This window comes from Psittacula echo, assembly GCF_963264785.1.
Source record: "Psittacula echo genome assembly, chromosome: 9".
Taxonomy (NCBI): Eukaryota; Metazoa; Chordata; class Aves; order Psittaciformes; family Psittacidae; genus Psittacula; species Psittacula echo.
In genome coordinates, this window is record NC_137745.1 from 2,141,342 (window position 1) to 2,284,968 (window position 143,627).

At 42.0% G+C, this 143,627-nt stretch overlaps 2 protein-coding genes, 1 long non-coding RNA gene and 1 pseudogene across 14 annotated transcripts in view; 1 reads left to right on the top strand and 3 right to left on the bottom strand.

Annotated features, from left to right (window-relative positions):
- Positions 1-23,421: 23,421 nt before the first annotated feature.
- Positions 23,422-32,624, bottom strand: THOC7 (THO complex subunit 7). 4 transcript variants are annotated; one of them, XM_080625470.1, is made up of 9 exons: positions 32,490-32,504; positions 31,896-32,013; positions 31,710-31,753; positions 30,871-30,998; positions 30,001-30,087; positions 28,822-28,879; positions 24,964-25,030; positions 24,779-24,848; positions 23,422-23,588 (listed from the first exon to the last, which is right to left on the bottom strand). In XM_080625470.1, the coding sequence occupies exons 3-9, from the start codon at positions 31,724-31,726 to the stop codon at positions 23,521-23,523; spliced, it is 495 nt and encodes a 164-aa protein (XP_080481596.1). In that variant the 5' UTR covers positions 31,727-31,753; positions 31,896-32,013; positions 32,490-32,504; the 3' UTR covers positions 23,422-23,520. The 4 variants fall into 4 exon arrangements, with proteins under 4 accessions (XP_080481596.1, XP_080481595.1, XP_080481598.1 ...); XM_080625469.1 differs by lacking the exon at positions 31,710-31,753 and having other exon boundaries at positions 32,490-32,624; XM_080625472.1 differs by lacking the exons at positions 31,710-31,753; positions 32,490-32,504 and adding an exon at positions 32,290-32,421.
- A 14-nt stretch (positions 32,625-32,638) lies between these two features.
- ATXN7 (ataxin 7) lies at positions 32,639-120,611 on the top strand. Of its 3 annotated transcripts, XM_080625467.1 has the most exons (13): positions 32,639-32,739; positions 48,236-48,328; positions 56,410-56,673; positions 57,258-57,326; positions 78,744-78,848; positions 108,408-108,660; positions 109,382-109,644; positions 110,403-110,485; positions 112,133-112,398; positions 112,815-113,013; positions 113,861-113,982; positions 114,263-115,214; positions 116,520-120,611. In XM_080625467.1, the coding sequence occupies exons 3-13, from the start codon at positions 56,421-56,423 to the stop codon at positions 116,535-116,537; spliced, it is 2,583 nt and encodes an 860-aa protein (XP_080481593.1). In that variant the 5' UTR covers positions 32,639-32,739; positions 48,236-48,328; positions 56,410-56,420; the 3' UTR covers positions 116,538-120,611. The 3 variants fall into 3 exon arrangements, with proteins under 3 accessions (XP_080481593.1, XP_080481592.1, XP_080481594.1); XM_080625466.1 differs by lacking the exons at positions 32,639-32,739; positions 48,236-48,328 and adding an exon at positions 56,055-56,236; XM_080625468.1 differs by lacking the exons at positions 32,639-32,739; positions 48,236-48,328; positions 78,744-78,848 and adding an exon at positions 56,055-56,236.
- A 3,947-nt stretch (positions 120,612-124,558) lies between these two features.
- On the bottom strand, positions 124,559-130,745 carry LOC308225001 (26S proteasome non-ATPase regulatory subunit 6-like; annotated as a pseudogene). Its single transcript, XR_013958968.1, has 8 exons — positions 130,533-130,745; positions 129,578-129,784; positions 128,933-129,075; positions 127,683-127,902; positions 127,490-127,597; positions 126,239-126,407; positions 125,009-125,080; positions 124,559-124,889 (listed from the first exon to the last, which is right to left on the bottom strand). The product of XR_013958968.1 is annotated as a 26S proteasome non-ATPase regulatory subunit 6-like (transcript).
- A 6,557-nt stretch (positions 130,746-137,302) lies between these two features.
- The window catches only part of LOC308224957, a 15,793-nt gene continuing 9,468 nt past the window's right edge, over positions 137,303-143,627 (bottom strand). The window contains exons 3-4 of one of the 6 annotated variants that reach the window (XR_013957631.1): positions 142,341-143,627; positions 137,303-142,166 (exon numbers count right to left, since the gene is read on the bottom strand). The exon at positions 142,341-143,627 is cut by the window's right edge and continues 370 nt beyond it. This is a non-coding gene — a long non-coding RNA (uncharacterized lncRNA). The other 5 variants (XR_013957632.1, XR_013957633.1, XR_013957634.1 and 2 more) reach the window with 5 other exon arrangements.

Consider the following 143,627-nt stretch of genomic DNA (forward strand, 5'->3'; position numbering starts at 1 on the left):
AACAGATGGGGCAGATGCCGAGAATGCTCCTCTCGGAGGTACCTGTGATACATAATCCCCCATCCTCATCCTATCTTCCTGATTACTCTGGGTTTTTTTTAACTTTAAACATCATTCCCTCAATATCACAGGCTGAACAACATCTCTCCAGCTTAGCTTTCTGGTTTTCCCTGTCCTTTCCCAAAGCCAAAATTAGGAATCTGGCAGAGCTATATTAATTTCACATTCCGTCTGCCATTCGGGGTGGCTTCTTAAAGTGAAAACCACATCTGCATAAATCACTTCATTCCATTTTCCTTGTTGTCTTAAAAATAACATTAATTGCAACAATGTATCCTAGTTCAAAGTTCCATTTTTAGGCCATTTTTCCTGATCTTCCAACGTATACAAAGGCCACCATGGGTTACAATATTTTATCAATGTTTTCTCATTTACCGAGCCCCCAGGAAACCCTCCCAGTTCTTTCCAATGTGCCAAAATGCACCCTAAGGGACACCTTTTCAAGATCTCTCCACTCTGCTGATTTCCCATTATCAGTCTCGCAGTCACACACACACACGTGATCCCACAAGACACACTCCACACAGTTACAACACTAGAGACAGAGACTAAAATTGTAAACTAACAGCAACTAACAGTTATAACGTCACCAATACCAAAATCACAAGACCAAAATCATCACTATAACAAGCCACAAAGTAGACACACTCCACACAGTTACAACACTTGAAACAGAGACAACAATTAATAACGCAGTTATAACAGTCTGTCACCAATACCAAAATCACAAGACCAAAATCATAACTATAACAAGCCACAACATAAGTCAAATACCAGTAAAATCCTAACCCTTTTCTACAGGATGCCCACTGCGTCTTGCAGGACCCAAACCACAAGATGTCCTCTACTTCTTGTGATTGTACACTGGTAAAAACCAAAACCTTTCGTACAGGACATCCACTGCGTCTTGCAGAACCCAAACCACAAGATGCCCTCTGCTTCTTGTGGGTGTATACCAAATGGATGCTAGCAGCTGGGTATCCGCCTTTACCCACGAGATTTCCTATCTTGATTTACGGAAAGCTTCCAAACCTTGCATACGCTTACTAAACCAATTTACCAAACCAAGATGCCCCCTGCATCTTACAGACTATATAAAAGAAAAGAATACCTTTCATGAAGATGGTCCTTGCCTGCTCCCGCAGCGATCCGAATGAGTCGAGGGGTCCCTCCGGGAAAAACTCCCGAGGGCCCTAGGGAGCCCTGTCCTCAGCGGGTCCTGCAGCCGAGAAGAGAGGGTCCCATCTGGGTCGCCAGATTGATTTGGAGGATACTCCACGAACTCACCAACAGAGTTTTAAGTTGAGAAGCAGGTATTCTTTATTGCGGCGCCGGGAGACACGGGCGATAGCTCCTCCAAGCGTGTCTCTCCCAGGCATCAACCAGGCTGTGCTTATATTGTCCTTGAACGTACATATTCTTTAGATTACATACATTACATCATACTTTTTAGAGAATGCCTCCTGTATGCATACAAAAATGTGGTAGTGGGCTTTTGGACCCCCGGTGGTTATTTCTTCATCACTTTGTTTTAGGATCATTGTTGTGTCAGTAACCACCAGGTGGTTCTGGCAAAGCTTATCTTAGTAATTTTCTTTTCTCTATAGTGGCTAACAAAGCCTAAGGTTCTTGAGGTTACTTATTTACAACCCTATTCTTCAATCAACCCCATTCTTCAGTGCAAAATTGCCCTGGGAGAGACTCAGTTTTGCCCCATCACCCTCATTCTTGTTGCCTGGGGTCACAACGTGAAACCCCTCAAGGTGTGCTGCGTAGGAACAGATCAGCCTCTGCCTGTGAGCCTAGTCTTGGTTAACCTTCAAAACATCTTCCCTGGGGAGGTCCAGCACCACCACTGCTGCTGTAAACCTCTCAAGCAGAGGTGTAACCTGCTTTGTTTGCAGGCACAGCGGGAGCAAGGAGCTGCTGTTCTAGCCTGGCAGCATTTTATTTTCGCTTTGCAGTGGTATAAATGACATAAAAAGCTCCCATAACAGTTGATCACACCTTCAAAGCAGCATCAAAAGGAAATACCCAGCATAAAAATGGCTAGTTAATAGTTTTTCACTGCTGCTTTTCAAGCTCGTGGTGGTCATTCTGCATCCCAATTTTCTCCACTCCACGTGCAAACTCTACAGCTCATGGGCCAAGATTGCAATGTGCAGACACAGAACAGCATTTAATGTAACGGGCTGGTTGGGATGCCTTGTTGCTGGGCTGCTACACACTTGAAATCCAACCAGGCAGTTTGTGGTCTGAGTTTGCAGCTCTTTGTGGTACATCACAGAAGGATGCTTCTGAAAGCATGTTATGAAGGATGTGGAGAGCACCTGCATCACCTGTCTGGTCTGCCCTGATTAGCCCAGCCACTGCTCTTTGTTGTGATCTGATTCACTCTAGCTGTTTCTCATTAAATTGCACCCCTGGGCTTGGCAATAGCTGTATGCTTTTAACCCTGATAATATAAGTTAAATTAGCATGGCTAATAGGCTTATTATCTAGTCATTTGAATACATTTTGCTTTCTAAATGGCAAGCAGGACTCTACCGTGTTACACAGACATGGTACGAGTTAATCCGAAAGAAATGACCGATAACTTATCTCTAATTGCAGCCAGCTCAGGAGAGTACAAAGCACATTACCAGATACAACCTGGAACTGCATTGCAGAGCTCCTCAAGTCCCTATCATAACAGTTTAGCTGAAGACTGTGGAGGTTTGTCCCACCAGTACCACTGTCACATACATTTGCCTTTTACAGAGAGGGCTTGCAAAGTGGCTGCTCATCACTGTTCTCTTCAATGTCAGCTGTAACCTGTCAGGCATTGAAATAAAACAAGCTGTTAGCACTGTAATACATATTTATGCCACCTTTTGCGCATATCACATATTCTGTAGACCACATGAATCTATATAATCAATTTGCCCACTGCAGAAAGCTGTAACTCACAGGTCTGACATGGCTGAAGTATTAAAACCCAGTAGAGAGGCGCTCCCTACCATCTAGATAGCCAGAAACCTGCAGATTTTACCCGTTATTTATGAAGATGATGGGTTTTCTTTGCTGTTGCAGGTACAGCTGAGGGCTGTGGCGTTCGAATGGTTTACATCTCTTTTTACCAAGTGAAAACCAGTGTGTTAGATGATTTTCCCAGGAATTAAACCAGGGAGAAAAATAGTATAAACATGTTGGCCAAAGATGCTGTAGGGTAACTTGAACACCCCCCATTTGACAGTCAGGAATCTGTTCTCCCTCATTTTAAATAACAAAAAGCCCTTCCGGAGGCAATCAGATGCCTGCAGGGCTCTAGCTGGCAGCACCGCATTATGGAGGGCAGGCAAAGCGGTGGGAAGCCAGGAAGTCCTGAATGTCCCAATTAGGACTGGGGCAGGGGGAGGGTGAAGTTACAGCTCCAAGCTGGGTGTGTTACTGGTGGAAGAAGAGATGGAGGAATTGGAGATGGAGGATACTTATTGGTAACGCCAGTAGCTCAAGGCATCTCCCATCAGGGAGTATTGACCATCACCTCTCTTGTGATGTCCCAACAAAGCAGGTGTGAGAGTCTTTGGTAACTGCTGGGGCTTCTCAAATGTAGATGTGCTTGTTTTCTCACCCAGTCAAACGAGCTGCAGAGCTTTGCTGTGTCATGTTGCTGAAATGTGATTGCATTCCCCCAACCTTGGGAGCCCCTGTGTCTCAACTTCTGCAGCTCTGGGAAGCTCTTCCTTCTGACCCCAACAAGAAGGGCTCCCCAGGCTCTGACTGTGCTTTCTCTGGTGTACGTGTGCTGCACTGAGCAGCTTCATGAAATGGGAGAAAGAAACTGAAGCTGAAACAGCTTCAGTTGCAGCTGAAACATCAAGGTGACAAAACTTGATGGTTTTGTGTGTATTTGAGGAAGCTTTTCAATTGTGCTGATTGTAGTAGGGGTTTCTTTAAAGGGCTGGTGTAGTTCAGAGTCTCCTAAAACATAAAATACTGCTTGTAATGCATCGTAATACCCAATCCTTCCAAACAGGATAATGGGATTGTAAAATGACAGTGACTGTGTGCTTGAGAGTGGTTACAATAGTGCAACTGAGCTGCTTATTATTAGAAATGCTGAACAAGGGGCCTGGAGACTGATGGCAAAGGAACCACTGGTTGTTCATAGGAACTTCTTTATCTAAGATTCATGACAGGAGGTTAATGGCATCTTGCTCCAGACCCTTTTTTGGCTCCGGGACCCCTGCCAAAGTTTAGACTCCCGTTCTGAGTGTTGACAGGCGGAGAGAGCACTTCAAAATGTGTTATGGACATAATTAGTTACTGTTATCACAGTTTTCTTAATTAGAATATCATAAAAAGGGGAAGTGTGATGATTTACATGGAGCAGATCGGAAGAGCAACGATTCTAAAGGCCAGAGACTGAATGCCAGAGAGAAGTATAAAGGTTATCTGCCTTTGGGATGAGGGATGCTGCTCACCTGGGGCATTCAGAGGGATGCCTGGAGATGCTCTCACTGATGGCTGAACTTTTCTTTCTCTCAACTTCCCACTAACTCAGCCAAATTGCACAAGCAATTGCCCATCCATCTCCTGCAGGATGGCTCACCCGCTGCCAGGATCCTTGCAAGGCTGATAACTTGCAAATGTTAAAAGGAAGCTTATTCTTAAAAAGACAGGTTCTTTTATAAGCTGCATTTTTCCTGCTGTTTCTAGACAAGAGAATCTGAGACATCCAAGTTATTTATTTTCATAATTGTGGGAAGAAACTAGAAACCCATTATAAAACGGAAGCAAGCAACTAAAGAAAACTCACTTCTTTTATTGCTATCTTTCATTCCTTATCAGAGTTCTGCCTAACTTCTCACACATGCCGGTCTTAAAAGGGCAAAATGCCACCTCTGCTTCAGCCCTGGCTGCTCCAAGCCTCCGCACCTGATTGAAAACTGCTTCTCTAAGCTCTTTTCCCAATCAGTCCGTTCGACGAGGAGTCCACACCAACCTATTTGCAGGCTTGGCTGTCTCTGCCATGCACAAGGTCTGCTTTGCCAGAGCTCTGGAGCATGAGATGTCCCCAGTTATTTCTTGGGGACTGTGGATATGAACCTTGCAATAAAAATTCCCACTGATTACCAAAACTCCTGGAGCTCTTCCTGAGTGAGATGGATACTGTGTGCTATGGAGGAGAAGGTGCTCTGTGGCCCGTATCTGTGCTGTGCTGCACGGCCTGCCCCTGTGTGCCATTGCACTGACGTAGAGCAGCTCATGGCAGGCAATGTAACTCTCAATCAAGAAACCTGCTCCTTTTGTTGTATTAATCCTTTGTCTGCCAGTAGTGCTTAAATTGTTCTTGGGGAACCCGGCATGCAGCAGCCCATGTATGTGCTGTAATCTCAGCTGTGCTGTGGCTCAGCACCCTGGTGTGCTGGTGGCTGTGAACTGAATCCTGCTTGGTTGGATGGGAAGATAGGGCAGCTCTCATGAGATGCCAGAGATAATCTCTCTGCTCTGAGCATCAACTTCCTCAAGCAGAAGTCCTTGGCAATGACAAGGTCATGCTTTGCACTTAAGGGAAAACAGTGCAATGGTAAATAACCTTGCACAGAGCCATGGTACCAGGATTCTTCGGGATTAATTAACCCACTCTCTTTCCCTTTTCACCTGATAAATAGTTTCTGGTGAGACTGAATTTAAGACACTTAAATGAAATTCAGTGTGACTTTTTTCCCATTAAAGGAGAGACTGAGTCATAGTTTTCCTGGAGGCAAAGGCTAGGTTTTTTCTAATGGCATTCCTTCTGCATACGGCTGCACGAACTAGCTCCTCTCTATGTGCCTGTCCTCCACTCCCTCCAGCAATGTGCACGCTCATGCTCATACACAGACTTGGAGAAAGGATGGTTTTGGGAGCCAGGAAGTGTCCATATCCATGAGGGTAACTGAAACTACTGCCACAAGTGCTATATGTGTTTAATTGCTAGGAAGCACCGAGTCGAGAAGCTGGCAGAAAGCATTAGATTTGGGGAAGTGAAGGTCGCAAAACACCAACCATTAAAGCATCGTGTTTGCAGGGACCATCCAAAACCCGGTCTAAGGCATGCGAGGCTGAGGTTCAGGCTGTGTCACAAAATACCGATGGCAAGATACTTAGCTCTAGGTTCCTAGAAGTGCCCTTCTGGGGCTCCCCGGCTATGTAGGAGTGTCTCCAGGGGGACATTCCCCCAGCCCAAATGACTGATGGACCCAGTGCACCTTTGTGGGACAGGATGTTGTACCAAGTGCATAGGTCACCAGAAATATTCTATGGGGGTTCTTCCTAATTCTGCACCCTAATTCGACCCCTCCAGTGGGAGAGGAGCTGTTCTTGCCTAGTCATGGGAGGGGGCCCACAGAAGCAGGCTGGCCCCCAATGGTAGCTTATGGATGGGAAGGGAGAGAGGCAAATCTCTTGTTTGTCTACCCCTTGTTTGTACTGTGCTATAAATAAGTTGAGTCCAGAGATGCGAAAATGGTGATTTTTGAGACATAAATCTGTGAAGAGTTAGTAGTATTGCTCAGTGTCCCGCCTAGCTAGCACCCAAACTGCTGCAGCCAGTGTTGTCTTGCAGCTCTCACCCAGCAGTAATACCAAGTCCATGCAATGAGTGATGGAAATCAGTGCCCAGGAAAGAATGGGAAAAGCAAGCTGGGTTAAAAATGCAACAAACTCTGCACATTTATATGAAGGGACTGTAATTTTCACATTTAACACTCCGTTAGAGCTAATGGAAAGCTGATATTTTTCTGTAGGTGTGAAATTAACCTTTCAATAAAACTAAAAGCTATCTTGAGCATTTTCAAGCTGAAGTTTAAAATAGAGCAATTATGAAACTTGCTGAAAGGCTGCCAAGTTTTCTTGTTGAAAACTGCTGCAAATGAATTATGTTTCCCTTGTGATTTACAGCACAGTGTGAGGGAACTTTAGTTTGTATTTAAATGTGCTTCTATTAAAGACTATTGGCAGCCTGAAGAAATTGAATTTTATTTCTTGGGCAAAGTTGTCAAACTCCATCAGAGAAAATTCCTTTCAATGTTTAATGCTACAAATTGCTAAACATGGCATTGTTTTGAGGAATGCCATGTGTAGCAATTGTGTGTCTCATTGAAAGCAAATTCTCTTTCTAAGCAAGGATGGCTGATGCTGAACAAAGCAGCTCTCCTTGTGGAGACTATCGGAGGCAGGCAGAGGAGTGAGGGGAGTTTAGTCTTTCCTTAAATCCCAGCAAAGCCGGGATCATCCACACCATGCTCCATTATCTACACTTGGGTTAAAAAAGGGAAGCTGAAATGCATATAGGTTTTGCACCCATAGATGTATGTGCATGTGTGGTGTGTCCGTGTAAAGGGTGATGTATGCCAACAGGGTTGCTGTAGGACACTGGGAAAAGTTACTAAGCCAGCATCCATTCTGGAAATGCAGCTAACTTTGCATTCTCCTCCTAGAAACAAGGGATTAAATACCAATTCTTAGCTCACTGCTCTCTTTTTGCCCTGTGGCATTCACTGCAGACCACAAGGAAGAAATTCCTGGGGAAATGGAGTATGGGGAAGATGGTCCCTCGTGATATCACAGCTGTGGTGTCTGGAGAGAGAAGTGGAAGCTGCTTTGCCCACCAGTTTTCTAGGAAGTGGATTGAAATAGGGTTTGTTGATATGAAGGATAAGAAAATAAAAGGGATCTATGGAAAGGACTTTTAAATAAGCAGTTAACATTAAAAATGTTCCTGTATGGAAAGGCCTTGTGTTACTATATACAGATACCAGTGTTTCACGTACATTAACACCTGCAATTTCAGTTGGATCCTCACAAACTAACTCCTCAGTGACCTTGAAAGCTTGACAAAGCAAGTCATACTGCTAATGCTAGGTGGTTATTAAAATTAAGCATGGTTGGAATAATACATTCCACGTAATGACAAGGTAATTCTTTGAGATATTAATATCTGAGGTCAAAAGCGAAAGAGTGTTTAGTTTTCAAATTGCATTCTGAAAATAGCATGGAAGAGGCTGCTTAAAGCCACCTCCATCCCCAGGAGCACTGAAGGCAGGATGCTTGCCTGCCCTATGAGCACCATGGCACAGCAAGTGCTCACTGTGACATGCTGGGGGCTCATCCTCCCCAGAATATCTCTCCTCCTTTCCCTGCTGTATCCCATGTAAACCCGAACAGCACTAGCTGCTTGGTACCACATCCACTTTGCCTCCAGCTAGGGTCTGGCTAGACATCACCAGGAACAGGGCAGTTTGTGGCAAACACGACACTTGGGCTCAGTTTTACTTCAGAGATGGTGTTTCCAGCCTTGGGCTTGCTTGAAGAGCTTCCCATACTTGATGGACTGCTCTTTGGTGCAGAACGAAGTACGTCTGGGAACCTGTCCTGGTGAAGACGCATTAGCTCAGCAACAACTGAATTATTTGCAATCACTTCTGTGCCTGTATATCTAATTAAAGAGAAATCATTAACATGCTAAAGTAACTGATATTCTTGCAGTCTTCATAACTATTCTCCATAAATGTCTGACAGCTGAACAAGTATCATATATTGCCATTCATCCTAATAAGAGGTAGGCTACTTGCCCAGCTCGTGCTTGGCGCTACCAGCTTCAGCAAGGTGACGATGATTTAGATCGCTGGAAACCTGTTTTGATAAATGCAATTGCTAGTAGATAATTGATTTCTTGGTAAAATTCAGCTGAGAGAGCACCATGACTCTTGAAAAACACAGCAAAGTGGCTTCTAAAAGTGATGAATCGCATTTCTGATCTCATTTATGTTGGTCTTGCATCAAAGTAGAGTGAAATGTGTTTGGAGCAGGTTCAGCTGTACCGTTGCTAAAGTCAGCAGTGATTTGAAGGATGCTGAATCTAACTGTACTTCCCCACAAGGGGCCAGCTCCTGAAAACACGGAGGACCACGCTAGATGGCATTTGAACTGGAGTGAATCAAGCATACAGCACGGATACTGAGGATGGGAAGCAAGTCAGTCGCTAAAAGAGCAGGAAAAGGACTTTTGTCATGGTTATATTGTGTGTCCAGTCAGTATGAAAATAGTGGAGGTCACTCAGTGCAGAATTAAATGCTGAAGTGTGATGCTCACAACCAGAGCTCCAACACACAGCAGCAGGCACATGGGGATGGAGGGTTTCAGTGCTGTGCAGGAACACTTGAGAGCTGAGTTTTTCAGTGTATTTTTAGCATAAAGAAAATAACTAGAAACTGTAAAGGGTAGAAAAATTGAAGGCTTTTTTTTCCTTAAGGGATAAAAAAAGCACATTTTCCCCTCCTGCACATACTCTTGTATGTACTCAAGTTCCTGCAGGAACTTGGATGATGGGAGCATTCTCTTCTCCATGAGTGACCTGATAGGGAGGGTGCTGCTCCAGTGGATAACTCTGGGAAATTACCTGCTCTCCTGTCTGAAATCACTTGACAGCAGCTCCAACCGTAATTACAAGTCGTCAAAAAGCTGCAGCAGATAGTGGGTTTTATTTCTTTCACCAAAGTTATTCTCAGAAAATGATCCGTACCCAGGCTTGTGCTATAAACAGCTCATCAGAAACTCCCCATTACAATGAATATTGCCATACCAACAGCCAGAAGCTGAGCAGCAGCCATGGCTTTGAACCACTCCCTATTGATGGCGCATTGTCAGTACCAGGGGGAGGTTTTGGCTGCCACTTAGTATTTGGGAGTTCCCTTGTAATTCTTCCAGTTTCCAGTTCTTTTACTGCAGCCTCATCAGAATGACCAAATGAGCACAAATTAGTTGCTAGGTTTTTGTGTATCTCCTTTGGCTGGATAGTTTGTTATTGCAAGATGCGAAAGGGAAGAATTTGTGCTGGATTTCCAAAAGGATTAGATTCTTGTAAAGCTATTAATCTTGGAAGCTGATGGAAAAAAGATGAAAATCCCTTTTCTTACTTCAGGGTATGTAGTTAACAGCACAAGAGACCTCATTTTCATAGAAACCTCCAAAGTTTTAAGCTTTCTTTTGCCAAGGAAGCAATATTTTCTTCAATACACCTCCTCTCCCCAAGGTCCTTCAAAAGTTCTGTTTACATGAAAAACCTCATTCAATAAAACACAGTTGAGAGATTTCAACCAGCTCTCATTTTAGTCAAATAGATTAACAGAATTCTCTTTACCCTGCAGAATAAAGACTTCTTTGGCAGCAAGTTACCTCCTGCTGCTTCCAAGTCTTTCTGCTTTTGAGTTACTTGAGAGTTTCAGTGATATTCGGTTGGGTAGTGCTGTGTGAAGCTGAGCTGTGGAGAGGATAAGGGACTGCTGCAAAGTCCTTCACACCTACCACTTGCACTGTCTGTGATTATTATTTCCTATTCTCACCACTGAATTCTCTTTATAATAGAATCATAGAATGGTTTGGGTTGGAAGAGACCTTAACGCTCATCCAGCTCCAACCCCTTGCCATGGGCAAGGACACTTTCCGCTAGAGCAGGTTACTCCAAGCCCCATCCAACCTGGCCTTGAACACTGCCAAGAATGGGGCAGCCACAGCTTCTCTGCACATGTGTAACAGAGATAAAAGTTCTAATGTTTAAATCATGTCTTCACAAAGTGGGGAAGAGGGTGTGCAGGGCAAAAGATCCTGAATTTCCCATCAAAACAGTGGTACAAGCACAACATCTCCAGAGCGAACCAGCAGCGTGCCCCAGCTCCCCAGCAGCAACAGGAGGCCACTTGAGGAATTTCACAGACTTTTTAGAGGTGAGATAACTCTTAATCAATTATTTTGTGGCTACCCTTAGGAAACAAAATGCCTGTTAAAGATGGATTACAAGAAAATAGGTTTCTATATTTAACAAGGCCAGACAATATTAATATGCAAGTGCAGGGAAATGGCTAATGAATAGGATTCGTTCTTACTAAGGCAATCCATAACCTCTTTGAGTGCCACAATTGGTGGGGAAGTCACTGCCGAAGTGACTAGAATTAATGAGCTGTCTCAGGAATTTTATCAAGTTCTCTTTAAAAGTCTTTCCCTTGCTCCTGAGGAGATGGATATATTCAGAGAGAGGCAGAGAAAAATTGTCTTTGTATCTGCTTAAAGGTTGAATGATCATGAAGGCTATAAACCCCCTGAGCTTAGGAAGCTGTTCACGCTGAATTTTTATGGGAGCTTTGAACAGCATCAGTCCCATTAGTAAAGAAATACATTTAACCTCCTCAATCTGCTGGTTTACCTCCTAGGGCTTCAATCCATCAGGATTCTTTGGTGTATGAGCACATTTTGAATGAGAGTGGTAGCATGAATAGACTGGACTAGTAGGTTTTTGATAAAAGCTTGATGTAGGTTTTTAATAAAGACACTAGGCTGAAGCTTGTACAAAACTATTATTACTTAATGTTTTCCCAGGGCCAGACTGATTGAACTATCCTTCACTAAACTGATTATTATTGTAGCAATTACAGGAGTTTTGGAGGAGAACAAGCTTGAGTTTTACTGCCTTTCGTCAGTGTCTGAATCTCAGGTGAAGCTGCCGCATTTCTTTGGTTGCTGCATTTAGAGTGGAGCAGAAATGGAACCCCACTCTTCCCTCCTGGAGAGGAAAGCTGATGCTCACAATTGCCATGTGAAGCAGTTACCCCTCTATATGTCCCGCCTTGCAGTAACTGAAGGGTAAATGCATATTTACCAGAGTAGCTGTGCTGCGGCTTACACGAAGATGACTTATTCACATGCCCACATCACAAAGTGACACGTTCTCTTAGATCAGAGCTTACGAGGAAGGCTTGGGTGCATATTCACCCCCTTCTTTGCTGCTGAGCTCTTGGTTCGAGCAAGAGGGGCATCACGCTTCTTTAAAAGTATTTCCTTCAAGAAATGGAAGAGTCTCAAAGGCTCCGGGTGCGTGTTCGAGTGTGTACATATGCATGTATTCATAATTTCCTGTGGCAACTGTCATCCTCTTTTTATTAGAAATCTCTCACACATCTACAGATATATATAAATTGTATGTAGGAGTTGCTCTCTCCTGTATCCTAAGAAGAATGCAGAATAAGTAACGGAAGACACAGGACAGAAATGAGCTTCCCTGACATTAACATCTTGTGCCTGTGTGTAGAAGTACTACCTATAATTAGACAGCAATCTTTCTCCTGTTTTCTGCTCCTCTTTTACACTCAGGACTGTGGGTCACTCCCCAGCAAGTACAGGAACCCATTAGACTGCAGTGGGTGAATCAGCTGAGGATCTCCCCCATCCCGGGTGGGAAGTGATGCTATAGAGGAGCTCTGCTCCCAACGCTGCCGAGAAGCAAGTGGAGAGAAGGTGGGCAAGGGCAGGTTTGCAAGGCATCCCTATGCAAAGCGAAGAGAGGCAAGCAGAGGGGAAAAAGAGTCCTTTCACAGGGTTTGTTTTGATCATTTTTGGTTTTAAGATATGAAATAGGAGGCTTGAACAAAGAGCTGGGAGTAAGTACATAAAGAACCGTGTGACACCTCAAGAGCAAGTTGTGCTGAACAACTAAATGAATTCAGGGTTTGCCGTCAGTCTTCTAAAGAAAGATGCAACTTCAGGGTTCAAGAGGGTTTTTTCCAGTTAGAAAAGAGAAATGGATATAAGCTGTTTTCAGCAGTTGTCTCTGGTTTCAAAAGGGAAATGCAACCTGTGGAGGGAAGATTCTCTGAAGCGTGGTAACCACTTTGGTGGAACTATCGTTATAAAGAGAGGATAAAATAAATACATTCTAGACTGAAGGAAGATGTCATAGGAATGGTTCCAGTATCATCAGTAATGTTTTGCTCCTGCATAAAAGCTCTAGGCAGTCCTGTCACATACAAGGAAAGGAGGGATGCTGCTAATCCTATGGACATAACCCCAGTGTTTCTCAGTGTCCTATACTGTGAAGAAGTTAAGGCCAAGCACAGGAAGCTTAACAGTAACAAAATACCCACCTTTACCCTTTGGAGAGTGTATATGCTCAACTAGCATTGAATATCACAGCAGCAAAGATTGAATTAAGATCTACCCTGGAAAACTTCATTAAAAGGTTTGAATAACATGAAAACTAAAATGCATGGCAAATGCTGGGGCTGGCTGGTGTTCTGAGATATCTTTATGCAAAATCTGCTGCCAGTTCAAATTAACATCTCACATAACTAGCTCTGGAATGAGAAGTGATTGTCTGAGTGATGAACAAAACCCAGTTTCTGTCCTTGCCTATGCCCTGCCCTAAGGTTAATCCTCCCTCCTTTAGCACAGCTCTTCAAAAGCTTACGGAAAAGGTGTCAAATCGTCATTCATAAGGTTTAAAGAGGGGGACAAAGAAGCATTTTAGCATAGCTTAGATGTCACCAGTGCCTGCTAGAAGCTTAGAAGCTTTGAGGCATACCCCTGCATGTTGTGATGTTTGAGCTCTCCAGCATAGAAAACCGTGCTTAATAATCTGAGGTTTAGAAAAATATGCAAAACGTAAGTAATGGAAACAAATAAGTGTATTTGTGGCATTCAGAATCACATGAAGCCAAGCAGCAGTATCTGCTTCTGCAAAGGCAGTGCTGGGAATACTGGCTCTGTGTAATTAAGACATGGTGTGTCTTGATCAGCAAGCTTTTATTCCCAAGTGTCGCTTCTTCTGAGCTCTGCAGGGACCTTTCCCTTGAGCCAGGCCTGAAGGTTGGAAATATGTTCTCAGAGATGCATCGCAGTGCGGGTGATTTCCTGCGTAGTGAATGTCTGTGTGCAAAGACTGAGCATCTCTGTGTGTCCCCAGGCAGGGGATGAGTGAAAAGCCTGTACACTGGTCCTCACTGGAGACCCATGATGGAAAAGGCAGGGAGGTGAGGAGGGGCCATGCCCTGGCTGGGGCTTTGTTCCCATTGCAGTGAGGGCAAGGCTGGCTGCGTAAGGCAGACACAGCCTGGGTCTCAGCACACTCCTGCCTTGCTGGCAGGTAACTTCTGTCTGTGCCGACATCCCTAGATCAGCGTTTGTCATTTCTGTTACCCTATTTCTCACCCTGTGCTTGGTTTGAAGTGGCTTGACCTAACAGCAGCATTTACTGGGAGTGTTTCCATTGCAGTCCCTGGACATGCAATGGCTGCTGCAGGGTAGGGAAGTTTTCAGCAGCAAACTCACTGAGTAGGTGATGCTGGTGTGTCTGGTACCTGTATGCGCAGGGCTATATGAGCTTACAGGTACTTGGATGCTCACTGGTTGCCACTTGGCTGTGTGCTGCCAGCTGCTCTGCTCCCCTTGACCTGCTTGGCTGTGGGATGAGCACAGGCTTGGAATGTGTGAACCATTGCAGGGGCAGGCAGTCTGGGGGGACTCCGTGTCTGCAGCATCTGAATGCTTTGAATTCCTGAATGAAGGAAAAGGAAAGTCGAACCTCAGCCTGGTTCTGCAATGGCTCAGAAGCTGGGGAAGGGACAAGCTTCATCTCACTTTTAATGTTTTTAATATTGCAATGTAGTGAGTTCTTAGCCTCTTAATGCTTAATGAAATTTTATTGTTTAAAATCTATTTTTTTAAATTTTAAGTAATAACTAAATAAATCCCCACTGGTACTTAAAGCACCTTCTAAACAGAGTTCAGCAAAGAGTCCTTGGTGGTACTGAGCAATAACTGTCCCAGTGCTTGGAAGGTGGAACATGTTAAAGCAGCACTATGTCGGCTTCAGTGTGATGGCAGAAAGCCTGGTGAGATACTTGCTCTCCTCAGGATGTCCTCACCCCATGCTGTGACAGAGGAATCATTGAAAGTTAAAGGAAAACCCACTATTCATTAATGTAAGGACTTCACTGAAATTTCCCCAAAGCCCTTAATAGGCAAGAAACGCATCTTAATAAACAAGAAATACAAAGAAGCTCCTTAAAACTTTAATTGCTGGTCTATTAACTCTGGAACTGGCAATCTTGCTTTTAATGGCTCTGCTGTACAGCTGGATTGTCAGCCACTGAAGTTATTAGTTTATAATTAAAATGCTGGCAGTTCCTTAATTATAGGCACTGCTACAATATCGCTCACCACTGTAATTGTTTGGTTTTCTGATGGGGAGCATGAGCAATTATTTTCCTTCAGGATCTTCAAACGAAATATTATTGGGAAGGAGATGCTCATCATGTCAGCCTACTGCTGAGGGAAAGGTACAGTGCACAGTGTGCTCTGCAGGAAACGCTGCAGGCAAAACTGCTTCCAGAAAGAACAGTTTCAGGGTGAGGTTTTCAGGCACCGAGGCTGGCGGCAGGGTAGGATCTGACATGGTAAATGCTGGGATTGCTCTCTCCCCTTGGGGGCTGGAAAGCCAGGGTGGATGTGGTGACAGCAGGGAGGTAATAATGCTGTCCAAGAGCTCAATTCCCATGTTATGTGAAACCCAACCTTCTCTTCTCCTATTTTGCTGCAGAAGAAAATATCGGAGCACTGTCAATAGAGGAGCTTTTCCACCTGTTCAATGCTTTGTCTAAGTGAGCAGTAGCACAGTCGCACACTAAATTCAGTGGCCAGATCATGGTACAAGAAGCCTTGTAAAGCACAACTGGTCTGGGGGAGCTGCTGAGGGAAGGTCACATCCAGGCAATGCTCAGCTGTGTGACAGAGCCCACCTCATCCCATGGTTGCAAGGGATGGGGCAACAGCACAATGGCCAGTAAGGGAACATCAGTCAGAGTGCAAGGGGTAGAAACTTTCCCCATTTGAATGGTTAAGTGTTGGAACCGGGACCCAGGGAGGCTGTGGGACCTCCAACCCTGGGGACACCCAAATATGCTGGTCCAGGCTCTGAGCAGCCTCACCTAACTCTGAAGCTAGCCCTGCTTCAGAGCAGGAGGTTGGACTTAGAGACCTCCAAAGATCCTCTGCAGCCTAAATCACTGAATGATCCTGTATGGGCAGTTCAGGTACCTTACTTTAACCTGTGAGTTAAGAAAAGGCGAAGAGAAGCAAGTCACTTGGTGTGCAGGAGGGGACCGGAGGGAAGTGCAGCATCAGCCCATGGTGCCCAGGCACATCAGGTCCCTTGCATGCACACCAGTAGCTACTCTGCTGTGAAGCCCTAGGAACAGACACCTCAAAGCAATTTCAGTGTCTTTCTGGCTCAAGTGCCCCATCCAAGGAGCTTTACAGCATTTTAGCACAGACACAATCTGTTCCTGTTACACTCACTGGAATTGCTGCTGAAATTAATGAGCAGGAAAAGGATGGGGTGCTGAACCCAGCTAACCACAGGCACAGCAACAGGCAGGCAGCAATTTGGAGATAATGCAACTGAGAATCTTGCTTGTCTCATTTGCACTGATAATCAGTTCATTTTGGTGACTATTATTTCTCAGTGAAATTGCTGCTCTCTGTTCCACATGCCCTGACTCTTCCCCCGCAGTTTTCCCAAGGGATGAGCAATTGTAAAGCAAACAAGCAGAGGAAGTTTGACATTGGGTGATAACAGGACAATGTGAAATAGCAAGGTAGCTGAACTTTCCGGTGCTTCCCCAAGTGTCAAGGCAAATAATAATGAGTATTTACTCCTCAATTGTGTGTGGCTTTGTATTATTATTTGTATTGCTGGCAGAGGCATGGGAGTGGAAGCAGTGGAGGGGGCTCCGGGCTGGCTGGATTGAAAAGCCATCATAGTGATGGGGGTGAGGCTTTCAGCAAAAAATGGGAGTCACTGGGATGTGTATGCTGATTTCATCAGTTTAAGCTTCCACAAGTGCCTTTGGACTGTCTGCAAGGTTTCAAGCTGCAGGGGTGTGTGTGTACACACATGCACATTTGTGCATATACAAGCACATACAGAGGCTATAGGTCTAATCCTGGAGAATGGGAATAAGATAGGGACGATCAGCTCACAGTTATATTTCTTTGCTTTTCCTTTCTTTATTTTGCTTCTTTTTTAATTCTGCTCTTCCAAGAAAATAAGCCCAATGGCTCACATCTCTTACGTGGTCACTCCCTGCAGGCACCGCAGTGGTTTAATGCTACAGCCTGTCTTTGAGCACTCTGCCTGCAGGATTTGTTATGTTTTAGCTGTTTCTCCCTATGGAGCTGTGTCTCACAGTTTCTTTTCACCCCAAGCCAAGCTTGCTCTGCAGCTGGCTGCATGCAGGTTACAGGGTTTTTGAAGTCCTCTGCTTGCTACTTGTATTAGCAGAATAAAGTATTCCCACTGCTCTTCAGCAATTCTCGTCCTCAGGCGCTGTTAATGGCATAAACCATCTATCAGCTGGCAGCAGGCTACAGCAGGAATTGGCACACTTGAAAAACCCATGACATGGGATTAAAAACCATCCATAGGCCAAGTAAACACTAGCAAAGGCCAGGCCTGTGGGAGTGGGGTGCAGGCACTGCTGAGCAGAGCCCACAGTCCCTTGCTGCATCACCAAGGCTGAGCTTGCACAGCGTTTCTGCTGGTCCTGCAGTCGCAACTCTGTGGAAAAGCTGTGCTGCCAAACATTCCTTTTATTTTCCTTAGGATTCTGCCCCCAAAACACACTGTGATGGTTTTCCTGCTCTTTCTCCCTTGATTTTTTCATTTTATCTGAGTGGTTTTGCATTGTTTTCAGCATGGTCCCTAATCCAGATCACAAGAGCAGTGTTGTTTCCTTCTTAAGAGTTGTCACCACTCTGACCCCAAAAAAGAAGTGTTTGTTGGGTACTAACTGTAGCCCTTATATGACGTCTAGTGAATCAGCATTACGTGAGAGGCCTGAAATGCAGGTGAACTGTTTTGGTTTATTACATATTACATTATTTGGTGTAGGATAAGCATCAGCAAACCAGTGTTCGCTGATGCACTTGAAGAATTGGAGTCTGAGTTTAGTTCTCTTTAAGCTTAGAGAATGTCTCTATCTGCATCTTGAGAGATGCTGTAGTGGAACACAAAACCCCTTTTTACATCCCTTTACATTCAGTAAATATGCTGGCTATTTACTGTATTAGAGCAAGGAGATTACATGACTGGTTTTCCTTGTGTGCCTTGAGATCCTTTGCCATTGCTTAGTGTACTTAGTGAAGCAGCTGGCAGGTTTGATGGGTTAGGCAGTAAGGAGGAGAAAGGGAGAGAACATAAGCACAAGTTTAATACCAATGGAAGCTGTCTATTCAAAGAGGGACTTAGTGTCTCTTACAGCATCCTCCTGACTGAGTAGCATTGAAAAATCAAACCCAAATGTATGCCAAATACAATGCTTCACTTCCCCAGCTCTTCAGCACAGCCTTTATGCCCAAGCAGGTCCTGAAGAGCACTGTCTATGCTGCCACCCGCTGCCACAAGCAAAGGGACACACAGGCATTGCCAGAGCCCACAGAGTGTACAGGGAGAAATCTTCCCTTGGCTTTGGTGTTTATTGCTGGGCTGAGAAAGGTTGGTCCTGGGGATTTTGTTCTCTTCATCAGTGTGCTAAGTAGTGCTGGGAAGAACCTGCTTTTATATGAATGAATATGTGCCCCTGACAGGACGAGTCCTGAGATGCAGAAGTTGTCTCATTCTTTCAGTGAATCCCACTGCTGTTACAGGCCTTAGTTTTGATGATTACATTTTATTTGACCGAGGCACACATCTCCCAGGGAAGGTTTCTGTCACCAGGACCATCAGTTTGCCTTCAATCACATCTCGAGTCTGCTCAATAAAGTGTCATGCTGGTATGGCAGGAGGGCAGAGATCTCACGCAGCGCTACAAGCTTTGAAAAACAAGCAGCACGCATTGGCCACCCCAAGGACAAGCTCCAGCATAAACTGCCTCCTGACACTGGGGCATTGGTGGATGTGGAGGCAGGCAGCGGATGCTCCCTCTGCAGGAGATGTTCCTGCTGTGGTTCTGGGGACACTAATGACATAATGGCAGGGGTGGTGGCCCCCATCCTCCACAGCCCTTCCTATCTCCAGCAGTCACAAGAGTGAAGCAGAATTGATCTGAAAGCTTCCTGATCTAAAATTGATCTGAAAGTGAGCTCATGCAGAATGAGTCGAAAGGTATCAATGCTAACAAACGCTAAGTAAAAGAAAGAAATCAAGACATCATTTTTTTTCCAGGTTTCCTGTCAAATAAGTTAAAACATCTCCACCTCCGAATTTCCGCCACATTGGAAAAGTTTCCTAAATGTAACTGGGAGAAGCTGCTTTGGATATTGGTGGTTATTCCCATGTGTTGTGTCTAAACTTGTCTCTTGTGCTTGGTAATCAACCAGAAGCTTTCGGTTTTGGCTTTGAAGCCTAATATTGTTTGGGAGGCTTTTTTTCAGCAACAATAACATGCTTTAGTGAAAATATTTTGTTTGAAGGAGGAGCTAATGCTTGGAGAACTTGGTGCAGCAAGCTCAATATAAATATGAATTTCACTTAGTTTCAGGCACGATTTAAGTGTAGTACTGTTTTACATAGGAGTGGTTGGAAAGGTGGCTGCAGACAACTTGACCTGCCAGCTCAAAGCTTATGTTGCTTTTTGTTCCAAAAGTGCTGCTAGTGGGTCCTATTTGTTCCACGCAGTACACACTGTTATTTCCAGCATGTATTTGAGATGGAACCCTTTTCTGTTCAGAAGAGCAGAATCCTTCCCTCCTTGGAGATAACCCATCATTTTAAGTTCTCTCAGAGGTGACTCACAAGCAAACTGGCAAAGCATTAAAAAACGTTGTTTTGTTGGTTTGCTTTTAATTTTTCCTCAATGTGAGAGCGATTTAAAAGCACCTGTGTCTCAGCCATTGACTGTTTGAGGCATTCTCACACAGTGTAACACTTTGAGCAAACTTTTGCCAAGTTTCTCACTGTGATGCTGCAAATCCTGAGCATCTCTGTATGGAATGATCCAAAAACATCTCTCACCTTGGGCTGGGTGTACCAGAGGCAGGAGAGATGGAGGGTGCTTGACTCCTGCTCTTCCTGCCCTTGTGTGGGAGAGGAAAGCAGGAGGTGTCTGTTTGCTCTTATCAGTAGGAAAATTAAATATTGATTACTTGTGTCATGTTGTGGGGTGTTAAAAAGAGCAAAGGTTTCAGTATTGAACCTTTCACTCCTCGGCAGTGTTTTATGTGGGTTTGGGTGGTATAGTACAGGTTTGGAGAATCATAGAATCACAGAATGATTTGGGTTGGAAGGGACCTTAAAGCTCCTCCAGCTCCAACCCCTGCCATGGGCAGGGACACCTTCCACTAGAGCAGGTTGCTCCAAGCCCCTGTGTCCAACCTGGCCTTGAACACTGCCAGGGATGGAGCAGCCACAGCTTCTCTGGGCACCCTGGGCCAGCGCCTCAGGGTATTTCAGGCGACAAGCTGATAAACCAAGCTGGGGAGGGGAAACAGAGAGAGCCGTTTCAGTCTTTAACCCCTCCAGACACCGTTTTAACGGGTTTTAAAGGACCTGCGAGGCCGGGAAGCGATGGAAACACCGTCCGAGGGCCCCAAGCTCCACCGGCTCCCCGCGCACTGCGCTTGGGGACAGCCCGGGCTCTGCTGCCCCCTGCCGGCCGCCGGCGGGGACCGGCTCCCCGGCGCGGCCTCCCGGGGCTCCGTGTCTGGGGTGCGCGGAGCGAGCAGGGTGTGCTGGGCCGGAGGGAACGCGGAGCTCGGCGGTCAGCTCTGCCCTGAGGGAAGCCGGGGATGAGTTTTATGCCGGTGTGATGGAAGCTAAATGCTGCCCGCGTCATCCTGCCTCTGCCTCGCCTCAGAAGATGCTCCTCCGAGCAGCCCTGCGTCACTTCGGTAGTTTCAGCGCTGCGGGTAAGCCCGTGGGTCTAACCCCCGAGGGCGGTGTGAGTTGGCACTGCCGGGAGCTTGGTGGTGTGTGTCATCCAAACGTGCGGCCCCACGCAAAACCGACACGGAACAAACTGAACAGATGTAGAAAAACGAGTTTGCTTCTGTTCCTCGTAGGTTCCTCGATTAATACCAGCTCCTGTCATGTAGTAGCACTGCTGACTGACACAGGCAGCTCTGCTTCCTTCCAGGCTCTCTAGTGAAACAAGCCCTCTATCACTTCAGCCTGTAGAGGTTCATTCTTCCCTTCAGGTCTCAGCTAACCTGGACAAATACCATGGAATGTTACATCCCAGCTTTAGGATTACTCTCGAGACCTTGGCTTGGGACACCCTGCTCCCAGCCTGGCTTTGTGTCCCTGCGGTCGTGGTGCTGCCTGGTATACGGGGATAGAGCAGACTTTTTGTTCTGCCTTTGTACAGTGCCTGCAACCTGTGGGCCCTTGGCTACAAGTGGCACTTACAGGGACTTTTATAACATGGATAATAACATTTGTTAAAATAGACCTGAGAAATGACGGTTAAGGTAACCCAGGAACACATTTGACAATCAGGATGAAGCATGAAAGATAGAGCCCTTCTTTACTGCTTTACTCCCCTGGGTCTGTTGTGTGTATTAAGTGGTTCATACACTAGTACAGTATATCCAAGATTGCATCACTGTAGTTCAAACTCGAATATACTCCTTTGCTGTGCATTTGTGTTGCTTCTCTTCTGTACAACTTCTGTTTCCACTTATGTGTTCCTTACCAGAGGGACAGATACAGGCTGTTTCTGGTCAGGTTCTATACAGCAGCACGAGCTCTGAGATAAGATACTTGAGTGATACAGGTAATTTCCAAAGAACTGTGTAAAACAGGAACAATTGAGGTTTTCATGACAATGCCGTCACAGACCATTTGAGCTGGTGAATGTCACCACCTCTGCAGCAAAATACAATCCAGGTAGGCACAGAGAGCCTTTCAAACACAGAATATATATGCTTTAAGCGTGTTTAGATTTTGTCATTTATGATCCTCGTAATTCAGACGTGCATGGAAGTGACTCCTCCCTGGTTTGGCAATAACTTAATATTGCTGCTGTACAAAATATTCTACTATTCACTGTTATTAGGAGGGGGGTGTGTGAAATTGAGAACACTAAATACTTTTTCACAATGTATTTTTCATATTAAATACCTTTTGTTTGCTTACCCATCCCTCCCGATCTGCAACATTTGTAGTGCAGGAGAAGCCTTGCATGCCCCCACAGGCTCTGTCAGGCAAACCTCAGCTTCCCCTGTGTTCTGAGCCAATCAGCTGTGAACTGGAAGACTTCTGACAGCTTATTAGTCCAGGGTTGGGTTGTGCTACCAAAATTGTTTGACTCCTCGTTCAGCTGGCTTGCCTTTAGCAAACTTGGAATGTGAGCAAAACAAGCTTGGAAGTGGCTGTTCAGAGATCCACTGTCACTGAGAGTGGAAATTATATGGCATTTAGACAGGAGCCCAGAGCCGCACTCCTGGAAATCCCTCGTCACCTAGCTTGAGGAGGTGGCTCTATTCTCTGTAAGATCATTACTTTTCTTCAACCATATATGCTTATGACTCAGTCTGAGCACGATCCAGACCATGTTTCCTTTATCAAACCACTGCAGGCTTTTTGTAACAGGTGTTCTTAGAACGTAGAGAACAGGTACTGACGTGACCTACTGCTGCCCCTTGTTCCTTCTCCCTGCCTTTCAAAAGCTTAGAGTAGACTCACTTCACTTGTTGGGAAGGTTGAAACTTGTATTTCCTACCCCCCAATAGACTGCAGGATGATCCAGGTGGATAGATTCCACCTTCTCTATTAATAATAAAAGTATCTGAGATTCTTTAACAGCGTGATTGCTGCTCTACTGCTTCAGTTTGTCATACGAAAGAGTTGCACCATATGTTTTGGGAACTATGATGTATTTTGTAATAGCCAACTGGCAGATAAAATCCAGAAGCAGATTATAAATGGTATTGGGATTCCTCCTTCTACATGAACAAAGTTTTTGAACTGCAGTTTCAAACGTGTCATTTCAAAGTGTGACTTTTGATGCGGTTGCACAGAACACAGCATAGTGAGGCTCAAATCACTGCAGTTCTTTGCATCACCTTGAGAAGAAAATAAAGCTAGTACAGTATGATTTTTGTTGGTTTGCACCCCTTGACACGCATGAATTCTACAGAAGTAACTTTTTTATATGAGACTAGCAAATTCTAGTCTAGTCACAGGTGAGTTTAAAATGGCAGCTATTCTGACAAATTAAAGCCCTATTTAGTTCAGGTTTAGGTTCCATCTGGACTCAGGTATGGAGGCAAAGACGCACCGCCCTCAGTCCAATGTCAAGTAAGTAAAGGTGTCCTTCCTATTAGGCTCAATGTGTGCTAAACCCACAAAACTCTTTGTAAACACCTTTTATTGACAATGTTTTGCAAACATCTTAGTTCATGAACACTGTGTAGACGTTTCATCCTTTATAAAAACAAAGTATATTTCTTATCAGGAATTGCAAACTTTGTGGATTAATGCAAATTGCCTGTCTGCATAGATCTGTAACTGTTTTCCCTGGAGAAAACCCAAGTATTTGTGTATAGAACATCACAGAAATAGTAGAAAACAATTTTTTTTGCTCCATCCCTCTTTACTGTTGGTTTCAACACAAACTGAAGACACTTGGACATTCTTTAGAGGTATGGTCAGTCTTCATATCACATCTACTGTTTGGTCTCTGTTTCGATCTGAGTTTCCTGAGATTCTTCAGCTTCTGAAAGTTTTTCATCATCTAAAATTCAATATGACTGTTAGTCAAGCATGCTTGGCTATACTTACAGACTGCATTGCAGAGCACTTAAATACTTTGATTGCCTTAAATGTGTAGCTGATTGTCTCATTACACAAAATGCTGAATTCAAATTGAAACAAAATCCTTCAAAGTTTAAGGGTTTTGTCTGCAAAAGCTATTGCAGGAAACATGGGGTAAACCCTATAGCATCAATTCAAGCAAAAAGTACCAAATTTAAATCACATCTTTTCACTTTGCCTATTAATGGTTTATTTACTTCAAACTGAAGCTGTGCCATCCACTGAACTGTTACTTCTTTCACAAAATCCAAGAACTGAAAGGTAATCTATACATTCATATGTATTTTAGAGACCAACAGCAAGTGTTAGTAGCACATAATAACAATATGCTTCTGCTAAAATGCACCTAGGATTAGCAGTTTATTCTGCTTAAGTAGATCTAGACAGCCTTAAAGAATGAAAGTCTGCTCTTATAGCCATGTATGTATTAAATCAGGTCATGCTCAAAGGCTATACCAATGATTCCATCTTTGAAAGACATGGCAAATCCTCAGCAAATACTACTTAAAACAATACCATCCATATTAGAGAATGAAAAGTAAATGCTGATTTGAAAATATTAAGTATTTGTATGACAAAAGATGAGTATGACTCAATTCCTGACTCTTGTGTATGACAGTTTTAGTCCCTCCACTATTACAGACTCACTGTCTGAGCAACTCATTTTGCTTTCCTGTATTCCAATTTCTCTTTAGCAAAGCCTCAAACAATACCACAATGGCAGCGACACGTTCATAACCACCGAAACTGGAATTACACAAACAAGTTTGGAAGTATGCTCAAGAATACTTTTCTGTAAGAAAGACTTTTTCTGTTTAAAAACAGAAACAACCTCAAATTGTCATTCTCCACCCCCACATTTTAAATAAGTTTGTTGTCTACAGACTAATCTGAAGCTAGTCAGGAAATGACACAGTGGCCAGTTTGTGGGAGAAAAAAATCTCTGAGCAGTCTCAGGCTCTGGGCAACTACTACAAAAAAACTTGCTGCTGATTCAAGAGGTCTCCAACCTCAGCTGCACACATCTGGCCACTGCTGGAAGCTGCAAGTCCTTTTGATCTGCTGAAACCCACCCCCATTCTAGATAAAATACCCAAGAACACCACTTACTCTCCAGGGTCTGCTGAAGTTCATGGATGGTACTCAGGAGAACATGAAACTGCTTTCTTCTCAGTTCCAACTGGAATGATAAAAATAGGTATTTTAGGAAACAGAGCACAGACAGCACATAGCAGATTCTCCATTCATTATGTTCCTAATGATTTATTATCTAACAATCTGTATGAAAAACCTACCTTATCTTCAACATTCTCTTTAATGTGAGAAAGATGTTGCAGTTCTTTTCCCAAAGCTTCCAGCTGCCTGGAAAGAAATTGTTGCAGTATTTTTAAAAAGTTCTGTAAAGTTCTTGCAAAATAGATATGAAGTAAGTAAAGGAAAAAGAACCAGCATAGCTAAACAAAGCCGAACAAATGAAGTGACACAGAGGTAAGGCCACTTCACATAGATGTTAAATTACATAAAACACAGTCTTCAAGCTGGGACATTTAGTGATAGGACAAGAGGTGATGGGTTTAAACTTAAACAGGGAAAGTTCAGGTTAGATATAAGGACGAAGCTCCTTACTGTGAGGGTGGTGAGACACTGCAACAGGTTGCTCAAAGAAGTGGTAAATGCTCCGTCCCTGGCAGTGTTGAAGGCCAGGTTGGATGGAATCTTGGGTGACACGGTTTAGTGTGAGGGGTCCCTGCCCATGGCAGGGGGTTGGAACTGGATGATCTTAACGTCCTTCCCAACCCAAACCATTCTGTGATTCTATAACAGCTGTACACAGGGCATTTGGACTGTTAACAATTCAATCCTGCTACAAACATGGTATTTACTTGACCATACAATGAAAGTTAAAAGTGGGTTACATTAAACACCCATGACATTTTCATAGGTTTTGCTACTTCCCAGATGTTTTTCATGTTTACATAAGTAGGTTAAATAAAAACACAGCACCAACCTGGAGAACATATCTGATAAACCTACATACCCAACATACAAACACAACAACTCCCAGGCACAACAACTGACCACACAGAGTCAAGTACATTACCTCTGACAATAGCCTGACCAGAGTTACTGGGCAACATGTAGACTTTACAGCAAGCATATGTAGAATAATCCATGTTTTTGATGGAATTACATGCTATAACTTATGCCTTACCACACAGAATTTAACACTGTGATCCATACAAATACTCACTTCCTTCTCAAATGCCAGTTTTCAATTTAATTGCTTGCCTCTGGCATCAAGAGATAAAGGAAACATGCAACACCTGTAATCTCCGTTATTATCCATATCCTTTTGAAGTATATTATCTTTCAACATCTCTTGGGATCTTTCTGCAAGCATTTCTGGTCTCACTTGCACCCACCACATCCAATCCTTTTTGAGGTAGGGCAAAGAGTAATAGGTATAATAATGTACACCAGCTTTCAAATGAGGACACAGCATCAACTCAAACTCAAATGTCCAGTTTGGTCCTTCTTATTTCCCTCTAATGCCTACCACAATTGATGCTTTGTAGAATGAGAACAATGTGTTTCTTTAAAGGTGAAGTGGATTGAAGATGTTCATCCCTGATCAGCAGACAGAGACATGTAAGGCCCAGAAAGGACATAAAGCTTTTTCTGAAGCACTGAGAACTCCTGCAACTAGTCTGGGCAGGGAACCACAGCAAGGCCTCCAGTCCTAAGAAACTCATGATGGTTGGGAAACAGATTTAGTTTAGTGCTACCTGAGGGGGTTGTCTTCTTTTGAGCCACTACACTTGGTACCTTGAAGGGAATGCCTGGAAGAGGGCTGGGTGTGACATTATCCTTTAATGGAAACAGACTAACAGCTTATACACTCATACAGTGATTTTACTAGTTTCTAGTTTCTGAAAGGCTTCCGTTTGGCCAAAAGTTGCTGTTTACACTGTGCTGTCAGGTATAAGCAGACTGTGAGAAGACATGCAATTTTTCTTCCAGTAACATCCAAGCTAGATCTAGAATTTTACTTTCCACTCCAGAGAATCTCTGCCTAGCCTTCTCATTCCTGTATCTCCTTTTCTAAGACTTGGTGTCTTGTCTTGGTCCTTTTAACAGCTCTTCTGATACTGCATCTAATTACACTGTGGGCACTGCCATTTAGTAGTTCAGCTCCTGTTACTTCCTGAATTGGCTCTTGTGTATTACTTGTGACTAAGCTGATAACAGCTTTTCTTCCTTTGTGCTGTATGACTAGTTGTCAAAGAAACAGTCCCTTTAAAAGCATAAAGTATTTTTCCGAACTTTGTTCTATTGTGCCATATAACCTGTAAAGGCTATAAATGTAACTCGTGTAATAAACCATGACATTTCTCCTCACAAAAGGTTTTATCGAGTATTTTTAGTGATTAAGAGTCCACAAGAAGTGTGACATTGTCAGTGAGGCTTCCTGAATTCTGATGTAAGGGTGATCCTTCTTGGTTAACAGTCTCATTTTCTGTATGCTTTCCTCAAACTGGAGAGAAAGGAAGCCTTCTAATTGAAGCACTGGATGAAAATTTATCTGATTCCTATATTTAAAGTCTATTCCCTTAGAGAGGTCAGTTAAAGCTAAAATACCTAATGAACCAAGGTTCCTTTAAAAATGTTCCATTCTGTAACCAGGCCCTATTTCCCCATCTGTAAAATGAGGGATCATACTATATTATAGTTACAGTCTATGTTTTTGACTCCAGATATGAAGGACGAAGGGCATACATTGTGGCTGTTCTTCCAGAGGACTACACTGGTTTTTCTAACTGTAATACACTCTGGTAAGTAGATTATAAAGTTAAGTTTAAAAAAAGACAAAATACTCAATTTACTAGCTGTACCTTACCAACAATTCTAGCTTTGCTTAAGAAACTTATGCTTGGATGTGTTAAAACAAAATTAGAACAACCTCTCTAAACCTAAACCTGGCATCCTCTAAGAAGGAAGTATCATCACTTAAGTATTTAAAATACTTAAATGATAGTATTTTATCATTTATAAATGATATAAAAATCATTTATTCACTGAAATACTTCAGTATTTCAGTTCTTACTTGATTTATTGAAAACCCTCAATTCTGTAATTCTTTATTATGAAGCCTTGCTTGATAAATGGCACATGCTGCCTAATGAAGTAAGTAGTCATGCCTCATAAGAACTGCCTGTAATAATTGAAGTTGTGGTAATAAAATCAAGGCACACAAAAACAACATACAAGAAAGGAATGTGTGAAATACTTTCAGTGGCTTTATAGCTAGAAACATCGTATTTTTAGGGTAATATAATAAAAAATCTTCCTTTTGCTATTAAAGACTATGGAATGTGAAAAGACAGCCTCCCTCTGCAATTTCACTGGAAATGGGCAACAGGATAGGCAAAAGCTGTGCTTAAATGACAGCAGTAACACCATGCTGCAGCTGTAATCAGATTGAGAACAAACTCAAAGATGCAGTAAGTTCTGGAATGTTTCTGGGGCTCGAAGTTAAAAAGATTATCTCCCCACAAATGACCCAAAAGCACAGATAGTGATCCATATCCCACAGTGACACAAGCAATACTATAAGTTACATGCAAGACTTGTTGGACAACAGGTAGGTCTAACCTGCATGCCAGGGCAGGTTATACTGTGGTACACCATACAGTCATTTATAACCGGGCATGCAGGAACAACTACTACAAGGAAAACAACAAAAACCCTAAAAGCTTTCTCCTGCTTTCTCTTGTTGTGTGCTATGCATTTTGGGTATCTACTGATTCCTTCGCTGGCACTTTACAGCACTTCCCCACTATCTCTCTTTTCAGAGTAGCCCATTCCTGGTAAACTAACATTAGATTTGCATTCATCTCCGAGTTCACTTATTCACTTTAGCAATGGAAACATCTCAAATACAGAATGACCAGCAACATATCTGAGCCTACGCAGGGGGGAGATTGATGAAAGAAAGCTGATAAGGGCACAATTTTAAAACAAACCCCAAGTTTTTCTTGTGTCACAAGAAGTTACATAAAAGTGAGGGAAGGTCAAACTGAAACCAAGGAATGTCAACTATGGTTACTTCCAGCTTACTGGCTTATTATAATTTAATGTAGTCTCACACTTACTTCAGTGTTTCATGTCTGTCTGGATGGTGCTGTATGACTTTCGCCAATGCATCATATTCTGAAAGAAATTTAAATTGTTATCTAAATAATGCTTAAAGTATTGATTCAAGAATCAAAACTCAGGTACCACAGAATGGTGCAGATTCTTTCTCCTTCCTGAAAAACTATTTTAACATTCTTCCAATTTGTAGTAACACCTTACATATATAAAAAAAGTACCTGCAAATATACATATACAAAAATGTATATAATTTATACCATGCTATAACATTTCATTACATCAAAAGAGATTTTAAATAAACTACAAATATGACTGTAGGCCATTATCCACTCACTCAAACTTACCCAGTACTAGTGATTAGTAAAGGATGTGGCCAGAAAACACCTTTAGGTAGCTCTGCATTGCTGCACACTTTGTCATTTGTATGACCAAAGCATGGGTTTTAGATACAGTCTAACGTACATGTACAGAAAATGGTGCTGATGTTACACATAGACATTTTTCTAAGAACCTTAAATGTTTAATATGCTGCCATGAGAAGCAGCAGCATTTTTCAAACTGTATTACACATTAAGAACAGTATTATAGTTACATGGGCAACTAACATAGCCATTTCCTGATAGTAAGATAGTACATATGCCAGCCACTTCATCCACATGGCAAAATCTGTGCTGCAGGCTGGTCAGAACATATCAGAAAGCAAACACTTTGGACCTGTGTTTGTTGAAGACGTAAGAGTTCTACATTCCTACTGGTTAAAGTTCTTTTAATTTCCAGTTGAGTCGAAAATAATCCACAAAATTGACCAGTTGTGTTTAAAACATTTAATCTGTTATACTCCTAAACATTCTCATTTAGCATTTTCGTCACGTCAATAAAAAAACAAATTCTTTTCTTCCATTGCTAAACTTTTGATAAAACTACTACAGGGAAATGCTTTAAGTTTCTATTGAAATTATCAGCATATACTCTTAAGAGTAGGGAAAAAAATACACTCCTCATAACAGGTTCAGTGAGGATACCAACAGTGTTGCTGGGTGTGTAACTGCAACCACTGTCTCTGTGTACATTCCTTTGCACTTCGTAAAACTGGGAATCTGTTTTCCAATACAATGTATTTGAAAAGCCAACCAAACACTGAAACTGCCCAGTGTATAAATACAGGTATTGCTCCTTACCCTGGCGGTTTTTTCGAATCCTTTTTGCTTGCAGGATTTGCTTTTTGCATTCAGAAATCTTCTCATGTGCTGCAGCTATGCTATTTTCTTCAAGAAGAAAGTATACAGAGTTATACTTACATCAAACAATACATGTAAACAAGTTATTCTACTAAATCATACAGAGATATAGAGCTAATTGTGGCATGGTTGCCTGCCAGCTTTATCAGCTTCAAAACTACACACATTTCAATAGTTTAAAAAACCTCTTTATTTGTATTGCAGCAAGACCAGTGGAGGCCATGAGGATGATCAGGGGCTGAAGCACCTCTCATATGAGGACAGGCTGAGAAAATTGGAGCTGTTCAGCCTGGAGAAGAGAAACTGCGTGGAGACCTCATAGCAGTCTTCCAGTACCTGAAGGGGGCCAACACGGATGCTGGAGAAGGACTATTCTCATCAGGGACTGTAGTGATAGGACAAGGGGTAATGGGTTTAAACTTACACAGGCAAGATTTAGACTGGATATAAGGAAGAAGTTCTTTACTGTGAGGGTACTGACATGCTGGAACAGGGTGTCCAAAGAAGCTGTGGCTGCCCCATTCCTGGCAGCGTTCAAGGCCAGGTTTGACACAAGGGCTTGGAGCAAGCTGCTCCAGTGGAAGGTGTCCCTGCCCGTGGCAGGGGGTTGAAACTTGATGAAGCTTAAGGCTCCTTCCAACCCAAACCATTCTGTGATTCTGTGTATTTTATATATTGATAAGATGCTTACAGCATACGTATGAGTGCTCCCTATTAAGAAAAAACCACTCATGTATCTATTATGCTCACAAAATGTTCATGAAAGAGCAACTGTCAAGCAGAAAAATAGTTATATTTTCCTCACTTTACCTATGTCCTTATAGATTTTTTCGTAGTTTTCCATTTCTCTCAGGTTCATATCGTACACCAGAAGAGTTTTTCCCATTGAAAATTCACATTGGGATAAAGTACTCAGCATTCGTTGGTACTGGGTATATCTGAAAACAGACAAGATGTTTATTTTTATGTATTCATTATTCATTTATTAAATCTTTATTTTCATATTTATTAAGCTATTTATTCCTAAGCAGCATAAAAATCCCCCCTACCTTTACAAAACAAGAAAACAAACCCTCACGTAGCAGAAGGGAAGTTAAATAACAATTATTAACCAAAGAAAATATTTCAAAGAGTCAATGTTCATTTCTTTACAAGCTTAGGTAGAAACACTGCACCCAGTAACACCACCGCTCTGTCCTTATAGCTGTAAAGTGATTATTACAGCAAGGAGCAGATTGATTCAGGGGTTGTGAAGTCCCCAGTTTGGGCTGGCTCTGTGACCACCAGGATTAGTATTTTAATAGTGCACTGCTTCTTTGTACACACAATCATTAACCGAGCTCTTTGGGAATTTATATCCAGTGCCAGTAGGGATCCACAGCAGAACAGCACATTATCACTCATCCCTTACCACTTTAGGCTGGTTTGGGGGTTTTTGATATTTAAACATAAAGGAGAGAACCAGAGCAGCAGAAATGCCAGCAGCACTCCCTTCCCTGACAGAACAAGTGCAGAGCTTCCAACCAAAATATCCGAGTCACGATCCTGTTATAATAAAGAGCGGGACTCCCAGACAACAATCCTGAGGGCATTGGAGCGGTTCTGGCAGATTTGATGATACAGCGCTGCAGCCTTCAGTGATTTCTGACCTGGCTCGAGTCCTCATCTCCTACCACGGGGCTCAGCGTTTGCACTGAAAGAACCACAGAGCCGTAGTGAACAGCACATGTATACGTTTTAACACAGATCTTTTCCTAACGGGTCAAGCCCACTTTTCCGCTGAAACGCAAGCTAATCGGTTCCAAGGCTAAAACAAACAATCAGAAAACAAATACCCTTCCTCTTGAGATCCGGAATTACACCACTTAATGAAACTCTTCACCAACAAATTGATCCGCCTGTCGTCGCCAGCACCATCGCCATCGATCAGAAGTCGCTTGCGGATAACTTCATCTGAGGGGAAAAAAAAAACCCGTTTAATGCCTCACGCTATGGCAGCCGCATCCCCGAGCCGAGCGCGAGTTCCATCCCGGGCCCTCAGGGAACGATTCCCGGGGCTTAACAGGGAGGGTCCGCTCAAGAGCAGGCGCCGCAGGGCCGGAGCGCGCGGCTGAGGGACTCGGGCGGACAGGCCTGGGGGTGGGGGGCGTCCAAGGCCCGAGCGCGCCCCGGCATGAGGGTCCCCGGAGCGGAGCTGCGGGGCCGGGGTCAGGATGGAGGCCAGCCTACGGGGTGAGAGGCCGGGGGTCGGGCCGCGGGGAGAGGCCTGAGGCCAGGGAGCGGGGAGCCGTTCCCCGGCGGGCGGGCGAGAAGCCGGGGCTGTGCGGCGGGACACGAGGAGGGCCCGGCGCTGAGGGGAGCGGAGCGGGTCGGGGCCGGGGCGCGGGGAGGGAGGAAGTTAGGAAGGAAGGAGCGGAGGGAGGTCTCACCGTCGGTCACGGCCCCCATGGCGGCGAGTGCCGGAGCCGGCGGGGCGGCGGCAGCAGCGAGTGAGGTCAGCTTCCCACAATGCAGCCGGCGAGAGCGGCGGCCATGGAGGGGGAGGCGGCGGCAGCGGCTGGGGCCTGAGCCGGCTGTCGGCAGACGCGCGGCCCGGCGGCGGCTGCCGCGGGGAGGGCCGGCAGGCGAGGCCTGCGCCCCGCGTGGAACCGGCCCCCTGGCGAGGAGCGGCCCCGCCAGGTGAGAGGCCGACGGGGGAGGGAAGCGGCGGTCCCCGTGCCCGCAGCCAGGCTCCACCTCCCCGCCCCCGCCACCGCGCCCCCGGCCCCGCCGCCCCCCCGCCCGGGCCGCCCCGCCATGCCCCCGGCACATGCTCCCTCGCCCTTCGACGCGCCGTGGCGGGGTGGCTGCCGGGCCGGGGTGCGCCTTCTGCCACGGTCCTGCCTCCCAGTGTCCTCCCGGCGCCGCCGTTACCATCGCCCTTGGCTGCCCCCTTCTCCCCTCAGAGGGCTCCTGCATGGCCTGGGGGCTGTGGTGATGGGAGGGATGGCACGGTGGAGCAGATGTATGGTCCTCCTGTGGTGCCCAGCACTGAGGTGATGGCGCCTCAGGGATGGCAGGACCCACCATGGTGGCTGGACGGTCCGTGTGTCTTGAGTGAGTGGGAACAGCAGCCCTTTTGTGCCCTCTCCCTGGTACGGGTGCGGAGGACATGCCCATGGATGTAGGCATGAGGGAGCAGGTTGGCCTCTCCTGGGCTGCCCTTGGGCTCATCATTGAGGGAAGACAAGCAGCAAGGCCCATGGTGTAAAATACATCATTATTCTGGTATTTTCCTGGCAAGTTTTGCTCTCACCAATGGATAAGAACAAAAGTTGTTTCTTCCGACCCTGAAAAGCTAAGCTGGCACTGGAAAAAAGGCTAGAGGTGTCTGGAGAAAAGAGGTATTAAGTGTTACTGATACTAAGTGTTGAATTTTAGGCTTTTGGTCCACAGACTTCGACACTTGGGCAGTGCTAAAGCTGGCAGCGTTACTGTAGTATATATCATGGTACATGAGACGTACGTCCAGAGCCTGACACCCTCTTACTCCCTTTTCATTATGGTTTGTACACAACTTGTTCTGCTCAGCACTTCGCACTGACAGTTTTAGGGTGGTGGGGAAAATGAGGGTAAGAAAAGAACAAGTGAATGTGTGCTGTGATCTGTGCTTCCCGGATTTTAGAGCTGGGAGTGATTATGAGGTGCTTTTTTTGTTCTGGACCCTGGTAAGTACGGATTTGTAGATTGTTTCAGGGCAGTGCTTTGTTGTCAATAAGCAACTGGTGTGGTTCTTTGGAAGGTGCTATCGGGAAAGCATTACGGGGAATGGTCATTAAAACTGTGCCTGAACTCTTGGGAATAAAGAGTTTCCAGCGTAGAAAACCTGGATAAGTGATTTCTGTTCTTGAAATTCTTTATGTATTATTATGTAATTTGTGAGTGATATAATTTATGTGGAAACCTAACTCTCTATTCAGTTATACGAAGTTTGGGCTGAAGGACAGGTCATGAATTCATGAGCTATATAAGTGCTATTAAAAATGCTCACTTCTATGCATTCTGAATTTATTGCCATTTAATATAGTGGGTTTGACAAAAACTCTTGGTTTTTGTAAGGCTTTGGTCACTATGATCCAGCCCTAGTATTTTGCCAAAGGGTGACAAGAAGACCTAGCTGAACTTCTCTTTACAGCGCGCTTTTTTGCTGCTTTTCCCTCTTCACCCGCTGATTACCTCTTGGAAGTCTTAAGCATCTTGAAGCATCCAGTCCTAATGACTGTTTTCTTGCTCGTCTTTGAGCTCTTTCTGTTTTCTAACTTTTTCCATTTCTGCCACAGACAGACCTTGATCTGAACTGCAGACTATTGCAAGTGAAAATCCACAGTTGTTTATTTAATCATGTTAGAATACTTTTGTGCTCTTTTCTATCATTTAATCCAATAGAATCTTTTCTCACTTTGTTCATCATTCCAGTGTTGATCAGATAGTCTTATTAAACTCTCAACAAAGATAAATAGATAGTCCTTGAGTAACTAATATAGAATAAAGCAGTACATAAGTTAATAATATCTAATGAATTTTTTGCCATTCCTGTCTTCATATGTGTTACTAATTGCAAGATTCTTAAGAATTCTCTGTCCTGGGTCTGAAGCTCTTAAGAATAATTTTGAGAACAAAGCCATTATTTTTCTTTTCAAGACGGGACTTTATGGCATCATCAATGTTCATTAACTTCTCTCCTTATTATTGGTAAATAAATTACCAAGAAACTAAGGCTATGTATTGATGCAATAGCCTGTTCTCTTCCCTGCTCTATTTTGCCATTTTGAATATCCATGAGATATTTGTGCCCAGGAAGCCAGGTCCAGCTTGCTGGGTTTCTCTATGCACTTGAGTATTTGTTATGTATTTGGAGTCTTCTTTCCATTTGCTCCAAGTAGAGTTCCCCATCTTGTGTGTAACACCCCTTGTTTCCCATGTGTGGAGTGTGTGTTGTGCTGGGCTGTATACCAGCATGTTTTTCCCATTAATTCAGTGTCATGTATAACATGAATCTCTGGAGCAGGCTTGACCTACTCTTATTTATTTGTCCTTCACCAGTTCTTGTATTCTGTGCAGACTCAGACTTTTATATAATCCTTCAACTGCCTGGCAGAAATACTGAGTAGCATTGAACCTTCTTAGGACATCAGTATTGGCGAGTCATGCAGTAATGTCTTGCACAGGGTATAGCACCCTGCTCTGTGCCAGCTCTTTAGGAATAAGTACCTGTGTTTGCAGGCTTACAACCAAGCTAAATGTGATGTCGTTTCCCCTCTTCCCTTGAATTCCTTTATGCGTGCCATATGGTAAGACCCTGAAGCAGCTTATACATAATAATTTGTTGCACACCTGTCCTTGTCAAAAGTGTTAAATGATCCTCTGTAACATTTCCAGGTGACTCTGGATATGGGAAGTATAAGCTAGGTAAGTTTAGTACTGCAAGATGTTACACGTGTGTGGAACTGTCTCAGATTTTTCATTACTACCCTTTCTATTTTGCTGAAAAAAATGGCTTTTAAGTACACCTTTTTATTGAGGAAATCTGTTACTGTTGGAGTTTTCTTTCCTAAAAAGTAAATAATCTATGGAAGTCAAAGTTTAAAGTGACTTTATACCTCCTCCCTTTTTCTTTAACTCCGTATATAAGGGTTTTTTCCTTACTGTAGCAAAAGTTAAAAGAGAAGAAGCTTTTTATAGTATTCCAGGCTCTAATGAGCTATGATTTTAGAGCTGAGAAAACAGCTTTAACTATTGATGAGGTGGATTTCAAATATTTTTCCTAAGCCTCCCTAATAATTTATGAGGTGGTTTTAGATTCCAGGTTTTCTTCGTGTTGAATAACTTCTAAATCAGACTGGTGTGTGGCACTAAATCTTACAGAGATCTAAGTATAGTAGGTCAGAAACTACAAGGTATTTTTATCCAGTCCAACCTATATTCTTGTCAGAAAGCCATACCAAATCTATTTAGCGAGACCTATTTTCTGTAAGCCTATGTTTAGTGTTTCTTTTTACCACCATCATTTATTTCTTTGATTGTATACCATGATTTTGGGCAAGACTAAATCAAGCTCGTGTCTCCCTGTTGACCTGTTTTAAGTCATGTTGGAGTGTTGGGTTTTCTTTACAGCCTTCTTTAGCCTCACTTACTGAAAACTAACATCAGTGTTTCAAGAGCTTGTCATCTTATCCTGTAAAAATTCTTAAGACACTTGTGGTCTGGTTCTGCAGATTTTAAAACACTCACTTTTGGCAGATAAACCTGAAATATTTCAATTGAGTGATAGAGGCAAAAAAGTCGTAGGGTTTCTATTTTACTTTTAGACACTCAGCCATGTGGTTCTTAGCCTTGTAAAAAGCTTTCCTAACATGGACCCTTGTGTTTCTGCAGAGCTAGCACATTTTCATAGAATTACAACATAACGAGAGGAGGGAGAGTGCAAATACTTGTTGTGACTGTAGTGACAAGAGCGATAATTTAAAAATGCAACATTTTATTATGGGAACAGTAATCAATTTTTCTGTCTACTGCCTGTGTTACCAAGGCTGATTAAATGGACTGTTAATACCGTACTTTAGAAAGCAGATAGTAATAGCACCACAAGTTGTGGGCTACAGGGTTGTGTTTGTATCTTGTTTTTTGCTTTGTAACTGAAATAAGCCTGTAAAATTCCAGCATTTTTCAAAGGAGCACTTTGTAAAATGCAAGTCCTGGAAATATTTTGTTTATTGGAAGGACATTTCATTACTACTTTTCTCATGAAGGGAGACAAAAGCTTATCTTAGTCTTAAAAAATAGTGCTGCATGGACCTTTTAGATAATTCTTCCTAAGTAAGGGCTCTGTCTCTTGGTTAATCTCCATTTTAGAGGTGGCATTCTGATGTTGACCTTTTCCAACTATCTTCACAGGAATTATGCAACAGCTTTCTACATTTCATACCCGGATCCTACTAAATATTTATGAAGCTTGAAGATCAATTATTGTACATTTTGTCACTAATTTACTAAAGCTTGTCAAACTGAAGGTGAAACTATAGGATACTGGAAATTTAGGTACTCAGTATAGAAAACTGAGCTTACAGGTTGGTGAGGTGTGCCCAGCAAATGGAAGCGTGACTTGCATCTGTGTCAAGCGGTACTTTAATTTAACCAGACGTTTGAAATGGCACACTGGGTTATGATAGATATTGCCGGTGGCTTGGTAGGTTTCCACTTGGCAAGAAAGTCTAGGTGTTTTAGCAGGTATCTCATGAAACTGCTGCAAGACAGATTAGCTGGTCAGATAGTTCTTCTAAGATGGTTAACACCGTAGGCTGCAGCTGCCTCTGCAGTGCCTTGGAGATCCCACACAGTGTCTGTATGCTGGGATTGAAAATGACTGTCAGGTAATTTTAGTCTGTGTTTTTGTGTGTTTTGTGAGGAAGCAGCCCTTTATCCTTTCGGAATGTTTTTTGGCAGCATTAGTCAGTTATCTAGTAGCCTCCTAGTTTGTTGGCAGGATGTTTTCCATGTGGCTTTATTTGATTTTTCTAATGAAAAAAAAGAGCATGTTTTTCTTTTTCCTTCCTCAATCCTTCCATTTATGGGTTTGGAGCATTTACATTGTGCCCTGAAGATCATCAGTGGTGTGCCAGAGTTTTCAGAGGAAGAGGTGGATGTTGAATGAGGTTTTAATACCGACGAAGAAGAAGAATTCGTCTGTGTTGGCATCAGGCCAGATGGTAAATGTTTGTACTTAACTGTGGCTCCAAACATTGGACAAACAATAAGAGAGTTGTGAATATCATATTTACTTGTATCATGTCTAAATAAATAGCTGTTAGTGCTACTGAGGAAACCGTGCACACAGATTACAAGGGAAAACAGGCATTTCCTCCTTTGGAAAGCAGCTCCTGCTCGACTTCAGAGTGGTGTTTTCTGAGTCACGTGGCCAGATGCTTTGCCTTGGCTAAGAAAGCTGAATCAGAGCTATTGCGCAGCCTCTCAGCCAGCTTTTCAAAGTTTAATACAAGTTGGTTGGTTCGGTTTGTTTTGTTCTATTATTTTTGTTAAAAAGCAATCCAAATCTGTAAAAGAAGATGTAGAAATCTGACAAGGCTTTGAGCTTGACTGTGTCTTGGAGAGACGTTGAAAGAAACACTTCCGTCTCAGCAGATAAAGGAAGAAAGTATCAGTTCTATAAACTCATTTCTTGTTTTAGATTTGGTTTATATTTTGCTTTGGGTTATTTTGTGGTTGCTTTTTGTTTCATAGAGTAACTGTCAGTGGGTAGTGTTTAAGCATGGCTACCATTTACATTTCCAACAAAACATGGTACGCTGAAGCATGTTCTCATCCCCTGATTTGTGAGTGAGTTACAAGCCTGAGCAGTGAAACAGAAGTAACTGAAGGCATGGTCGCGTGCTTTTAGATGCCTGCTCAGGTTTAGGTTTTAGCATGTCATATGTTGAATGAAAACAGTGAACTTCGTTTCTGACTGTTGTTACGAGAAGGTAACTTGTCTTTTCCAGCAGAGACTCACAGATCCAGGTTATGGCGTTTCCTTACCTTTCTCAAGCTAATTGTACCAAAGGGAAGGCTGAAGCCACTGGGGTCATGTTTCCAGGAAGGTGGACGGGGGCAAATGCTTTAGTATTTGCTGATGTTTCATTAAAATTATACCCACCAGAGCAGCTTGAGGGAGATGATGAATCTGCACGTTTTCTATGCAGTAGCCGAAGTAGGAATGTGCTTAAATCCTGCCTCTATCCAGGGCTAAGCACCTTTCTCTAGGGAGCATTTTGGATTCACGCTCTCTTGAAATTAGGATCATAAGCCCTTTCTTTCAAAAAGAGAGCAAAGGTCAGTCTTTGCTTTCAAAACCCAGGAGGTGGCAATGGTTCTGGTTCCCCTTTCATCATTAGCAGAGCTGTTATCCGCTACACTGCTCACCACATGTGTGGGAGACTTTAACCCAGCTATCCTCCTTCCTGAGGGGATTAATGCCCATAATTCTTTCCATCAGAGTAAATTTTGTAATCACCAGGCTGTTGATTAGTGTTAGGTGGTGTTGCTGTCAGAAAGACAAGCTGAACACCACAGCATAGCCCAAGACAGGAGGTGTTAGATGGCTGGGGACTAAGGTGTTTAGGGAAATAATCCATAAAAGCAAACTAGAAGTGCAAAAGAACAAAGGATAATTTTTGCATTGCAGATCAGATTCTGTTCAAAGATGTACGAGTGTCTTCCTGGTGATTTCCAAATTTTATTTGCAAGCAGGGATAGAATTTGGACTTGAAAAGTAGAGGGAAACAAACAAAAAAAAGAGGAATAAAATAATCTGCTTCATGAACTGTTTTGGTGAGTTGCAAAATGTAAATAGAAAAATTAATGCCAAACAGTGGGAAAAAGAGAAATTTAACACAGAATGCGTCATGTATAAAGTGAGTGTATATACCTATTTAGGTATACATGTACATTTTCAGTTGAGGTACAAAAGTGGTTATGTGTGCCCAAAACATTAAGCCCAAAATGTTCTTTGAAAACCACCAGAAGTTCTTTTTGGGTGTCTGTGTTTTGCCTTTATTTTAATATAAATTTAAATATTGATTATACAGGGAGAGAATTGAACTAATAAAGGAGGCAAGGCAGATAAATTGGATTTTATAACCTACATGAATAAAGATTGGCTTGTGAGAGATGAGAGTAAAACAAAGCCATGCTAATAATAACTACAAGTGTGCACCTGTGATTTTGTAGTTCATTATATTTTCACTTCAGTTTCATTCCAGTGTCACTTTGGCAGTTATGGTTTGGGGTTTTGGTGGGTTTCTTTCATTTTTGAGATCTGCTTGTGGTTTTTGGTGTGTGTGTGTAAAATTAGGATGGTGTTGGAACAGTATCCTGAAATAAAATTGTGTGCATGTATATTAAAATAAAACAGATGAGCTTTCTTTTTCTTTATGTCATGAATTTGAAATTTGATTTTCAAAGTACCTAAATTGCACTTAAGCTGCAGCTACTTTGCCCAGGTTTGGAATCGGAGGTTATTTACAGTCAGGTTTTCTGATAAAGCTTTTGTTTCCTGCTGTTACGTGAAAGCCTTTCACGGCCAGGAGCAACTGACTGTAACTGTAGTTTATGTCATCAAACAAATGGAAGGAAATAGCTCAAGAGCTGCTGTTTTCACATGTTTATGTTAAAGAAGCCCATCGTGGTCTGCAGGCTGCTAAAGGGATTTTGAACTTTACTAGTCTTCTCCAATGTTGGCATAGACCTGTAATATGATAATAATACAGGTAATAAGTTTCCTAATGACTGGATTGTTCTTATCAAATCTTCATTTGTCATTGCCTTTCTACAGAGTCTGTTCCCCATCATGTCTTTCTAGGATTGTCCTACTAAATTTAGCACAGAGAGTTACAACTCTTAAGAGAGCCATATTGCAACCTAGGTTTTCTTATCTTTCTGCTAGGATCAGTGAGTGTAATTGCTGTTCTGTGTCTTTTTTATGGTGGTGGTTCTCTTTGTTGCTCTTCTGTGGCAATGGATGCTATAAGAACGTGCTGCTCCCTTGAAGAGGCCTCTTAAAGTTACTCAACAGTATAGTCGTCTTTAAATAAGGAATTGTTCTCTGCTGGCTTCTGTGCCCGTGGTGTCTTCTAAGCAGCTGCAGTACTGTCATTTCTTGGGGAGAAGTAGGTAACAGGTAGCTCTAGCACAAGACAGCTTCTAGTAGGTATAGGTATGGTACAGGACTGTTGTTGTCATTGAGAAATATATTACAGTAATTCCCATCAAAATGTGCATTTATTTTGACAAAGCTATAGAAATAGGAAATGCTACCTTAACTATGTGTCACTGTGCTTGAAGAAGAATGATTTCTGCTAATCCAGTTGTCAGCAGGGCCCAGACTTCTTTAGGCTGCATTATCCTTTCTGATGAGAAAGGAGAGAAGAGTCGTTGGAAATTCCATGATCTCTTTTGCCAAAAATCATCTGATGTCAAGTGGAAGATCTTCCCAGGCAAGTGTCTGCATCAAGAGGCATGCTGAGGCTGTGATACAGTTGTCTGTTGTTATCAGAGTTTAAAGCTCAAGAGTAAAACTTGCTTTAGAAATACAAATACTTCAAAAATAGGAAATGTAACTATTGAGAGTTTATGGTGACATTTTGTTCTCAGTTTTTTAGCATGTTTCTCAGCAAACAGGCTAAAACACAGGATTTACTTGAAAAGCAATGTGGTGCTATGTTAACAAATAGTTTCCCCACATGTATTACTGAAGTGTTTATAACAAAATGCAATTACAGTGTCCAGAGAAAAGCAAGGAGACATGGGCCGAGTGCTTGGTAAGAAGAGAAACCCGAATAAGTTATTTCTTTAAGCTAGTTATAACTTTATAGAATGGGAGATTTTTGAGTTTTATTGAATGGGCTTGACGTTTCTTTCGTACCTCTCACATCTTAACCACTACCATGGTCCGTGTGAGGCGTTGTGCTCTGACTGTAGATGGCAGTCACTGGTAGGCAGAGGGAAGAGCTGGTCTGCGTTGCTGGACTTGCACCCTACAGGTGTCTGCACCGGATGGCTTCTCTTGCTGGGATTTGTATTGTGTTGGACAGCAATAAAAGTATCACCTCAGCTTCTCGCTCTTCCCTGCTGCAACAGAGGTACTGCAAAGACAAAAACAAAGGGTGAAATATAAAGGGAACTGAGAAAATGTTGCAGTGAAACATTTACAAGACAGCTTCAGTAATGCTGAGGATAGCGAAGAGATTTCTTTTATATCAGCAAGACTCTTGTCCTAGATTAACAGAGCTAAATTTGTTTATAATGGAAAAAATAGCAGTTTTCCACTAAATTTTGTTTCAAAGAGTAAAACAGATTGACCAAGGTGCAGCCAGGGATATAGCAGGAGTGAAGGAATGTGTGACTGCAATCTCGTTTAATCGAGTGACGATTTCCTCACAGTCTCATGGGCACGTGTTGCTGGAGAAATAGTTCTCTTTTTGCTTAAGACCTTGTATCTTCCCCCACCCCTTTTCCCCCATTCTCCCTTTGCAGTGTCCAGCCTCCCTTAATTTCCAAACTCCATCCCATCACTTTACAGGTAATTCCTTTCCTTCATACCTGTTTGCCATCTGTTTCTGGACTCTCCACTCTGTCTCTTTAAAGCAGGATGGGCTTGAAGTGTTTCCTCTCCCTGTCTTTGTACAGGTGCTGTTTGCCTTCCTAACTCACCGCTATTGAGCAGTTTGATATAACGTTGCAGATAGAAAAGGCAGCTGTGCTGTAGCATATGAACAACAGTTTCTCAGCACTTACTGTTTTAGGATGATTTCACTTAATCAGATGAATACTGCTTGATAAGAAAGCTATTGTTATTATAAATGCAGTTAAACCCCAGGAATGAATCTATACATGTGATTTTATTGATGTCTGGTTTTATTGATCTCTGGTTTGCAACGACATGGTTGCAAACGCAGTGCCAAGTTACAGTCTTGTTTACATGTGTGCAAATCCCAAGAAACTCTTTGGAAAGCGCTGGAGTCATTCTGGATTTCCAGAGGGCTACTTCAGATGAAGTTTTTGCCTTCAGTTTCAATGAAAAGAAAAGGATTTATATTGTGTATTGTATCAACTACCAATATCAGTAAAGGGACTGTGATCCTGTTAAGTGCTTTGCAGATACTCTGCAGGATATTTTTTGCACTAAAAGATTAAGTGAAAATGGGAAGATCTTAATTTTTGCTTAATACAATCCTAGCAACAAGCTTTTCGTTTCTTAATGTACTAGTTTAACTGTGAAAAACTACTGATGTTTGAAAGGAAAGGTGCTTTAGTTGCAGAAGAATAAAAAAAGCAACCAAAGATTTAATTAGATCTTTAATTTTTATGTGTTTATGATGAAAAATACCATTGGCTTTTTCTGCCAGTTTACAGTTCACTGTCAAGTGCATTGCCGGAGCCAGTTTGAGAAGTGTGGACTATCGTTTGTGAGGGAAAGCAGTAATTTAACACAGCTTTCAGTATGAAGCTCATGTCAGAAAGACAAGATAGAGATAATTCTGGTGTTAAGTCAAAATTATATATTAGGCTGACAGGTATCACCGTCCCTAATAGATTGCACAGTACAGAGATACGAGGAGTGATGCTTTCTATTCCCAACCCTGCCTTGAGCCTGGGAGGTAACTGTGGGCAAATCACTCCTCCTGCCTCAATTTCTCTGTCTGTAAAAAGTATGATGACGATGTAGACGATTTTATGTTTCCTTTTGAGCTCTAAAGGGAATACGTAGCAATGAAGTTGTAGGAACATGCTGGGAAATAAAAGATAGTAAAATAAACATCTGTATTACAGGTGGCTTTGTCCTGGCAACTTACGATAAAATTATTGATTCCACTGTTCTTTCCCATTGAGGGTATTGCTATGGACTTATTCACAGGATTGTAGAAAGAAAAAAAATTGCTATTTCTTATGCTAACCTATCTTTGAGCTTCTCATTCAGAATTTATAATCAGGTTATTCTGCTTTTATTCTGCCCATTACCATCCGCATGAGGGACAGTTAAAGCTGTAGTTAATGGAGGATAAGGACAGCAAAGGTCTGTCTGTCTTTCTTGTCTCTATCTCCTCCCTTTCTATCTCTCTGTCTCTCTTTGGCCGTTGAAAATGTAGGTCATATTGCATCACCATAAAATGGAACAGTCAGAAAGGTGCTGGAAAAATGCTGACATCCTTAGCCTGGGGTGCATGCCAGTGTCCTTTGTTTACATTGAGAATAGTGTTGTACCTGTGTAAGAACCAGCATCTCTGCTAAGGTTAGTGCTATGGTACCTAAATTATGAGTCAGATTTTAAGATGACTTTCATCTGCCTGCAGTAATTTAAAATTAGACAGATAAAATGCAACCACTCATAATAATGATATACACGAGGAGCTAATTTGAAATCTTTAATCTGCAATAACTGTGACAGGGTAGTTTGAATAATATTACCTTTAACAGAGCAGCTCAGTAATAAATTTTGCAAATCAGGGTAATCATGTACTCTGCATTGTCTTGATTAGCTGTGCCTTTCTCTCCTGAAAAGTAGATTTATATTGTATGTTTGTGTATTCTTTTAAACATTACTGTGTTGCTTCATACACCCTTTTAAATTAGCCAAACAGAATTTTATTCATTTAAAAAAGGGGAAAATCATGTCCAGTGTTCTGTTGCTTGCTACCAGACTGTTATTGTTTGTGTTTCTGATGTAATACAAGTTATAATTGGTATGAAATACTGCTGTGGCATAAAGTGCAGAACATGTGTTTTTCTTCTCTACAGATGTATATAAATACCATGTTTAAAGAAATGTATAAATATAATTTCAACTGTCCTTATTTATCTTAGTTTGGTGCAGTAAGCTAACGTGTTTTATGGATTGGACTTTCAAATGGTGATATAAATCATACTGCAAGGTGCAGGTGTTTTGAATTATATGACAAGTTACTTCCTTATAGAATATCTTTCATTATTTCTGAAACCAAATCTTTCTGTTCTGTGCTCTGTGTGGTTGTAGAGTTGAAGTTGTAATGTGCAGAGGCTTCTTATGACTTTGTTAATGTTGCTGCTAAAAAGGTTTCTACGTTAAAAAAGAAAATGTTGGAAGATAAAACTAAAGTTAGTGATAATGTGATTTGTTGAGGAAAATAATGAATGCAAGTCTTTTTCTGTTGCCATTAGACAAAGGAAGAGGACAGGAGTCAGAGTTAAGACCTCTCACGTGCACTTTGCTGTGCACAATTATATTACAATCTTTATCGATTTATTTAGAATTATACAAAAGGTTATGTGGTAACAAAGATATTACTGAGGTTTGGCCCTTCTCATTGTGAAGATACCTGTGCATACTTGAAATAGTTTCAGAATAACTTGTATCATATTTTGCACTGAATATTCTGTTGCATTTGTGTTTCAGAGAAATATTTTATACTGGTATACATAGGAACTAAATGAAATCTTGAGATGCTGCAATTTTGCTATTGTATTTACCAAAGTTTGGTACCTAATCCCTATTGGAAGAGTGTAGCTGGTGCTAATTTTTTAGTCTGTGAAGATGTAATGAATTTTGTCTCCCAAAGGGAATTGGAGGGACAGTTAGGTGCCTACTGTTCTTTCACCATCTCTGACCCTCTGAGATTGTGTAGTAGCCTGAGAGTTGCTCTGATTTACCCCTGAGCTATTAGCTAGCTCCAAGAGCAGCCTCCAGCCTTTTGCTGACCAGCTCCTGTTCTTTCCAGACACACCTCCTCTGCCCATTTTTCCAAGGGAAAGAATAAGACATTGTTAAATTATCCCCATAATTATAACATGTCTAAATGAAGCCCAGTATTGAGGTGATTATACCTGTGTAAATGGTATTATACCTATATAATGGCTTCTATAAATGTAGACATTGTACTTTATCTTAAATTTGGATATTTAGTAGATAACAAAGGAGAAATGTTCCTAAAGTCAGGGACATTCTTTGATGCATATTTCTGACAGCTCAAAAGATGAAAGAGTTAAAGGAGTTTGTGTAGCTGAGGCATTAGTTTTGAACTTTCAGAAGTTCAGGATGCTTTATCATATATACTTACATGAAAATTGTAATTGCAGATCAACTGATTAAAATAAAGGAAATGTAAATGTGTTTCTCCTTAAATGGATAATACACATTAGTCACTGTAACTGTGCCTTTATTGTATACATCTGTGTAGATGCAGTTTTGACTGCGATACAGCTTTTGCTCTGCCAGACTGTGGTTTCCTATGTGGCATATCAGTATCTCCTCAAAGTATTAAAGAGCAATTGCAACCAAGTTTCTCTGATAGGCAGGCATTGAGAGTGGCATCATGCTTAGTCTGCTTCACTGGTTTAAAAATGCATGCGGTATGCAGGCCTTCTTCCATTTTCTTTGATTGCTGCTTTGGCTGCTGTTGTCATCTTTCCCTCCTCCGACCAGCTCTGCCTTTCCCAAGGGACCAAAGCTTAGAGAGCTCCTCTTGCATTGTTCTCAGTTATCCCATCTCTTCCCTGCATTACTCTCTGCCGACAGTTGTGGTTGTAATTGACCTGCTGTAAATTCTCAACAAGAATCATTCCTGCTCTTTACCACCCATTATCCAGAGAAAAAGTCCTCTTTCGAGGCTCATTAAGCTGTCACTTTACTCTTTTGAAACTTACTCTCTAAACTTCCTTCAAACTCAACTCCAGATGTAATCCCTACAGCAAAATTCACAGGTGGTGACATAGTATGCTCTGATCTCTTGTACATAGGAATAAAATTCTTGCTGATCCATCCTTCATCCTCATCTGGTCCATTTTTTTACGTTTACTTGCTACCCTATTTCTAGATCTTTAAGTCTTTCGAGGTCTTCTGTTTTATAGGTAGTTTTTGTTTTCATTGTTACATGAAGCGATGGAACCTACCTTTGATGTAACAAATAACATTTATGTCAGGATAGAAAAGCGCTTCGCATGCAGAACTCTCATATCCCCTGAAGAAATTGGGGAAGAGATAAAGGGGTGAGTTATTTCCGCTGCAGGGAAGTCATATGCTTGAAGGGATTGGGACTTTAAGGCTAAGCACTGAATGATCTTTGGTGAAGGGTTTGATGCCTATGAAGTAAGAGTCTCCTGTCCAAAACAAACTAAGGAGAAAATGGATATTTGGCAAACACTTTGGCATTGCCTTTCCAAGTGAGCAACAGCAAGAGTGAAGAGAAAGTTTTATACTGTAGTATTCAACGAGATTGGTGTGTGTAACAAGGAAATACAGTGTTTTCTGAGACTTCTACTAGTGTAGAAATATGTTAACCATGAGTTTTAATGTATAAATTTATTGCTTGATTCTGCATAAAACAGAACATATCTGCAGAGAAAACAGAGGAAATAATCCTGCTCTCAGGTGTTGTCCGCTGAAGACAAGAAAGTTTTGGATCTTATGGAGTAACTGGAATATAATTAATCTCAGATGTGCTTCTTAGGTTTAGGTATGTCACTGAGAAGAGTAAAGCTCAGAAATAGTTGATATATCTGTAGGTGATCTCAGGGAAGATAGTGTCAGCTGCTAAGCTGCAGTTTAAAAGAAAAGGAAAAAAAGAGGGGAGGTTGTTTATCCTCGATGCATAAGAAGAATTTGAAGCCATGAACCCAGTTTGTAGACAGCTTCCCAGAGGAGCAGCAGAAGGCAGGAACAGGCTCACTCTGCACCTTCCACTGGGGCAGAGGCTGCAGCCTGTGGGGCGGCTTCCATGCCCTCTTGGACTGCATTCCTCTCATCTGGACTTTAATCCTTGGGGAGGAAAAAAGTAGTTTTCTCTGAAGTGTTATCTGGTCCCAGCGCTAGATTGGGTTATTTCTATCTATCTGCATGACTTTTTAGTAGATGCAAAAAACAATCACCAGATTGATTTTTGTAAGTGCTTTGAAATTAGTTATTTGATCTTTCACATAACCTGTGCACAAGGATGGTTGGAAATTTCTTAATGTTTTAACAGGGCTTTGGTTTATGCTCAGCCAGAGCAAACTAGGCTTACATTTGGTTCTTCTATAAGTTTATAAGCATTGAATGAAAGGATTTTGATTGTGATGATGAAAGTTCTTCTGGTGGGAAGGACAACCTCAACCTATACATCTCTCAAGCTTTGTGAAATCCTTCCTCAGCAATGCAGTTCTAGTCACTGAGGACTGTTACATGAGGGATCATTTTTAGCTAGCTGCGTTCTATGACATGGTGGTAAAAATGTCAATGACTCTGTACCGAGAGCCCCTGTTGTCAGATCGTGCTGTATTCTAGCAAAATCCTGGGTAGAAAATCCAGCCTATCGTGTAACCAGCTTGTGGTGCAGACACAACTGCCTGCTTGGAAGTCTGGTCAGTAATAGTCGATGTAAGTGCAGTAACTGGGCTGAAGATTGAGATTTCATCCAATGCATACCTTTCTGGTAATGTCAGGCTGCCATTTAGAGAGCTGCTCTGTACATAAGAGTGCATAACAGCTCCCTGCTTACCTTTGAAATCCATTGCAGAAACTGAATTTGTACAATTGATGAAATGCTTCGTAGTAGTTTTTAAATAGATACAGTTGTAGTTACGAAATGGAGGTAAGGTTTCAAATGTCTTAGTGCTTTTTTTTGTTTTCTTTCAGAATTAATCAGGTACAAGTTAGAAACAGCTTCCAAAATCTGAACAGATGAAGATCAATTGATAAATCAAGCCAGCGATTCACCATACTTTCAAGGTACTGTGACATGCTTAGCCAAATATTTTCCTTAAGCATAATATTCACATACTTTAGATGTGAGAAGTGCAGGGAACAGGATATTAGCAGGATTGCAAAGCAAGTCTGAAGTGTTACCAGATGCAGTGGGGAGACTTTTATTTTAAATGCAGGTGTTTAATATATGTTTCAGTGGGAAATTCAGCGACCTTACAATCAACCTAAAGGGAGTTCAGTGCATGGAACAGCCAGACTTAGATAAAGTAAGTTGGATTGTTTCTCTCAGTCATTTACACGAAGTCAGTTGGAGAAGTAAAATGTGGCAGACAGGCAATATTTTCAATGTATTTATTATATTTTAGAAGAAATAAGCTGCATTTTCTGAATAATTATTTTTTCCTATTTCCAAGTTTCCATGATAATTTTAGGCATTTAAAGGCTGTTAGGCTCTGGTATACACTATAATCTACCAGGTGCATCAGTTTTATTATCTTACAAGTTCAGAAAGTAGGACTGTAAACTAAGACTGTACAGTTGCCTGATGCAGTGGGGTTGTTCTCTATAAGTAGCATTCTTGGCAGGATGTTAGGAAAAAGAGAAAACTACTGTAATAAATTGAAATTTTGGTTAAAAAGCTGCTAGTGGTAGAGTGCTTTATCAGGCACTACTAACTCATTGAAACAATATCTGTTTCTTTCTGTATGTTTCCCTTACATTTATCTCTACTCTTTTTCATCACGTAATTTCAGCATTTAACATTTTTTTTTTTGGTTGATTTCATGAAAGAAAAGACTTCACTCTAAGTTTGCATTTTTCTTATGCACAGACTTGAAGAATCCTGTTTGTTACAGCCTGGATAGTATTTTCTGCGGACATAATCTTCTAATAGATCTTAAAATAGGTTGCAGCAGAAAGGGCCATTACACCTAGCATGGAGCTGGTCTGCAGAACTTATTTAAGTGGACGTGTTAACCTGGGTTCAAGAAGAGTGAGGAATGTTTGACATTTATATGTAACATTGGAAGCTGTGGTATATGAAGTTTCTGTAACAAAATGCTTCCCTGGGTTCTCCAGCAGACTGAGAACCCAGAGTGCCTCGGGCTGCAAAAAATGGCATTGTTCTTATCTACTTCCTTGTTCCTTGTCACTAAATAGGGTCACACATCTATCAGGTTTTCATATTATCATAGGAAGGTCTAGATTGGAGGAATCTTCTGGACATCATCTGGTCCAACGTTCTGTTGAAAGCAGGTGGTTATCTGAGGCCAAGTGAAGAAAGTACCTCCATCTTCTCTATAAGTATCTTTTACTTACTGGAAGACTGTGATTACATCGCAGCTGAGCCTTCTCTTTTTTAGGTGAACAAACCCAATTCCTTCAAATTTCTTCATTAAATTTTCCAACCTTCTCATCACATTGTTGGCTTGCTGCTGAGCCCTGTGTATGTTTTTAACATGTTTCTTGAACCTGGCCTAGTCTTCAAGGCTGTCACAGTCTCTTGTACATATGACACTTCCTTTGGGTGTATCCCAGGGAGCTCTGTTTATGACTGCTGCCAGTTTGATTTTGAGCCATTACCACCCTTTGAGCACAGCAGTTTAGCCAGTTTGCCAGCAATTTCACAGTCAACATCCAGGACCTTCCAAACTAACTTTCTCAGCACCCTTGCATGCATCCTGTCAAGTCCAGTAGACCTGTCCCTGTCCAATTTGTATGATGTATTGCTGCTAATTAGCTAAATAGGTGGTCAGTGCAAGGAGCATCAGCAAGCAGCAAGCAATATGTGAGAAGGATGGTATGAAGTTAAATTTCCTTGTGCCAGGGTTTTCAGGATCCTTAATTGATGTTAACCAGCATATTGAACTTCTGAGGGTATGAGGACTGAGGCAGCTTCACATTGTAAGTAGGCATCATTGTGGTCTCAGGAAACTCCTTAGTCCCGAGGGCTGTGCTTAGACCCAGAGTGTTCTGCCTCAATGAATTGCCAAGGAGCTACGTGGACAAGCTGGCAAGAAACCAGGCAGGGTTATGAAACCTTGCGTGGTAGTTAGGTTCCGTTGGAAAATCGTAGGTAGCAAACTGTTCCTAGTGCTTTGATTTCAATAAATGGAAATTCAGCACTAATGTTTTCTTACAATTGACCTGAAGAGCTGTGTATTTTAATCATTCTATTTGTAATATCTTAGTCTCCATGTATAAATGAGAATTTAAAAGTTCATACCCATTTCTGATTCCTCTGATTAAAATGATTCATCTGCATAGTTGGATTGGCAAAATGGTTTTAACATTTCCAAATTCAAAAGGTGATTTCAATACTTTAATGTAAAATTAATAAACATTAGCTTGATTTCCACATATTAACTGGATGAATCTTGTGTAGTTTTACCTATTTCCCTTTAACACTTTAAAACTGTGTCACTACTCAGTGTATTCTCTGTAACATTCTTTTCAAGAATTGACAGTATGTAGTGACATCTATGCAGGGCAATGATCTGTGTTCCTGTATTCCTTACACTCCTTATTCTGTGTTAGATTGCTGTGTCATCAATTCTTGCAGAAATTTGACTTGCATTTAAGGCATATTTGATAGTTAAGAAGGAAATAGTTGCAAAGTTTTGCTAGATACTGTATATCCTATTAGCCCATGGCAATGACATTGACTTATAAATTGGGTGTAAAAATGTTACACTATGTTCAGTATAGTCACTGTGATGCTTGGATAAACATACAGGGGCATCTGTTACCTTGTTATCCTAATGCAGAATTCTTTGCAGATTTACTTACATTTATTGACCTATATTCTCCCATTCTTTCTCCTCAGAAAAGGGTACTTTAAGTCTTCAAATCTTAACAATATTATTTCCCCTGGTACAGGTGGTTTATAAGAGTTACCCACAGTAATTTCATATTCCAGTATTTAAAGTATCTGTATTCCAGCACTTCTGAACATCTTCGACTCCCCCTTTGAAGTATTACTCATCAATGAAATTACACATATCAACCTGAAGCCAGGATCTGGGGGAGAAAGGATAACAGACTGGCATGGTTTGTTGTGTGATTTTTTGTTGTGTGCTGCTCATGATTGTTGTTCTGGGGAATCACAGTCTCGTGTATAGTTATAAAGGGAGAAATTGCTTGATTTCACTGGAGGTGAGGGTGAGCTACAGATTACCATAATGCATTTTTCTTTATGTATTAGTATTTTTCTATAGCAGGGCTTAAATGAAATAGTCTGTTTTGATCGGCAGATAGTTTTCCAAGCTCTGTCTGTTCTGATTTATATGAACTTTTTATGTCTCGCTTCCTCACTTGCCCAATTATATTTTTACACTTCTCATACCAGAGACATACTTTAAAATGCACGGTGTGTACTCCCCATTGCACCGCTGTCAGCAGGAGCTGACAAAGGGTCAGAACTTCAGTGTGTCAGCTACTTGAGTTGTCATTTCGTCCTGAATCTTACCTACCAACAAGTCTTCACTAATAATATTTGTTCTTGGACTTTAAGACCTTCTTGATCATTTCAAACCTTGTGGCTAGAAATAGCTTTTTTGATTTTCTTTAATGCCCCTCAGATCTTTTCCTTGACAGACTTTGTTGTGAATTCACTATTTTTCTTTTGAGTACTGATAAAGCAACACCCTCATAGGTTCTCCCTCCCTCTCCCTTTCAACTTCAGTTCTTGTCTTCTTTCACTTCCATTGTGGAAAACCATCAGTGAATTATATCGTTGTGCTTCTGTTCTTAAGAGTTCAGCTACAGATTCCTCCTTCTCTTTTCATTCCAGTTGGGTGTTAACCGTATCTCAGGACCCATACAGAGGCTGTCTTACAGGTTGTAACTGAGCAGCTGAAGTAGGTGCTCCCTGTTTGAACAGCTTTCCCAGTCCCCCTGGCAAAAGAACGAAACCTGGTGGTACATGTACAGCTTTAAGCAGTTGTTGTATGCAGCTTGTAAGCATACATTCAATCATAATACCACCGTGTACATTATTATTGTTAAATCTATTTAGTGAGGTTTAATACTGTAGGTTTTCCTTTTTTGTATAATTGGTTTCTTCTTCTTGACTCCTTTCTTTCATTTTGCAGGCTGTGTTATATTTTTTGTTTATGCTTTCTTCACCCCATTATTTGGCTGCTTTCTCCACGTCATGCACAGTTTTCTCCTGCTTTCCTGCCTCACATTTCCTTTCCCACTGTCTATCTGACTTAACTGATCCTGTTTCTTCTCTCCATTCTCTGAACACCTGTTCACGTTCACACATATGCGTAGTTCATGGTTATTCACACACTGTCTCAGTCCTGATGCTAATTCTTAGGCTATTTTCGTTCCTCAGCCTAAGCCCTTCAAACTGTAGCATTTCTGGACCCTTTTATGTTCTCTTAAAGGAACACTGGCTTCTAGGCAGTGCTTTTCACACCAGTGTTCTTCCCACTCCTAACCAGATTCATCCAACTTAACTTTGGGTACCTAATGTGCCTAATTTATGTGCATGGTCATCTATGACTACTTCTATGGCCAGCAGGAAGAGAAGGGCTTCTTCAAAAATGCTTTGGACCAGGAGCAACCAAACTAATCCAAAAACTACCCTGACTCTCTGTTGATTGCCCAGGGAGCTTTGGATGAGCATCCTCCTCACGTGGATGTCTCAGATTCGTAATAATCATTTCTGTTAAAAGCCTAGAGTGTGGACATGTGTTTTCAATTCTGATCTCCTACTAACATGATGGATTTTCAGGGGTTTTCCCTAAAATCATCAATGCATCCATGTATAGCACTATGGGAACAATTAAAGAGAATTTAACTTGTGTGCTTAAAACAACCCCAAGTACATATTCAGCCTGGTGAGTTTGTGGGAAAAGAAAATTCTCTCCACTTCCAGGCCATGTAAAATCACATTTTCATCTGCCCTGTTCCTACTCTCTGAGTGATCTGTCTTGTGCATTGAGCTGATGCACTGATGATTCTGCTGCCACTTTCCTCCCTCTGCTGGAATACTGATGTATTCACGACACAGAGGGAAAATACTAGTGGAAGAAGGATTACGGAAGGACAGCCTGAGGCCCAGGCTGCAGAATTAGATCTTGAGTGGGAATACATAGGGAAGAAATAACAAAAGCTATGAAAGAGGGAGGGAGAAAAATGTAACAACCAGTTTGAAAGGGCAAAAAATAAGAGTGAGAAAGGGGATAATCAAAGTTGTATGAAAAAACAGAGGTGTGTGCTTTAACTGCTTGGCACTTTTAAAGCAAGAGGTGCTTTTGATTAACTTAAGGAGTGTCAACCTTAGAAACTGAACAGTTGCTAATGCACTGGTTGGTTAAAGTAGTTGGCTAATTAGTGTGATTCTGCCAAATGAGGCTATTGAACTTTTGTGTGATTTGACATACATCTATATTTAAAGAAAAGAACCATGTGATGTGTGAATGTTAAATTGATAAACCATGGTAAAACCTGATCACTATTAAAAGGTAGATGATGGTGTTCTGTGGCTCTGTCTGGTCACCCATCACTGTATGTGCTTTATGATCTATGCAAACTAAATAATAGGAAAGCCTTTATGAATTTGATGGACACTCGGCTGTATCAAGGACTCTTTTCCAAACTGCAGCTGAGGCAGCTTTCTGTCTGCTTTCTCTAGACTAAAGGGGAGCTGTATGGGTGAAGTTTGTATCGTAAACCAGATTATTTGATACAGAAAATATAGTTCTGTCTGTAACGTGCCTTATCCTATGGCTGGAGTCAGAATTCAGCTATGGATATTGTTAGACTCCATTTGTGGAGCATTTGAAGAGCTAAGCTTGAAGGAAATAATGATATTTTTCTCTTTTTTTTGCCTATCTGGCTTCTACATCGCAAAAAAAGCTCTCCCCAGGAACTGTTTAGCACCTGACTGACATTTTTTCCAGTCATGTTCTGAGCTTTGATTTTAAGTAGCTTTCTGTACTACAAAGCATACAGTTTGATAATTAATCAAGCAATAATGCCCATCATTCATCATTTATCTTTAGATTCTAGTTCCATAAATACCTTCACTCATGCTTAAACTAAGAGGAGGAATTATTTCACTGTTTTGGGAAGCTGCAGTACAGCTAAGAATGTAATTGTCTGAAAGGTCAGGGCTGAGCTCCAGAAGTTGATAGCCTTTGTTAATTAACCCTACTACAGATGTCTGCAGCAGGAGTCATTGTTGCTCTCTTTATCTAAATCTCTTGGTGTTTGCCTTTTATTAAGGAGTTAACTTAGATTTGCAGTGATCAAGACAAGAGAAAAACCTCACCAGCTATTCTGTATTAGATCTACAGTTCTACAAGATGCATTCATTCCGAGTGTGACATAAATTATCAGTTGAGTGGAACACTGAAACTTCTTACAATGACAGTCGATCCCATATGATGATTGTCTGATGAACTCGTATTTGTGCATCTTCTATATGCAAGAATTTGGGAAGAAACTGCTGAAAGAGGGTAGATTTAGATTAGATATAAGGAAGTTCTTTACAGTGAGGGTGGTGAGGCGCTGGCACAGGGTGCCCAGAGAAGCTGTGGCTGTCCCATCTCTATCAGTGTCCAAGGCCAGGTTGGGAACAGGGGCTTGGAGCAACCTGCTGTTGTGGAAGGTGTCCCTGCCCGTGGCAGGGGGTTGGAACTGGATGAGCTTTAAGCCTTCCAACCCAAACCATTCCATGATTCTATGATCTGTAGCTTGTATAGTTCCACACTTTAAAGGAAACCAGTGAAGCTTTTACTAAGCCTGCATGTATACACACCTCTGCAGGACTGGGACCTTGTAGCCTAAACAGATTTATTTACAGCTTTGATTTCTGCTGCCTGGTTTTGCAAATACACATATGGGATCTGTGAGCAGTTTGAGTCCCGTGCTCTCACACTTACTACACATGGGCTGAGGACCTGTAGAGGAAGCAGCAAGTCACTTTTATCTAAGTTTTTACCTAGTTGTTGAGGAAGTTGTGAATGCTCCATCCCTGGCAGTGTTCAAGGCCGGGTTGGATGGAGTCTTGGATGACATGGTTTAGTGTGAGGTGTCCCTGCCCATGGCAGGGGGGTTGGAACTGGATGATCTTAAGGTCCTTTCCAACCCTGACTATTCTATGATTCTGTGATGTTGGCACTGTCGGCAGCATCAAGTGTGGCCAGAAATCTTTGCAAATTTACTTGACGCTGTTACTAGAACTTCTTATTCTATTGAAGAGAAACCCCTGTAATAAATAGGGAGTTAGAATCTATAGTTTAGAAACTATAATAAATAGTTTCTAAACCGTGGTGTTTTTAGCAAATAACTCGATTTTGCTTAAACTTCGTAACTAGAAGCTGCCAAGCACGAACGCATCCTTTTATCCGAGCTTTTATCCCAAAGGTCAGGGAAGTAAAACACAACCAAAACACTGTTGGGTAAAAAGAAACATGGAATATCACTGACAAGACCTTCCCATGAGACAGGTTACGAGTAGAATGAAGGGGGAGGCCCGGCCCCCATTCCCCCCCAACCCCCGGGGACCCGGGCGTCTGCGGGGGGGGAACGGGGGTCGGGCCTCCACCCGCCGGGAACTCGTTTCCTGCTCTCCGCTGCCTTTAAGGCGGCACCGCATTTAAGGTGGACCGGTCAGGAGGGGAGGAGCCGCTTTTGCGCGTCACGCCTCCTTCAGCGTCGCGTTCGTCCGTTCCGCCCCCCCCCCTTCCCCCTTCTCCCCGGTGCCAGGCGGGGTTGTGATGCGGCCGTTGTTTTTGTAGGGTCGCGGTGAGGCTTGAGAAAGAGTGGCCCATGGAGCCGGGAAGCGCTTAGAGGACGGTGTAACCCTCCTCTATCCCAGCTCCCTTCCGCCGCTTTGTTAGCGCAATAAAGAGGAAAGGGAGCGCTTCCCAGTACAATAATGGGAGCCCGGCTCCTTCCCCATGGGCCGCCGCTGAGGTGAGTGGACGCCTTCCCTATAGAGATTCCTAGAGGAGAGGGGGGAAAAGGGGTTAAAAGCCTTTAAATCTGGTTGTCATCTCCTCGGCGCTTCCTTAAAGAGCTCGGCGCCACCTTAAAAAGCTCCCGATGACTTTTCCCCCCCCCCCCCACCCTCTCATTACGTTCTATAGCAGCGGAAAGAATGTCGGCGCGGGCCGCGGGTGACGTCAGGAGGGAGCAGCGCAGCGCGGCGGCGGCGGTCAGGCAGCGGCAGCGGCGGCCCCGCCACGGCGAAGGAGGAGGAGGCGGAGGAGGCGGGAGCGGCGCCGGCCCCGCCGCCACCGCAGCGGCAATGGCGGCCGTCGGAGAGCGCAGATCCCTGCCCAGCCCCGAGGCGATGCTGGGGCAACCCTGGAGCCATTGGGTCGATGCTGCTAAACTTCACGGGAACGACGGTGAGTGGCCGCCAAGCCTCACTCCCCACCCCCCCATCCTCAACCGTTCTACCGGCCTGGTTTGTAGTGGGGGGGGTTGCCGCCGGTGCGGCGCGGCAGGGTGCCCGGCCGGAGGGCGCCGCGGGAACCGGGCCCTAGGAGGAGGTTGGGTCCGTCTCTGCTCCCGTCGCGCTTCCCCCTAACGTCCGGCCGAGTTCGTTGTCCGGTGCGCGGACCCCGGGGCTCGGGCGCGGCGTGGGGTGAGCAGCGCTTTGCTCCAGTTCCTTTAATCCGGGACACGGTGTGGAGAGGTCTGAGCCCGTCCCCGGAGGCCGGTTGCTCCTGCCCTCGATTGAGCCCCTGCCTGGGGCGGGTCCCGGCTCAGGTGAGGCAGCCCCCGCCGTGACAGCGGCTCCGCTGCCGGGGACGGGACGAGAGGTGTCAGGCTCTCGGAAGCCGTGCTTATTGCGGCAGCGACTCGAGCGCCTGTTCCTGAGTTACCAGTTTGTTCCCGCGGGGGAATGGGCGGCAGGTCAGTAGCGGGGGGGTCAGTCCTGCTCTCTGACTTGTGCGCGCATTGACATCTTGTGGCTTTTCGGTTTTAGGAACAGCATTAGAAGAAAGTTTCAAGGAATACGGCCGGAACCGAGAAGCAATGCGACTTTGCCGAGAAGGTGAGTTGATTCAGTCATGAAGAGAAGTGCACGGAGAAGTTTTCCCTCTCATAACGAGTTATAAGAGTACATGTGTGGGAAAGAGAAGGGAGACTTCAATCCTATCGCTTTGGATTTGGGACTTGCGGCCTGTCAGTGAGTGGTGTCATTAGCATTGTTATTAAATTAATATATAATCTCAAAACTACAAGGTAGGGCAGAGATTACGTGTTGTCTTTACAGTGTTTCTCTTTAGATTATTATTTAAGACTACAAATAAGACTAAAAGGAAGCAGTGTGACCAGCACTGATATTTTCTCTTGAACTAAAACATTTTGACTTTTAATGTAATCACTCTCAGTGCTTGAACACTGATACCTTTACTCTGTCATGTCCATGTGTTAATGTTTATTTCTTAGGGTACTCCTAAATGAGAGTGACCTTTCACCTGTGATTAGCAAAAGCCCATTAACGGCCCAGTTCATCTCAAGAGTAACAATGCTGCTCCAAGTTGTAAGCAGATGATGAATGAAAGCTATAGATTATTGGTAACTTTGTAACAGGGAGTGGAAAAAACCCAAATGTGATGGGTCTGATTTGTGGTGTTCAATTTCTGTTTGTTTGTTTTTCCAGTTTAACAGTTGTTCTGTAGCAGCGAAATGTTCTATAACTTTCCTCCTGTTGTTGTTGCTAGCGCCATACTGTTGGACTTTGAGAAGTGTACCACAGAACAGGCCTTGCTCTTTTAAATACTAGATCAGTTAATTCCAAATAATTAATTTGATGCTGTTAGAAGAAGACTGAGTTTGTAAACTTGGCCTAGGACCTTAGGAGATGATCTGATTCAGCACTTACCTACTTGTGAGCTGCAGACAGCAGGGGAAGTCTCAAGCAAGGTGGCACAGACTAGTAAGGTGAGGAGGCAGTGACACATCTTGAGGCTGAATCAGAATGTCTGCTTGTTGTAGAAATCCTTCTGTTGCTAACATTGTGGAAAAATCAATTTCTAGGACCAAAGTCAGTGGTCAGTGACCTGTAAGAAAGATGTAACAGGCAGCTCTGCTGTGGCATTCAGCATCACTTGTGCCATTTTGCTAGCTTCTGAGTGTCTGCATAAGTTCTTAGGCATTGAAAAAATGACTTTATTACTTCCACTGCTGAGTTCTAATCCAGTAGGAGATGTGTTGGATATTTCTTTTTCTGTATAGACAAATAATTCAAGTGCTAGAACAGCATTTGTAACAATAGGCGTACACATTACCCTCATGAAGATTTTGCTAATAAGGATTTTCAAACATTCTTTCTTACTTCTACCTCTTAAAATGCAAGCATCTACGGTTTCCAGATTTCAAAGATTAGCTGGCAGGGTGAAGAATAATCTTTTTTTTCTTTTCCTCTGGAGAGAGCTCATGAAGCTGTTTTTGCATAGGCACAGCTTCTCTGCACTGACTCCAGCCATGTGAGTCATTTGTAGGGTTAGGAGTTAAAGGAAGTTCATAAAATACTGTGAGAATTAAAAGTGAAACTTAGTAGCCCTGTCAGGTTTCCAGACCTCTGTTTTGGTTGCTTTATAACATAGGGATGAGACGCTGCCTTCGCGTCTACCTGTAGCTATTGTATAGGGAGCAAAATAAAACAAGAAAAACCTCAGTTTGCACTTACAGAGCAGGAAAAGATGCCGACATGTGTGTGTGTTGTGTTATTAAATACAACTTTGAGAATCCTGTAACTGATTCCTTTTCCCAGGAAGAATTTTGCATTCAAAATTGGGGCACAAACATTAAGTAATTGAACTGTCTAAGCCATGGATCTTAGCATAGGAAGGTGAACCAAAGGTATACATTCTGTCAAATTAACTCTAACTTCAAGATTTTGTCTTGGTACCACACAGTGTTTTAAATATAGCCAACAACAGAACTCGTTGTGTCAGAAAGTTATTTCTCTCCAGATCGGGAGTTGACTCAGAGGCCCAACTTCACAAAAGGATTTCAAGGTTATTTAAGCTAATTTAACCTTGCATTGCAACTCTTCCAGTTTGCATAAAAGAATTAAATATTCATGGCCTGGAGAGGCAGCAAAGGAGGGAACATGACTTTACAGCCCACTTATTAGAATCAGGTTCAAACCCAAGAATTGCTTGCTTTATTTAACCATTGTCAGCTTTCAGGTCAGGTTCCCACTCGCCTGTGTACCCACTGGGTCGTGGCATGTAGTTGGTTCTTTTCCCACATGTGGTTTCCCTGCATCTTCTAGTGGGAACAGCTTCATCATCAGCCTGCCTGGTGAGAGGTGGATTTCAGGCTGGTAGGAAGGAATGTCTGTTCCTCCTGAGCAAAAAGTGAGTGTTCCCATCGTCGTAACACTATTAAAAAGGGACTTAGCATTTCCAGCTCCTCCTTTTGTTATGTTTATAGGGAAAGAATAATGCCTATTATTTCTTTAAAGGAGTAAAGGACATAACTGTGTAATTCCAGGACAACATTTGCAAGCTGTGGAGAGGGGCAGGATTTTGGGCCCGTCTTTGTCACTGGCAGTTCCTGTTGGCTAATCAGGCAGCTCCTCTCAGTGTGCTTTTGGTTGTGAAGCCTGATGGGTCCTTAATACTTGTCAGTGATGCTAGTTCCATGTAGGGGTCAGGAAACTAAAATTAGTTCATAGTCTCATACACTTTTTTTTCTGTATCTAACCCTTCTTGATGTAACCAAGCTCACATTGAAGTAAGAACAAAAAATTGAGCTTCCGAAACTCCCTCTGTTTGTCTCTTCTACTTCCCTGTTTCTTTTTCACTGCTCTTACATGCTTTCTATTCTGCTAATCCATAACATGCAATCATTCCTGCTGACACCCTCACAGACCTTCACAAAGTGGGAAACTTGCTGGATGCTTCTACTGCTTTTTGAGGCAGTAGCAGTCCGCACTGTGCTTTGATGTAGAAATCAGAGCTGCAGGAACAAGGTACAGGCCCAATGGGCTAGGCTCACTTTTGGTATGGAAAATGCGCAACAAATGGAAATGAGAAAGCAGCATCCATCATCACGGAAAAAATGTTACTTTAACGTACCCTTTAAAATTCACTTTTTACACTGAAATCTTCTTATGATGAGCAGTACTATCGACGTAAGAAGCAATTGTTTCAGTTATTTTCATATGTAGTTCACATGACAGAATCTTTTAGCTCACACAGTCACTTAACTACTTACTGCTTGTGAACCAGCTGAAGGTGTGATTCCTCTGCCACACAGCTTTTGCTGTGATAAAGCAAGCACAGCATGTTGCATTATAATCTGTAAATGCATCCTAAAATGGCAAGGCAGAAAATGTAGTCTTCTTCATGCATATTTTCTTTTGTTTTGAAATGAAACATTGCTGAAGTGCATCTTCAGACTTGTGATGCTGGGAGCATGTGCCAACAGATGCAGCCAGTGTGCTCACTTATGCCTTGCAGATGCAGCAGGTCTCAAAAGGAGGTCGAGGTGTCTGTAGTTTTCATTTGAACATGATGATTCTTACAAACATTGAAACATTTTGGCAAACAAGTTCATTTTCAGGAGATTCTTGCTAACCTTTGTTGAATTGGGTTTGCTTTTAAAAGTTTTTTTAGGCCATTACTGTTGCGAAGATAGAACTGTGTGTGTAAGCGTAGAGTTCATTCGTGGTTAACATTGACAGGCTTCGATAGGGTGAACTTATGGTTCTTGGAGAATTTGATAACGGGTTCATTCCTTTCACTCTATGGAACAGTTTCGCTCACTAAGTAGAAACAGATCTGAAGTTGTTTATTGGGATTGGGGGCTTAGCCCTCTCTCACCCCCTGAGAAACTGACTCTTCCCGCACTAAACTCCTAGTTGCTACCAGTTATCTTGTATGTTGTGCTTTTGGTTTTGTTTTATTTAATACAAATCACCACCGCCACCAAGGCTGGATTGGAGAGACAGAGGAAAGAACCTATCTGCTCTTCACAGAGATCATAGCTACTTGCAGTAATAGTTATGTGTGTAACCCTTTTGAAGTGGTTGGGGTGAAAGTCTGTTAGATTCTTATATTGACTTATGAAATAAGTTTAAGATCTGTATAATAAGAAGAACGTGAAGGAAATTACAGCATCTCAGAATGGAAAATAAGTGTGGAGAAGATTTGGTTAGACAATTTGAAATTAGGTGTTTAATAGTGTGTTTTAGGGCATTCTGAAACCATGGGGTGTCTTTACTAGAGTTTAAACATCTCATTCTTTCAGTTACATATACAGCCCCTTGTTTGTTTTGGTGTGTTACATCCTTTGAGAGGTGAATCCCTTGGTACTGCCTATTTCAAGCACTTCACTAGTACCATCACCATAGCTTATGGCTAACGGCAACAAAGGATTAGGAGGAGCAGAGAATAGTTGTTACTTGTGTCTTGAGCTCGATTTGATCAGTCATCGTTGATCAAGATTGTTGAATCTTGGCTAAAAAGGTCTTGGCCACCCTTACAGCATCCATACAGGCTGCCAGTGATTTGTTCTGTTTGCACTTGGTGCTTCTGAGAATCCTGAAGAAGTGTGTGATTGCTTTCTATATGTAGCCAAGCTATTTTGGCTGAGGTGGTCCTCAGATGGTTGTGGAGGGAGATGCAGAGGAGACAATTACTTCATCATAGCTTTGGATCAGTTGAGCGATGGTCACTGGTGCATTTGGTGGCGCTCGGAAGGATCCGAATTGATGCTTGCTGTGTGGTGATGTAGCATGGAACCAGTCTTAACAGTTTTTAGACTATACTGGTCTTAATAAAGCAAGCGTTGAATATTCTGTGGGAGTGCAGGTCGCCAGATTTTGGTGGGCACCTTCAGAAGACACTTCAGAAGACTTTGTGACTGCAGGAATCCATCAGGATTGCAGGTGGGAGCGAATTCTCTTCAGCATCGTGTCACCTGATGACAGTTGAACTTTGGCTCTTGGACATTGAATATGTCCTGGGCATGGGGGAAGAGACTTCATGAACCTCTAGGAAGGGCATTCATTATAAGCTTTCAGATTTGATTACATTAGTTGTTGTAAATGGAAGTTAACCAGAGCTGTGAGGGTACACGTGATGAACCCTTGTTCTTCTTGAACCCTGAGCTGGGCAGGGTTGAGCAGTGAAATCCAGGACCAGGCCAGGAGGGCTCACTAGGAACATCTTTAGTACATAGACCCAACATCTAGAATTTTCCCAGCAGCAAGTTCAATAAATAATGAAGGTATTTGTGAAACTTTTGTTCCAGTATTAGGTTGTAAATACCAGTAAGAGCATCTTCTTTCGTATTTGTCTTTATTCAGCCTTGGGAGGTGCTCAATTGAGTTGATTTTTGTTGTGTTAAATCGTGTCAAAGATGCTTAGAGGACTCTATAGTTCTTGACTGCCTGCAAATACATAGTGAGAATTTGTAATAGATTGAAATACATATTTCAAGGTAGCAGTACAAAGTGCCACGCTTCTCTTTTGACATCCTGCATGGCTGTTCGCAGTCTGTAATCAGATAAATCTCCTCTTCATTTCATTGCATTTTAATTGACTATTTACACAAAGTGGTGTAAGGATTTGTGGGCTGGTTATCGTAAAACAATTACAAGGAGACTTTAAAAGTGCATTGAACTGTTTAAGAAAATTGGAGAGATTTGATGAGATAGCTTAAGCCGCATGCAGTGTGACAGCATTTTGAGCTGATCTGCAGTGACTGGCCCTCGTTTTCTTGTTATTTTTTCCCTCAAATCCAAGTTCTGTTTACAATATTTAATTATTTCTGCTGAGATGAGTCACATGTTATAAATAGAATATTGTGATGTTTGACTGCAACTTAGAACTGTGTCATCTTTTATGCTTTAAAGATACTTTGCAGGTTTTTTATATTGCCATAGTATTAATGTGATATTGCAAAGCCTTGGGGACTTTCAGTGGAACTGCAGCCAAAAAACTGCCTCAATCTGTCTGTAATATGTGAGGAAGCAGGATATTTTTCTCTTTATAAGAACCTTTGAGATGGTTGTCTATACACATACATCGCTGTCAGGAACTCAGTGTTACCTAACGCTTCTTAAGAGGTATGTATGATTAGCTGGGTTATCCCTGCGTGGAAGAGGTGATGTCTTGATAATTCTTGATTAAATATTGCTTTTTATGTAGTTTCTATTCTATATTTATCTACAGATGCTCAGTAAGAGAAGAACAATGTGATAAATATGTAGAAATATGACTGTAATATTAGAGTCGATAACACTAGTGTCTAAGTAGAGCAGGAAAGACACAAAGGCTTAGTGAAGGGTACTTTTAAATAAATTGGGTTAAGAGGATGCAGATTACTGTCTCTAAGGTAACTATTTCAAAAGCTATTGCTTCCACTGCAGTGGATCTATAAAAGAAAATGCATTCAGTTCTTACACCTTCTCTGACTATGCTAGCGTATGGCTGTAACATCCACAGGACAGCTGGGGATATGTGTGATGTCTTAGCACTTACAAAACAGAAAAGATTTAATTTTTCACAAAGCATTACAGTATTTGATTTGTAATGAAGTATTCTAAATAGTCTGCAAGATGCTTTAAAACTGTTTCTCTTCCTTTTTAATGAATAAAATCACCACTGGTGTGGAAGTTGCTCATATGTAAGCCAATATATCCTGGGCTGCATCAAAAGGAGCATGACCAGCAGGTCGAAGGAGGTGATCCTGCCCCTCTACTCTGCTCTCATGAGACCTCACTTGGAGCATTGTGTGCAGTTCTGGTGTCCTCAACATAAAAAGGACATGGAATTGTTGGAACAAGTCCAGAGGAGGCCACAAGGATGATCAGGGGACTGGAGCACCTCCTGTATGGAGACAGCTGAGAAAGTTGGGGCTGTTCAGCCTGGAGAAGAGAAGGCTGCGTGGAGACCTCACAGCAGCCTTCCAGTATCTGAAGGGGGCTTACAGGGATGCTGGAGAGGGACTCTTCGCTAGGGACTGTAGCGATAGGACAAGGAGTAATGGGTTAAAACTTAAACAGTGGAAGTTTAGGTTGGATGTAAGGAAGAAGTTCTTTACTGTAAGGGTGCTGAGGCACTGGCACAGGGTGCCCAGAGAAGCTGTGGCTGCCCCATCCCTGGCAGTGTTCAAGGCCAGGTTGAACAGAGCCTTGGGTACATGGTTTAGTGTGAGGTGTCTCTGCCCGTGGCAGGGGGGTTGGAACTAGATTATCTTAAGGTCCTTTCCAATCCTAACTATTCTGTGATTCTAAGATAGCAAGGTTATTATCTAGACATTCTTACAGTGTAGGAGATGAATGCAGCTTTGTAGAATCATAAAATGGTTTTGGTTGGAAGGGACCTTAAAGCTCATCCTGTTCCAACCCGCTGCCATCAGCAGGGACACCTTCCACTAGAGCAGGTTGCTCCAAGCCCTTTCCAGCCTGGCCTTGAACACTGCCAGGGATGGGGCAGCCACGGCTTCTCTGGGCAACCTGTGCCAGAGCCTCCCTCACAGTGAAGGATTTCTTCCCAAAATCTAATCTTAAATCTTCCCTCTGTCAGTTTAAAGCCATTCCCCCTTGTCCTGTTCCTACAGATCCTTATCAAAAGCCCCTCTCCAGCTTTCTTGTTGGCCCCTTTAAGTACTGGAACCTGCTCTAAGGTCTCCCCAGAGACCTGACTTCTCCAGGCTGAACAAGTCCAGCTCTCTCAGCCTGTCTCCAGAGCAGAGGTGCTCCATCCCTCAGAGCATCTTCGTGGCCTCCTCTGGACTCATTCTAACAGTGTACTTACACTTCAAGTTTGTAGCAGCAAGTGTTAAAATCTGGCAAAAGGGATTCAAAGTGTATTGGAGCAGAGTAGCACAACTGTAAAAGCAGTTGTTACGGAAGGCAAAGAATGCATTGTAATCACTGTTCCCATTGCTAGAAGGCTTTGCACAGTCAAAAGTTCTCCCTGCTTGTGCAGGCTGTGTACAGATGTGAGCCAGGTCCGGTGGTGCAGTGGCTGTCAGACTGATTCTCGTGGTAAGCTGGATACTCATGGTAACCCCAGATACTATGGGGATGACTTCATCAAAGTAAACTGTGCTCACAGCTGCTCTCACATCACTTGGAGCCACGATCGCTGGCTTTGGAAATGGTCATCATGATAGTAAATATTCCAGGTTATTGGTTCAAGTAGATGAGAAATATTCAAGTGCTCAGTTACTTGTGTGTAAACGCTGCTTGTCAGCCCTTGTGGAATAAGCTCTTTTGTGGGAACCTGCTTTCCCATGAGAAGGATCGTTTATTTACAGTCTCACCCTGCCCTGATTTTGACTTTCGATAGCTTCAGCGTAGTCCACAGACAGACTTCATTGATAATAGAAGGTGAAAGGGAGAACTGGTTATGCCTCCCTTCTCTTCTGGTGGGTTATAACAGTCAGAAAGCTTTGTCATCTTTCTATCACACTACAAACATTTAATGAAAATGCAGCATTCTCAATTGGCACTGAAAACGTATGCATAAAGCAGCTGAAAGGCTAGAATCAATAGGGAGCAGCTTTGGGGTTGTAAGTCTGTGATGTTCTGTGTGTTTTTGTTCTAACATCTAGAGCTCTTTTTATTTGCAGGAAAGTTTGTTGGACAGTTTAATGCTGTTAAAGTTGCCTGAAGGTCCTATAGCAGCTTGCATTAAAATGAAGCATTGAGGCTTAAATTTGAAAAGCAAATAATATGCTTACTACGCAGTAATGTTTCTTTTAACATCAAATTCAGTTGTATTTTGCCCTTCATAAATGCATTTTTTGCTCTACTGTCTTTTTCACTGACCACATAAACACAGTGGTAGATATTGTCTGTGGAAAAGGTTTGGTTCTGATAGTTTAGTAGGTAGTGTCCAGGGGTGTGAGGTCTTGTTGAGCCACTGAAGTCTTTCTTCTGACTGGAAGAAGGATGCAGGACCAAGGGTATGGGGCTTGGCCCGTGAGACTTGCATGTGTGACAGCCACATTCACTACAACCTGTGATCAGCCAGCAAAGTACTTCTCTAATGCAAACACTTTAATTGTCAGTCCCTGGATATTGTAGCTATTGCTTTGTCAAGGTGTATGCAGCCTAAGTGACACCCTCTGGCTATTGTTTCAGGCTAAAATACAGAAGAAAACCTGTATCAGTTTATACCTGGGGTGTGGTTCTGCAATCTTCTTTTTTTCCTCCCAGTAATGTGGGATTAAGCAGCTCCTCCATCTCTGCTGAGTGAAACGTTTGTGAAATAGTGGTTACATTCTAACTGTCAAGTTGTTTCCAAAACAAGGTGATGGTTGCTTAAAGAAGGTACTGAATTTTCCAGCACCTATTAGGTCTGGTAATCCTCAAACCTGTTGGCCTGTGCTTGATGATGAATCATTTCAGAGTGAATTTGGTCCAGTTTTTACATGGCTACCTATGTGACTGTAGAGCATAGTAGATCTTGTATCTTGGGGATCTCTATGTGAGATGGTGTATCAATGGATAACTGCAGTGTATATCAGTTATGAGTAGTGTATTGTGAAAACTAAACAGCGAGCAAGAACTAGTTTATCTTATTTAACGTACTGGTTAGTATGTTTTAAGTATTTATTAATTTTCAGTAATTAGCCCTGTCCGAAAGTCAGGTAATAGAAATCAAAAGGGGTTTTGACTGCAATTCCTGAGGTGGTTCCCAGTAACTTTGTGAACTGGAGAAAACAACCTTTTGAATGTGAGTTACTCTGCTGAGGAAGAGTTAGGGCACCATGTATTTTTGTCTCTTATTGTAAGGCTGTTGCGAATGATGCCAGGAGAAAGAGGGATTACCTATACAGTGTATGTGAGTGTGAGCCATACCAAATGTCCTTCTTATCCCTTCAGAACAAATCTATAGTAATGGGGAATATCCAGAGGTCTCAGACTGCAAAGATTTGAGTTAACTGGCTGTGGTTTTGATGGCTATATCAAAGGAATGACAAGTGTTCCCATTAGCCAGACAGTGAGGGTGTTGGATTATTGAGACAGCCATGTGAAACAATACGGAAAACAGCTTTCAAAATAATAAGTTTTCCCAGGATTTTTCCTACTTTTCCCTGGAAATACTTAAGTTGCCTGTTTCATTCCTGTTCGATTGATATGACTTTCTAAATGTGTTGGAGAAGTTTAACTTTGACAACTAGAAGGCTTGCCTGGGTGTTTTTTTTGTAAGGGATATAATTTTGGTTTTTGGGGTGTTTTCTTAAGATAATTCATTTTTTAAAACATAGAATCTGTGTTTGAATGTGTCTGTTCTGCCCTGCTAAGAGAGGTGGCAGTTGTCCTGATCTCGCTGGGACTACATGGAAGTGTTTGAGAGGAAAGGCTTAGATGAATTTCCTGGTGTAAGGTGTGTTACCCAGAGCATCTGTCTGGAAATCATGCTTGGTCAGGAGCTGCTGTTCCATGTTGTAGTTTGGAATTTACAGAGGAGTTTTGATCCAAATTCAATAGAAATGTGTTTCTTACCGAAGCTGGTGCAGTATGTGCTTATAGAATAGACTACAAATTTTTGTCCTAAATATTCTTTTTTTTATCTTTCTTTTGTGGCCAAGTCACTGAAGGAAGACTTCTACTACCAGTTGTGTTATGAGACTGGGGAAAATATCAATGTTTGAACTACTCATGATATGGTTTGATTATGTTTTGTATCTCAGCTGGGGCAGAGCCCTCTCCTTATCTGTTGTTCCTTTTCTCAAGCCTGCTTTAATAGCCAGCTAACTTGGTTTGCTTTGCCTGGCAATTTCAACACTGCTGTTTCCATGAGGTGTTTGGAGAAGTCCAAAACGCTTCAGCCCCTGTTTGGGAAATTTCCTTTTGGTTCTACCTGACTGTTAGCTTGTGCCCTGAAATGTAGGGCCATAGACCACCATGTAATTTGTTGGTGTAAAACTTAGAAGACTCTTCTGTTGTTTTAGTGGCCTGAATTTAATGATCAGAAGTGTTAGCTTCATAGCCTTGGAGATAAGAAAGCTATTCTTACCCATGGAGCAGGTGGAGCACAGGAGTAAAATCTTCAATGTGCTTGTCAGTGTGTCTCACCTAAGGCTTGTTTACAGCTGCTTGGGATGAAAAAAGGGTTCTCTGTGCAGCACTGCAATTCTCTGTCCTCCTGCTGACACCATTGAGAGTAGTCATGGATAACCACGAGGATGTGAAGGAAGACCCCTGTCCTGGGGAAGGACCAAAATCACAGTCTGGATAGATTGATGTTCTTCATTTTGAAATGGGAAGAAATGCTGGTAAGGTGCAGCATCAGCAGGTTTATTTATAATTTAATCACACTAAGAGTTGTCCTGCACTCTGTGAAATCCAGGCTTCATAGGAAGCCCGATGTGGTTTTGTCATCGCAGTGACTCAGGGTGATGTCACCAGCTGACGGGAGCATTTGGGGTGTACCCACTGTTATGGTGGCCCTGTGATACCCTTTCTTGGACTCCTTTGGCATCTTTCCCCAAGTGCTCCGCACTGTTGCTGGAAGCAAAAGCTTTTGAGCAATTTCCAAACACAAAGCGGTGCATTGTGGGCCAGCACTGGGAAGACTGGCTCAACAAGTTTGGCAGCTGAGGTTTTGGCTTCCTGCCTACCCTGGATAAGCACCAGTAGTCTCCGAGCTGGTTTGAGCTGAAGACCTCAGTGTAGGCTCTGAAATCCATGCATGTGTGACTGCTGTGTCTGGCACAGGATCTGCTTCCACTGTAAACCACAGTCTTGACATCCTAGACGTGTTTGCAATAGTTATCTTTTGTCTGCTGTAGGAAGGTGGATGTGTTGGTTCTTGTCAGCATGCTGGAGGGTGGTAAAAAATTTGTTATAATATCAAAAGATCCTGTTTACTTTTCAATTTTCTGTTACTTGTTTAATCTTACCATTGTCATCCGGAGTCACCTAGGGGTGGGTAACTAAGCTCTGAGATGTGCTTTCCCATGCCTTTTCTTAAATACCAACTTCAGATTTCCTTTGCTGTGCCTCTTGCTTATAAAACTGACTCCATATGTCTTCTGTAACATCTACTCTACAGGACTCTGCAAACGGGCCTAATCTAACATGCTGCATTGGGACCACTGCTTGAGGTCTGTAGGGTTCTTGGTGGGGTGTAGGACACTTCTTGCTCATTGCATGATTATATTCCAAATATATCTAATCTTCTTGCGTCTGCATAAGGATGACTTTTATCTTGCTGCCTGTATAATCAGGTTTATTGGGTTTATGTCCTTTTTGACATGAGATGACTAAAAAGTAAAAGTTGTGCCCGATTCAGTACTTTTTTCCAAGGGCAGAGCATTTTCCTTCCTAGCTGGCCCACAAGAGAGAAAAGTTCTTTCGTCACATTCTTCTGTGCATTTAAGTCCATTTCTACATGTTCATATACCTTCTTCCCAAGTGTGAGAAGAGCACTGTTAGCTGCAGAGGGACCAGAGGAGAGAATTGGTCTTAGAAATTTCTGTCAGGAACATGAGTTAGATGAAACCAGCTGAATCAGTACATTAAAGAGGCTGAGCAAATTCTCTCCTTTGCTTTTGTTTTGTTTTGCTTTTGGTATTATCTTCTGTGTACATCAGAAGCGGGCTGGTGTTCTGCTTATGTTGTAGAGGCCCACACCATGAAAGAGCAGAAAAATTACTTTCAAGAGTGTCAGCCCTTTCAGGTCTTACGCAGGTATGATATATTCTAAGTGATCTTCACTTTTGAATGCATCAAAATATAAAAATGTTAGAAGTTGCAGTCCTTCCCAACCTGGTTCTGTTGAAGAGTGGAATGGGTGATTTTGGTAGCAGAGAAATAGTGCCAGATACGGAAGAAGAATACCTGGTACAGGTTTGTTCATCCTGTGTTTTCAAAGTCTCTTTCATTCTGTATCAGGTGTCATGTATTTCATGTGTAATGTTCGAAGATGGAATTCTGGAAAATTTTGTGAAGTCAGGCTCCTAAAATAAGGTGAATCACTCTTTAAGAGCCAAGAAACACATCTTGAAATAAGGATAGCAATGGGCTTATTCTAAACGTGATATGATGTGTAAAGGCAAACCCTAAATTTAATCTTTAGAAGAATTCAGAATTCCATAACAATAAAACACATTTCATCTCCATAAAGATTTTTTAGGCTGCACTAAGTTTTTGTTGTATCACAAACAGCCAACAGTGAAATTACTGACCTTTTACTGTGAATAGGTAGCTTGATTTTCTTCAGTGCTTATCTATTTAGTTAATACAAGTGTGTGTCAGAAGACAACTCTCACTGGTTTAAAGCCCAACACTTTGGAACAGATAGATCTCCTCATGGAAGGGAAGCTCTGAAGACTGTAGCTCTGTATACGCTGGAATACATCAATTGTGAGAAGTAAAGACTTACTGGTTCCTCAGCTTGATAACTGAAATAGTCATATTTATTTGTCTAAAGGTATGCAATAGCTAAGTTTAAAATACTTTGTGTCACTACATGTGTCTTCAGATACAAAAGAGGTGAGTTAGCTCTTACTACAACAACAAAAAAATAGTTTTATTCTCCTCTTTATCTTTTAATGCTATTAAAAACACCACAGTACTAGCGGTTTTATACATTGTAGTACATTCATATGCTTGTTGCTGTACAACTTGCATTTTATTCTCTTTTAATTGTATCAAATCAACTGCTAGTAAATCTGTGAAGCAAAGGAAGTAAATTTTAATGTAAAAACTATAGTGCCTGCCAAATTGAGAGGGGTGTGGAAGTATAAGTTGGTATGTGAGAATTGACAGGCATCAGTTTTCTTAGAGCCATAATAGACGTGATTGAAACAGTCTTACTTTTGGGGTGGATGTTCCAGTGCATGGAGAATGGGAGTGGCAGGGGTGGGGTGATTTTAGGTAGTTGGGTTGCCTAATAAAATACTGAAATAGAATTCAGTTGACAGGTCAGCTCTATAATTTTCCTTACTTCTTTTTGGGGTTCTTGCATATGATGGTTTGCTCCCTCAGGTATTAGGTGAACTGTGTGAAATGATGCAAGATGAGCGCCACACGTGTCCTGTGTAGCAGGGAAAATAATGTGGTTTTATTATTCCTGAGTTTTGTTGTTTTCTCTTATCAGGAGCCCACTGTATTCCTCCAGTCCTCAATAAGAAAATGTGTAAATCTGTAGGTGAATGTTTGTTACCACTCCCCCTGTTACTGAGTGCCGAGATGCAGCCATCACCCAGTTGTGTTGCTGTGATTTGGACAGTTGCATGGGGAAAGATCGCAAAACCCACACATGCCAAATTGATTTCCTCAGAAGTATGTCTAGATAGGAGATGGGGGAGGATGAGGCGCTTTGGAACATCACTTGCATTCAGGATGTATCAAAATACTCGTACTACAGTGAGAAGTTTATGTAAACCGTGAGTTTAGGTTTAAATAAAACAAACTTTTTTTCCCCCACTACAAAAATATAGCTGCTGCAACATACACAGAGTGCTGTGCGTGAAAGAGAAGAACCAAACCTGCTGATGTTAATTCATAACAGTAGCATGCTGCAGGGTATATGCCTTAAGATACAGTTTAGACTATTCTGTGAATGATTTCTTTAATTGAGGCTACGTGATTAGTTGCTTATCCAGAACTTCTCCCTCCCATAATAGACCCTCTTTTTCTGTTTAATAACTGGAGTGGTTATGTGTACACTTTCATATTATAGTAGCCCAGATTTGGATTTTACTGTGTGAGCTCCCAAGTTTTTTTATTTCCTGAATTCTATTTAACTTTTATGTCATAATTGCAAAATTAAACTCAACTTTGGGGCTTCCTTGAACTATTTTGGTGTTGGGAAGATAGCAAATAATTTTGCCTGGGATTCTTTTTGACACAAACCCATAAATAATAACTTGTATTTCAGGGAAGCCAACAGCAACAGCATGATGAGATCATGGCACCTAAAAATAATGCATGACTTTGAATAAAGATTTCGAACATGACAAATTGGAAGTTCAGCATTTACATAATATTACACAAATTGGCTGGAGAAATTTCAAATATCTTTATCTTTGAAAACCCATTAATGAGGAAATGGGAATAGTTTTTGCAGCTGACTGATTTCATTCAAATTGCTGATGAAAACCTGATGTAACAGAATACAATGTGTGGGGGGAGACTTAATCTGCTGAAAAGCTTTAAATACGCTATTTGTTTCATTGAGAAATGTATTAATCAGCCTCTCTGCAGACAATCTTCTGTAAACTTGCTCACTGAAATTTGGTGGTATTATTCTGTGTAATAAACTTAGGAAACCCATTTAATAGTTTTGAATTGAGCAATTTGACATAGTTTTTGTGTTAGAATTTCCAACAGATTAATTGTGGGTAGCTGAATTCATATACAAAGAATTTAACTAAATACTTTGATGTCTGCTTTAATGCGTTGTTTTATATATAATTACATGAACATTCAAATCTTGGGAGCCTAAAATTAGAACTCCCAGCTGCATGCTAGGCTGCAGGTGCATGTGTGCATGACATGCTTCTCTTTGGTATCTGCTGCTCAGTTTTCATCAGTAGGCACGATACAGAGATTTCCCAGGACTGCTGAATATCAGAGAAGAGGAGATGTGGTGACTGTCAGCGTTGCATTCTGCATCTCACAGAGAGAGAGAGAGGAAAGGCTATGGGAGAATTGCAGTGATTGTGTTCTTGTAGCCTGCAAAAGGATGGTGTTTGGGTTTATTGCCTGGGTACACACACAGGAGTGTTACTGCCTGCAGCATCAAACCTTTTTGCTAGAGGTGAAGCAGGAAGGGGCAGTGCAGGGGAAGGGATGTTGGAAATGCAGCATAGCTGAACCCATGGAAAATGGGAGCTGGAAGAGGTGGGTCCTCCTTCACCCTTTCAGGTTTCACTAGGCAAGGTTCTGCTTGAATTTGGGAAAGCAAAGTCAAAACTACAGAACCATAGCTTTGGAAAAATAGGCAGCTTCGAGCTTTGAAAGGAGAGTGGACAGAGAGGGCTCCACTTCTGGAGATGAAGTGTTCTAACAGTTGTAAAGACTTACAACGGTGATCAAATCTGGTAATGCAGCTCCTGTGCCCAGTTAAACTAGATTGTGGGGGTTTTGGTGTTGAAGTGAAAGTAACTTCTCCAAGCTAAAATTTGAGGTTTAGGTATTCTTAGGACTTCAATAAAATGCTGTGTAATTGCTGTATTTGCCCAAGTGGAAAATGTAGTGAAACCATTTAATCGAGTCTTCAGCTGTTCCATCCTTCACCCAATCAATCAGCAACTGCACGGTGAAACAAAGTTCATGCACTTGTGCTGGGAACCCAAGGAGAGCTGTGCTTTTCAAATGCCTCCTCGCATAGCTGGGCTTTCAAAGCTGAATGTGCAGAAAAGTGAGTTACTTAATGTACAGAGTGGAGCTGGCAAGGAATGGAAAAAATAGGTAACCTTGCAGAAAATACTTCAGCAATGCTTCCCTCTGAACCTAAATGAAATAGCAGCTGGGGTATGGGGATGTCCATTTGTTTTGCTTTATTTTGTATTAAAAGGTTCTTTTGTATCTAAGGCAACATGAGCAGAAACCTTATGGGGCACATTTTTAAGAAGAGTGTTTCGGTGTGTAAATTTAATCATCTTACATTGAGTTTGTTTGACTATGCATATGTTCTTTGCAGGCACAAATTTGTTAGGCCTGCACATATGATTCATAAAATACTTGGGTTCTATTAATACATAAGTGTTCATTACTTGAGATTTTGCAGAAAACCCTTAAGTTATGTATATTCTACCAGAAATCTCTTGTTTTGGTTTAAAACTTGTGTAAACCAGAGCACTCTGAATATTCACTTTGAGTTAGTGTTAGTTTTACTTACTTTACTTACTGCTTAGGAATATTCTTTTTCTTATTACCATCTTGCAGAGTACATGGTAAAAGAATTGCCAGTAGTTTAATTTCATTTCAACACTGATAAGTATACAAAACCACACGTGTGTTCATGAATGATAAGCACTTGAGTGTTTCTGGAAAACAATTTGAGAAAATAATGCGCAGAAAATAGCATTTCAGTTGCAGGAAGTGAAGTGTTTGTGGATGAAAGGCAAGTTTTGAGATGCTAACTTAGATCACTTTTTAATCAGTTAAAATGAGGGATTATTTAACTTAAAATTGATGGGAACTTTATGTAAGATAACTGAGTTACAATACTTTATACTGCTGTTTAAAGCAGTGTACTTTGCTTAAAGCTTGACCTGAGATCCTCCCTGCACCTGAAGATTGCTTGTTACTGACAACTAACATCAGCAATAGGTGCAGCAGGACTCACACCCAGCATGCAGATTTCTTGGACAGAGCTTTAGCTGTTTGGGCTGGCTCTAAGCAGTTGGTCTGATCGTAACCAAGCTCAGCTTTCTGTCTGCAACCTGCCTGGGTTTGCTATTTCATGTGCTTCACTCTCCATCCTCATGCCATGCTTCCAGATCACAAGCTCTTAAATGGAGTAGTTCTGCCAGTTTTGGAGAGGTTTTGTCTGCTTTCTGCGGAAACAGCACTACAAGGTATCTTAACTAACTAACAGTTATCCTATTTGCCTATAACACTTGTCCCAGGTACTATCAGACCCTGTTAAAGTAATAAAAGTAATATATTTCTATTCTTTTACCCTTTATGGTTGTAGAGAACATGACTGTCATTTTCCTTAGTACATGCTGAACAAATACTACAGTTAAGATACCTCAGAACCGCCTATGACACAGGCTTGTTCCAGTCTTGCTAAAGAGTAGAGCAATATATAAAATAAAGTTACCTTTTTAAAACGACTGTAACTAAGTTACATTTGAAAGGAGAAGTGAACTGTGGAGGTCACAATGTTCAAAGGTTTCATATTGTGGAGGGGAATGAAGTTGTTTTTCTTTATGGCATTAGTAGAATTAACATAACTAGGAGCTCTTATAATAGTACTTGTATGTCAATACTGCAGAAATACGGCATTTATGGAGAAATAAACGGAAAATTTGAGGTCTTGGTTTAAATTTTTAGTTTGACCTTGAAAAACATTCCCAGATGGAGAGAGTTAAATGAGCCCAGCTTTGTAAGAGGAACATATGAATCACGGTTGCTAGGCTCTTCCTTGAGAGGCACAGGCTTTACATGTACAGCGAAGTATTTCAAAAAGTAATCTTTAAACTCAGAGGAACAGTGCATTTGAAATGACACTGGCAAAATACTATAAACTTCATTAGACTTTTAAATAGAGAATTTGCATGTCATTAAATGAAATAAGTATAAAGTATTAGGCGTTAGAATATCAACCGCAAGACTTGGGAACTTTCGTAAGTGGTTGAGAGGGGAACAGAAAAATTAGGCATCCATCTCCTCTTGGTAAGTACTTCTTATGTAAGTTCTGTTATTCTCTGCCACTTGCATGGTCTCATTTGTCAGTCTCGCAGCAGTGCCACATAAGTGTTCGCCCTGTTCGAACGCAAACTGAAGTAAGGTTTTCCTGAGACCTGCTCTTGCTTGGCTCATCTAAAATGATGGTGAAGCACATTAAACACATGGGATGTGTTGTGCCTAAGGCTGAGGCTCCTGGGTTGGGAAGTGTGGATTCAGGTCTCTTGCAGTTGTCTTAACCAGTCTTGGTTGAGTCACACTCCTTATAGCTTCAAACCCTTTGTTAAAACTAGTTCAGGTGAAGTACTGATACTATTTTTTGCCCACTGGTATCTCTTCTGTGACCCATAGGTGCTAGTCTCATGTGTTCATGCAGTGCTTGGCATCATCAGGTTCTGGTATTACTTGGGCCCTATCTATTTCCCTAACAAAAAGATTTGATTATGTCTATTTTAAATAATAGAAAAGCTATGGATTATTTTACCTTATACGAGAAAGCAAAAGGAATTGCATTTAGGACTCTAACCATCACTACTTCCTGACTGGTTACATTTAAATGCTGCTGTATGTCAGTATCTGTATCAGTGTAGTACAAGGGAACTGGGGATAGAAGATCTTTTACATTGTTGTGTGTAATCTGCCTGGGAGTGTTGTGTGTGACTTCCTTTGCAGTCACAGTTGAGATTTTGGGTGTGCAGCAAATCCTTTATTTCTGTGTCAAGTGGTTTTACTCTTAGAGTGATTCTTTATGAGTTTATATATTTCTTAGTATTTTGGCATTACTTTCTGTCACTCAGAGCTTTGATTTTAAAACCCCACATATGTGCTTCAGAGTGTAAAGGACAATCATGAATCACTCATTTCTTGGGATCCCCAAACTGAAATAGGAAAACATTTTTGTTTCCATCAGTTTGCCAGTTTGCTTCTCTTGTTGTTTAAAATTGCAGCTCTTTATTGCCAGCAAATATTCATAGAAGGGTACTTAGAGAGCAAGTGGGATGTCTCAGACTAGTGTCAAGGAGTGCTTTATCTTCCAAGAGATACAGAAGTAGGCAATCCTCTTCTGGTGTAAGTGATTTCTTTCCCCCTGCCCCCCCACGTGCTGTACAAGCTGGTGTAAAGTCTGTGAACCCAGTGTTGTCTGAAAGGTATGATTATGGGAACAGGTTACCAGGGTGTGGATTTACAGTTGTTAGATGTTATACAGTAGTAGCCTCTCTGTGTGCTATTAACAGTGTAAATAGCAGGCAGCGTGCTGTTATTGTCCCATTCAGCATGGCCTGTGAGTAGTCAGATGGAAGTATTTGATTGCCCTGTGGAAACTGTTTTACACAGGCATACTCAAAAAGCTCCTGCATGAAATATTAGCATTTAAGTTTATACACTTCTTTTTTCCTCATCTATCTTAATATTACATCACAGAAAGCAGATATTGAAAAGTAGAAGTATTATTCCTATCTAGGTTGGTTTTTTTTTTCCACCAGCATATATTTACTAGTTATGCCTAATTTGTGTTTAGTTAGGTGTGCCTGAGGTCTTCATACTTCTGTTAATAAATATCATATAAATAAATAAGCAAGAGTCACTACTTAATGAAGTACAAATCAGAGTTATTTATTCAATGTAAGCTCAGTTGCAAAAAGGTGCCTGTGACTTAGAGGAGTGTAACTCTGATCTGTCGCAGCCATATCAGATGTCCATGGTCATTGTGTTTGCATCCATCGGCAAAATCCAGTTGCAGCTGTTATTGCAGGAATCATGCTTAATTTTTCATGTAGCACTAACAATATTTTTGGAAAACCAGGGATAAATCTTATTTTTAAAACAAAAATAATTAATATGATAAAGACTCTTACTACAAAGGGAGCCCTTCACTCTGGAAGCTGTTCCATGGGGATATATTCTTTTGTCTGTGAGAAACAAAGTGTCCGTGGGGCTCTGCGGGGCTGACGGTGTCATTCTGCCAGTGGTTACCTTGCATTAGGGCACATTCACTCTTCAAATGCAGCTTGCTCAATTTATGTCATAATTGGTGTTCCATTAATGAGCAAAAATATGGATGTTGTTAAAAATACACATAGGCAAGTTAGTATCTGTAAAACAAAGCACTGATGTCAATTCTAGCATTGAGATAAATAAGTTTAACTTAATTTCTAAGTTACTGTTAAGATAAATCTATAACTTGCATATTTCTTTTGAAGAAGATTAAAATTTCTGATATCAGTTTTAAACCTTTAAATAGTGCTGTAGGTCCCTTAGCCACGAGGTTGGCAATAATTAATTTATACTATTGTGTTTGCCGTTTCCTATTTTGTGTCTTCTGGTGATTCAAGATAATCTTTAGTTCTATAAATGTAGTATACCTTGAAGTTATGTAGTAAATCTTGTATTTAATGCTCTAGTAGTCTCTGAATGCAGTTTGAACTGTTAAGCTGTATTCATAAGAAACTACACTCTTAAAAACAAAATGGTAGAAACTAATTTTATTAGGAAAAGTCTGCGAGTATGTGTGTTATCTCTGAAATCCACACATGCTCTGACATACTGTTATCTCTATTTCTCTCTCTTCCATAGCTGTTACACACATCTCTGGCAGCAGATGGCTGGACTATAATGCACTGTTAAATAAATAAAACCATTAGGCATGTAATAGTGCCTGGTGAAGGACTGTGTGTTTTAAAATGGTTTAAAAAAATTAAATGGAAAATAAAGTTCATTTTTTTTTAATTTATGTAATGAAATTGGAATAAAATCCAAACCTCTTTCAGAATACATAAAACATCCCCTCTGATGCTGTGGTTGTCATTTAAAGTCAGTCTCTTTTTATTACATTCTTACATCTGGTATAAGATAATCAGTCCTGAATCAGTTTCCTAATAGATGTTTTCTGCAAGTAATCGCTCATTTTACATTTATCATTGTAGGAAGGTTTTGCCTTTGTCATTCTCCAGCACAAAATTATCTCTTGCATTATCTGCTCCTTTTTTTTTTCCTTATTTTCAAATCTGATACAAATGTATTACAATTATGATTCAACACTGGTGTCATGGCTCTGTAATTAAACTGTTTCTCAATAATTGTCAGCAGCTGAGAGATGCCATTTTGTCTTTTTGTTTTTAGATATGCCAATATTTGGTCTTTGCCCGGCTCATGATGATTTCTATTTGGTGATGTGTAACCACTGTAATCAGGTCGTAAAACCACAGGCATTTCAATCACATTATGGTAAGTGCTTAACTATTTTTAATAATTAAGGGTGAGGTTAAATCAGGATTAAGCCTGGCAATTTTTTTATTTTTGATGGTACATAGATCATTACATTCTAAATAATGTCAAAGAACATAACCTGTGTTTATGCATTTTATATACATTATGATGCCATTACATAAAGATCTTGTGCTTTTGTATTTTTTCAATGCCTTTTTGAAATGCTGAAGCCATACCGTTCAGTCTTGAAATGACATATGTCTAATGTGTTTCACAGACAGTTAATGTAGTGTGCTTGTGTCTGTGTGTCATTTTTCCTCATGTGTTCACACAGGTTATTTTTACACAGGTTCTCCTACAGTGCAAACTTAAGCTAAAAACTTACAGATTCAGTTGTAAAACACCCAATGGCCAGTAAGCTTATTTATTTATTTTCAGAAGTATCAATTTGTATTTGTTTTACTGGTCTGATGGTTTTGTATATAAACTATGCTAGGAAGCTCTTATTGTGTTGGTTGGTGTCAGCCAGTGTTTATAGAGGACTGAAAAAATGTGAAATGCTGCACAAGTTCAAGTGCACTGTTACTTGCTACAGACCTCACTGGGGGAGGTTGGCAGTTCTTTTCCACACTTAAGGCTAGAAATTAACCTCAAACAATTTCATGCCAGTGTTTTGATAGGAGGTTTTTGGTATTCAGCTTTTTGTTTCTTGAGAAATTCAGAGGATGTTTTCTGTCCCAGTACTAATAAAATAGATGGACAGAGCATCTTCTGAATTACTCCTTCCTCACGCTGTATTTGTACACATTCCCTCTTTTCTAAGCCTACTGATGGTGTTTAAAAGGGTAGGAGATGCTGGATACAACTTCTCTTGCATCTTAAATAATCCAGCCCTTTGGCAAGAAAAGATACACTTGTTTCTGCTGCTTCCTAGAGACTGGGAAAGGGTCTTCCTATGCTGTGCAGAGGGTGAACTTCCTATCCTTTCCACCTTTCACTTGTTTGGGTTTGTGTTGTTATGCCTTATGGATTATATCCCTACCCTTGCTGCTGAATTCTGTGCTTGTGTTGCACAAAGTGACTCAGAGAAGAATCTGAGTAGGTTTTGTGATGTGATTCTTACTCGTTTATGTGTTATTCTGTGGATGCAAGACTAATAAAACATTTTATAAACCCTATAGTGTTGTGGACATGTGGCTCCCTACAGCTCTGAAGACCTAAGAAGAGAAGGGCATCAGATTTTCTTACTCTGGTTGCTCTAAGCCTTTGTATCAGCCAACAGCAAGTCCACCCCTTGCCAGTGTTGATTCCTCACCTGTCACTGAGTTATCAGTTTGGGATGTCTAATAAATCCTTCTAAAATACCATATTAAATTGATTCTGACAGTTAAAAATAAATATATGGGGGAGGACTGGATGGTGTACCCTGTTCTGAGTGCTGGTATATTGCATCTTCCATCTTAGTGGCACTAACATGGAACTGGCTTAGGTTGGTGATGATGGAGAGCAGACACTTTGGGTTGTCTTTCTGAAATGAGAAGGTGATTGCCAAATACTGCCTGACAAACATGCATCTGTACTGTAGGACCCAGTATTGTGATTGTTGGCATGACAGCCTTATGGGCAGATTGAAGAAGTGGTTTAGGAACTGGATAGGTAGAGCATTACTGCTTGACCATGGACATGAAAACATGTTGTAACACTGCTTGTACCAGTGTTAAGCTTGTTAAGCAAAGTTAACTCAAACTCTTTTGGAAACACTACTTGCAGTTTAAAAGGGACAGAGTAAAGAGGGGAACTACAAAATGAAGGTATGGAAAATACTTTAAAAGAGTAAATACTAACTATTCCCATCTGTATCACATTTTAGGAGCATGACTTCTAACCATGAACCTTTCTCTAAGGTAAACCTTACATCAGTGGCAGGCACATACTTTGAGGGAAACATAGAAAGAGGGGATGGAAATGACGAGGTTATTCTTAGTATTCCTTAAGCACATTCTAAACAATGAAGACGCTGAGCAAGGCCTGTGGCGTGTATAGGAAACAGGCGGGGTCATTCTGATGAGAAAAACAGGCTTGGGTGGGGTGAATGTTATTAAAGGACCTTAGTTTGCCAAACTAATAGCCTCAAAAAGGTAAGAAGGCTGACTTGGTGATTTTGGGTAGTGCTAGCTCTCATTGCTTTCTATCAGCCTTTACGTTCATGAAATCCTTATGCAGTTGTCCCTTGTTTTAGCAAAGTGAATGTGAAAGCTGATGGATATGGCAGGTGATTGATTATCAGGCAATGGTGTAGGGTTTATTTTAACACAGAAAGAAATTGCTGCAGTCCTCAAAGCACACAGTGCTTGTAAATCAGAAAGTACACTATCATGACAGTAAGAAAATAAAACAGTCTTTGGATTGATCACAGCTTGCCCTGAAGTAGTCTTTTATTTGTGGCATTATTTCAGGGATTGATAAAGGAGAGATTTTTCTCAGAACCTGTTGAAGTATTGCAGTGTGAAGCTGCACCTTTGAGATGTTCTTAGGGTCTTTTAAAGTTATTTTTAATTGTTACCAGAGAAATAGTAATCTCTTAATACATTCTGCAGCTCCCGGTGGTGTGTGTCGCTTGTACTCGGTGTTCTTTGAAACTTGTCAAGTGGGATTTTGTTTTCTGAAGTAGCAGAATATGCTCTTTTAAAATGTCACTTTTTGTCAAAGGAGGGCCGAGCAAACTATTAACTAAACCTAATGAGCTAATTAATTTCTTCCCAAAGCATATTTGTGATAAACTACTTAACTAGGTAGGCTGAAAGTGCATTGCAGGACATATGCTGGGTTTTTTTCCCCAGACTGCAAGTAGTCTCCCCATCCACAAGAAATAACTTACATGTAACCTAATTAATCATAATATTTGACCTTTTTAGTTAAATACTGTATTAATACAAATCACAGATTTTTGTATGTAACTGATACTTTAATATTTCATGGGCTTGACTAGAAGAGATACCAGTTTCAAATGAACTTTGCTTTTTGAGGCAATCAAAGCATTTGGAGTATGAATTGTCATTTATTCTCTACTGTTGGTATAAATACGTACGCTAATTTGTAACATTTGGTGGCGTATTTGGTACATTTAACATCATGTGTAGGTTAGTTTTTAAAAGCATTTTAATACAGCGAGACACCCAAAGTCTTTTTGTGGTATTTCTTCTAGCCTGTGTCAGGTGATGACCTTCAGTAACCGCAAATGATTCTAGCTTTTTGGCCTAGGGCAGAAGCGATGCTGGGGACCTAGTGGGGCAGGAACCAAAGAGGAATTGTTTCAAGACAGATCCTGTGTTCTGTCGCATCTCAGCTGCTTCATCTGGGAGGCTGGACAACTGATTTATGTCCTTCATTGCTAGGATTCTTACTGCTGCTTTTGGAATGGTTACACTTACGTGATACCAGGATCTTCCTTGGATGGCTGTAGATCAATTCAGAGGTGAAAGATGATGAGCACATGTAATATTCAGGCATTCAGTCTTGTGGGTGAAACACCTGAGATCACTTGTCATGATGATCTGTTCTGAGAAAACAGTATTTTTCTCCAACTGGAGTATTTCTCTCCACTCTATATGATCATATGCCAGCATCTCCAACTTCCGTGCCACATAGACCTTCCCTCTGCATTCAAATCGGGTATATTTCTGAAGTCCCTGCACAGTTTTCTCTCTTAATATATAAATTCTTACAATAAAAATAACTTACCTGCCTGTCAGATTGCTAACTGTCGCACTGCTCAAGGCAGTGGGATGTACCTGTTTTCCTTTTGCTGCTTCTTTCTCCCTCCTTCCACCGAAAACATGCTAGAGACAGTTCTCATGCCTCAGTGGAAGGTTGCTCTTTGAGGAATCTATTGTGACAGTTACTTCAGGTTGTTCATGGAACCCCTGAAGTGCCATGGTTTTCAGCCTGTGTGAGATTTTGTTGGTATTTTGGCAGTTGGGAGGGTTTATCACATCTCCTGTGGTTATCAGCCTCCTGTCTGAGGAGAGCTGCCTCTCTGCACTGTCTGGTCTGAGCTTTATAGCTCAGAGAGAGGAGATGGCTCAGTGTAGAAACTAGCATCAGTGTAGAGATGCAGGGTTTCTTCTTTCTAATTTATGCTAGGGTTTCTTTTTCCAGTTCCCTGTTTCCTCTGTACTTTGGTTTCCGTAAATACAAAGTGGGGTTAAACTCTCAGCAGTCATACTGAAGGCTACCTGTAAAACTTAAACTGAGAGTACCTGTGAGTCATGTAGTGATTGTGAAAGCCATTAATACAGTACGTGTTGGAAAGAGATGATAATAGCGTGTTGGGCTGTTGAGTCATTAAAAAGCTATGTCTGGTGGTTTAACTTCCATAGGTTTGGCACGCAGTGGCAAAGGTGAGCAACTACTGTGAGCTTACTGCTCTGTGAGCTGGTGAGGAATTGCTCAAGTGTTTCAGTTTCTGACCAGTGCACCTTTCAACTTCAAGCACAGGATTCAGAAGCAGGATAATAATACAGATTAGCCCACCTTGTGTGATTCCTAGGAGGCTGGGATATTGGATAGAGGAGGTCATCACACAGTATACTCAGTCTGGTGAGACTCAGAGGGCAGATCCTAGTGGTAGAGCCAGAGATGCTCACTTGTGTAACTTACTTGGGTCCATCCTGCAAGTCAGTGTAAGGTCTCTTGTGACCTCCATCTAATTGTATAACCCTGCACCTTCCTCCCCCAGCCAGTTCTCACACCAACCTTTAGTGAGCAGGTTTACTACTTGGCTAGTCATAAGGGGGGTTTATTTTGGTGTTGGTGTTAAGTGCTTGAGTTTGGAGAGAACATGTGATATTTGTTATGTTTTTAATTGGGATAAATGATCTGTTAACTATCCGTGCCAATATGCTGTTGTGTTTTGGATGCTGTATCATGTGTTATTTTAAGTATTGCAGCCCCTGCAGTGTTACATATTTGAGTTCTTCTGACATACTGTGGATCGAATATAAATTTCTCCTAGCCTCTTCCTGTTACCTCAAATTTGGCAGCAGCCAGTGGTTCTGCAAAACCTGACATCAGTATTTCATAGTTTGAAGTTGTATTTTTCACAGTTGTGCAGATGTTGCTTGTTTGCAATCCATGCTAAACACTCTCATTTGATTCTAAAGTCAAAGATAAAATATCTGTACAAGGCAGCATTTGAAGCAGATAAGTAAAGAGAGGAATGTGCTGACTCTTGTTCCAAAGCCATTGGACCTCAGGATGGGGGTTTGTTTAGGGTATGGGTTGATGTTTTTAGTTGTTGGGGTTGTTTTCCCCTCATAGGAGGTTACCTGAGCTCATCCACGTTTGGGGAAGGATAAACCCTCATTATAGCCTGTATAAGTTTGGCAGCAAGCAGTTTGTTTCAGTAATCACATATCCACTGTTTGCTAATGTCTTTTTAAAGCAGGATGGGAACGTTTTATACAAATCATAAGAATTTGCTTGGGTATCAGTGATCTTCTGTAGTAGTCTAACCAAAAAGAAAACTTGCATATTACGTGGTGTGCCACAGATGTGCTGGAGTAATCTGCCAAGCATATTGCCAAACATGTGCAGGTGGCTTTTGGCATATTATGGCTCGAGTTAATATATATGATTTAACAAATTATCACTGGCAGCTTCAGCAACTTCTGTTTAAATACCCAGTCCTCTTTCAGTAGTTTGCACAGTCCAGATTCCAGCAGTTGGATCTTAGTCTCTGGGTTCAGCAACAAGTAGTTTAATTTCTTGGCAGAGTTATGTGTAATGCTGTGCTTTTGCAAGACTCATCTTGGCATATTCCCAGAAGGGAATGGGCTCAGAGGTCAGCACAGGATTCATTTCAGAAGCAACAAGAAAAACCCTATTTCAGCTGGTTATTTAGTTATTTTTAAGTGATGCATCGGTAAACAAGAAAGTTTTACCACCTGGCAAGAAAGAATGTGTGTTTATATTATATATATATATACACACACATATATATATTATATATGTATTTCAGGCTTTGAAATGTGTACCTCAAAGCCATTAGCTGAATACTAAGTGTGCCATGCAGATTTTAAGGAGTGCTGAAGTCAGGTGCTGCAGTTAATTGTAACATTGCAAACAGTTCGTATGCCGAAGGTTATTTTTGTAAGTGTAATGGCTGTGGTGCTTGTTTTATTACCTGGAAGCATAGGGAGGCTCTCTGAGAAGCTGATGGTAGTTTTCTAGGAAAACTTCCTCCTTTCTTGTGGATACATGGATTTGTCAAGCTCTGTTGAAGACATAAAACAGTTTTAAGTATCAGCTAACAAAAAGGTGATGGTCAGCTTCAGAATTAAAGAGGAAATTGATTGTTCAGTTTACCATTTACGCTTATTGTGTAAGTCATGTTACATGCACTGTGTGTGCTAAAATGCTACTAATTTAAAGTGCTTTGGTGTGTTTTTCCCTTCCCTGTGGTTAGTGTCAATTGAATTTCATGCTGTTCTGCCACAGATGCAGAAATCCTTGTGGTTTATTACTGAGAATGTTAATTCTTTTCTTACTCAAATGTTAAAGTATTTAAAACAAGTCTCAATGGACAAGGGTTCCATGAAAGCCCTGCTCCTTCATAGTGATTTCCTTGCTAGGTGTTTAGAGACTGGGACTGACTGCTCCCTTTTCAAGGTAAACATTGACAGGGAAGAACAAATGGAAAGAAAGAAAAACAAAGATATTTATCTTTGTGGGAAAAGAGGAAGCGGTGCCGCACTCACTGTCGCTTACCAAAATAGCTGTTCAGCAAGAGGGAGAAAGTGAGTATGTGGATCAATAGAAATGGAGTAAGATCTGAAGAGAACAAATAGTTCTCATAAAAAGTATCTGTGGAGTGTATTTGGCTACAGCGTCCCTTTGGAAGAAGCCAGCTGGGATAGTTGCACCAGGTCTGCAATTAAAAGTGATTGACAGTGAGAGAATTAACCAATCTGAAAGTCAATGTGAAGTTTCATCATTCAGAACTCGTTTTGAGTGATGAAACGGCACATGGAGCAGAACATAGCCCTCATAACCATCATTTCAGATTTTCTGGAGGTTCAGGGAAGGCTGTTCCACATCAGCTTATGTGCCTCTCATCCTTGAAAGGTTTCCTTCACTGCTAAAAGGGCTCTTTTTAATGCCTAAGCCACTCCTTTGGACTGGAGTCCTGCCAGAGGAGGTGGCACACAGTGTGAGGGCAGGCCATGGGCAGCAGGGTTTGGCATGCAGCCCAAAGCTGAGTGCAGAAGAATGAAGCTGCAACCTGTTTAGGAGCTGGGGAGGTGGAAGAAGCCTGAATTGGAGTAGAAAAGGGCAGGATTTCTGCTGTTGTGGAGGAGAGTTGAGAATGTGTCAGAACTGTGTTGAAGAGTGGGGTTAGAAGTAGTTTAATTTCAAAAGCCAGCCACATGCAGATCAATTATAAGCACTTGCTAATTTGTTTTTGGGGGGAGAATGATGAGTTCTCATGAACTGTGCAGATTATTCTAAGAGCTGCAAGCCTCAGAGGAACAGCACGGTGCTTTGCAATTCCAGGGAGAAGTATTCTGGGAAGCTTATAAAACCATGTTGAGTATTGAACTGTCACAAAGAAAATAGTTTGGGTTAGCTTTTTGCCTGTTTTGTTTTCCTGTTTTTTCCCTTCATGGAAGGACATAGTTTCAAGTTGCACAGACTGTACTCTCATCTCGCCACCCGACTCTCCAACAACCACTGCATTTGGAAGAGAGAGGATTTGTGCATGGTCTCTCTTCCTCTGCAAAACAGCTATGAAGGTCAGATAGGAAATCTCATCCGTGACCATGACTTCCATGGCTTTATTTGCCAGGATACCACTGCTCCCGGCACAGAGCTGTGCAGCACCCGGCCGGGCAGCAGCACAGCAGCTTTGGCAGGGCTGGCTCAGCACAGCTAGAATTAAGTGGTTTGCAGTCTGGGTGGGTGTGTGTCCGAGGAGGGGAAAGAGAGGACACGGGGGAATAGCTAAAAAGGGAAGTATAAAACAAAGAACTTAAGTAAAAGACATATAAAAAGAAAGAGATGAAGACAGTAAGGGAGAAACTAAATAAGGAAGGTAGGAGAAAATGACCTTGCAGAATGAAGTAGGTACAGTGCTGATTTTATGACTCTCTATAGCTGAGGGGGGGAAGTGAAAGAAAGGAGACGTTAAACAGGGCAAAACAAACACAAGGGTTTTTTCCACTAGTTTTTCCTCTCTGAGTTTTGGCAGCAATGCTGTTAGTGTGGTTTGTGTAACATCCTGGCATTCTTGCATTTTGCATGTTTTGGTGGGGGGAACAACAGTGTGTCCTACTTGAGACGCCTCTCCTGGCTTTACTAGGCACTCCCCATAAAGAAAAGAGATGGTTATATGCATGCATATGCACTTATTAATAGGTCATCTTACTTTTTGTTTTACTTATATACATTCCTTCTACTCTCTTTTGCTTAAGTTTATTTTTAAATTCTCATTTTCTGTGCTCTAAATGTTATCTTTCTTAGAAAGTAAGATGTATGTGTAGCTTTCAGCAGTGTTTGCAGTGAGAGGAATGCCCACCAGTTCCCTACAAGTAGAGAGAAAAGGAGGTACTGTACTAGCTGGAGGAAAGTTATGGACCTACATGCTGGACCTACATAAAAGCAGTGTTTTGTAGGAGCTTCTTCATCTGCTGCCTCAGGAAAAGTAGGCAGCATTCTGAAAGCTGTATTGTCACCTACAGGAATAGGGCACCAAAGGGTAACCAGGCAGGAAGGTGAGTGTTGCACTTTGGGGAAAAACTTGAGACAATATTATTCTTGGCAAATGAAAGAAATAAATAGCATTTTGGTTTTAGGCACAGCTGCAAGGTAGCTGCTACCTAGTTTATGTAGGCATTATGTCAAGTAATTTTCACCTGTTGTTTACTCATTTTTGGTAACTAGTTTGCAGGCTTTTTAAAACCAAACTTGCTGTTATTGGCATGATACTGCTTTGTTTGTTCTTCTTCCAGCCAATATAATACATTTAAAATCTAACATGTGATACACATACAGCCTAGAAACTGTTTTTAAGGTATTCCCAGAAGAGGGAGTGTATAACACTTTGTATACACTGAAACCTGAAAGTTTATTGATGAATAGCAGTCAATAATCTGTTTTACCTAATAAGTTAAAATGATAATTGCAGGCTGAAATTCAGAAGAGCACAACTAATGCCAACTTTTTAAGCTAGTCATTAGGCTTAATTCAGATTAACACTAATTAATTACATCAAAGTAATGTAAATGGCCTTGAAGTCAATTCAGGTTCCTAAATGTCGTGTCTACCTGTTACAAACAGCTTTTCAATAGCAGTCTTCGATTAGCTATTTCAGTACCCAGCTTTGTAAGAGCTCCGTAACAATGTGGAACTTGAAAACACAGATAAACTACCTCTTATAGTGTAGAAAATAACAAGCAGAAATAGGTAAATATAAGGTGAAATTTCATGTAAGTCCATGAAACTATTATTGACTAAATAGACCATTATTAGCTATCTCGGGCGGTAACAGCCAAAATACTTTCAAACCCTATTATCTGCTATTGGTGAAACAAAAACATAATAGTGCTTGTATAGAAAATCAGTATTTTTACTCTATAATTTATGTAGATGTTCCTCCAGTTGTCATACAACAGGGGCAGCAGGCTAATCCTTTGAATAACAGCAAAATGGTGTAGGAGAAAAAGCCATCAGTGTGGCTTAACATGTAAACTGATAAACGTCACCTGTTCTGCTGCTCATACAGGTTCTGTAATATCTGAGAGTGCTGCTGAACACAAAGATTGCAATTGCATTTTGTTTCCCCAAGTTGTACAGCCATCATCAAGCGATTCTTGTCCTCTTCTCTGTTCGCCTGATAGCAAGTTGCCCATGTTGGTGTGAACTCTCACTCTTTACACTGCTTTGTAAAGGATGTAATTAGACCAGGCTCCTGGAGAATTGAAGCTGTTCCTACACAACTGATTTTTTTTCATGGTTGTTTGGCAAGTTGGTCAGAAAATCTTTAACTCACAATTCTATATAGAGTAGCTTTTGAAAGGAAACCTCCTCTTCTAGCCAGGTCACTTCCTTGTTTTTGCCCTATTGGACTTTCTTCCTCTGCCAGGCAGTTGTATTGTGCCATGTGTCCTCTATGTGTGACCGTGCCAGTTGCAAAGAACCTGTTTGTCATGTCTTGTGGTTGGAAAAAGCCCTAGTATCTGGGTTGCAGCTAATTCTCTGCATTAGGTAGAAGGTGTATGTGCTCTTTTCAGTGTGCCCTTCCACCTTTGAGCCTGAAAACTTGTTTGTGGGTTATTTGTAGAGTTGGATTTGAGCAGAAGTTTTGTGTGATATAGTTTGATAGTTTTAAGAGCCATTCATTATTGTTTGTAGATATTCACGTGGAATTCATGGCTCTTCTCCTTGCTAAGAGGAAAATTGGCTGCGTCTCCTTTGCTACTATGTGGCTGAAGTCTTCCTTTGAGTTTGTATGCTAAGCCTTTCGATGTTCTGCTGTGTCAGGGTGGTCTTAGTGAAGTAACTGTTTAATCTCTTTCACTTTTCTGGATCATAATGAGAAACCTTATAGAACTCTTTAAGTCTCTGGCCATTCTCATCATTGGCATGGGAGTAGCAAGCGCTCACTTTCTTCAGTTTCATTTTGGCTTACAGCCTGTGATGAACCACATGTAACCATGTATGTGCCTGGAAGCATGCCACATGGGCCCTCTCCTGGCCTCTAAGGTCTAAGGAGAGGTTTCTAAACTGCCACAGTTCGCTCCCCTCCCCTCGTAGTCCCATGTACTCTGACCAAAGGTCATCATGTGGGTCACAAAGCTATCCACCAGCCAGCTTCTAAAAATACCTCTGATTTAGAGATTATATAAACTTATATATGAGTAATATTGCAAAGCCTGATGCTCGCATCTTGCTCTTCACAGATTGAGAGTGACAGCTAGCGTTACTTGTATTTTGTGGTGGCCAGTTCCTTTCTCAGCTCAACTCTCCATAGGCTCAATTAGTGTTCAGAACAAGGGTGGTTACTGACCTTTAGGACCACACTCATCACATTTTTCTGTGCTCACAAGAACATACCGAGGGAAGATGAAGGCTTCGCATATAGTTAGGATGTGCTGAAAGCCCATATTAGCTCCTGGGCTGCTTGCTATTTCCTCTGCCCTGTCCCAGTTGCCCAGGTGGCGGTGGTCCACAATAGCTGTGGTTGGACACTTCAAATCTAATGTACTAAATGTCTTTTCCTGGTGTCATTCCCTGAAAATAGCGTAAGTCTCTATAGAAGTCTTCCCTCTCTGTGTGTGCACACATGCTATATGGGTAGTAGTTATTTATCATATTTCTGGTATAAACAAGCACATTGTGTAAGTGAAGTTGATACTGAGGCATAAAATGCTGTCACTTGGTTGTGCACCAACAAGCCTGACAAGTTGTTCCTCTGTACTCGTTTGAATTTGGACTCACTTCACTTCTCTAAAACCTGAGGAACTTCCAAGCATGCCCACTTGGAAAAGGAAACACCAAAACCAGAAATCTTGCCTGATACATTTGTGTTTTCTGTAGCATGTAACACGCTCTCCAAAGTGACAGCTGCTGGAGAGAAAAATCCACTCATTGCAAAATCCATTGTCCCATGCTTCTGGAGGTTCTGGGTAATTCATTCATGATGGTACTTTGGAGCACTTGTTCCCAGCTATGGGGAGAGGAGGAAAGGCATACAAGGCCTTACAATCAAGTTTGTAGTGCTACTTTCTGTATGATTTTGCTGTTCCTTTCAGTAAGGCTGGTTTCATGGCATCACGTAGCACATGGTGGAGTTCTGTCTGTGCAGCTGCTCTAGCAGCCAAGTTATTTTTCTAAGTAACTACGCTGGAGTTCTCGATTGATCAACTTTAAGAAGTTTGGTGTTGGCTCATGGCCCATCATTCTCTTCCTTCCAGGAAGAATAATAATAGTAGCCAGTAACCAAACAATCTCTTTAAAACAAAATATTTACAACAAAATCATTTTAGGCAGTACTAGATGTAAACATAAGCAAGCCGCAGTGTAAGCAAGCCCAGCTCGTGCAGTGTTGATATCAAGCAGATGAAATTCCGTGGGAGTCTGAACTTTTTTATTATGTACCCTCCAGAACTTCCAGGAACTGGCGAAGTAATGATGACTGCGGCTCACAACCCAGTTCTTTGCCATCCCCAGTTCCTTAGGCCTCCAGCCCATTCCCTGGGATCAAGTGACACTTTAATCCTTGCTTCTCCTAGCTCTGTTAGTTGCACAAGGAGGCCTTTGGTTTTGTGAGACTGTCAGGTCCGTGAGCTGATGGGTTTGCTCTTTGTTAGGGAGCAAGCAGATGGTGGGAAGGCTTGAGGGGAGCAGTTGGGATTGGGGGAGAGGGGAGGGATCTGCTGTGGCAGTATTAGCTCGCACCAGCCAGTTCAAAGTGATTGTGAAATTGGTGCCTGAGATTGCTGAATTTTGGGAAAGGATGAATGAGTTGTTTCATGTGCACTGCAGATAACGAAGCCTGGTCATCTGTGGCTTTCTCCTGTGTGTTTTGCCATTGTGCACACTCCTGTTGCAATACCTCCTGCCCTCTGTGCATACGTAGCTTTAGGTCTTGTGTCGTGTTTTGTTCCTAGCTCCCTTCCTACCCCTTTGGTTTGGTTTAGGGTTTTTGGTGGGGTTTGGTTTCTTTGGCTGCCAGCTTAATCAGACATATCATGGCACAGCTAAGCTGGAGTGTGCACATGATGACTGATCAGTGAAGATCTTCCTTCCATAAAAGCACTTGAAAGGTCTCACCTTTGCTGTTTTAATGCTGATTTTAATGCTAATGATAAACTCCAGTATCTCTAGGACCTCCCTCAGCAGGGGGCAGGAGGCCGCACCATCTCAAATTCAGTTCTTCATTTGTCTTAAAATTAACCCAATTTCAACATACAGAACACTAAAATATAGTCAGGTGGTAGCAGACATGGTAGAGCTGTATTTATCTCACTTCACAAAGCTAGCAAGAAAATATAATGTAAGCAAAATATCAGAAATGCTCTAGCCATTCTTAAAAGCAATTTTCTTGGCAATGCAAAATGTGCAAAATACTTCAGGTTGTAGAATTTCTTATTTTTTGAGGCATTTCTTAACATTCTGCAGTACTCATTCATACCAGGGAGCTCCTGCATGTGTGTGCATAGTGATAGCATCACAAATCATGTAAATATCTTTTCATGTTACCTGTGTCCCGTGAGAACAGGAGGAGGTGAATGCTGTTCTTCACCTTATCTTGAGTAGCAGGAAGCAAACTTTCTCCCATTGCAATGGTTTCAACACAAGTCCAGTTGACCTTCTTGGGTGATCTTGCAACACCAAAGACCTGGAGATTATGTTCTCTGCAATGATTCACATTGAACTGCTGCTCTCCCTTCTGCCCTGCCTGTGCTGCCCTGATGTTAGAGAAGGGAGCGAGCAGTGTGTGCAGGTGTATGTCCCTTTGTGTATGGATCTACACAAAGGATCCTCACAGCTTGCAAGGCTGATTTTGGGGCTCTGAACTCAGCTATTAACTGATAGTATGTTTATATTATCTAATGTTGGTGGTGCTTTGGGGGATTATTTTTAATGACTTCAGTTAGTGTTGATAGAAAATAAAACCTTTTGCAATACTTACACTGGGAAGAGAATTCTGGAATTTCATTGCCTTCCGTAATTGGTTGGTTTTACCACGTTAAGTAAAATTACTGTTGCATTTGTCAGAGTACACTTGCAGCATGTGATTGCGCTGTGGCGTGTGCACAGTCTGTTTCAAGGTGAAACTCAGTGAGTATTTACTGTATGGACTTCCTTAGACTTTAGTCATTGGGAAACAGTAAATAAAAAACAAACTCACATTTGTTGTTGAGGCAGTTGGCATGTACGCTGCTGTTATAAGCAGGCATAAAATCCCATTGCATTCTCTCTCTGCCATTGTGTGCCTTCCTGTGGGCTGTTGTTTCTCCCCATGTGAATGTACTGTCATGCCCCTCCCTTCCATTCCAGCTCCTGCCTTGATGCCCAGCTGTTGGAGTTTCTTAGCAGTTGGGTTCTTTGTCCTCACTCTTACTCAGAAGGAAGACAGAGTTCTGTATTGTTCCACTTGGGAATTAAATTGCCTGATCTTGGTCAGTTTATTTGTGGAACCAAGCTACAAAATAGAAGTTAGTTGCCCTCTTGGGCCTCAAATGAGGGTAAGACAAATCAGAGACTAAAAAAGGATAAATTCTAGTTTTTAAGAAGACAAATACATCAGTGCTGGTTCCCCACATAGTAGTTTAAAGTCAGGGTTTTTGTGAACCACTAAAATCTGATGGAGACTTAACCCGGTCTTAATTACGGGTGTCAAGTAGAAGAGTGTACAATGGAAACAAATTCCTTCAAAAGCATGCGTGCCTCTGGTACTAATTTTAGCTATGGAAGGAGATGTGTTTTAAAACCAGCATAATCCAAGGAAATGTCTTCGTTTTCCTGAGTTGTCCTTCACAATTAATGTATAGGTGACATGAGCTGTCAACTTGAAATTCAGAGCAAAAGAGGAGCTGGTTTCTGTCTCGTACTCCGAGTGCATAGACATGGGGAAAGTTAGTATGTAGTATTTCTGGTTTAGGATTTAGTATTCATTTTGAAGCTTGTTAATGGGAGCAGTAGTCTTAGGGTTTCTGCATGTTCCTTTAAAAAGAGAAAAAAACATCCCAGACAAACCCTAATCTAAATGAAATGGTGCTTCCTGCTGCCGTTTAACCCTTCTTAATGGGAGTAATATGCTAGCGCACTGGTACTAACACATAAAGGTGTTTGTACAGGCCAGCTGCTTTTCCTCTTGGCTAACTTTCTTTTAGTGAAAAAGTGATTTGCTTGGTTTTAAAAGTGAATTTTGGTGTAATTCGATAAGTGAGGAAAGACCAGAGAAATCAGCTTTGATTGTGGTGATTTAAAACAAGAGCAGGCCACAAGCTGTTTTTTCCCATTTTTTCTGTCAGCAGATACACTGTAATTTTTATGAGTGATTACTTAGGAAATGGCCCAGAAATTTGGTAAAAATTAGATTTTAGTATTTATGCACTGACTTTGGGTGGAAATCAGTCTTTGACGTTCAGACCTCAGAATCTGGAAATTTAGGTTGTCGAGATCTATCTGGAAGTTCAGGATAGTAAATACTGGAGTGAATTTTTGCTGCTGGAGAATCATAAAATGGTTTGGGTTGGAAGGGACCTTTAAGCTCATCCAGTTCCAACCCTCTGCATGTTGCTTGTAGTTGATCATAGAATCATGGAATGGTTTGGGTTGAAAGGGACCTAAAGGTCAAATGGTGCCATATCCCCTGCCGCGGGCAGGGACACCTTCCACTAGAGCAGGTTGCTCCAAGCCACTTCCAACCTGGCCTTGAACACTGCCAGGGATGGGGCAGCCACAGCTTCTCTGGGCACCCTGTGCCAGCGCCTCAGCACCCTCACAGAGAATAACTTCTTCCTAATGTCTAATCTAAATCTCTCCTCTGTCAGCTTAAAGCCATTTCACCTTGTCTTGTCCCTATGGGCCCGTGTCAAAAGCCCCTCTCCAGATTTTTTGTAGGCCCTCTCTAGGTACTTGAAGAATCTTACAAGGTCTCCCTGCAGCATTCTCTTCTCCAGGCTGAGGAGAAGTCGCAGGGGAGCCTTTCTTCATAACAGCATCCATGCAACCTGCCACCATGGCTGTACTTCACTGATGCCGATGCCACCTCTGTGGCAACAGTGCCCACCATTGGTGAAGCTGAGCCTGGCCAAAAGGCTGGGGACAGCACTTTGCCACCAGCCTAGAGCTGCAGCCTCTGTGCACGGTGGTTGGTGTGGACCACAGCGTTGCCTGCAGGTGTCATGGGGCCTTGACAGGGCTCCCCGTGGATAATCAGTCTCACAACGAGGGATTAAGAGCTGCAAGCAGGCCACTGAGCCCTTCTGAAATGTCACCAGTGTGCTCTGGCCCTGCTCCAAGAGCAGGCAAGCGCCGTGTTCCCTGCAGATGGGGACAACCCAGTGGGGGTGAGCTCTGCTCCATGCAGACCCTGCCAGGCTCTCTCTGGAGCTGCAGGGCAGGGTGCATGAGTACCTGACCATGGGCTCTCTAAAGAAACTCAGATATCCCCAAAACCGCTCTAAAGGCACAGCTCTGATGAGAAGTTTAGAGGCAGAAAATAGCAATAAAGCCTTCAGGGCCTATTGCAGTCCTGTCTAGGTTAATTTGTTTAGGTTAAATTGGCAGCTGTTAGTCAAAGTGTTAATTAAATAAACTATTAAGACTGTGTTCGTTTTAGCTTGTTTTCCTGAGTGTGCTCACCCGTGTAATTTATAAATCAGAGGGCAAATACATTCCTTGTTATGGCTCTGTGGATGACTAGCTCTGGGCAGGATGGTCTATGCTGTTGTATCTCTGCTTGGGAGGAGGTGGGAAATGCAGACACAGACTGGATGGTCAGGTACAGTTGTGTTCTTATTTAAAACGTTAAACTTGCACAAACATCTTAGCACATCCTAATTACAGCATTGCTCCATTCTCTCTAAGTGAAACGTGCAAAGGCTTGGTTATCTAATTTGAAAGCTATTATTATGCAAGCACAGTAGCTTCATGCCCTCGTTTGACTGTATTTGTGATTTCTGTGATACTTTGCTGTGCTAATGCTGCGGTAAAATTTTAATTAGGGTATAGTTAATGTGGTCAGTGTGTTTAAACATGAAACTTGTTTCACACCTATTCTGATTGACGAGTGTTAGTGAAATAAGCTATTATGATCCTATTTTATAGTTGAAAAATTACTAATGCCTAGAAATGTTAAATCAAGGTAAAATAATAGAAGGATCTGACTTAAAACAAGAAACCAAATTTTTTATTCTCCATTTTCCATTTGCGTGTGCAAATTTGAGTATTTATGTTCCAAGAAATTTCACGGTTTTGGAAAGTTGTTCAGCTCTTGAAACATCCTTTAAAAATACCGCTCTTCACCTGACCACAGGTTTGCTTCCCATCTTTCCATTCCATTCTAACAAAGTTAAAGATCTTCTGTTTAAAACCTCAGAACAGAAGATGGGGTGTTACCCAGCCTGGATCCCTTCATTTCTCCACGACGTTTTCCTGCAAATGGGCACTACCCATCGGTGTAGAGGCCCAGCAACGCTTTCATCCTGTTTGTCGTAGGGAAGCACATGAGTTGTCACATCTATAAGGTGTGCGTGGTCAGTGCTGTACATACAGGAACAGAGGTGAGAGATGGGTAATGTTAGAAACAACAATGGGAGCTTCTAACTCGGCTCCATCAGTGTTTTCGCTGTCAGCAGCAGCACCTCAGGGAAGAGGAAGGGCTGTTGTAGTTGCTAGTTCTAAGTAGCCATGTGCATGTTTATTTTATTTTGTTAATCTTACAGAGCTTTTGTATCGTGTGGCAGTGGATATCCATCACTAGGTAGCTGTGCAGCATGTAAGGAAAATATTTGTGCTCAATGTCTTTTGACCCTGTATTTTTTTAATGACAGAATCAAAGGATGTGATTTACTTAGCTGGCGCTGCTATTTTTGTGTATATCCAGTGATACTTCCTCCTATTCCCTGGCTCAAAGCAAAGTCAATTCACTCTTCTTGATCTCTTTCAAGGCCATTTCAAGGCCTTGTTTTTTATACCCATCTCCAGAAGTTTATCCATTAGCGCATAACCCACTTCATATTTTGGTTCCTGACTGTGGCATGACTAGAAGCTGGGTAGGCATTGAGATATGTGAACTCATCCAAATGCATGACACAATATTACGATATTATGTGCTAAGGTCATGTAGAATCATAGAATAGTTAGGGTTGGAAAGGACCTTAAGATCATCCAGTTCCAACCCCCCTGCCATGGGCAGGGACACCTCACACTAAACCATGGCACCCAAGGCTCCGTCCAACCTGGCCTTGAGCACTGCCAGGGATGGAGCATTCACAGCTTCCCTGGGCAACCCATTCCAGTGCCTCACCACCATTACAGTAAAGAATTTCTTCCTTATATCCAACCTAAACTTCCCCTGTTTAAGTTTTCACCCGTTACCCCTTGTCCTGTCACTACAGTCCCTAGCGAAGAGTCCCTCTCCAGCATCCCTGTAGGCCCCCTTCAGATACTGGAAGGCTGCTATGAGGTCTCCACGCAGCCTTCTCTTCTCCAGGCTGAACAGCCCCAACTTTCTCAGCCTGTCTTCATATGGGAGGTGCTCCAGCCCCTGATCATCCTCGTGGCCTCCTCTGGACTTGTTCCAACAGTTCCATGTCCTTTTTATGTTGAGGACACCAGAACTGCACACAATGCTCCAAGTGAGGTCTCACGAGAGCAGAGTAGAGGGGCAGGATCACCTCCTTCGACCTGCTGGTCACACTCCTCTTGATGCAGCCCAGGATACGGTTGCTTTCTGGGCTGCGAGCGCACACTGCAGCCGGCTCATGTTCATTTCTTCATCGACCAACACCCCCAAGTCCTTCTCCACAGGGCTGCTCTGAATCTCTTCTCTGCCCAACCTGTAGCTGTGCCTGGGATTGCTCCGACCCAGGTGTAGGACCTTGCACTTGCCATGGTTAAACTTCATCAGGTTGGCATCAGCCCACCTCACAAGCGTGTTAAGGTCCCTCTGGATGTAAGGAGTATTGTTGATGCTGAAGGGGAAGAACATGGTGATAAAGGTGTAAACCTGATTTCTGGGTAGATAATAGGCAGAACGAGAGAGAAAATGAGAAATTAGGTTGTGGTTATTCCCTTAGTTCTTTACTCCCATGCTTTCAACACACTGTTGTCCATTAAACTTCTGTTTGCTCAACTTTTTATTAAACTTTGGAGTAATGGTTTCTTTTTTTATTATTACTTTTAATTTGCTTTAGGCTTGTTTTGAAAAACTGAAGCTTTTCCTTAATGTCATTCAGAGTAAGCATATGTGAGGCAGCAGTTTTCCAGTGCATTTTTGAGGAAGCTGACCCACGCTGCTCCTTGGTATGCTGTGCATCTGTACTGCTTAACTTTGTTATGTTTGATGCTTTTGTTTATTATCACTGTGGCTTTTTTAAAGCTTATTTCAAATAATTGTATTTTTTTAATAGCAAAAGAATAATTTATTCAATATCTGCTTTTTAATCAGACAGTGCAGGTACTGTCGTGTCATTCAAAGGCTATACAGAAATAAGTGCTCATAATGTGGACGTAATCTCTCTATGGCCTGATTACCATCTAAGACACTCTACTGTCCTTCCATAATAACTCTGCAATATTTATCTGCCAGTGCGACAGATTTACAAGACAGCTACTGACCTGAAGGGCCAGGGCCTGTTCCCTGGTGAGAAATCTGTCCTTTCCTCCATCAGTTGGCATGTTGGACAGGAAAGTGTACCAGAAGTTTGGTCTTGGATATTATGTCAGTCTTTTTGAGATGTTAAAGTCCTTGTGCTTGGGTTTACATGAGTAAAGAGAGGGATGGAGGAGGATGGGGAAAACATCCTTTTCTGGGTGATGAAGAGGGACTTCCCAGTGGTCATGTCTCCATTAAGCTTGTGGTTCTGCTCCATGAATAATTCAATGTCCAGCCTCTATCAGTTTTCCCACATTGCTCTCAAGAGTTTGACTGGTCTCCACAGGGCTCTGAATAGCTGAAACAAACCCAGTGGGAGCATCACTAATTCCAGTTTGCCCCTGCATGAGGGAGCTGCACGATGCAGCAAAACCTTAGTCTATCTGCAGGCTTGGGGTGACAGTATGTATTGGTTGATACTTCAAAGGATGTTTTACATCTCTCAGGGGCAAACCCTGTGTGTTTTAAAAAGGAATTTTAAGTCCTGTGGAAATCGATTACAGAACTGCTCAGGTGCACTGAATTTAAGGGGGTTTGAAAGGATTAGTAATCAATATGGGAAAATGGGAAAAGTAGCTTTAGTAACATAGACTTATGGGGAGGCAGCAGTGGAGAAGGGGATGAACTTGAAGGCTGTTCGTTTAAACACATTTTAGTGTTTCTGGGTTTTTTGCTACATTCTTAATAACTGCAGTTTGCTCCTCGCTGTCATTTCTATGGTGGTAATCCTGGAGATCAGGAGAGATGTTTTGGGTTTGGGGCCAACTTGCAGCAGTTACCGTGGTGGAGATGGACATTCCTGCCCAGTTAGCATTGTGCTATTGGAGAATTACAGCACCCTCTTGGTCACACTGTAGGTGTACCAGTTTTAAAAGCATCGTTTAAATACCCTAAAGCACTGAAGTTGGAATTCACAATCTTACTGATGAAAACAAAGGTTTTTTACTCCCTCTGTTTTTTCAATGGCAGAAACAAAACTGTGACCCTACTTACATGGAGTTTCATGCTCCTTTATCTAACATATTTTGCACAGTGATCACTTGAGAGTGGATTTTAGGTCTTGAAAGTAAATCTCTAGGAAAATAATAAACATACATACTTAGAAATCAGAAGTCGAGTAATTGGTTTAACATCCTTAAAAGTAACCAGTGCTTCTCTGTAACTGCTGTAGTGAAGTGAACAAATAATAGCAAAAGCTAACATTTGCCTTCTGTTTCTATCAGAGAGATGTGGTTAACTAACGTTCATAACACCTCTTGGGAGCTGAGTAAATAATTTGCAAATATTCAGATTTAAATGGTGGGAAGCTTCAGGTTGTTCAAGCAGGACACTTAATGCAATGCAGCGAGGCTGGCGAAGACCAGAGCCAGAATGTTTTCCAGTTCCCAACTAGACTTGCAATTCCTGTGTTAAGTGCTTTGGTAAACCTGCTTTTAAAAACAAACTGAAGTGAGAGTTGAGCCTAAAATCTGTCAGTCTCACACTTCTGCACTGATAGAAATAGGTTACATGAAACTTTTAGTTAAAAGTAGCTACTACAAACACATAATTCAAAATGATCAGTGACTTTTAAGTGTACTGGGCCATCATAAACACCCAGATATGTTTCCTTTACGTGTCTTAAACCAGTGTGAATTACTATGGGGGGATTTTGGAACTTGAATGTTACGCTGAAATCCAAATATTTGTATATATGAGAGCTTAGGGTTCTGAATTGAGCATTTGTAACCACAGTATCACAGTATCACAGTATGTTAGAGATTGGAAGGGACCTCAAAAGATCATCTAGTCCAATCCCCCTGCCAGAGCAGGAACACCTAGATAAGGTTACACAGGAATGTGTCCAGGCAGGTTTTGAATGTCTCCAGAGAAGGAGACTCCACAACCCCCCTGGGCAGCCTGTTCCAGTGTTCTGTCACCCTCACTGAGAAGAAGTTTCTTCTCAAGTTTAAGTGGAACCTCTTGGGTTCCAGTTTGTACCCATTACCCCTTGTCTTATCATTGTTTGCCATTGAGAAGAGCCTGGCTCCATCCTCATGACACTCCCCCTTTATATATTTATATACACTAATAAGGTCCCCCCGCAGTCTCCTCTTCTCCAAACTATAGAGACCCAGCTCCCTCAGCCTCTCCTCATAAGGGAGATGCTCCACTCCCTTAATCATCTTAGTTGCCCTGCGCTGGACTCTCTCCAGCAGTTCCCTGTCCTTCTTGAACTGAGGGGCCCAGAACTGGACACAATATTCCAGATGCGGTCTCACCAGGGCAGAGTAGAGGGGAAGGAGAACCTCTCTCGACCTACTGACCACCCCCCTTCTGATACACCCCAGGATGCCATTGGCCTTCTTGGCCACAAGGGCACAGTGTTGGCTCATGGTCATCCTGCCGTCCACTAGGACCCCCAGGTCCCTCTCCCCTACACTACTCTCTAACAGGTCGTTCCCCAACCTATATTGGAACCTGGGGTTGTTCCTGCCCAGATGCAGGACTCTACACTTTCCCTTGTTATATTTCATCAAGTTATTCCCTGCCCAACTCTCCAGCCTGTCCAGGTCCCGCTGGATGGCAGCACAGCCTTCTGGTGTGTCAGCCACTCCTCCCAGCTTAGTGTCATCAGCAAACTTGCTGACAGTACACTCAATTCCCTCATCTAAATCATTGATGAATATATTAAATAATACTGGTCCCAGTACTGACCCTTGAGGCACTCCACTAGATACAGGCCTCCAACTGGACTCTGCCCCATAGACTACAACTCTCTGGCTTCTGTCCTTCAGCCAGTTTGCAGTCCATCTCGCTACCTGATCATCCAGACCACACTTCCTCAATTTAGCTATGAGGATGCTGTGGGAGACTGTGTCAAATGCTTTGCTGAAGTCAAGGTAGACCACATCCACCGCTCTGCCATCATCCATCCACAAGGTTATTTCCTCGTAAAAGGCTATGAGGTTGGTCAAGCATGACTTCCCCTTGGTAAAGCCATGTTGACTGCCCCTCATAACCCTCTTATCCTTGACATGCCTTAAGATGGCATCAAGGATAAGGTGTTCCATCACTTTCCCAGGGATGGAGGTGAGGCTGACCGGTCTATAGTTACCCGGGTCCTCCTTCTTGCCCTTTTTGAAGACTGGAGTGACATTTGCTTTCCTCCAGTCCTCAGGCACCTCTCCCGTTTCCCAAGACTTGGTAAAGATGATGGAGAGTGGTCTAGCAATGACTTCCGCCAGTTCCCTCAGCACCCGCGGGTGCATCCCATCTGGACCCATGGATTTATGGATGTCCAGATTGCTCAACTGGTCCCTAACCCATTCCTCATCGACTAAGGAAACCAAGGATATCTTTATTTTTTTCTTTGTAATTATGAGTTTTCATAATAGATCGGTGCACTCTACTTAAAGCAAAGCCAGATTTTATACTCCTTTTTCATACTCTTTTATCAAGTGTATTTTTTGCCTTTTAGGAAGCTTGTAGTGTGCGTTTTGGAGCTGAATGACAAGGGAATGGTGCAGGAATTTGTACCTGCAATAGTGGAACCTTTGCTAGGATGAGGAGCAGTGGACAGCAGAGTGGGAATTAGATGCACCAGCGGTGTCATTTAAACAAGGATGAAGAAAACAGATGACAGACGTGTAAAGCTTAGTGGTGATACAGCCCTCATGTGAGAAGTAAAAGTGTCCTAGGAACTGACAAATAACTTTGGAGCTTACCCAGTCAGCAATTAGAAAGGTCTTGATGTATTGGCTTTATTTGTCTTTTGGCTTCAACAAAAGATTTTTTGAGAGGAAGGTCATTTTCTAAGTCCTCATTGTGGGTGAGGGTAAATGTTTTATGGCCCTTACCAAGCTGAAACCTCCATGAATTGTTTTAATGTCAAACAACATTTTATAGGGAATTTTAAAAATCATTGATCTCTATGGCTATGTTTTTCTCTAGTGTATGACTTTAACTTAAATCCATCCTTTTGCGCCTGTTTTAACCTCTTGGGTATTAACCATCTCAGTGTAAATGTAAGACTGTCTTTGAATAATGCTGTAGCACATATGTGGTGAAGGTGTAATGTAAAATATATATATAAACCAGCACGTTTAAATCTCTGCTAGGCAAAGCAAACCTGTTAACGTTCCAACTTATGGAGGAGAAATCTGGGTTTTAAAATATACTCTTCAAAATTGCTGAGGTATTGTATTTTAGTCGATATTTGAGAAGAGACACATTTTAAGTAAAGCTTTATCATTGTAGCTTAACTGTCTGTTTACGTGGTGGTATGTACACAGGCAATAGAAATATTTGCTACTGCAGTTGTGCCAGGTATTTTTAAAGTGAGGAAGTGCAGGACATAAGGTTGCATCAGTACTGCTAACTTGGCATAGTTATATGCATAAAAGATACTATAAAACGCTAAATAGATACATAGATAAATTATTTATACCTATTGCTATTTATGTATAATACAGAAGAACTCTAGTCAAGTTAAGGCTGTGGTGGCAATTGATGTAAATACATAAAGCAACATAATGCTTTCGTGTGTGCCACCCTGACTTGCATTTGGTATGCTGTGATATAAATGATACACTCTCCTTTCTCTTCTGCTAACCTGCTGTTTTTCTGTGAATGAAGTGCTGTAAGCATACATGACTATCCCTCAGATTCTCTTTGTGGTTTTGCTAAGACTGAGTGGTAAACAGTAATACCAGCTGCCAGTTGCAAAGCAGTGTGGGGTTTTTTATGAAATAGAAGAATTCTTTCTAGAGACATGACAGATTGTACTGGTGCCAATCAAGCCTTGGCAGTCTGTCGTACTGATAGCTTGGACTCTATAAATATTCTTTTCTGTAACTTTCTTTACTGGAGTGAAGAATACAGCTTCGTTTAGATGCTGTCTGTTCTGCTCAGAGTATGTTTAAACACTGCACATTTGAAGATGGAGTGACCTCGTCCTGACGTACAGTGCAAACAGAACTGATGGGGTGATTAAAGGGACATCAATGGAAGATTAAGGCAGAATCCTTGGTGTCTAGCCCCTGTGATTAGAGCGGGATAATGAAGCAGCAATAAGTGAGTGAGGAGCAGATCAAGATCGCACACAGGCGATTGTTCCCGAGCAGCTGCGGCTGCCAGGGAGGCATCAAAGGAAGAGTAATTTGCCTGCTATGCTCATGACTGATTTAGCTCCCAGGTTTCCCCTGTGAAATCCTCATGGATCTAATGTTTTTCTTATTTCTGTGCCATGGTGGGTCAGAGCCCAACATGAGCATTTGAGTTAGAGCCACAAAAGGGTTTTTGATTGCTTGCTGAGTAAGGTCTGGAGCTCTGGTGAGATGCCCTTCCACAGCAGTGTCCCTGCTCTCCTATCAGGGCACGGATCTGATCTTTCTGGAGAAATTAGATCAAGTTAATTTGCTCTCCACAATTACTCTAGGAATATAACAGTCATATTGACAGAAAACAGATGATATCCTCAGGTGAAAGGTGTTTGTTTTAATATGGCTGCACTAAATTTCTCAAATGACAAGCAGCAGCTTGGATGGAGAAAAATCAGTTTGCTTTAAATTGCACTTTGATCATGCTTAGGTGAGACAGATGTATGAAAGAATAATTTCTTCAACATAAAATTATCATTATGCTTTGTTTCAGTATACACATCTAATTCTATACTCTTGAATAACTCACTCAAGCTAAACCTATGTTCAAGCTGTTTTCTGACTGCTAACTGAAGTTGCACTGTATTTCACTGAACTAAACCTGTGTGTTCAGGTGTGCCTCAGTTGTAATGACAGCTTTGCTCGCACTGACACGGGTCAGTTTGACTTTTTGCCCAGTACTTATGTAAGAAGCGAGTATAAAAAACCCCAAGGGTTTATGAAATTTGATCTGTACATCTTGTATTTGCTGCCCAAAGCTATTAATTGTTGCCCAAACAGAATGAACAACACAAAACACTTCCTACATTTTGGGAACTGAGTGTAGACTTGGGAGGAACGTTTAGAGTATTATTACTCTTTTTTTGATGTTGTTGTTGAGCCTACAGCAAAGAAAGTAGCATTTTATGGAAAACAGAGTATTTTTCTCTATAAAGGCATATCTTTTTGTTTTAATAATATAAATGAGGTTATTAATCACGGTAAGTCCAAGTGTTTATTCATTGATGGAAAAACAAGTAGTAGTAACCAAACACGATAAGAAATGTTCCTTTTTTCTTTCCCCTTGTTTTTGTTCCCCTTCCAGGTTACATTTTTGCATTTTGTCAGAAATTGGTGCAAGTTTAGTAGCAAATAACACAATTGAAAATAAGATTTTAAACCCAAGAAAATCGGCAGCCGGACTAAGGGCCAAGTGAAGCTGTTTAACTTTGTATTCTTTAAAAGCTCTTGAGATTTGCCTTATCAATATCCATTTTATCAGGAAGTTCTGTGTTCTTTGACAGTATGCGTATTTAATTCTTGTCCAACCATTAGTGTAGTAGCACAAAAACTCTTTGCTATATTTGTCAAAATTGGTAGATAACACACATCCTGGTCACCAAGCAGAGGCAACCTTCACTGTGATGCCATCTCTTCTCATAGCTTTCTAACTCTCCATCCAGGCCTTCTGCTTAGGGTCATAAAGATGTGACATAAATGCAAAGAGAGAAATGCAAGGAGAGAAATTTGTCTGGTAAGGTTTAGCATTGAACACAGCTTTCATTTTAGGTCAGGTTCTACCCAGTGCTATGGGATCAAGGAAGGTTTCCCAGTTCTTTTTCCATAGCCAAAACTTAGATCTTTCTGATATTTAAAAAAAACAAAACACCAAAACCAACAACAAAATCTTGCCTGAAATTTTAGAGTTTAGAACCATGTTCCATAGATGCAGTATTTGAAATATCACTTTGATGTGTTGCAAAAGCAATCATGACATCAAAAAGCTGTTTTTTTCTCAAGAAATATTACTAAAGGACATGAGCGTTAACTTGTAAAATATGAAAACTGAACACCTGGAGATAATTATATTTTTTAATGTTTTCAGGCTGAGTCAGAGATAATGGCAAATGGGAACTGTATTAGATTGGCAGATGATTAGTAGAATTTATCATTATAATATGCTCAGCATAATAAGCATGGTGGTCTTCATTATTCAGTGACAGTTTGTGTAGTAATTTTTTCATTAAAAGACTATGTCAGTCTGTCAATAAATATATTCATCAGCTCAAGATTGCCATGCTAACACATGTCTGGTTTCAAAACTATTAGCTTTCTGCAGTAAGGTGAGGCACCAGTAGTCTTCAGATGCTGTACAAAAGAGACCTTGAGCAGATTTCACTTGAGAACATGAAGTTTATAAAAAGACCAAAACAAATCCCAGTAGCAGCTCCACCTCTGCGTAAGTCAGCTTGAAACACGTCCAGGCAGGTTATGACAAATGAGCTGAAAAGTCTTTTCCTTTTGATGATAAACTACAGAGGTCATGGTTATGCACAGAAGGAGTGATTGAAGGTTTCACAGACTTAGAACATCTCTTTCAGAAATTGTGTGTTCCAAATTGTATATCTGTCTGTAGAATAGAAATTCTCTCTGTTTTGTTTGGGTTTTTTTCATTAGCAGCAATTTAAAACACTTTCTTTTGGTGTTAACTCACTTGTTTGAGACTGGTGCTATGAAACGTTCATACAAATAGTAGTCAGTAACATCTCAGTTCAGTACCAGAACAGTAGCAGTTGAAGCTGCCGGAAAAAAGTGTTCATATCGCTTGGATTAATAGCTGAGATGAATATCTTGTCTAGTTTATTGCTCATGATGGGATGCAAGGAGATACCAGTCTTACTCTAGTCCCTTCTCATCTGCCAAGGAAGTAACACCCTCTCTTCCTTAAAAAAAGCCCACATTTAACTCCCAAAGATTGCATTAGTCATCCACTGGATTGAGATTATCTGTAACTGTAGTACGAACTTGGGCTTTGAATTTTCTAAATATACAGAAGGTGGAAGAGAATTGAGCAATTTTCCTCATTATCTCACAGAGTAATCTCACAGGGCGTAGCATTGCTGAACTAATGGCCCTCAAATAGTAACTTATCAAAGCTGCTCAGGGATTCTTGCCATTACTATAAAAAGACATTTGGCAATAAGCAGTACGTCATATTAGAAGCACAGCCGTTTACTAGAACGTCAGTGTGCTAACATACTTCACTTACAAACCCTTCAATGGCATCTCGTTCTAGAAAACTAAGTAGATGACTTTGAGTATCACAGATAACTAGTTCTGAACACTATCATTTGAAAGTTGTTGTTTCTTGACATGGGTGATGCATAAATGCAGTGATTTATTTCTGTCAGGCATTTCACATGACCTCAGAGCTTTTTGGTAAACACTAATTAAGAAGTGATGACTCTCTTGCAGAAGGTTCATTAGGGTGCACCCATTGTGCAGTTAAACAGAGAAACACATCACATGGTTCGGTCTCTGAGATGCTTCTTGCCTGGAGTTTCCTACCACAGTCAAAGCTCTTATGCTTTCCCCTTCCTTTCCCTCCCATAACTAATGAACATATTTGTAACTCTGCTTCCCCACCTCTGTAAGAAGGTTGCTAGATGTTAGATTCCTGTCTTCCTTTTACACTGCTGGAGTGGCTTGACTTTATTTCCCCCGATTCTTGCTGTTGCACCCCACTAGTCTTGCTTGCAGGTGATGTGCCTGATGACTGGTGCAGGGTTGGTGCTGACTTGTTTGGTGGCTTCCAGCTATGAATGGAGTCCTTGTTGGTCATCATCTGAGTGTTTGCTGTATTGAGGATAGCGGGGGAGATAAAATTATAGGATGGTTTGGGTTGGAAGGGACTTTAAATATCATCTAGTTCCAAACCCCTGACACCTTCCACTAGACCAGCTTGCACATAACATGAAAATAGGTCATATAAGCAGAAGATGGATGTATTAATTTATGTTTTCAAGAGTGTTACAGCCTTCCATACAGGTTGCACTGGACTCGACTTTCACTCTTAAAGTAGTTGTAACTTCATGAGTAGCCTGCGTCTTTCACTGTTTGCTTAAATTAAAGTCAAAATCTGTAAGCTGATCCAGGGATTGATGGGTGGTGGATTTGGGCACCTTTAACATGACTCGGCTGTGAGGTGAAAGGTGCATTTCCACGCCCCTGATGGACTTGCTAATTCTTGAGTCTCACTTAGATCTGTGGTTTGCATATACTTGATTACCAGACATCTCTTAAGCAGGTGTTGATTACACAGATCATCGAGGAAACACAGGGGCCCAAGTATCAGTTGAGCAAAAGGTCATTTAACATGTCCATGTGTAGGCAGAACTAGGGGCTCCCTGGAGCTGTGACTGGGAATTCATTGTTCCAAAGAGCTACATTTTTATATAATTACAGTAATAACAATCATAGTAATTAATACCATTAACAGCATCAATTAATTATATACTTTATAGATTTGATTTAATTAATTGTAATTACATTAATATTTTAACTGAAGTGGTGCTAGCAATATATTAATGTTAGTGTCTTAAGATTAAATAATTTATTTGCCAGCACATTCATTGATGGAACCTGACCACTCTTAATTCAAATGTTCAGATTTTATTTTAATTCTTTTTAGAGGAAATAGAAATCCTGTAGAATTAATAAGAGGAAAACAAAGCAAACAAAAAGCAACCACCACAACACCCCAAAATCCACTGTAGTTAGTACTTCAGGTACTGTTCTCAGGGGTGTTCTCACACTGAAGGTCTAGTAGACCATACCAAAAGGTTGTTGTGAAGTCAAAGTTAAAACATTGGCTCCAGTATAATATTGACCATTAGGAGACAAATTGTTATCCTTTGACGAAATGCGTTTAAGCTTGCTTGGCCGGAGGATAGGGATCGCTCTGCTTTGTGTGTCTGAGGTCTAGGTTTCATTCTCACTTTCTTGTTCTTTAAGATGGAAAGTGGGGAGCATTATTAAAAGCCAGGCTTTAATGGCTGAGGCACATAGCTACCAAAGTTAAAAGAGACTCCCATAACTGGCTGGGGACCAGCAGTGAGTGGAACCTCCTGGATTAGAGTGAGGCTTGAATTCTCTATGCTTTGTGTGTGGCAGGGGTCCTCCCAAGCTAATAAAGGAAAAATGTTAATGGAGTAAATGACAACATGAAATATTTGAGAATTGTTTCTGTGTGGGGGCTTAAAATCCCTTTTTCTTCCTCCTTTTCAGAAAGAAGACACAGCTCCTCCAGCAAGCCACCTTTGACTCCTCCCTCCTCTTCAGTATTTTCCCTCATTTCATCCTTCCCTTCAAAAAACAAAGGTAGCTGTGGAAGTGGGAGCAATCGTTCATCCAGTGGAGGTACTAGTGCATCATCATCAAATTCCAAGTTGTTGAAATCACCCAAAGACAAGCTGCAGATCAGCGGAAACAACAGGTTAATGCATTCGGTACAGCATAGCAAAGTTCCCCATGATAAAATGTGAGTATGCCTTTTGACAAAGAACTAGATGTTATTACTTGCATAGACACTGCTGTATCAGTAGAATTTCCTTTGTGTTTGAGAGGAGTTTGGGTGAAATCACTTTAAACTCCTCCAGATCTTTTCCAGCAGCCTAGTCTAAGATTATAATATGATCATGTTATATATGTTATGATATATATATATATAACTTGATATAACATGACTATGTTGAACAAGAACTCTTGCAAAGCTGCATCTTAAATCACTATAAAGGCAAGCCATTTTATTAGAGCCTCTTAAGTCTTCAATCTGTTATGCACACTTTTAAGGGAGTTCTAGCTCTGATTCAAGTGAGTTTTGACCTGCACACATGAGATTACACAACTGATAATACAATTTACTGTCACAGAATGGGGCGTTTCTCACTGGACACAACAGGCTCATTCCAGTTGCTTTGCTAATAGGTTTATTTGTGAATCCAAGTAACTGTTTCTGAAGTCTCTGACTCATTTAAATACTTACAAGAAAATGGGGAAAAGAGGTCAGAAGAGATTACGGACATGGTAAAAAATGCGAAAACAAAGATAAGAACAAAAAATCTGGGAATAAAGGAGGAAGGCCTCCATTTGCATTGTGAATAGATCAGAGTAGTGTTGAGTAATAACATAGTAAGTACTTTTATAATTTATGACTATAATTTTCAATTTCTGCCCCCTTTTCTTTTTTCCATAAATAATAGTATGACTCCATCTGTCAAAGTGGAAAAGATTCATCCAAAGATAGATGGTGCCCAACTGAAAGCTGCTGTTGGTCCAACTTGTTCTACTACTGTGAGTTCCTCAATAAAGACTGGCCTTAATTGTCCCTCAATACCAAAGCCACCCTTGCCTTCCCCTGGACAGATACTGAATGGTAAAGGTCTTCTCTCTGTGCCTCCATTTTTGGAAAAGAAACCTGAAGAAAATACAAATAATAGGAAATTTTTACATAAAAGATTGTCAGGTAATTGTTTTTAATTTGTATTTACTATATTCCTCTTAGTAGTGTATCTATAGAAACACATACACAGAATATATAGAAATACGCTTCAGAAGTAAATTAAGCACTTTTATAACACTAACTTGTAATTATATATGGTTTATATATTAGAATTTAAATCTATAACTTGACATACTCTTAAAGAACACAAACAACTTGAAATGTGGGTATTGCTTTCAGAAACCATACAGACCTCTAAGGCCTGTCAGCTCTTACAGTTATAAAATTACACTGAATTACTATCTTTAAGTATTTTCCTTTCCTTCTTTCTATATGGAAGGTCAAAAATGTACATAACAAATGGAATGACTAACACCTTAAAAAATGGAAACCCTGTCTGACCTTTACACTTTTTAAGCGCAGTAACTTTGAGTGTTAATGGAATGGTAGAAAAGTTCTCAACACCAAAAAAACCACCATTTGTTCATGTTGGTGGTGGACTCTAATCCTAAAATGTAGGATCTACTCCTCCTTCAGGGTCCCTTATAGCTGTGAATTTCTTCATTCTGTTTGTAGACTTGAGATATGTATCTCAGCACACCATAAGCTTGCTGAGAGTGTAAACAATATTGTGTGCAATTTTATTGTGCAGTTTTATTGGTACATTTGCCTGTGTTGCGTTTGAAAACAGATTCCAATCTGGTTAATTTTTATAATGAAAATAGATGTTAGTATTTCACAATGTCTTTTGATAACTTTTCAATACTGTGTACCTTTGACAGAGAGAGAATTTGATCCTGATATATACTGTGGTGTCATTGATGTGGAAACCAGGAAACCTTGTACTAGGTCTTTGACATGCAAGGTAGGATATCTCAATCAGAATAAAATTATGTGAAGTTTTAATTCAAATTCCTGAGGAATATGACAGAAAATGGAGAACTCCAGATTTCTGCTGTCAGTAATTACCACTGTAAATGGCACCTCTCAAAATATGTTGCCCAAAACCGAGAAGGAATTGGTTTTGAAGTTCAGTTAATGATTTATTCAAAGACTTATTTCTTAAAGTAACTTGGAGATTTGTATTTTTGTATAAACCTTTTAAACATGGATAATGACATGGGGCAGATTATGTTCCTTTGAGTGTAGGTAGTAGGGGGTCAGCATGATCTTTTTGGGGATATCATTTGGGTCATAAATGATGAATTTTAAAATTCCTCATGAGCATCGAAAGTATTTGTTTATGCAGGATTTAAATAAACCGAACTCCTCTCCTTTCCCCCCGGCAGATACTTACGAGGTATTTGTGTAAATGCTCATGCTGCCTAATGTACCATTACAGCCAGCCCAGAAATGAGTTTTAGAGTTAGTAACTCTAAATTAAACAACCCATAACATCTTTTTAGTCAGATGAAATGTGTCCTCTGGCTCAAAAATCTTGGGGAGTCAGATGCAGAGAGGTACCAGTCCCAAGGAGCCAAAAATCCAGATCCCTACAACTGTGTAATATCAGCTACTGTTCAAAGCAGCTGAAGTGTCAGTAGGGGAATCATCTGGTAAGTAAACCACCTACAGAACAAAGGTAAATGAAGCTGGTCCTGATGTCCCAGAGGACCTGAACTTGAACACGTTGCCCTTTTGGAATTGCAGAGGGAGGCAATTGTTTTGCTACTAAAGGAGGGAAAAGCTTCAAGATTTTATAAGAGATCTAGGCGAATCAAAAATATATAGTAGAAATGAAGTAAAAATGCTTCTCAGAAATTCCTTACATTATACCTGCTGACATTATTCCTGTTGGAATAGCTGTTTGTGTTTGAATTACATCATGGTAATTTTTACCTACAAAAATTGACCCAAGGAAAACTTTTATACCATATGACAAAAGGTATTGTATGTGAATTAAGAATTCAGAAAAATAACTTCCATCTCTCTCACTTTACCTAGAATTCGTGCCATATAAACACATATACTACATGTAGCATTCAGGATACTCAGGAGGACTTTGAATTCTGTCTCACTCTGCATTCTGCTCTGTTGTTTTGCATTCTTTTGTATCTAGTTGATAGCATTAGTTTTTAAGGAGTATGTTATTATACAGAAGGAAGCAAAGTATTTTTACAAATATTTTTCATGTCTTTCATTCGATTTAAAACATTGTTGTGTTAAATATTTTTGTAAGTGAAAGTTCATACTCAGGATGTTTGGTTGTGCAATAGATGGCAATTAAAATACCAATGTGAAAAAAACATTTTTGGTTCTAGTCTTAACCTTAGAGGAACTTTGGCAGCTTCTTCTTTAGAAAGAAATTTGAAAGAAGCCTTTTACTTTTATCAGGCAGGGATATCATCGTCCACACAGCAATCTTAGTTTGGTTTCTGTGATTCTTCCATTTATTGGCTAAACCATGAGCATGACAATTTTCTCTGTTTCAGAGCTCTAGACACATGCTTTGAGTGTTTGATTTCCACAAATCTAATAGCCTGATATTAATGATTTATTCATGGTTTTGCAGACACATTCCTTAACCCAGCGGAGGGCTGTACAGGGTCGAAGAAAACGATTTGATGTGTTATTAGCTGAGCACAAAAGCAAAACCAGGGAAAAGGAACTTCTTCGACATTCGGATCACCATCAGCAGATGCCCCCTCTCAGGGAACCACATCCCTCACCTACTAAAACTTCCCAGGAGCTGCACCAAAATTCTCATGGAGTTACTCTTACAGAATCAAAGCCTTTATTACCTAACAAACCCAAACCTCACCCCCCCAGTCTTCCAAGGTAAGAAAAATCTGCAGATCTCGTGGCATGAAATTAATACTGGTAGCTTCATCAGGTGGATTTTGAAAGAGCAATACAGATCTGTTGGACAGGGCAGAATTCTTGCTGTAGGCCTGGTGACTGTACAGTTAGCAATTACATGCTGAGCTGTAACTCCTAGCAAGGAGGGTTTGGTGTTTGAAATAGTAAAAGCTATGTCAGCTGACTGCTGACAGTTCAGCAATGGTTGGGCAATGCTGCTTTTCCAGGGGTGCCAGACCTCCTGTCCTTCCTGTCAGTGGATGTATTATTAGACTCTGGAAAATACCGGAGATCTGTTAATGTAGATTTCCTTCTGTTGGCAGCAGTAAGCATTTAAGCTTGGAATTTTTAACTAGATTTAGTTCAATAACACCTTTCCTGCTTGCCTTGCCTAGGCCTCCAGGCTGTCCAGCCCAGCACAGTGGAAATGCCCCTAGTGAGTCTCCTTCTGTCCACGAGTCCCCGCACCCTCCCTTGTCTGCAGCTGAGCCAGCATCTCGGTTATCCAGTGATGAGGGCGAATGTGATGAAAAAGAAGAGCCTGTTGAAAAACTGGATTGTCATTATTCAGGTCATCATCCTCAACCAGCCGCTGTACGTTCCAGTAAAACTTAACCTTGGTCTCTCACTGGCTCTGAACTTGCAAACAAATTACTTGAGGAGGGTTTAGGGGTTGTTTTGTATTGGATATGTTTGGGGGCTTTCCCTGGATTTTAAGAAAATTATTTTGTTGCGTAGTAGGTAGTGAAGGTTTAGCTGTATTTGTAAAATAAATGTGCTGAAGAAGTATGCGTGCAGATCACTTCCTCAAAGTCCAAAAGCAATCAGAACACAAAACACTGAGGATCAAATGGGTAACTGCTTTAAAGTGCTGTAGGTTTGGAATAAAGACACGTAAACAGTGCCCTTTGGGTGAGATTCTGTTATTGGACTTGCTCCCCCCACCCCGCACCCCACCGCCCCATTCATGCACACATTTTTTACTTCAGGTGCCATTCATCACAATACAGGTAGCAGTGATGTGTTGGTTTAATAATCAAATCTTGACAAAAGCTTAGTCTAAAAGCACAGGCTTTATTGCCTTGCCTGTATATCAAATTATCTCCTTTGTAGAAGAATACAGACTACCAGCAGAGAGCTGATAGCTCCTCAGAAGTAGATCTTATATAAACACAAACTAATATGCTTCCCTGTTCAATCAGAGGGATTGAATTTTGACCACTGCTTTTGGTCATAATTATGGAAGTATCAGAAGGGAAGAAAATTATCATAATAAAAATGGTGTTACGCCATAGAAATAAAAATTGTAATTTATATTTTTTAATCTTTTACTTAAACATCTAAAAACATACTCATTTAGCCAGATTTATTTGTAAATAAACTGTTATTCAGTGAGTTGTTACTAAAAATAGAAAACACCAACAAAAATCTGTCTTTCCAGTTTTGCACATTTGGTAGTCAGCAAATTGGAAGAGGTTATTACGTGTTTGACAAGCGGTGGAACCATATTCGATGTGCACTTGACTTCATGTTGGAGAAGCATCTTAATTCACAGATGTGGAAGTGAGTAGAAGTGAAAGACTTCTTATTCTTCTTGGTATTTGTAGAAATATGTGAAACTGTGGTTCTGGTTAAAGAACAGTAACCTTGTGTTCAGATTAATTGGATCTATAATTGATAGTCTGCTTTATATATTTTTGCAACAATTAACTATCAGTTTAATACAATGCTAGTGGCATTAATCAGCCTCAAGATACACTGTAATGTAGCATTGTTAGACTTGATATTATTCCGAAGAACAGTAGCTCCGTAGGTTTTCACTTGTTTTTCTGTTCACCTGTAGGAAAATTCCTCCAGCATCCAGTAACACAGCATCAGTTCGTGCACCTCATCGGACAAACTCGATGCCTGCTTCGCAGTATGGTGTCAGTGCAGCAGGTTTCCTCTTACCCACCACGGTTATGTCATCGCCAGCGTTGGTATCTCCTTCCTGTGTGTCTCTGAATAATAAATCGGTACCATCACATGGAACGACACTAAATGCCAATCCTGCTACTTTGGGTGCAGTGGATCCTGTCTGCAGTATGCAATCAAGACAAGTGTCTTCATCCCCTTCAACACCTACAGTGCTTTCCTCTGTACCTTCACCTATGCCCAGCAAACCTCAGAAAATGAAATCCAGCAAATCTTTTAAACCTAAGGAATCTTCTGCTGGCAGTGGCACCTGTAACAGCACCGGCAGCGTCAGTAGCAGCAGCGGCTCAGGAAAGAAGCGCAAAAACAGTTCCGCACTGCTAGCACCTTCTCATTCCACAGAGTCCTTTAGGAAAAACTGTGTGGTTAACTCTGGAAACTCTGGGACCTCCTATCATCCATCAGTGACAGCTTCGTCCCACAGCGTTGGCCTCAACTGTATGACTAGCAAAGCTAACTCTGTTAGCCTCAAACATGACCAATCAGGGAGGGGTCCTCCGACTGGAAGCCCTGCAGAATCGATAAAGAGAATGAGTGTGATGATGAACAGCAGCGACTCCACGCTCTCCCTAGGGCCATTTGTTCATCAATCCAGCGAGCTGACTGTAAATTCACACAGCAGTTTTTCACATTCGCATACTTCCCTTGACAAACTAATAGGAAAGAAAAGAAAGTGCTCACCTGGTTCAAGCAGCATAAACAGCAGCAGCAGCAAAGCAAATAAAGTTGCCAAATTGACAACGGTGAACAATGTTCATGCAAAACACACTGGTGCAATCCCAGGGACACAAGGACTGATGAACAATTCTCTTTTTCATCAGGTATGTTTTCTCTTGAAGTAAGCCAGGATGAACGTGCCTTTTCACCTGCTTTTATTACATGTGTTCTTTTAATTATTAGCAAGCCAAGTCCAGATCCTATTCAAGTAAAAGATAGTTCTCTTATTTGTCCACTACTCATTTAGAGGGTTTTATAGTGCGTTTTTGTAAACACTCTCATAAAGTGTAGCTTTATTTCATGTAAACTTAACCTTAAATTGTTCCTTAGATGTTGACTCTGAATTGCTCTTAGGTGAAATTCAGTCCTCACGTTTAAAAACCCAATGATTTTAAAAGGAAATCTTGCCAGCCAGCCATGGAACTGAGCTGTGTGTCTCAGCCTGACTTCTTGTTTCTGTGTCAGTTATAAACATTCTACAAAGTGGAACATAATGTTGCTGATAACAGAACTGTGATACTGTGATAAAGTAAGCCTATTATCCCAAGGTGTCATTGACTAACTTCTTAGTAATAATGAGATTAAATGTTATGAATAAGATAGAAAGCTGTTTAGTCAATAAAGGAAATAGATTTATTATAAAGGAAGCAGATCTTCTGAATATACAAGATCCCATTTCAAAATTTAGTTTAGGGTTTTGGTTTTTTAGATGAATTGCACTGGAAAAGTAATGTATTGGGAGAGAAAGTTCTTGTAAGTTAGGATGACAGAGAATTTAGAAACCGATGGCTCAGACCTCTTACAATGCTATTCAAATTGACTTGTAGGAGCACTTGGAGGGGTAAAAATAATTTGATACAGCTTGAGGAGAAGACAGAAGATGGAATTTTAGAACCAGACTTTGTGATTGAGAAGATAATAAATTTTTTGTTTCCCCTGGCGCTGATAACCTGATGTCTGGGTCCCTGCAGGGTTTGGAGGTCAGGAAGAGCTGCTTAAGAATGGTTTCTTACTTTGCAGTTTCAGCCATAGATGAAAATTTTCACCATTATGTTGTGTTCACTGTAACAAAAAAGAAGCATTCAGAGGCTGAATTTCTTTTTGAACTTACCTAGTGGTTTATTTTTCAACTATGCAGTATAAAGGAGAAGTATAATTTGAGGTGAAGGAAGGAAATCCTGTCTGAAATCATTGTAACTTTAAAGAGCTTTAGCTTTAGAATTGTCAAGTCTTGGAGGAGCCAACCTCATGTTATTACGTATAACATCTCGAAGGATACACATGAGGTTATACCACATTGTTTCTGCTGATTCTTCCCAAAATGCTCTTGTTATCCAGAAAACGTCTTTAAGGGACCTGCTCTAACAGCTGCCTCACTCATCCTTCTCTTTCTTTTGCTTGCTCCAAAGCCAAAGGCACGTCCCTGATAGCTGGATGCACCACGGTGAGAAACGAACTGGACGCTTTTCACTACAAGCAAAACCTCCATCTGGATTTCTGGACTCCAAGATGCCTTGAGTTTTCCCAACTTCCCATGGTCCTCAGGTGTGGAAATCTACTGGACTGTCATTTAAACAAGGAATTTCCCTGAAGCCATGTCTGTAGCAGCGAATATACTAGAAATGGACACTGGATGAAGTTCAGCCACATAATTGCTCTTATCAGTGTTAACAGTGGTCTGGACTGTTTGCTACAAATCTGTGAGATTTTACTTACAGGAGTACATCATCTTGCCACTATTGGACATAGATTGGCTGGGCAAAGGAATGTTTTCTGGGAGGAAATAAACGTTACTGTGGACTTATTTTTATACTGATGGTGTCTTTTGTAGGTGATAGCTAACCAGACAGACACCCTCAATGGAGAAGACCCTGTGACAAGGGGGAAAAATGTGTGAGGCACAGGGGAAAGAAGCCCTCGAGAAGGGAATATGGCTTTAGTGTTTTTATAGCAATGTTCCTTTAATGGAATATAAAAATAGCACAATTCAAAAACTACTCTGTTTTGCCCAGCCTTTTGCAAGTAATTTGGGATAAGAAGCTATCAGGAGTTTCAAAAAGACAGCAACAAAACAAACCCAACAAAACCCAGAAAAAACTTGTTTGAAGCCATTGCTTAAAAAACAAGTATAAAAATGTTATACTAGCATGATACAAACCTTATTTTCTGTTCTTTAGAATAAGATTTGATTGCAGAAGGAAATAAGTTAGGTTTGTTTTTTAAAAGAATCCAAAACTATCCAGCAGGCAAAGGCCAATAACTCTAAAACTGTATGCCCAAAGAACGTATTTATTGACCTATGCTGTATACCATAGGCCTTTGTTATTTAAAAGGAATAACGTGGATTGGTTAAATGAGGCTGGATTTGCCTTCCAGCTGGTAAAAATAGCCCTTTTTAAAGTATTTAAATATTTTCTAAGAAAACCCATAAAAGCCAGTTTCTTTATGCCTTGTTTGTACAACTATGTCTTTGACATGTTATGCTTCAAAACTACTACCCAGTTCTGGAATAAAGGCCAATTTGGCAGCAGAGCATCCCACGCCTACCCCAGGCTTTCTGAGTTAAAGGGGCTTTACCCAGTTTTATATAGTCCAGTCAGTTTTGATGAATGATTTTTCTCTTGCTCCAAAACACCTCAAAAGTGAATTCCACTAAAGGGCTTATTTGTCATGATTTGATCCACTTAGATGTTTTTACTAATTTTTTAGACATCAGGTAAAGTTTCAAAACTGACCTAAACTTTCATAAATGGGGCAAAGCAAAGGAAAACAGATTCCTAACCAAGAAGATGGGGGGGGGGTTTCCTGCCTTAAAGGGGCACCAGCTATTGCTAAGAAGAGACAATCTGAGCCTGTCCAATTGTTTGCGTAGCCCAGCCTTCTCCCAGGATCTGGTGGCAAGTAGGAAGTACATCAGGGAATCCAAAGCCACTCTGAGTAGCAGTTGCGTAGTTGTTTACCTAACGATGCTTTCAGTTTAACCTGAACTTGCTACGAAATCATTGTTATAGCAAAACAACAAGAAGCCTCTATGCAGACACTTTAGCTTTGAATTGATACAAAAGATCACATTTGAGAAAGCAATGTACTTAGAGACACTTATTATGCAAACTTAAATATAGACAACTTTTCAGGAACAACAGGATTTGTATTTAGTAGGGTGCCCTGTTGAAAGGATTGTTACAACTGCAATTGGGATAATGTGAAAGGAACCAAAGTGATAATGCCACAAAGAGAAATTGGAGTGAAATCCACGCTCCGATGAAGCCCCTGGGGCAGAGCTTCCATGTCGGGATAGCACCAGTCACAAGTGCAATTTGACTCTTGATAGGCACAGAGGTAAAGGAAACAGGAATTTGGCCAAGGTTGAATGTTAGCAAGTCTGTGATCCGGCTCTCCTCTGGTCTTTGAAGGTTCTGTTGATCTGAAAGCATAACGGCAAACTCATGCTCCTTCGGTAGCGTGCAGCCATCAGAATTCCCCATCGCTGCTTCTGCAGTGCCTGTGTGGCTGGAAGCCATTGGGAGTAAAGAGTTAGAACATCCTAAATCCTGTCTGCCCTTGAGCATAGACCTGCTTCAATATTATGTTTTCAATCTTGGTTATGAGCAGAACATTGTTGCTGAAGCTTTTTTTTATCATCACATAGTTCTTACTGTAAATAATTAAGGAAGCTTAACAATTAATTTTTTCCATGCAAGTGGAATTTGCAGTGGCTGGGTTGTTTCTAGACAGATTTTGGTATTAATTTAAGAGATACAGTTTTTATAAATCTTTCCAACTTCGCGTTACGACTCCTGCAGTTTTCTTAACCTACAAAATTGCTGCAATGATGAACAAAGAATTATACAAGAAAAAAAAAGAAAAAAGACAAAAAAAACCATACTTTTGTATCTTTATTTTGGAATTTTCTTGTTCTATTATAAATATTGAAGTATCCCTATTTCAGAAAAGACATATTTTGTTAATTGATTGTACATATTTAAATATGTATTTTTGCACAGGTCTTTTTTTCTTATATCCAGTTTTGGTACAATTGAGATCATCTACTATTTATTTATTAATTAATTAATAAAAAAGAAGAAAAAAGTACAGGAAAAAAAATAAGCAAAGCAAATACCTGTTTTTTTGTCATTTGAAGTGGTTCACTGCCAAGCCAATAGCTCCCAGGCCTCCTCTGCAACGTGAAGGGATGCCTCCGTGCTGTGAAAGCTGTGTCCCTCGTCCTTGTCCTGGGAGCGGATCCATCCTTGCGGTCGGGTTCTGCCACAGGAACCCAGGCGCAGGGTCAGAGCCGACACGGTCAATGCTGGCATTGCTTCTCAGTTGCCTGATTCCCAGATGACTACGTTTAGTTTCTAAGTGACACACTGCTTCTCTCTTCCCTTTAGTGTCCGTGTGTGTGCGTCGTGTGTGGGTCTCACGTGGTTTCCAACTAATGGAAAAACTGAAAGTGCCTGATTAAAACTAGTTTTAAGCTTGGACTGTTCATAGACAGCTTCTCCTTAAAAGACTTGAATGTTCAGTTGAAACTTTGGAGCTTGCTTTTTCCACCTATATATATGTGTGCATGTATATATGTATGCGTGTGTGTATATGTGTGTATATATGTACGCACATACATACATATGTGTTTTCTGAAATGAATGAGATGACAAAGCAAATGATGCTGGTGACTTCTGTAAAACCTTTTTTCATTAGAATACCTTGTGTTGGAACAATCCCATTGATAAATTGCGTTTAATGTAATGCCAAGGGTTTGGAAAATGTGGTTTTAACCAGCTGTTTCAGTCTCATTTTGGGAAAAGGGGAGTATGGTATTCACAAATAATCTAAAAGATGGTCAAAAGAGTTGATATCCAGGAAAACAAAACAAAACCCCAAGTAAGTACCTCTTAAAAGCATTCAGAAATAGATGTGATTTCCAAATGGCATTTCTAAGGCAGTTGTCTTCCTGTAAGAGTTCTCTTGCCAAGGAATCTCTCTCTTTGTCTTTTACTCATTCTGTCCTGGAGGAGGGAATTGGGCTTAGATTCTTAGAAGTGTTTCGCTGTTCAGCAGGAAAGAATCATTTTTACCTTTTGTGCAAAGATATTTTACGTTTGAAAGATGATTTTAACATGAGCACTACATAATGTCAATGTGAATGTAGGCCTTGAAAGCATCTTGCTCGGTGTTGAGCCTGGTTCTAAAAGCAATCTCCTGTGTAAAATGTGTGAATAGTTTGATAATTTGTATACATAATCAAGAGCATCTGATCAGCTGAACCCTGTGTTGGCTGCTGTATAGTACATGAACAAATGTCGTGAGATAGAAAAAATTACTTTGGATATTTAAAAGAAGAAAAGAAATATATAGTCTATTTGTTTTGTAACAAGTTTCTGTAAATAAAATAATTTATACTATTTATAAGAAAAAGTTGTGCTTTGCTTCATGACAAAAAGATTAGTTTGTTGAACAAACATGTTACTAAACAAGGCAATAAAATTAGGACTTCTCAATAAATGAGGTTGGTTGCATGGAATACATGATATGTTTCTGCTTCATTCTAAAATCGTTCACCATTAAAAGGAAAAACATTACCTGTGTTGGTGCCTACGTGAGCTGATTTCAGAGGATTGGATGTGGGCAAATCCTGCCACCACACCTCAGCATCGCGTCTGTACATCCTGCGGGGTTGGGTACCTCTTCTGGAGGTACCTCCCCTCATAGTCACCGCAGTATTTCTCCTGTGCAGAGGACATTTTGCTGCTTAAGAGTCATTCTTTATATTGTTTATTGTTTTCTAAATCAAATCATGAGAAGCAGCTTTTACAGCCCCAAATGCGGTGTGTGGAATGGTCACGTTTCCTATTTGTTTATGTGGTTTTTTCCCCTTCCAGAGAAGTATCTTTGTGTTTTCACAGTTTAAAGACCCCGTGTGTGGATTCAGCTGGTTAAATACTCGTTCCTCTGGGTGTGCCTCGGGACTCACATGCAGTGGATGACTCCTGAGGAGCGTTTTAGAGAGCCAGTTAGCTCCTGCTGGTGGGATTGGGCTTCCCAGTTACACCCATGGTGATGCTGCCTTCTCTCTCCCTGCTTTGGTTGGGTTAACAGCAGTAAGAGCAAAATTTTCCTTAGTGTTTAGAATGGATGCTGCAAGAAACAAACAGGGCTCAGGCAGCAGGCAGGTTCTGTTTTGTCTATGTAGAGTACTTCCAGTATTTCTACATTTACCTCTTGTGTTGACTGAAGGTTTTGACTCACCTTCCTGCAAATCTCTGTCTTTCCAGTAGCAGTTCCTGGTATCTGCGCTGTGCTACGTGATTGGCGCTGGAGCTGGGTGTGCTGAGCTGCACAAGTGATGCACAGGGATGGCAGCTTGCACAGCGGCAGGACAGGCAAGTGTTTAAGCTGACTGTGTCTGCTTCAGAGCTGGGATTAACTTTACATTCAATACAGGGCTCAGTATCCTCTAAAACTTGGAATGGTGGAGAAGGAGAGGGAAAAAGGTGTGTTTATACCACAGAACCCTGAGCTCTTTGAGGTTCCACAGAGCTCGGCAGGTTTGGGGTGTCCTCCCACCAACCTCAGGGCAGAGTGGAGCTGCCTGGGGGGTCGTCGCTTCTTCCAGTGACTCGGTACAGAAAAGGGGTTTGTCATGAAAAGGATCTTCTGATGCTGTGCTGGAGCAGAACCCGGTGAACATGGGCTTCACTCACACAGGCAGAAGCAGTTTCTGTCTTGGCACTGATTGTCTTATAGGAAAATAACTCCAGTTTGTATCAGGAAGAGTTACTTGGTGATGTAGGAGTTTGAGACCAGGGCCTGCAATGCAGACTCAAATGTCAGAGGTTCCTGGTGTGCACACCATATTTCCAGTGCCCTTTGCATTTAAACTGGAAGCTAGGGCTGTATCCTTCGAACCTGAAGGCATCAGCTGCCTTCTGCTGTGTTGGGCTCAAAGGTTACAACCTAAATCCAGTCCTGCATGTGCAGCTCTGGATGCAGGGGTGTGAAGCTGGAGCCTGTTAACATTGAGGCCATTATTTGTACCAACCACAACCAATACCAAGAGCTTGCAACTGGCTTTATTTAAATGCAAATTCCTGTTGGTTCATTATTGCCATGTTCTGCTGCAACAAATAATCAAACACATGTGGCTTGTAGGATCCATCCCGGGACTCTTAATTTGACCGAATGCTTTCCTGAGTGCTTTGGCTCAGAACTGTGTTAGCTGCTGGATTTGTTCCTAACAAGCAGCTCTGTGGGATCTTGGTTGGGGAAAAGCAGCACATACTTGTTTGCTGGCCCACCAAACTTCAGGGGAATCTGGAAATTTTTCCTGAAGTTGTTCAAACTGACCTGGATTCAAATGCTATAGCAAAGGATTGGAAAGTGGGCTGAGAAATGCAGTCAAAAAGCTTTGTCCAGCCCTGTGGGAAACGGCTGCAGCTGGCATCTGCAGCCAGATCGGTACAGAAGCTATTTTAGCATTGGCTGGGACAGTGCTTTAGGTGCTCTGATCATCCTCTGCTTTGCAGCTACGCTTGCTCCCCCTGCCCTATTCCCTGCTGCAAGGCTGGACCTTGAACTTCGGAGCCCAGTGTTCAGTGAGAGAAGAAATGGAGCTAAAGAATGTTTGTACACAGAACAGATTTCAAGCCCGTTGTAGCTGAGCTGAGCTGCAACAACCCTACAGCACCCCAGCTCCTGTCCTCCCTCCTGCGTCCCCACAGCTCTCAACGACAGAGCAAGGTGGGAAGCGGATGCATCTAAATCTGTGTCTGCTTCTGGCCACCTCATCTGAAGTGAGCTTTGCGAAGTGAAACTGGAGAATGGCATTAGTTCACGGGACTGCATGAGCTTAAATTACGAGAGAGAATGTACAGCTTTGGCATGTGGACTATAAATCCATGGAAGGGTGTCAAGACCGAGGCATGAATGGCTCTGTCTGGAGCGCTGCTCACAACCACAGTGAAGTAAATGGAAATCATGAGAAGAAATAAACCAGTGGTAAAACCAACATGACCACGGGGTGGTGAAAGGTAACTTGAAGCTATTTCAAGGTTTAAAGGGAGCAGAAATCTCATTGCTTCTGATCTGACATGGAAATTGAAGTAGCGGTTAAAAATGGAAGAATAGGAAAAAGTGTGCTTTTGATCAGCCCAAGGCCTGACCACCCTGAGCCCTGAGCATTCCTACTCTATGGAAAGAGCTATGTACCAGATCGGGTTTTCTTCTTTGCAGGAGAGCAATACAGACAGCTGCTTTGTGCATCCAGCTGTGGACTTGAGCAGGTGCTGCCTACAACCATCCAGAATGGTGCCCCAGTTCTGAGCCGGGTGGCTGAACTGCTGCACAAAGCCTTAACATTGTTCAGGTAAAATTGTCACGACTCTTTCCTGCCAGTTCTTGGCCCAAAAAGCTTTGCCAAGCAGCTTTTCTGAGTCCTCCTTCACAGGATGGAGGCTGAGAGCACAATATAAGCAAGGCAGGACTGTCAGCGCGGGTCTTTACTCTGGTAGGATTCATGTGCCTGTTCCGAACAGTGTTTTCACTCACCTGAGCAGAGAACGCCAGACTCTGAAATGCTTGGCTCCCACAGGGAGACAATGATGTCAGAATAAACTTTTAAAGTTGAAAGCTCTGCAAATATCTTGCAGCACACTGGGAATCTTTAGGAATACTTTAATTTTTGACACAAAGCAGACATTTGGGGGTTTTTGTTGGTTTAGTTTGTGGTTGTTGCTCTTAGCTACACTAAAAGAGCAGCAAGATTTCTCCTGAGTGAGTGAAGCCTGTGTTAGCCTCCTTGTCTTGAGTTCCTGAGCGCAGTGGCATCAAACAGAACCAAGTCACAGACTTTTTTTGGGAAGAGAAAAGAAACCTCAAGCCAAGCCAGGTGGGGAACAGCTGCTGCTGTAGGCTCTGGCCCAGCCAGAGCCCATGTGTCATCAGGATGGCAGCAGCTGTGGAGAAAGACATGTACCCCCCACCCCATCAGCATCTGATCAGTTGTGTCGAACTGCAATGGGATCTTCTACTGTTCCTACCATCAATTTGACATCTTACAGAGGAAGGAATTACAAGTGTAACTCTTTGCTAATGTGCTGACTTTGTTTTCAACAGCTAGCAAAAGTGTAATCTTCAGGGAGAGGCTACTTCAGGTAAAGGTGTTCCCAAAGGTACAGTCCTTACAGGTTTTGTGGTTATATTACAGCTTCACCAGAGCCACTTGTATCCTTACTCCTTCTACAATCCTTTCCTAACAGGAGTTTGTCCTGCCAGGAGTGCACAATCTCAACTAAACTTTCTGGCTACTTTACTATTATACAGCTGATCCTTTTCACCTTGGATTAAAACACAGAAGTCTTTAAAAAGCAAGCACAGAACCACCACTGGCTCTCTCTGCTCACAGATCTTTGACCACTGTATACACAGGGAGGTCAAGAAACAAAGTGTATTACAGGAGTATTACCAACTGTATCATATATTTAATAACTGAACCGGGATCCATACACCAAAACAGAACATTGTTTTACAGAATGAAGTGGAAACTGAAAACACTACCCCTCTTGCTAGTCATGTTTTTTTAACCTACAGTATAGCAAGTTATACAATATATTTATGGGTTACTTCCAAAACGTTTTAAACATCTGAAGTTTGCATTCCCTTGCATTAAAAAAAAATACATATTAATTACTCTGGAAAGTTTCTGAACTCTGTTTAGCAGCAAATCTCCTTTCTTGATAGTTCCTTGGTACTGCCAATCCTTGCTCTCAGGCCTAGGAATTCTGAGGGAGAAAAAAAAGAGAAGTGAGAATATATTTTACACAAAGCCACTTACATTTCTGTAGTTAAGTGTCATCAAATGTCCAGAATTCAACTGGGCTGTCAGGAATTGTCAGCCTACCTGTTAGTTTCTACAATCTCATTGTCTGTTTTGCAGTGTAATCGCCCTGCTGCAATGAATCTTGAAAGCTCCCTAGGTAAAGAAAAGAAAAAGCAAGTTGTTTAAATGATGTTTCAGCAAGGACTTGCAGACCCAGCAGCGCTGAACCTGCTCTTACAGAACAGCAGTGTCAACACACTGTGTTTCTGAAGCAACAGCCTATATATCCTCATAAGGTATCCTCTTCCTCCTCATCTTACTAAAGCTTGGACATTACATACAAGAATTCTAATGATGTGAATACAAAACATCTTAGTGCCTTCTTCTCAAGGCAAAGGGTCATAGTTGACTGAGTGAAATTTATCACTTAGCTTATCATCAGCTACTCTTCAAGTGCAAAGGTAGCAGTGGTGCAGTGTGCCTACTTGTAATCTATCCTGAGGTAAGTATCTTCAATCCATTCAATCAGCTCCTTAGGAACACCTCTGAACTACTACTTTTTAGTAGCTCCAAATATGCTGCTTGTTTTAATTACTGTTTTGCTTAATCAGCTGGTGGCCTACAGCACATTACTGATGGTAGAAGAAAAAATTCCTGTGATCAACAGTAAGACAAGTTACAGCTAGTAATAACTTACTGGGAAGCATAAGGACTAGTATGACTTTAACACATTTACCTTTGTATTGAAGGTATTTGGTTTCTCTTGAAACACCTACTAATTAATTTCTGAGTATTTCAAGCAATATTCACATTTCTTTAACACTTTTCTATGCTTCTATGAAACTTCTCTATGAAGGAATGACTCTAGTGAAGGCATCTGGATCAAAGTTTCCTGTATACAGAGTAAAAGTCAATTTTGCACTTCCCTTTAGTTCTCATCCTGATCTAAATCTGTTGGTTTTACACTAGAAAAGAATTGCAAGTTGAGACTGCAGAGTATGTTTGAAATGAAAAACATCAGATCCAGTCTATGTACTTGAAAGCAAGTAGCAGATAAGGAGACATGTAGGGTATGTGAAATGCGTAGATCCCCAAAGTTATGAGTTAAGTTTTGGCACAGATTGCACTAAAATTATTTTCTTTACTGAAGCATAAGGTTTGCTTAATTTTAGCCAAGCTCTTCCACAGAAAAGTAACTTGGCATGGTTAGAATCAAAGCAGAACAAAGGTTTTATTCATAACCGGATCATTATAAATAATTCCAAGGTGTAAAATGAGATCTTTATGAACTTAAAAAGCCAAATAACTTACTGATCTATGAATTCTACACTGACTCCAAATGCTTCTGCCATGTATCCTAATGTCAGTGCCTGGTAGGACTCTAGGAGCTGGCTATAGGCATGAATTCTCATTTCCCGTACTTAGTATCGATAGTGAGGTGCAAAAAGCCAATCCTTTTTCATCTCTTGCTCTACAACAGCTGAAAAGAATAAGAAAAGGAGTCAGTAATCTGTAAGAAATGGAAATTATCAGTCACTTAGATAAACCACAGAACACCAGTTAATAAGTAACCAGAGTGGACGTAACTATATTGTGTTCTTGCGTACTTCAGGTGTTCTACACCAAAGAGAAGTAAGCTTGTATAATCTGTATCAGTCCTAGAACCAGAAGCAGTGATAACATGCAGACAATGTTGTGGCAAAGCTACTGAAACACTCCGTCAGCACAGATGAGACCACCTCGCTAAAGGCAAGTGCTGGGCTCTGCTGTTATGTGCTGGGAAACAAGCAGTACTTGGTATGTAACTACTTGAAGAAACATTGCTCCCCAAAGCTGTGTAAGGAAATGAGATTCACTTTCTTGTACTACCTCTTAAATTAACTACAAGGATTTCCAGGCACTGAAGTAACTTTTACTCCCACCAGTTTTAGTTCACAGCTAGTGGTAAGGCCAACAGTAGAAAAATGTTGCCCTTGGCTCTCAATCTCATCAGTCTTCCATAAAATGAAGGGTTCTTTTTTGCTCTTCCTAAATATCTTATTCTCCCGTATTCAAAATCTCACACAGGAAAACAGTCTGAGAACTGGCAAGAATGAGGGTTTTCTGAAAAGCTTTCCTTCAGTGCCACTCGTTTACATACAAACCAGAGCCAAAAGCCAAAGGTAAGATCCATGAAAACCTTCTTCTATGTAATTTCTTTTACAGGTTGAGGTTTCAGGGGCTTTAGTCTACAAGTCCTAGATAAAAGATAAAAACATTCAAAGCTTTTCCATCTGATCCTGCTCTTCAGGTCAGACAGTGTTGCACAGCCATTTTCAAAATGCTTTTACATGTAATTAGATGTGACCTTTCAGAAGGCTCACTGTACATGGAAGTCGTCTTTGCTTGTTTGAGAAATCAAACAGCAGCAGATTTTAGGTCACTGTAAAATAATCTCTTTTCTTTCCTGCATAAAGTAGTTCTAGATCTAGACCGTAGATACACAACTGAAAGTTGTGTCTAAATCTGAAACAAGGAACTGAAGCACCTGAACTGGTGTTGTAGGCCAAACCAGAGCCTTACCTAATGACTGGAAAAAGGCTGAACGTGGCATTCGTAGAGAGAAAAGAGATACTGTCGTACAGCTGGCAAACTGTGTAATGCTTCCAGAATCTCTGCTCCTTTAATAACCTGAAAGCAAACAAACATGTTTACATATCATCACTTTCAGCCCAGAGAGAAACAGATAAACTGTGTTGTCACCCGCTTTCCTTACCTTCTCCCTGAGGTCGGGCCTGTCTAATGCAATCATGATGACATACACAGTGTATGTCACAAATGTTTTGTAATCCATCAGTTCATAGGATGTAAACGTTGAAACTGCGTCAAGGAAGAGCCTGGCTGCTTGTTTGAAATCTCAAATAGCAGCTACACAGTAAAGGCCCTGGTACACTTTGAGACGGTTTCTCCTGCCCCAGTGTCCTTCTTCTATTAGACTGAAAATAGAATAAAAAGCAGTATTTACTTATGTAAATGCATTATGTAAAGTACAGTGAACCAATACTATCATGTGCTTAGAGAAGGAATAACTTGTTTTCTGTTACAGCTTGCTGACACAGTCCAGGAGGCATTGAGAGGGGTACGGAAGTGGCCTCCTTGGGACAGGACAGATGCTTTTGCACGGTGTAAGCTTCAACTGAAAGGAAAAGTTTACAGCCCCCTAAGTTGTGCCAACAGTCTTTTGAGATGTGCAGATAAATACTGCTGTCAGCCTTGGCTGTGGCTATGTCTTTCCCCTGCCTTTGCTGCTCAAATCACAGCTGTCCAACTAGCAGCATAAAAAATATTTGAAAGTTAATATGGTTTTAAGAACCATACTAACACAAACCTGATGCGGCTGTGAGCTGGGGCACAGGCAGAGACAAATTCTTGTTGCTGTGAGAAGACAACACAAAAAGTCATGGCCCAAGAAACATGGTAACTACGAAGGCCTTCTGTCCCCTTTGCCTTGGTGTCTCATGGCACCAGCAGAGACTGGCAACAGCAGCGTGCTACAGGAACTGCTGAAATTCCAAACGTGGAAACACAGGGACACAGAAGCTAGCAGTGGAAATGCAGGAGGAACAACTGCAGCGTGTTGACACTGGCCTCCTGCTTCCAGAGGTAAAGCTGGCACTTCACAGAGCCAGCTAGGGGGCACTGGCAGCAGCTGCATTCAGCAGCCAATTGTACAAGCTAATCACACACGAAATTGTCTTCTAAGAACAGAGAAGTGGGAGCAGGGGGTGAGCTACAAATTCAAATCAAATCAGTTGCTAGACACAAAACATTAACCTTTCTTTTCTCTCTCATAAAAAAAAACCAGGTAGAGGAAGTGTTCTGCTACAAGGTGTCACCCACCCACCCCCTGTGACTGTCTCACAACCAGCCTTAGTCATTTCTTGACAGCAAGGTGTTTATCTTCCATTGCTTTTGTTTCACTTCATCTCAAAGTGCTTTAGTGCACTCAAACGACTCAAGTGATACCTTTTTGCCTTCTCAGTGTTCCATGTGATGAGGTTGTTATCCATGTAAAACAAGCCAATCCTTAGGAGGCAGAAAACGATATTCAGACGATGTCCCAGTGCCACAGTTTTGTCATAGGTCTTGCGGAAGGCAGTGAGAGCTCTCTCTGACAAGACAGCATTTTCTACTGTAAGAATGTTAAAAACACCTAGAAAATTCACAAAATGTCTGCTGTTAAGTTCCTGTGTTGTCTTCTGCTGATAGTCCTGATGTTGTTAGTTACCCACAGAACTCTAACATTGAATAATCTTAAAGAATCCGTTTAAGTCAGGTTAAAAGAGGTGATTCTACTATAACTTTTAAATCTCTATGAAAACCTGCTCTGTACCTTGATCTCAAGTTTTACTGTGTAAACACCTTAGAAAAGTCTATAAGGCCACAAGGTAAAAAACAACATCTGCAAATGGCAAATGGTTTTCTTACAGGGGCTACTTAGTTTTTTTTCCCTGAATTTCAGTAACACCCTCCCTATTCCCACTGTTCCCACCATGTTTGAGTTGTGCCCTAGAGGGCACTGTAAGTCACTCAGTGCTCAACGTGCCTAGCTAAAAGAATTACAATGCAGGGGTTTTCATATGAGTCCATAAAGGCTCTGCATGCATCAACCTTGTCCCCAGTCCTGCACAGGTACTCGGCTTTGCCCATCATTGCATCTCGGATCTCGCTCTCCCCCAAGATCTTTTCTGCATCTTCTAATTTGTTGTCCAGATGTTTCAACTCTTCCTCATTGGCTTTCTTTCATTTTGTTCAGCAGCTCCGTGTCCATCTGCCACTCCAGAGACTTGCAGAGTGCTTCATAATACGGAGCCATGTCTGAAAGAAAAGCAGGAAGGCTTCTACTGCTGAATGCTGCAACAAGTGTGTTTCTAGAGCAGAGCATTGGAGGACATTAGGACTGATCCTCAATGCCAGCTAACTCCTTTATGATCAGGTTCCTATTAAATCCAGATGTGGAACAGCCAGTGTTTCTGCACTGTCACACTTTTATTCTGATCCTTTTCTATCACTGCTCCCATTTGCACTTCGTAACCTCACAGAATAGTTTGGGTCAGAAGGGCCCTTCAAAGCTCATCCAGTCCAACCCCCTGCAATGCGCAGGGACACCTTCAACTAGATCAGGCTGCACAGAACCACATCCAGCCTGGCCCTGAATCAGGCATGGTGCATCCACCACGTCCCTGGGCAACCTGTGCCAGCGTTTTACCACCCTCATTGTAAAGAATTCCTTCCTCACATCCAGTCTTAGTCTCCCCTCTTTTAGTTTAAACCCATCGCCCCGTGTCCTATCACAACAGGCCCTGCTTGGTCTTTCCCCATCTTTCTCATAGGCCCCTTTTAAGCACTCTGCTCTGAGATCAGTGCCGCACAGTACTCAACCCGTGCCTTTTGCCCTCCCCAGCACGATACAACAGTGGTCACAGACGGGGACAGCGCACCCCCCCCGCCTACCCCGCGCACTCAGACCGGCTCCTGCCCCACAGACAAACACACGGGGGATGGACGGGGCAGACAGGAGGTTAATGGGGCTCCCCGGGCTCCCCTCACTCCGGCCCGCACTCACTGTGGAGCCGCACGGCCCTCACCAGCTCGTCGGGCGCGCGGGGCCGGAGGCTGAGGAGGAAGCGGAGATGCGCGATGCGGAGGTCGGGGTTCTTGGGCAGCCCTTCTTCCTCCGGGTTCTCCAGCGGCATGGCTACGGGACGGGACGGAACCGGGGTAGTTGGGGCCCAGGCGGACTCCGGGCGAGCAGCAGCGGCGGCTGGGCCCAGTGACTCAGCCGCGACGGACGGAAATTGGCGGCGCGCTTCCGCCTCGCAGCGCCCCCTGGTGTCGCGGAGGCCGAGAGGCGAGGCGCGCATGGGCGGTGCGGTGGCCGCGGGGCCGCGCAGGTAGCGCAGTGTGCGCGCTGTGAGGACGCGCAGGAAGCGCGAACGGGGAACGGCTGCGGAAACTGAGTGTGACCGGTTGAAGCGGTTGCGAGCGCCCGGTGCTGGAGGCGCTGGGTCCCGTTTGCGGGTGGATGCTCTGCGCGCAGGGTCGGGAGGTGAAGCCTAACGAGGGACCTCGGCTTTTGCTGGGGAAAACAACAAAAAAGCGGGTCCAAGTGCTCGAAGTTGTAAGCAAGAGGTGGGGTGCGTCACCCCAAAGCGTGCCTGTGGCTCAAAATGCAGACAGCAAACATAAGGGGCTTTAAAACCCCTGCGTTTTGGTTATATTTCGTCCAGTTGGGACACACACACCCCGGCACACCCGACTTCTGGCCCGCGTTCCCGTGTACTTTTCACCCAGCTTTTCTTACCGTTTTCCCATCTTCTCATTAAATACCTTTATGTTTGTATTTCCAGACCTCACACAGCGCTCACTGCTGGTACCGGGCAATGGAGCGTGTCCCTGGCCAGTGCCCAGCCAAGGCGGGTGGGTGGCAGTGAGGTCTGCTGGCCCCATGTGTCCCCCCACCCCATCAGCCCCACTCCCCTGCCCCTAGGGCTGCCTGCACACCGGTTGTGCCAGATGCTATAGGTGGAATACCTGGATGCAGCATGGATGCGTCTGCATGAATTGCCATGTGAGGAGTTTTCCTGGGCAGTGTTGGGGGAGAGGGGAATTTTGGGTGCCCAGGGCTATCCTGTGGGACGCAGCATCCCAGCCAGCCTGGTTGGACCACGTTTCCTTGTCCAACTGGGCTCCTCCAGACACTTTTTGGTTTTAAATAATGGCTTTTGCTGGGTTTTAAGCGCAAAGCTTTTTGTTTGTACCTCTATTTTGGGGTTGTGTTTTTTGGTCTGGGTCATAGGATAAACCATTCCCTTGACTGTTTTGGTGCAATGTATTCCTAAGATTGGCTTCTTTGTGTCGGGTGTGAATAATTTGGAAGCTTGCTGGAAGGAACTGTTGTCTGCTGCGTTTTTTATAAGTGCCAATATCAGATAAGTTGATTCTGATTTTTTCTTCATAGAATCATAGAATGGTTTGAGCTGGAAAGGACCTTAAAATCATCCAGTTCCAACCCCTGCCATGGGCAGGGACCCCTCACACTAAACCATGTCACCCAAGGCTCTGTCCAACCTGGCCTTGACCACCGCCAGGGATGGAGCATTCACAACCTCCCTGGGCAACCCATTCCGGTGCCTCATCACCCTTACAGTAAAGAATTTCTTCCTTATATCTAACCTGAACTGCCCCTGTTTAAGTTTAAATCCATTACCCCTTGTCCTATCACTACAGTCCCTAGCGAACAGTCTCTCCCCAGCATCCTTGTAGGCCCTCTTCAGACACTGGAAGGCTGCTATGAGGTCTCCACGCAGCCTTCTCTTCTCCAGGCTGAACAGCCCCAACTTCCTCAGCCTGTCTTCATACACTTAAGTCATTGGCTTGTACTTCTAATGTTTTAGAATAAAATACAGGAGAATCAGTGCTTTAAGTTGAGCAGCTCCTTTATTTCTTTAAAAACAGTGGTTTTTTGGTCTTCACTTCTTATTTTTTGAGCTGCAATCACTTTTGCATTGATTGCATGATAAGGAATTGCTTTGATGTTTTCCAGAAAACTGCACAGACATTTTCTGCAGCAGCATTTATGTTACTTGCCTGTTGGCCTTTACATTTGCTCAGAGACCTATTGATTAGGGGGTTTATGACAGACACTTTCAGGCCTCTTGCATCTTTTTCTCTTGAATCTTGTCCCCAGCTCTATTTCTTGTGCAGTGTGCTCCAGAGCTGGGGTGTGCTGCTTATTCTTCTACATTCACGACTGTTACAGCTCTGGCCATTCTCACTGTACACAGAAATACCCACATCTTGTCAGCATCGCTGTGTTCATTGCAATTCATTGTGGCAGTAAAAGCCACAGTTTCATTATGTACTTTGGCAGAAAAAGTGTTTTATTCCCCCATTTCTGGATTTGCCCCTTTTTAATTGGTCCCAAACTAAGTTGCTCTGTGGGAGAAAAGGGAGCTGAGTTTTCATTTTCCTGGGTTCAGTTCATGCTAAAAGGTTGGGGTTTGTCTTGTAATGAAACACTAATTAATAAGCCCCATCCATCCCTGACTGTCTCTAAATATTGGCCCACGTTTTCATATTTATGTATATATAAACAATAACTGGGAGCAAGGGAGCTGCCTGCACAGATGTGATAGTCACTGCTAAACAAGAAAGATTCAGAAAGAACATTTATATCTCAAATATTTGTATGAAGAAATAAGGCCTTGTGCTGAACATCATTCTCACGTGGCCTTACAGCATTCAAATGGTCCAAATTATGAATATCCCCACAAAATGGACTTCAAATGGTTGTTTTCTTCCTTGCAAGATGCAGCAGGGTTGTGAGGAGCCTGGTGGTGGCTCCTAGTAACAATAAATGATGCTCTTGCTGGAAGAGGAACAGCATGGATATGCTGCAGGTTGTTTAAATGGCACAATGCACCCTGGTTATCCAGCTGAAGGCAGGAGCTAGCTTCTTATGCACCTTCTCAGGACTTCCCTATGGCTTTGCACCCACAAAGCACTAATCCTGTCTGCATTCCTGCTCAACCCCAGCAGTGGCTTTGATAGCATTCAGGGAGGTCACCTCTATCAGATGGTGGTTTTGGCACAGAAACTCCACAGCTGGAAAACGCATTTTGCCATATCTGCTGCTCCCCCAGAGCAAGGTGGCTTTCCATGCCCCTGCGTGAGGTTACCACTTGTTTCCTGACCAGCCCTTCTGCCTTAGGGCCGTACCCGAGCCACCCGATGTCCCTCCAGCGAGGCTGGTTGGGCGCAGCGTGTCCCGCCGCCGAGCTGCCACAAGGTGGCAGTGTTTCAGAGCAAGAGCTGCGCCGCGTCTCTCATTCCGGGTGTTCGGTTTGATGGGCTTTGTATTTCTTCTCCCCAGCAAAGCGAAGCTCCGCTATCGCTAAATGCTACCCGAAAGCTTTGGGGACCACCAGCCAGGGACCCCGCTGCCACTGCTCCATCCACTCATACAGCCCCGCAGGGTATGGGGGCTCTATGGGGGCTCTTCTCTCCCAGCCCACAAAGGGAAAATCACACATAGAATCATAGATAGTCAGAGTTGCTAGCATCAGGTCACAGAATTGTTCTGATTCACTCTTCAAGGAGGTCTGGTGGCACTATCTGGTTTTCCAGGGCTTCAAAGGCGTGGAGGACCCCAGCACTGGGAGCATCCTCTGCCGGCAGATCAGGATTCACAGCAAGGCCTGGGATTGGACCTGGCTATTGCTGAATGGCTTTAATTCCCATCATGGTACAAGTGAAGTGTCCTGGGAGCTGGTTGGTACGTCTATAGAATCATACAATGAATCATAGAGTGGCTGGGGCTGGAAGGGACCTTAAAGCTCCTCCAGTTCCAACCCCCTGCCACGGGCAGGGACCCCTTCCACTGAAGCAGCTTGCTCCAAGCCCCTGTGTCCAACCTGGCCTTGAGCACTGCCAGGGATGGGGCAGCCACAGCTTCTCTGGGCACCCTGTGCCAGCACCTCAGCACCCTCACAGGGAAGAGCTTCTGCCTAAGAGCTCAGCTCAGTCTCCCCTCTGGCAGGTTAAAGCCATTCCCCTTGTCCTGTCCCTACACGCCCTTGTCCAAAGCCCCTCTCCAGGTTTCTTGTCGCCCCTTTAAGCACTGGAGCTGCTCTCAGGTCTCCCCAGAGCTTTCACTTCTCCAGGCTGAAGAAGCCCATGCTGTATCGAAGAGCTCTTTTTACACAGCCACCACACCATGAGCTGCAGCCTCACCTCAGTAACACCAATTATGCTTTCTTACCTCACTGTGATCCTCAGACATCTTCAAGGCCAATGGGTTTGTTTCATTTTCAGGGCCGTTAAACTTTGGAAAAGATGACATTTGAATCAAGTCTGGCTTCATCCTTCAGTAATGGAAGTGTTGACAGCAATACTCACAGCTGCACTGTATAAACCTACACGTGTTCGGCATTGGTTTCTTCCGAATAAGCTCCCAGAAGTTACCTGGGTTTGTAAGTAATTACTGTTGGCAAGATATCGCTCTTTTCTCTGGAAGTGTGGCTCCCAAGAATTACAGTTTGTGTTAGCAAGGAGTGAAAGGCACAAGGTCAAGCCCTCTGCCAGTGCAGATCCACTAATGTCTAATATAACATTAGACAACTTCTGACACCAGTGTAAGGACAGTTAGAAAATGCCCTTAGAGTTGGATTTGTGCACTTCTTCACCTCCTTGATGCTGTTTTGTCACCCTTTTCATATTGCTAATTGCATCTGATCAGCCAGGTATCTGTTTCACACCAATTTGTGTCTCTTATTTATCTGCTTATTTTCAAATCAATAAATCTTTCCCTACTAGCACATCAGGATGCGTTGAAGGACAACATCTCACATAGCCCCCAAATTAAGTCTTTTACAGCTTTAAAGTCTGTTAATCAGGGTGTTCCAACAAACAGCCATGTTAGGGGGAGTTTATTACCCTGGAATGAAACCGCATTGGTAATTAGAGATCTGAAAAGCTATTCATACGTTAGTGCCATGAGAAATCAAACTGACAGGAGGGGATGGGATGGGATGGGGGGGAACTTCTTCCTTCTCCCTGTACCTGGGTGCAGCGGAGGGTGATGGCACGCTGCTGCCTGAGTACATCTTTTTGGACAGCAGAGGACCCACTGTATTTGATGCCAGGACAACACATATGAAGAGACAGCTCTGGGGTGAAATGGCTGTAATGAGGAGTGGGAGAGAGCACTGCCGGCACGGGGAAGTGAAATCTTGCATGGAGCCTGTCCCATCACCAAGCCAAGAGACTCTGAAATGCTGTTTGTGGAGATGTGTAAACATACATACACACACAAGTGTTTTACGCTTGAAGTTTGTGTTTTAGGTGCTGTGTTCAATCTGCCTGTTTGTAATGCAGACTGGTGGATGGTCTGTACCAGGTGGTAACCTGTGAGGCTGATTTTCAAAGTGAGGTCTATTTACTGAATCTTTTCCCCTAGTTATAGAGTTCCTTTCAGAACATTGGTACTCTAGACCAAGTCACTGATGTATGTTTCATGCACAGCAGCAGCACCCTGGACATAACTGGTGATTCCCATGACAAGCGGTGCCAATATTGTCACACACTGGTGCTGGATTTGGCCCTTGCTTCCCCACATGGAGCACTAATATTGGTGCCCCATTCAGGCTGATGTGATGGGTCCTGGGGGGTACCATCCACAGGGTAAGGACTGCTGCTTTTTAAGGTATCCTATTGCATGTAGAAACCCACAAATCTTTATTAAGAACTGTGAGCTCCAGCTGTGTGTCTGTATCTGCCTTTATCTTTTAGGTAATTCATGCTGCACACTTTCACTACATTATTGTTTTTATTGTATGTGGTTCCTTCTGCTGGGCACTTCCCTGTTGACTATGATTACTACCACATCAACTCAAAATGCTCCTGTACTGTATAATTAACCTTATCTGCTTTGCTACAATGCCTCTTGCTGGTAATTACACACACTTCAGCCCTTTCACTACATTTCTAAGACTTTAAGAAATGCTGATTGCTCTTGCCCAGTCTCTGTCCAAACTGGAAGGGTTTTACATGCCTAAAAATACATTTTTTTTACCTTTACCTGCTGTAATTGGGATATTGATTACAGTACATGTAATATCTTCAACTAAACCATTTATTTGGAATTCATTGGGGGTTACATGTGCTGGTAGCAAAAAGCTTATTTAACTCCTCAGGTTGTTGGCTGCTTGATGTGATAGTTGTCAGTTTACTGAGATGATTTGAAATGGAGAGCAAGGATTTGGAAATCTTTCAGTCCTCTGGGGACTTATTCCATTTTCCTCCTCGTCAGCTCGGCCTTTTCAGCCTTCCGTGCAGCGCCTTAGTGACTTTTGTCCTTTGATGATTTTTTTAAGCCTGTGTTTCTAAGGCAATAGTTTCCTACAGTTATGCTCTCTGCCTATCAATCTATATTTCTGTGCTGTAATGCACTTGAAACCCTTGGTCAAAGTGAACCAGATTTGGTAGATGTTATTAGCTCTTGCTGATGTCCAATCCCTTGAAGTTATTGTTTGAGGTAGGGCAAATCCAAACTGGGAAGGCTCAGCTGTTCTGGCTAACCCACACTGTTCTGCCCTCCATTTCAGTGCCCTGTGCTAGCAATGCCTGTAGTTTAGCTGGTGTTCAGTGAGCATCACAGGGTGCATGGAGGGACAGGATATATACAGGCATGAGGCACATGGGGAAGAAGGGCCATAGTGGGGATGGGGTGGGGAGAAAGGGTATAGGATGCATGAGAAAGCTGCCTTCATCCGTGACTTCTCACAGAGCAGCAGCTGCCACTGTAATTACAAATATTGATGTATTTTCCACAGCTTCTTTTCAAACACAACCACATTTATTTATTTTACACTCTTTACAACAACGTCATTTTCACATCAGGCAAAGAAAAGCACTCTGCTCAGAAGTGTTCTACAACTTCTAGTGAGTTCTCGCAGCAAGCAGGGCACACGTTTACTCGTTAAGGGAGGTTGTGTGTGATGCAAATACCACTGCAAGGGTTTAATACCGTGTTGTCTTTTAAAATAAACCCATTGGTGAAAAGAGTGCAGTCTGAACGTCCTGCTAAGTTCCAAAACATAGCGGAATTTAGCTTTGGCATCACTGCGTATGTTGCTGTACCTAAATAGCATCTACCAAATGGCCACTGGCTCAAATGTCAATTCAACTGAAGCAGATGCTCTTGTTTCCTTCTCCTGAGTGCACTATGATTCCCAGAGTGAGTGGGATTTGACAGTACATACTTACAGGCCTGTGCTGTACTGCCCTGGTACCTATTGCTTTACTTTGGGTGAAAATAGCTGGATTATTACTTTAGGGAGTTTTATGCCATGTTTAATAAGTGTGCAGAAAATTCAAACCATCTGGAACTGAGAGTCCATCTCTGTGTGCTCCTCCGTTCCGATGGAAGCTGCTTTGCCATTGGAGAGAGGTGCCTGCGTGACTTTGGGAAGCAGAGAACTCAGATGCCCAAGTACCTCCGGTATCTCTCTTCTTGTTATCGGAAAGACCAACCCTGCTTTCCCAGAATAGGAATATCATTCATTGAGCAGAGGTGAAGAAAACTCTCCAGATGATTTACACCATGTCTTGAGACCAAACCTTCAAAGGTCAGAGAGAAGGGCCTTAAGCAAGGAAAGCATGGTTTAGCCCTCCCTAAATGCTAGTGTTATTAGCTGTATTACAGCAATGGGGGTAACTATTTGTTGTATGTTTAACCTTCTTCAGCTGTGATCTGACATTATCAAGTAAAAAACACCTGTGCAATTAGTTCCTTTCTGTGTCCTATCTTGTAACTGCTCAGAAAGAAACCTGTGCCTCCATGGTGTTTCAGGAATATGTGGTTAGTGCCCTGTAAAGCTCCAGCTGGCTGCAGCATCCATCTTTAGCTGCTGTGGCAGACATTTGCCCGTCTCACAGGCTGCGCTTGCAGCTAGGGCTGCATTTATCTCTCTTTTTGTAGTTGATTAAAACTGTCTCTTATATGGGGTTACCTACTCTCAATTTCCACTATCCTTTCACCTCTCCCTTGACTTTCCCATCCTCATCTCTTGCTTTATGGACCTTTCTTTTTCCCCTGTTCCTTGCATTTAGTGGCAGCAATCATCTCCTCTGGTAAATAAGATGGTTCTGCCGCTGTTGCCTCCTTTTGGGCTGTGGTTTGAGTTTCGATCATTATATTTTATGTGGTGTTGATATGACCAGCTTCTAAAATCCACTCCACACAACTCACATGAACCTGATGCAATGCTGGAACATCTCTAAAGTACTTGACCTTGAACCAACCTGCTTTTGTCTTGCTGCTGAGACACACTGCTTGGGAGTTAATAGTGCACAGGCACCATTTGCTGTCACAGGATTATTCCCACTTATTCACTGCTTGTTCCAATGTGGCATAAAAATTGGAGTAGGATTATCCTCTCCCCAGCCAGCAACGTGTGCTAGTGAATAACAGATATTCTGCTGCTTCTTGCATCTTCCAGCTAATATTTTTCCTTGTTACAACTCAATCCTTTCCTCTCCAAGTGCTTAAATTGCCCTTTAATGTTTTCCAAGTGTGACCCGCGTGACAGTACCTCCACATCAGTGTTAACACTGAATCCTGCCCTACTGCTCCCAGTGCTGTCCCATGGAGGTCGCCCCTACTGCTCTGCTTTCTGGGCTGGCACCCCTCCTCCTCCCCCTGCACTTGCAGCTCACATGCATCAGCCCATCGGCTAAAATAACTCTGGATGTGCCACCACCCATCGGGCACGGGGAGGCGCTCCTCACAGCAAATAAAAGGCACTTTGAGAACCATGGTTTGCTGCTCTCTTGAGCAGAGACAAAGGTTTCCCAGTCTGTGGCCATCAATACTTGCTGATAATTGCAGGGTACCTTCCAGTCGGTTTAAGGTTGTACCCTGCTTTCCCTCCACTGGGGCTTTCTGCACACGTGCTGAGCTCCCTGTTTTGTGCATGTTCAGATTATTCCAGCCCTTTGGCATCCATCCATTCTGCTATTGCATGGCTGAATCTCACCCTCACTGTATTCTGGTCAGAACCATCCTCAGTCAGATGCCGTTTAGACACTGGTCCAACTCATCAAGCAACTTGTTTTCCTGCTCAAGGCCTTGGACTTTGGTCAAGTTAACCTCTCTGAAACTCACTCATCTTCAGTTTGGTGCAGGAAGTGCTGGTTTTGTGCTGGCTTCTTTTTTTATCAATAGTGTGCACACATACATATACACTATATAGTTATATATAGAATCATGGAATACTTAGGGTTGGAAAGGACCTGAAGATTACATATATAACTATATATGCCCACCGTACTGTATATCTGTAATCACACACACATGCATGAGTTAATCTATCTATACATACATAGGTATGTATATAATAAGGCTTGCAAGTGTCTTACTTGCATTCATTTTCCCTTCCAAGTTTTTTTTCTCCTGGATTTTTTGCTGAGCCATAATTTTCTGGTTTGCCTCATTTTGCCCTTTAAAATCTATTTTCCAAGAACATCTAAAATTACCATGCTGTTTATTCAATTGACTTTTGATGTCTAGAACCTTTGCAAAGAAACATTCCTGGAGCAGCTATTTCCAGCTACCTTTTTCATACCTACTTGTGTTTTGTGCTACTTTACTTGTAGTTTTCATGACAATTATCCCCAGAGTTAGAGGCAGCCCTGCTCTTGGTTGTTGGTTTACAAAGCTGCCTCTGCTCTTGCTCATCTGAAAGTCTGACTGCAGAAGTTTATATACAGTTCAATTTCTTATTCTCCTATCTCCTGTATGTCCCACTAGCACTATAGAGGTGCTGCAAGCTACCATAATATATATTGCATTCTCCACAGTGACATGGGAATGATTTAGAGGGCAGAGCCTTGGAAGAAGCAGCGTGTTTCAGCTAGTGGAAGAAGATACATCACCCATGGAGCGACTTGTACAAAGGATAATCTTCACCCGGTGCAAAGTAACCCACTGCTCAGCAGGTATTCCCAACACGGAGCGGAATCAGGTCTGGTACCTGCAAGAACAAAAGGAGGGTGAAAAGACCACTGTGTGTAGGGATGGTTTGCGCTGACCCTGAGGCCTGACTGGCTCCTGCCCCACTGTAACCCAGCACCAGCCTCTGCCCAGCCACATCCTCCATCCTCCCTCCTGGACACATTGCTCTTACTGCAGCATTGCCTAAACATGAAAAACAGTATTTTGAGCCATGTATTGGCCATTTCAACATGTGTTAACATTTTTAGCATCTTCCTGGTGTTTCCCTGTTGCTTATCCCTCCTTTTCCTGTTTTTGCCACCTCTACTGACTCACAGCCATTCCTGAAGTGCCAAACAGCAATCCTTTGCTACATTATCCTTACATATTTCCTTATTACTCTTATCTACTCAGTCTGTAACTCTGAGCTTCTGTGTGATCTCCTCTCAATCCTGCTGTTCCTTCATCTTTTCTGTGCATCGTTTTTTCCTTTATTTGACCATTTCCTTCCATTTTTCCATGTGCTGCCTCCTTTCCTTCTTACCTACTCACATCCTTCCCTCTAGCCACCCCCAGCCTCCTCTCCTGAAACCACTTAAGTGTTATCTAAACAGTATTGCATAAAAATGGAAGCCCAGAGAAATATCTGCTCTGGCTCTTGCTAGCACCTTGCAATGCCAGTGAGCTCTAAAGCAGTGGATTCTCAGCCTTGCGGTAAAATGAGCCTTTCCCATAAGTTGAAAATCTGAGTCTTTCTCAGCAAACTCCAGTCAAAATGATTGTCAGCTCCAAAAGTGCCTTTTGACTGAATTCAAAGGAATGCATTCAGAGCAGATCTTCTAATTTCAACTGTGATAAAACTAATTACAATTACCAGTCTGTTACTGAAACAGAAACCATTCAGAATGCCACAATATTTGAAGTTACATTTTAAGGAACAAACATCCCAGATCAGAGGGAAAAAGGCTTCAAAGTGATCATCTTCTTAAACAGTCTTAATTGCTTGCAAGATAAATGGGAACAAAAAACAAGGGGAAAGAAAGAGCCTTGCAGATAATCCATATGGAGAATGTGATCTGCTACGACAAATGCACTGGGATCCAGTACTGAATTGTCTCACCAACCTGTCTGCCCAAATGCCACCACCTACCAAACCACTGACTTGGCTTGTGATACACAAGGGGGACCAAGAGGTCCTATTTCAGGAGGTTATGGGATCTGCCATCTACTGCTGGCATCCAAGAGGTTTACTCATCCTTGTAGTAGCTCTCGCTCACCTCATCCATAGTCAGATGAAATGCAGAGTGAATTGCAGCCACTCTAGGTGAATCGCTCTGCCCTGTGAGAGCAAATTATCCCAGTTCTGGGAAAACCTTTGAGAGCTTGCCAGCAGTGTGTGGCCCTCTTGGGGTGGGGAGGGAGATCTTGGTGATATGTGAGATTGAGCTGCTCTGTGCAGCTTTTCCCAGTTAGCTCAAAAACTCCACTTACCCCTCTGGAAGGCTTTTTATTCTGGAAATAAGTTATTTTTAGGTAAATGACTGATCAGAACCTTGACTTGTTCCACTGTCTGCTGAAGGTGATCTCTCCACAGGTGTGCTTTGCTAGTCTTATCCTTGCAGTATGTATTGCTCATCATCAGTTCCAGCCCAGCCACAGCGGGGTTTGGGGTGACATTCCTTATCCGACATGTCTCACCAGGACCTGGAAACACATCGTTGTGGGTAGCTTCATCAGCGAGAGGTCAACCTCACTTTCCTGAGGGCTGCTAGTGTTTGGTGTCTATCTCCATGCTCTGCTCCCAATCCGTGTATCCAATCCCAACACCTTGGGACACAACTTGGTAAGAGCTGCATTTCCATAACACCATGTACTTACGGCTGTACTCAGTAACCCTTTGTGCTGAGAGGCCCATTCGGGCTCCTTTTCCTGGGTGGTGGGATGGGCTTGCCATGGTGCCGCATGGATGTGGATTTGGGAGCAGTCACGGCTTGCTTCTCCTCAAGCTGTGGTGTTTATGGCCAGCTGTGGTTTTAGCAACACTGTTCCTGCTCCAACTTCTCTCCAGACACGTGGTTCAGGTACAACAGCTCCCTGCGGCACAGGGGTCATTGCTGATGGCTTCCCCATGACCCCTTCCCAATGATGATGGGGCCGCTCAGTGGCCCACTTCTGTCATGGAATGATATTTCATTCCAAGTTAGCACAATGAGAACGTGCTGGACACTGGAAAGAAATGTCTTGAGCATACAAAGCAGCTTACAAGCCTGGGAAGAGAAGAGGGAGCTTTTCATTTTTTCATTTGGCAGCACGATGCGCATAGCGAGCTCTTGTTTTTAATAAGTTCACAAAGCTTTCTCGAAAGCCAGGGATTTTTTCTCCATCCTGAACACGAGGCATTTTCATTTTGTAATGAATGTGTGGTATGTCCAACTTCCAGAAAGCCTTTCACGTGAAAATAATCCAGCAAAGGATTTTTCAGACGCTGAAGTGAACTGAGTGGAAGTAATCCGGAACAAAATGCCGGGATATTTGCTCTGTGCTCAGAGGTTGTGTGGCATCTTGTATTGTCTGAAACAGCACCAGATAATAATCATACACGCAGATCTCTCTGACCAGAGGAACACGGACAAGAGCCAGTCCTTGTGTCTCCATAGAGCTGGAAATCTCGGATATTTGTTTGTCTACAGAACAGCTGGGGATTTCTCAGACATTAATCTAATTGAGCTTATTCCCCACCACAAGCACTTCAAGTCCTATTTCTGAGATTCGAATGTCTTTCCAAAATGAAGCCATAGAAATATTTCTTTCACGCAGTGGTGCTTTTTTTTCCTTCTTTTTTTTTTTTTCCCCCCATTCTGGGCAAAATTAAATTACAGTTATAGGCTCAGAGCAGTATTTGCTGGAGTCAATAATATTGATTGATATTTGGCTATCAGCAGAATGTCATGCATTAATGGGCTTGTGGATTAAATTCAGCTAAGAGGGCTCCTGGTGGGTATTGGAATCAGCCAGGCTAGGATGACATTTGACATGCCTGGTCCTCTCTGCCCAGTGATGAGTGTCCTCCCCACCATGGGTACCAGAGCCTGTCGCTGCCTCCTGCCCTGCTATGTGTTTGCAGGTGCTCAGGTTAGGGCCAAAACTGAAATATTTAGCTTTTTT

Bases quoted from the DNA above. Each gene is read 5' to 3' on its own strand.
- THOC7 (XM_080625469.1), bottom strand. The intron at 30,999-31,895 runs GTATTTGTTTTC...GTCTGTTTTCAG, and splicing joins TCCGGATCTCAAGAGGAAGG to ATATACCCAGTACCAACGAA. The intron at 23,589-24,778 runs GTAAGTGGTGTT...ATTGAATTTTAG, and splicing joins ACTTCAGCAGACCCTGGAGA to ATGATGAAAAACTTTCAGAA.
- ATXN7 (XM_080625467.1), top strand. From the start codon at position 56,421: ATGTCGGCGCGGGCCGCGGGTGACGTCAGGAGGGAGCAGCGCAGCGCG. The intron at 108,661-109,381 runs GTGAGTATGCCT...CATAAATAATAG, and splicing joins AAAGTTCCCCATGATAAAAT to TATGACTCCATCTGTCAAAG. The intron at 109,645-110,402 runs GTAATTGTTTTT...TACCTTTGACAG, and splicing joins TTTACATAAAAGATTGTCAG to AGAGAGAATTTGATCCTGAT.